General features: G+C 40.3%; 1 protein-coding gene across 2 annotated transcripts; it reads left to right on the forward strand.

The window, feature by feature from the left end:
* The first annotated feature begins 30,423 nt into the window (after nucleotides 1–30,423).
* Nucleotides 30,424–69,300, forward strand: gabrg2 (gamma-aminobutyric acid type A receptor subunit gamma2). Of its 2 annotated transcripts, XM_018751695.2 has the most exons (11): nucleotides 30,463–30,488; nucleotides 30,655–30,879; nucleotides 43,771–43,913; nucleotides 45,033–45,100; nucleotides 48,592–48,812; nucleotides 49,298–49,380; nucleotides 50,327–50,464; nucleotides 59,275–59,427; nucleotides 61,823–62,028; nucleotides 65,214–65,237; nucleotides 67,916–69,300. In XM_018751695.2, exons 2-11 carry the CDS (start codon nucleotides 30,746–30,748, stop codon nucleotides 68,192–68,194), a joined length of 1,449 nt encoding a protein of 482 aa, XP_018607211.2. In that variant the 5' UTR covers nucleotides 30,463–30,488; nucleotides 30,655–30,745; the 3' UTR covers nucleotides 68,195–69,300. The 2 variants fall into 2 exon arrangements, with proteins under 2 accessions (XP_029107236.1, XP_018607211.2); XM_029251403.1 differs by lacking the exon at nucleotides 65,214–65,237 and having other exon boundaries at nucleotides 30,424–30,879.
* The last annotated feature ends 74,879 nt before the right edge of the window (nucleotides 69,301–144,179 follow it).

The following is a 144,179-nucleotide window of genomic DNA, read 5'->3' on the forward strand; positions in this document are numbered from 1 at the left end:
TTTTAGCCTTCCTTTGACTTTGCACAGCTTCGCCGGCAAGGTCTGAATATGCATTGTTGACTTTCACAGAGCTGTGCTCCATTGATTTGCGCTACTACAGTCAGGTACCATAAACTCCTATCAGAGACGGCTTAGAAGGCAGGCAAAATTATTTTCTTTTTGCAGGGCTCATCTGAAATCCTTCCAGTCAAACAATTGCTGTGCCACAAGAGAGAAGGGTGTCATAAAGCAGTGCTGTTGAACCCATTTCTATTGGGTTGGTTCAAGCAGAATTTCCTTCTATCATTATACAACTAGGAGCTCAGAAAGAAACCTAAATGTGCAGTAACTTCAGTCTGGTTAAGCATAAGTCAGCTGGACAAAAATTTACATTTTGCTGACATGCTTCTCCAAAGCAACTTAGAATAACTTGCTCCTTTACACAGCTGGGTAATTTTTACAAGACACTTTAGGGTAAGTACCTTTCTCAGAGGTACTACAGCCAAATGCAAGATTTGAACCTGTGGGTCCAAAGGCAGCAGCTCTAATAACTATTCTATTAGCTGTCCTAACTCACATGGACCAGACCATTCATCTCCCTTATCCATAAATGATGTTAAACAGCATTTTAACGCCTCGCATTCCTTTGTTTGCGTATGGGGATTTCTTTGATTCTTAAACTCTATGGCACTTTCACAACTCACACTCATTCTATCATCTTATCTGAATGCAGTAAGTGCAGATCTTGCAATATTTGGCATTCTGATATTGAAGAAGATGACTGTAGCTCAACCTCTGCATATATGCTTGGGGGCAGCTGCCTCAGAGAGGTTGGCTGAGGAAGACACAAGAGCAGCTCCCAGTGGTGAGGCATTGTAGCCCGGAAACATTTACATTTATTCACTTAGCAGACACTTTTCTCCAAAGCGACTTCCAATGAACTCCATGTAGTGTTTTCAGCCCACACACCTTATTCACCACGGTGACTTACACTGCTAGATACACTACTTACAATGGGTCACTCATCCATACATCAGTGGAGCACACAAACAATGGGTGAACCTGAACAGCATGTGTTTGGACTGTGGGAGGAAACCAGAGCACCCAGAGGAAACCCACACAGACACAGGGAGGAGATGCAAACTCCACCCAGACTGAGATCAACTGAACCCACAGACTCTCACGCCATCCAGGTGTTGTAAGACAGCAGCACCTCTCTCTGTGCCATCCCAGAAACAGGGCTACAGTATTGTGGAAAATCACACACTCAAAGTCCAGGAAGCGTTGACCTAAGAGCACAGTACCTGCTTGTGTCTGATTACCTTTTCCTGTATTTGACAAATGTGCAAATGTGTCACAATTTTATAATATTAGTGTTCAGTTAATTATGAAATTATTAATTGATGTTTTTGCCTATGTAAAGAGAGAGAGAGAGAGAAATGAGTGTGTGATTTGAATATATTATGAGGTGAGGGTTAGATGTATTTAATGAGGACAAGTTTAAAATGAGGACATTAACACATGATGGCTTGCTGTGTGTACACTGAGGCAGCTTACTTAGAATGATTAAATGCGCAGTGAAGCCTGAATTCATTCTCTCTGCATAATTCACTGCATTTCCCAGCAAGTGGGGAGCCCAGGAGATCACATAAAACTGGACTATCGTGCCAGGGTCACGTTGCCTTAACAACCCAATGCGCGTTTTTGTTCCTTACAATGTTTTTCTTATCATTACGCTACATCCAGCCATCCATTTTCTTGGCCGCTTAGTCCTTCTAGGGTCGCAGTGACAATCGGGAGAGCCGGGAAGGCCAGATGTCACTGACCCACGCAACTTCCTCTAGCTTAACCTGGGGGATCCCCAGCCGTTCCCAGGCCAACTGGTAGATGTAATCCCTCCAGCGGGCCCTGGGTCGACCTTGGGGCCTCGTCCCAGTTGGCCGTGCCTGGCATACCTCCCAGGGGGTATCCTCATCAGATGCCCGAAACACCTCAACTGGTTCCTCTCAATGTGAAGGAGTAGCAGCTCTACTCTCAGTTCCTCCAGGATGGCCGAACTCCCCACCCTGTCATTAAGAGTGAGTCCCACCGCCTTGCGGAGAAACTCAGTTCAGCCGCTTGTGTCCGCGATCTTATTCTTTCGGTCATTAATTCATTAGTCCATTAGGTCATTAATGACCGAAAGACTAAGATTGCGGATACAAGCGGCCGAAATATTACTATGCTGTGCCGTCAAAATAAGAACATCACGACCAAAATAAAAACATTAGTGAAGAATTTCTTTCCTTTACAGGATGCTGTAAAAACGGCCCATCGTGGGTACTGTGGAGTCTTGCCTATGATAGGCTGGGTTCGAAGGGAGGCTGTCTGTTTTGACATTTTGCTGAGAGGAGCGGGAAGCGGTAGCTAATGCCTGGCTGTCTCGTTGATGGATATGGCATCGGAAAAGTGAGCGAAGGGTTACAGAGGGGACGTTGGTTCTGCATGGCATTTGTCTGCAGCACGTGACCCACACAATTCCCAAGTGTAGCCCTAGTGGGAATTGCAATCCATTTTTGAACCACCCATGGAAAACATGCTGAAGTTCTTGCCTTTTGATGGTCAGTGGTGCCAAGATGATATCATTTCTGCTTGTCAGCAGAGAAGCATAAAGTGGAAACAAAAACAGGAAGGCGTCACACGCAATAATAGACACTGACTAGAATAAGTTTATCATACGAACAAATACAATATCAGTCAAAACCATTTCTGCACACTGAGGTTGGCTTTTTCAATTAGGCCTTGAAATACAATTTACAGACCAAAGGTTCATTTCTTGGCAGGCGATGTTGTTGTCTACGTAAGTAATTCTCTAGGAAAATACTAGCATACACCACTGAATAAGAAGGCTTACTGCTGGACCCATAAGTGAGTCAACATGTCTCAGGCAGGAATGGTATTTCAGCAGTATTACCTGTCCCAGAAATGGCAGCTGTGTGGCCACTGGAATGGAGGGCACCGGCCATCACGCCAAAAGCAGAGCACACGTCACGCGGGGGATTCACACTCCAAGGATCCTACACCCAACCTGACAGGCCATGTGCCTTCCAGAACATTCTGCCCGGACTGTCCCCATTTCAAAGACAGGGAGAGCGCTTGGGACTCGTGCTGGTCCACAGCTGCCTGGCGGCGCAACCGTGTCTGTGCTTGGATGTGTTGCGACCCTCCGGGCACTTTCCCAAAATAGCTGCAGACGAGGTCTCGACACGGGTCAAACAGCACTTCCCCGGGGGGGTGAGGCAGTTGGCATTACCTGTAAGAGCATGTGCTGTTATAGCCAAAAATATGGTACAAGGAACTTAGCAAGTTGAATTTAAACTAAAAGGAAAGTTTCTACTTACTTAGCAGCAAATGTTTTTTTTTTTTTTTTTTTTTTTTTGGGAGCACGGGGTGAGGTGTATAAGGTGTGCACCATTATACGTTGTGAATCGGTTCTACCGATAAAAATCTATAAAATCTATAATCTGCTCCACCTATGAAACAACTGGTATGAAGAGCGCTAACAAAAATACCAGGGGGCACAGTGGCACAGTGCTGCTGTCTCACAGCGCCTGGGTGATACGAGAGTATGGGGGTTTGATCCCCGCTCAGTGTGTGTGGGGTTTGCATGTTCTCCCTGTATCTGTGCGGGGTTCCTCTGGGTGCTCTGGTTTCCTCCCACCGTCCAAAGACATACTGTTCAGGTTCGCCTGTAGTGTGTGAGTGACAGAGAGTGTGAGTGTTCCACTGATGTATGGATGAGTGACCCAATGTAAGTAGTGTATCTAGCAGTGTAAGACACTGCGGTGAATCAGGGGTGTGGGCTGTTAACATTACATAGAGTTCATTGGAAGCCACTTTGAAGAAAAGCATCTGCTAAATAAATAATTGTAAAATGAAATGCAGCAGAGATGAAAACATACATATGCGGTTCAAAGAAGAAACCCAGGGAAGGTGAGAGTCAAGAGCCCGCTGATGGGAGACGTCCAGGTCAACACAGAGGGCAGCTGCTAGCTGAGGTCCGGACACCGGACTTGAGATGCTCAGAAACAAGGGCTTGGGCCCCCCAGCTATGAGCGCTGACAAGGGCGCAAAATATACAGTCGTTAGTGGCAGCATTTCCACCTAATTGGCATTTAGATTAAAAGGGGATTGTAAATGTTTATGACCTTGGCAGATTATAGTTATTAAGTTGTTTAGCACTGGATTCTAGTGAAAGTGGTTGAAAGCTTAAAATTTCACTCTCATTTAAAGCACTGCATTTGTACAGCTAGATGTGTTTAACTGAGGCAGGTGAAAGTAGCTACTCCATACCAAGGGTTCAATAATATAGCCCCCAGGGGCAACTGAACCTTTAACATTTAGTACAAAGTATCATAAATACAAAATAAGTAGTGTAAATACGATAGGCTGAAGACTGCCCGTGTGTGCTGGTTACAGTGTAACCCCGCCACTCATCGTGGTCGAAATAATCTAAGACTTGGAGGCTATGAAGCCAGACACTTTCCCTGTGGTCCTGGCCTTGGCTAATCTTTGACTAATAATTGGTCCAGCTTCTTTGAAGTTGTTGCTGAGGGTCATAAAGTGTTTAACAGACCCTTTAAATATTCTGGAGCAAACCTTTTTATGGCATTATACTGTAAGTCACCGCAAAATACTGTAAAAGGCAAGAATCACAGTTAAGTTGAGCAGGTTATTCTTTTTGTAGCCCCCATGCTGTGACCGCCTAACAGATTTTGTAGCTTTATATAACACCTGATTTGTAAAGTTCAAAGTTTGTTGCATCAGGAAATAGACATTGCTTGCAAGCCCTTAAATGAATTCTCCGCAGGATTTCACATAACCGGAGCTTTAAACCCGGAGAGCTGCTGTGAGGGTCTCCCTCCATTTATTATTTGCATTTAAGGGACTAAAATTGATTTGAAGGCTAAATGTGAAAAATATACAGATTGCTGGCTGTGAGCATGAGCCAAACAAGCAGACTGCTGAAAGAATCACAAAATGATTACTTCGAGTCAAGTGGATCATTGAACTTATTGCCTGTTGATTTATGCGCAAATTAGGGTGATCAGGTAATGTAGACGTTTGAGCTCTGACCTTGAACGCACAGATTCAAGTCCTGGTTGATGATGTAATACCTTTCACCAAGAGACTTCTTCTAAACTGCTGAGTAAAAATCACCCAGCTGTAAAAATAATTGTAAGCATCATAGCACAGTGTATCTAACACTTTAAGTTGCCTTGGACTGCTAAATAATACTTAATAAGAATAATGCACCAGTCAAATTATACTACTCTAAAGCATAAATGTACAGTATACACACACACACACACACACACACACACATTTTCAGAACCGCTTGTCCCGTACGGGGTCACGGGGAACCGGAGCCTAACCCGGCAACACAGGGCGTAAGGCCGGAGGGGGAGGGGACACACCCAGGACGGGACGCCAGTCCATCGCGAGGCACCCCAAGCGGGACTCGAACCCCAGACCCACCGGAAAGCAGGACTGTGGTTCAACCCACTGTGCCACCGCACCCCCATGTACAGTATACAGCAATATATTATTTTTCGTTGCTTACGGTATTCAAGTTCAGCTCAGATGCTGCAGGCAATGTGCAACACAACCTTCGTATGTATTACAGATGTATTTGAGCAAATTACATTTACCTGATAATTCCTCCAAAGCGACATGCAATGTTAAGGTACTTTCAATTATTTACCCCTTTCTACAGCTGGACAATTTTTTTACTGGAGCAACTTAGGGTAAGTATCTTACTCAAGGGCATTACAGCTAGAGGTGGGTTACAAAACTGTGACCTTTGGGTCCAAAGGTAGCTCCTCTAAGCAACACACTACCTATCACGTCCATGCCCACAACTCAACCAACAGCGCCTGACTCTGGTCCAGCACCCGACTAACTGCTCACCCTTTAAAAGACCCTCTTCAGCTCCCATACTTTTGCGGAATCTCATGAGAGACTACCGCCCTCCTTCGTGATGTTCGGTGTACACTCAACACTTGTTCTCCTTTCTCGTCTTCCGGTTTTCGTCCCTTCGCTTTGTTTCCCGACCACGTCCACGGATCTTTGTTCCAACGCATACCGCAGACTGACCGACCTTTCGCTTCGCCCCCTGACCTCATCCACGGATCCTCACTCTGACTCCGACCACCGATCAACCAACCATTCACTTGTACCCCACTCGGAGAACTTGCCTTATCCCCTGAATCCAGACGAATGACTCCGCGCTTGGGTCCTGCTGTCCCATTTCTCTTGGCCCCGTATGACACTACCAACTCTCCCTAAGAATTACACATATTTTCTTTCAATATTCTAAAAGGTACAAAGGGAGACTGCTTAGAGAACATGGAACCTTAAAATGAACTTAAATCTTTTCAGGTGTGGAACAGTCCATAAACAACAGTGATGAGCCAATTCCAGCTCTTTCGTTTTCTGTTGTATAAGGCATGGGGTTTTGTGCTGGTTGTCAGCATGGTTGTTATAGGTATGAAAGTCACATTAAGAGATATAACATTGTTTTGCCGTTTTGATTCCGACATTCTGTATCCCCCTGCTGTAAATCTGCTTCGGCAGGCACTTCGGACGGGGCGCAATAAAAGCATGCGGGTATAACAGTTGCACAAAAACAATTTCAAAATATATTGACCTATTGTCTTCCATGCCTGTATGGAACATTTAATATATTCATTATTCTATGCCATGTAAAAAAAAATTAACAACAGCAAAAAAAAAAAACAAAAATCGCTTTAAGAAATGGCAAGACCCTATGCCATTACACCTCCTGCAGGCCCATTTCTGACTTGATTCCTGGATATTTATACTCGACTTATGCTTTTCTAGAGCTATGAAATCATTTTTTTGCAAAGTTATTTCCAGGGTTTCCCATAATTCACAACATATCTTATTTCCTTAAATAGAATTTCAGTGACATTGTTTAAATTGTTTAAAGATAATGAAATAGTATTGCGAAGGTAAGAAAAAAAACAAAATGCGCTATATCTCAAATGAAATAGTGCAGTTTATCAGCATTTTCCAGAAGGTCCGTAAATTGGTTTAACCGGTGTACTACTTCATATAAAAGCAAATCACATTTTATGATGAATAATACAATGATGTACAAACTCCGGGTTCGGAACTGCTGCTGAGCACAGTCTGTCGGAAGGAACAGGAGCGGTCGTTGACCTCCGTCCAGCATCTGCGTGTGAAGCAAGTGGCACGGCAGCTAAGGGCGTACACTAATAACCCGAAGGCTGCCAGTTTGACTCCTGCTACCTGCTATTATTGTAGTGCCCTTGAGAAGGGAACTCGCCTTGAGCTGCTCCAATGTAATATCTAGCAAAGAATTTCAGTTTTCAGTTAATACATTATATTTACATTTAAATTTACATTTATTCATTTCGCAGACGCTTTTCTCCAACGCGACACATCTCATAGAAAATACAATTTGTACATTACCGTAGAATGTCTGTATTCATGGACAGAAGAGTGGTAAGATGATGCTTCGAGCATTTGTAAATAAGTGAATGAATAAATAACACTGTTTTGTCTTCTTTAGGGCTTTAATTTTAATAATTCAGTTGATTTTTTTTATCCAGTTAAGTATATCAACATCAAAGATGTGAAATCAGCAATGCTAATTTATTACTGTGACCTCTTGCATGCTCTTCCATGTCAATGCATATTAATATGCATTCTCTAAAATGTAATATTTTGAAAGTATTGTGAAATTTGTATAATTCTCAGTGTCCTCTGTTCATTATGCTCTTCATTATCCATTTTATCATGCTCCTGTTGATATCCATCACGTCCAAAATATCTTTTACCGAGCTCTTTTCTATTTATATACAAACTAAGATAAAACCAACTACTTTTGCATAATATAATCTCAGAATGTTGTAATATACCCTTACAGTTGTGCTATTATGCTATATTTTATACAGTTCTGCTTTTTGCTGATGTCTAAAACTTTGTTGGCAGTAGCATATGTGTATTTTTTATTTACCCTATTAAAATGACCTCCCAGAGTGTATCTATGCTGTATAACGAAAATTGGGGATATCAGATGTGAACACTCGCTCTGCCTTTATCCGCAATGCTGCAAGAAGAATGCTGGTAAATTCAACGTGTTCTGAAATTCAAATGTCATGACTCCTCAGGAGGACTGGTCACCGTGGGAAAGGTTCTCATTGTTCATAAATGAGACGCAAACGACTTCAGGCCCCAAGAATCAAATCCCCTACTGAGCGCTCAATGACTTTTGATGGTACATTCTCTTGAAGAAGAAGAAATGGTGCCAAATGACATTTTTTTTTTTAGTGTAAATGCCTTTGTGATTTTACTTCACACCAACTGCCTTCTGCATTATGCTTCATTTTTTATTTATCCAGAATGAGAAGGCTTAGAATATATGCAGTAAAAATGCCCCCTGGCCAATAATATTATGCAGTCTCTGGTTTTGGGGGTCATTTGTCCCTACCATGACAAAAACGTAAAAAGAAAAACAGGTACTTATGTAAATTGTCTTTATAATGCATGAGGAAGGGCCTTATTATTCGTTACGTTATGTGCACTACTTAAATGTTTTGCAGGTACTTTTTCCAAGTCAACAAGTACAGCCTCCTGCAGTTTTATGGGTTTTATGTAGTTTTCAGCTTTGCAAATTTAAAACAGTGATAGATAATAAGGCAAAATATTTGCCTTAGACAAAGATATTTGCCAGAAATGAAATTCTGATTTCTAATGTCAAACATAGGTTTCATGCTCACGATTTTCTCTATATGAATGTTAAAAACATACTGATGTAGTTCTGTACTGCAGCAAACAGTGGGATGCCCACCGTTAGCTCATTGGCTTTAAATCCAGCTTTGTATGAGATCAATATCCTGACAGATAAACATGATTAGGGAATGATGGGCTTTTTTCAGGATAGAAATCCGTTGAATATGCAAAGATTTCCTCTTTGTCCAGTAGGTCCAGCGGGCCATGCGCATTGGGCCTCTAAAACATATACAGGTGATCTCTGACTTAGGATGGTTCGACTTACGATTTTTTCGACTTTACGACAGTTAGCTGGCGATAGACATTCAGTAGAAACCGTATCTCAAATTTTGAATTTTGATTTTTTTTTTTCCCCAGGCAAGCGATACGCGGTGCGATACTCTCTCGCGATGCTGGGCAACGGCTGCGATCCTCATCTCCCAGTCTGTCACGCAGAGGTGTGTATTAGGTGTATTGAATGCATTTTTGACTTACAACATTTTCAGCTCACAATGGTTTTTGCTGAACGTAACCCCATCGTAAGTCGGAGACCACCTGTACGCTCTTTATGTCAAAAACGTTGAAGCATCAAGATGACAGAAACTTTCCTATCACTGCTTGCCACACAGGCGCAGTGGGTTTGGCTCTGCCTTGCTCTCTGGTGGTTCTGGGGTTCGAGTCCCGCTTGCGGTGCCTTGTGGTGGACTGGCGTCCCGTCCGGGGTGTGTCCCCTCCCCCTCCAGCCTTGTGCCATGTGTTGCCGGGTTAGGCTCTTGTTCGCCGCGACCCCGTACGGCACAAGTGGCTCCAGCCAGTGTGTGTGTGTGTGTGTATACTTGCCACACAATGTATACATATTGGTGTAAATAGCTTTGACAAGCAGCATATTTGCGTTGATACTTTTTTTGTGTTATTGATGGTTGATGAGGTAGGTTGTGGAGTACATGTATTTGGTTACACGCAACCAGTGTGTCTTTTGTTGCACCTTATGTACTTCGGATTTGGGGGTTTTCAGAGGGGGAACAAAGGGTTCGTACGTATGCTACGCTTACTGGTGAACGATTAAAAGAGCAAACCTTGGTTCCTTGAGCCATCGTTGTCACGATATGACCGCAGAGTCATTCTCAGCACAGCTTTCCTCCATGTGTCAGAGAAATTAGTCGGCTACTTTCTGGGACTTGAACTAAAGGGTACAAGTCAACATACTGTGCAAATTCCCAACCTTGGGATGGGAAAAGGGAGACACAATAGGATATCAGTGGTTACATTTATTCATTGAACTGATGCTTTTCACCAAATGACATACAGCATTAAGGAACTTAGAAGTATTTCACCCATTTATACAGCTGAGTGATGTTACTAGAACAATTCAGGGTAAGCCCCTTGCTCAGGAATACCACAGCCAGAGGCAAGGATTGAACCTGTAACCTTTGAGTCCTAAAGGAACAGAGCTAACTACTACATTACCAGCTGTGCTGGGCTTTTACCTTTCTATGCGCAATCATCCCTTCCAGTTTGTTGGAACAACTAAAACTTTACTTGAAGGACAGGATTTCACATTTTTTCTGTGTTCTGCTGAGTGAAAGACCTGTAGCTCCGGTACTAGTCGCACCATTCCCCTACATGTGCTGCTGTTTCTGTACATCTGTAAATCTTGAGTTGTCATTGTAACTTTACGCTATACTTTTCCTCAAAGAAAGTGCTAAATTCCCTTAGCCGTATAGCTAACACATGCTGATTCAAAAGACCAACTTGTGGGCATCTGCCAGTGTCAGCTGTCAAAGGGTCACATGGCAACGCCTTAGTCCACAGTCCGCTGATGGCTGCATCTGCCTGACACAGGAAATCTGTCATCTGAATCAGACAGTGATGGCTGCAATAAGAGGTAGCTCAAGCCACGTGGACTCCTTTAGGATGGCAGGCCGTAACCTTTGCCCCTTAGACAGTGGTTCTGCTTTTGCAGCACTTATGCCTGTAAAAAGAAGGTTAAACCACTGAGCCTGAATTCCCAAAACTGCTGTGCATTCTTTAGTCTATGTGCTCTTCCTGGTCACTGTTGCATGGTGGACCCCTAACTACCCTGGCATGACTATACTTCCAGCTGAGAAGACCCTCATGGGCTTAGTTATAACCTTTGGATTCACACTTCTGTAGAAGATGCTATGGTGAACTCTTCCGGATGCAACTCAAATACTTATTCTAATACTTTCTGGGCGGCACGATGGCACAGCGCGTGGCACTGGGTGGTGCGAAAGGACATAGGTTTAATACCCGCTCAGTATGTGTGGAGTTTGCATGTTCTCCCTGTGTCTGCGTGGGTTTCCTCTGGGTGCTCTGGTTTCCTCCCACACTCCAAAGACATGCTGGTCAGGTTCACCCATAGTGTGTGAGTGACAGAGAGAGTGTGTGTGTGTTCCACTGATGTATGGATGAGTGACCCAGTGTAAGTAGTGTATCTAGCAGTGTAAGTCACCGCGGTGAATAAGGTGTGTGTGCTCATAACACTACATAGAATTCATTGGAAGTCGCTTTGGAGCGAATGTAATGTAAATTTTTAAAAATAAACTAAATAATCCACCCATCTATTAACTTGTTTAATACAGGGTTGTAGAGTTTCAGCTGGGTACACCCTGGATGGGACATCAGTCCATAGCACAAAAGAAGTACTTTGAATTCTATTACTACTGTGTCTGTCAATTAGATTTATTGAATCCCTGTATTTGATGTTTGGAAGTCGCTTTGGAGAAAAGTGTCTGCTAAATAAATTAACGTAAAATGCAGGGAACACAATACTGCTCGTCATTTAAACTCTAAGGAATGACCAGGACTTTCTTCTATAAAGTGACACAAAACTGGAGTTTGGAGTTCATTTCTTCTGCGGGGAATTATTAATCACTGTTTGACGGTACTGGATTTATGCCTTTTATTTAACTGATACACTAAAGCAATGCATTTATACAGCCAGGAAATTTTTACTGGATCAATTTTAGGCGAACACCTCGCTCAAGGGTACTACAACAGGAGATGCGACCTGAACCTTGTTACAGCAACAGCAAAGATTAAATCCCACCACTTGGTGTAGGTCTCTAACCACTGTGCTATCTGCTGCCCCTACAGGTACGCTAGATGTGATGTGTTCTGTTTGATATATTTCGGTAAACATGTGGAATATCGTTCCCTGAACATTGGATGGCTTGTGAAAATTTATAACAGCCGCATTCCTTTTACTGATCACATGTAACAGGAGTATAACTTCGTCTATCAGTGATGTCATATGATCCATAAATAAACAAAATTGTGAAGTCTTTTTTATGGTTAAATATATAAATCTATTTAAAAAAAAAAAAAAAAAAAACAAAAAAAGCCTCCTAAGCTTAGATTTCTGTCTGCCTCAGGCCCTTTTAGTCCATCAGGGAAACTAGTGATGTCGGGCAACCCATCCCTGCAATTCTGCCCAAGGTGTTATTCCTGCTTCATCTCAGCCAGCGCAACTGACATGTCTGCTTGAGGCCAGAACTTCTAAGTTCTCCAGAATCTAAACTCCTCATGAAAAGTTCTACTGAGTTTGAGAAGTTGTTCCTTGGAGTCAAATTTTTGCTCATGTTTGTGCACATGCAACTTAAGAAGCAGGCGCTTGAAGTTACACTCATTTTCAAACACTAAACCTTTACTACGACTGGGCTGTGGCACAAGAAGCAGCAGTGCGACACACAGAGCAGCCATGGGCAGACCTCCGAGAGAGCTGTGCAGATGCATAGAAGTGTATCCCAGCGGGGCAGGAACCCTGAATAAGTGGTCGTGAGGAGGAGTGGCCCATGACATCCTGTTGTGACCGGATGCGGGATTTCACGAAGGCCTATGGATACTGTAGCAGGCAAAGAGTGAGAGATGTTTAGCTTTGCTTTGGCAGAAAGCAAGCTTGTGGATGAGGCTTGGCTCTTCTGCAGCTGACTGGTCATTGTTCCAGAGTGAGATGCAAAGGTCAAAGCAGAGCTGGGATAACCAATAGTGTCCCATTAATGTTCCAAAGCAGAATTTGTTGACTAAGTGGGGCAACGTAACCTGTTCTACAGGTCACACTTTCAAAAGGAGGAAGAGTACTGAATACAGGTGGTCCCCAATTTACGATGGTTCGACTTACCATTTTTTCAGCTTTGTGATGGTGAGCTGGCAAGGACATTCAATAGAAACCACACACACACACACACACACACACACACACTTTCCAAACCGCTTGTCCCATACAGGGTCACAGGGAACCGGAGCCAACCCGGTAACACAGGCCGTAAGGCCGGAGGGGACACACCCGGGACGGGACGCCAGTCCGTCGCAAGGCACCCCAAGCGGGACTTGAACCCCAGACCCACTGGAGAGCAGGACTGTGGTCCAACCCACTGCGCCACCACACCCCCATGCTCAATAGAAACCATGCTTCGAATTCTGATTTTTTCCCGGGCAAGCAATATGCGGTGCGATACTCTCTCACGATGCTGGGCAGCAGCAGCTCTCTGCATCTCCCAGTTTGTCACGCGGAGGTGTGTATTAGGTGTATTAAATGTATCTTCAACTTATGATATTTTCAATTTATGATGAGTTTTGCAGAATGTAACCTCATCATAAATTGGGGACCACCTGTATTCTGTTTTTTTTCTTTGTTAGTTGACACCTTTGTGCAAGGCAGCTTGCAATGTTAGGTCTGTACACTAATTTGACTGACCTTACCTATTTATACAGCTGGGAAATTTTTATTGTTTCAGTTCAGGGTAAGTATCATGCTCCATATAAATTCTGCAATTGATTGTCGAGCATTTTCATAACAACGCGTGCGGGGGCGTTGCAAGTTTGCCTGGATCCTGCTCTCTGGTGGATCTGGGTGTCACGCCCTCAACCTCGGCAACGAGCAACACCTGCGGCTGACTAAGGACAGCCCAGACCGCAGGAAGACGCGAAACCTCGTTCAGCCTCACTCTTCGATCTCGCTTATCGGATTGTTTGCTTACCTCTTCCCCGACCTCCCTGTCCTTGTTCCTGTTCTTCGACCCTCCTTCGCCTGACTCTCCTCACCCTCTTCGTCTCCCTTGACCCATCGCCTGATCTTCGACTCACGGTTTTCGGATTCTCCTCGTAACGACGTCTGCTCCTCTGTGACCTTCTCTAGTTTCCTGACCACGACTCTTGGATCATCCCTCATCCTGAGCGCCTCTACGCTGCACTTGGGTCTGATGACCCACTTCCCGGACGAAATCATGACACTGGGATTCGAGTCCTGCTGGGGGGTGCCTTGTGATGGGCTGGTGTCCCGTTCTGGCTGTGTCCCCTCCCCCTTCAACCTTGCACCCTGTGTTGCTGGGTTAGGCTCCGTTTCACTGCAACCCTGCTCGGGACAAGCGGTTTCACACACTGTGCGTGTGTGTATCTTGGTAACAGAGCCGAGCAAAACAATTCACTGTGGCTTAAAGAGTTTTCTAATGAGCAACTCCATAAACAGGACCTGCATGGTGAGAAGCAGTATGTTAGTGCTTAAAATTACAGCTTGATTCTGCTACTGCCATTGTATGATGTTTCACTTTATTTCAAGAGCGACTGGAATATATAAGTATGCGCTGAGATTTCCCCAGTCTCCAGCAGTCTGTAGTTCTTCTGGGATGCACGCCATTCTTTTTGGTAATTTTTGAATAGCTTTCTTGGACCACAAAAAGCACAGGATGCTGCCGTGAATAGCATAGTCCTTTTTTCGGATCTCTTCCTTTGGAGGGCATGCTTCCTCTTACTATTGAGTAGCATCCCATACCAGGAGAACCCGATTAGCTCTGCGGCTGATGAGCTTGGCAGAAGACCCGGTCCTGGATTTAGTTGGATGGGAAAAAAAAGTTTAATGTTGAATGCTTGGAACACTGAGGGAGGAAGAAAATAGGTCTCGGTATGCCTGGATGCAGGGGGTGCAGTGGCGCAGAAGGTTTGGCTGGGTCCTGCCTTCTAGTGGGTCTAGGGTTTGAGTCCTGCTTGGGATGCTTTGTGAATGACTGGTGTCCCTTCTCCTTCCAGTCCTACACCCTGCGCTGCCAGGTTAGGCCCTGGTTTGCCGCAACCCTGCTTAGGACAAGCAGTTTCAGCCTGTGTGTGGATGCCTGTTACAGTTATGGACTTCCTTCACAGGATCAATGCTTGCCTTGGTTCAGGCTGTTCTTAATTATTGATGCCTAGTTTTTTTTAGTCAAGTGTCCAATAATGTTATTAAAGTCATGCTCTATCTACAACAAGCAACTTAGCCTGCTAAGCCACACTTAAAATCTTGGGGACGTGGTACAATATCATCACTCCAATGATCTTTTTATTGTCCCAAAGTGTTAAGTAATATTATTTACGAAATATTTTTTTCCTAAGAATTTCCTGTTGTTATACCATGAAATTTTGTCTTTTGTGTTATATTCCAGGTAAGTTCTAATAACAAGGCAAGATGCGTTGGGTTTTAAAGATCAATGTACTTCCCTGATGCCAAGATAGGTAGTAGCATAGTTGTTAGAAGTGCTGCTTTTGGACCCACAAGTCATAGGTTTGAATCTCATCTCTGGCTGTAGTATCCCTGAGCAAGGTACTTGCCAGTAAAATTACCCAGCTGTAAAAACAGGTAAGTAATTCCATCCTACTTTTGAAAAACAGGATTAACTAGATGAATATAACAATAAAGTCAGAGAAGACTTTTTTTTTTTTTTTTTAAATGAAACTTCCCACATAGACTGGATATAATTCTGGAATATATTCAGGAAAATAGCTCAAACTATGCTTTTTTTATCATGAATATTCACCGGTAATTGTCAAAAACATAAAACCGAGTAAAACAAAAGGAGCAAGGAGCAAAGCAGCGTTTTACCGTTAGATCCTTTCCTTCACCGTGTTACAGAAAATGCTGGCAGTTTCCATGTCTATTTGCCATGGGACTCTTCTGTCCACAAGCAGCTTTCAGCCATTCCTAATAAACACACTAACCTAATGTCAAACACGAGACATTTTGGTATTAATGTGCACTGGAGAATGTAAAATGACTAATTCAGCCCTGGCCCCAAGCATTTCCATTATGCATGCACATACGCACACACATTTCTTTTTTACCTCTGGTAAAATATGTGTGGACAAAATAGGAGAAGGTATTCATTACATAGAAATCATTTACTTCACACAACCTCTTATACAATCTGATTCAGCATTTCTAAAACAGTTATTTCATTCTTTCAATCATATATCATTTCAAGCAATAACTGCCACGTATATGTTACTTCATTCAGCAGATACTTTTGTCCAAAGCAACTTCCAATGAACTCTGTGTAGTGTTACCAGCCCACACACCTTATTCACCGTGGTGACTTACACTGCTAGATACACTGCTTACACTGGGTCACTCATCTATACATCAGTGGAACACACTCTCTCTCTCACTCACACACTATGGGGGAACCTGAACAGCATAAACAGGAAACCAGAGCACCTGGGGGAAACAGACACTACGAGATCATGCAAACTCCACACAGGCGGAGCGGGGATCAAACCCATGTCCTCTCACACCACCCAGGCACCATTCGCTGTGTCACAGTGGTACTTTCACAAAACCCACCATGTGACAGATGGCAACCCAAGCCATAACCTTCACTGCCCGGACTGAGAGCACACCTGCCCTTTATGTGGAAACAAGCACCACGTGTGGCCAGTTCACCAATTAAACATTATGTGAAGAGACTGGAGAGGAAGCAAACTTGGGTGTGAGTTTTTGTCCTTCAGCATTTAAGGGTCAGAAGTTTACATTTATTCGTTTAGCAGACGCTTTTCTCCAAAGCGACTCACATCTCATCGAAAATACAATGTGTTCATTACATTAGCAGGAAGAGACACTTAGATGCAGACGTGCGATTCTTAAGTGCAGTTAGTTTGTTTCTTTCCACCATATGAACCAATGTTCATCACACGAGTAGCTGCATAAAACTTCATCAGAATATTGACCATTCATGATCACCTTCCTAGTAACGATTTTTTTTTGAGATGCAAATAAACATTTACATTACATTACAGGAGTCGCTGAGTAAAGGTTTATCCAGGCATGATCTTGAAGTTAGAGCCAGCAACTTAGTTTTGGAGGTTTTTATATTAGAAGTATTCATTTAGTTGACACGGGGTGGGGCGTGGTGGCATGGCGGGTTTGGCCGGTGCCCACTGTGTGGCGGGTCTGAGGGTTGAACCCTGCTTGGGGTGCCTTGCGACGGACTGGCATCCCGCCCTAGGTGTGTCCCCTCTCCCGCTGACCCTGTGCCCTGCGTTGCCGGGTTAGGCTCCGGCTCACCACGACCCCGCTCAGGACAAGCAGTTTTTGTCATTGGATGGATGGATTTAGTTGACACTTTTCTCCAAAGTGACTTACAATCATTTACCCGTTTATACAGCTGGGCAGCTTTACTGGTACAATTGTGCATCAGTACCTTGATCAAGGGTACTTACAGCTGGAGGTGGGGATTGGGATGGGTTTCGAACATGTAACCGTTGGGTTCAAAAGCAGAAGCCTCACATATTTGTTGAATCTTGTATTTTAGCTTTTCAGTTTTGTTAATTTTAGATATACTTTTTTTTTTTTTTTCTTTTGGCTTTGTATTTCAGCTCAAAGGCTATGTTTTGTTTTGTGAAAGGCATATGTTTTCCCGTGCAACTTGTGAAAAATAGGTGGCATAGTTTTTCATTACTGTTTTAGCAGTTTTTAAAGATTAGCAAATTCCACATTAAAATATTACAAATATCTTCAGATGAAGTGGTCCAAATCCACTGCTGATGAGCAGAATTGTATAAGAGCAGAGCTTTGGCACTTTCAGCTGATGGTGCTGTAAGTCCTATGAATGCATAACGGAAAGCTGTATAGAAATGCAACCTTTTCTTTAGAGTTGTGTTGTATCTGTTTTTTTCAGAAAGCCATGGAGTAAAAGTGATTAATGAATGTTTTTATTAATTAATTGTAATTTAATGAATTGTCATTATTTGTCAGTGCTCGGGTTGTGCCCTAAATTAGATTATAGCTCTTATTATCCATGTGGACTGTGTGCTATAGTGTTTCGACCAACCAGAAAGTGCTGGTTTAAGGATTAATTTGGCCTGCAAGCATGTTGACTTAGGAAAAATATTGATTTATAGCCAATGGCACAGATTTCGGCAAAATAGGAAATATATGTGCACATATTAAATTTCCATCCGAAAGTGGATGCCATCAAATAAAATGGCCAACAAATATAATGAAGTCTAGCAAAGTTTCTCTACTACTGACAAAAAAATTTCTGAAATATCCAGATGAGTCCAATCTGTGCTATCAAATTGTTTTTCCGTCTCTGTGCGTTTTTTCAGAAAACCTAAGTTTTCAGCAAAATCCCACAATTTCATTATTACAAGTTTATTAATTGCCAGTAAGGATCACAGTTATGAATCTGAGAGACACAAAGTGAAAATTTTCCAGTATCACAGTATGCTGAATAGTTCCATGTATTTTGTCACATGTACTTTACACTCAGGTCCATCTACGGTCATTAACAGATGACATGGTTGTTACGAAAGTCCACAAAGTTTTAAACTCTGCGGACGTAAAATGAGTAACGTGATTCATTTCGTTTTAAAGCTGTAAATGTATGTCTTGGAGCAAATTAAAAAAGTACTGTTATGCTTCGGAAGTCAACGCTGTGAGGCTGAGATTTCATTTGATATTGACTTTTTTTGTGACGTACTGCCTCATTTAATTTAATTTGGTATTGCCCTTTTCCGAAATGCTGTATTACTTAATTCCATTTAATACTGACCTTTTCATAATATCGTTTCATCGACTGGTGATCTCATCTGTGCCTTTTCCGATATTGCTAATGTAACTCATTCATGAATCCAGGATTCAGCTCTCTTTGCAGAACTTCTCCAGAATTATATATTTGTTCTCCTTATGTTATCGCTGAAGACGTGTTGTACGTTTTTGGATCGATGGTCTCAGAATAACGTAAATCCAAGTATGCTGCTGAGTGCAGGCACGTAGTTGCCGTGTTACCATAGTCATCCTTACACTTGTTGGGTATGAATGTTCTAAACCGAGCGGTTTCTGGAAGCGCCGCTCCAGGCTTAGGAAAAAGAAATCCATTTGTTAAAGTTGACCGCATATACAGCAAAGGAGAGTTTAAGCAGATTTAGAAGTATATGCTTCAACAGCTGAAAAAGAAGGCCAATCTGTGCAGTACAAGTTTCATACTTATAAGAACTTTAGCTACAGGTCCTCACTAAGGTGCACAACATGAAATTTAAGGTCATCTAATTTACCTCCAAGGTAGAGAACCTTTCTTTAACTGCACATGCAAGTATTTTCAAATTTTTCATTTTGGCATTTCAGTAGGTCTGGGGTGGAAGGAAAAGTTTGTTCAATAATTTTCAGCATTTTGAACAGTTTTGCAACTATTGACAAAAACATCCTCAACTGCATGCACACCACAAAACATTAATAAAATATGTTGCACCCTTAGCTTCAGTCCCTAAGCAACAGAACTGAAGAATATATTTTGCATTTACCTAACATTTTTCTCCAAAGCAAATGGAAATATTAAGCAATGTGCAATTATTTACCCACTTACACAACTGAGTAATTTTTACTGGAGGAAGTTAGGGTAAGTACCTTGCTCAAGATTAGTAGAACCAATGGGGGTATTTGAAGGTGTGATCTTCTGGGTATAAAAGTGGCAGCTCCACCACCGCACTACCAGCTGTTAATTGCTCTCTCACAGCCCCTGAGTGGTGCGAGACGACATGGGTTTGATCCCTGCTCAGTCTGCGTGGAGTTTGCATGTTCTCCCTGTGTTTGTGTGGGTTTCCTCTGGGTGCTCTGGTTTCCTCCCACATCCCAAAGGCATGCTGTTCAGGTTCCCCCATAGTGTGTGAGTGACACAGAGAGAGTATGAGTGTTCCACTGATGTATGGATGAGTGACCCAGTGTAAGTAGTGTATCTAGCAGTGTAAGTCACCGCGGTGAATAAGGTGTGTGTGCTCATAACACTACATAGAGTTCATTGGAAGTTGCCTTGTAGAAAAGCATCTGCTAAATAAATACAATCAATTAATAAATGTGGCTTTAGCCCTATAGCCTGAATAGTAAGTGTTCAGTGACTGCAGGCTCGGTCCAGTTTCATTGACTTCAGTCAGACTTGTGTCATGTCATTTTGCTGATAGTGACTTGTCATCAGTATCATTCTGGGAAGACGTGCTGCTGTGTGAGGATACACCGAAAAGCAGTCAGGGTATCCAGGCTGATTGGCACACTAGCCAGTTCCTTGAACTGTGAGAGATGTGCTGCTTCTCCATTAAGCTGCATTTTCCCAGTGCTACTCCCACTGCAGCCGTCAGTGAGACTGGAGAAATGCCATTATCTGACAGGAGTGTTGACTGAGCTTCCTGGCGCGGTAGTGGAGGGGAGGTGAATGGTGTAGAGGGGGGTAGGGGTGGGGGGGGGGATCAGACATAGACAGCTGAAGACAACCAAATTGGGACAAAAAAATGCTCCAAGCAAATGTATGAATTATGCATGAATAGATTGCAATCAAAAGCAGCTCATGCTAAACAGACATTCTATTGCATGGATAATCAGCATACATGACAAATTTATAATGTCGCAGTGTAGTGATAAAAGAGGGGGGTAAAACATTCGTCGTGATTTTCAATGAAATTTTGCATGTCCTTGTCCCATCTTTTTTAAAGGATATGTGCACTTGGAGTCAAGCAACTTTTGACCCGAGAACTGCATCCTAGGATATATCCCAATAGGATGTTTTTATAAAGCAGTTCTGTTTAAATGAGCTTTTTGGCTGAACCTTTTTTAAAGGCTTTCACATTCAGATTGTTCAAATTTTAGTATTCATCTTTAGTAGGACGCAAATCCTGGTGCAAATTTTTTCGCAACGTATGGCAGTGCCTATTTATGGTACAGCAGCACTCAAAAATGCGAAATTGCAGCACGGTGTGGCAGGCTGTCCGCAGACATATGACACATGCATTAACTCTCCAGGGAGCATTGAAGTCCAGAGTGCCTGTATCTATTAGTGTAAAAAAGTTAAATTATGGAGCACGAGTGCTTGAAGGCACCATTGGGTCCATAATGGATAGAGCCGGGAAGATGGTTAAGGAAGGCGCTACCCTCGAGTGCCTTAAGAGAAATGTTATAGGTTAAAAATAGCTATGACAAATCACCTTGCTCTGTATATCGTCATCATGTTTCAGGCAAAAAATTATTTCTGTATAATTATTTTTTAAGAATCCCAAGTTTTAAGCTTATTTCCTTAATGACCCAGGGAATAAACACCAGTCTATTTGGTGCGTTAGTTATTGACAGCTCCACTATATTTCTATTTACTCCTCCAGTTTAATTCAAACACAGTACAGCTGATTGTTCTCTAAAAGAGATTTCTTCAATGGCTCCAAAGCTATGGATAGTGGAAAAAAGGTTGCACATTATTTCAACCTGAAAGGAAAAACTAGACACTTATCTACCTTTGGGACCTTCCCAATATCATTAGCCTTAACACCTAGGCACCAATTAAATCACATCTCTTGTTTTAAACACAATTAGAGGGGACTCTGGGGAATAATGATACACCGCATCTTTTAGGCTGTAACAACTGCAGGGAAGGGAGAAAGAACCACAAACAACCTAAATATAAAAACATTTATATTGGTTCAGTGTAGTAGACCGATCTCTCCCCCACCCGTGACCAGTGACTCTGGAATAAGCTCCAGATGGCCGTGACCTTCACTAGGACAAACGGTTAACGAACAGAAGTGAGTGAGCGTGAGTGGTGTATGGAAAGACCAGTGGGCAATGAATGCTGGGATAGTTGGTAGCATTATGTTTAGCGCCGTTGCCTTCGGACCCAAAGGTCACCGGTTCGATCCGAACCTCTGGCTATAGTACCCTTCGGCAAGCTATTTATCCTAAATGGCTCTAGTAAAATTACCCAGCTATATAAATGCATAAATAACTGTAATCTTGCCATTGTAAGTTGCTTTGGAGAAAAGCACCAGCTAAATAAATAAATATAATGCTTTTTGAAAATGCAAATCTCAACTGAACTTATTAAAGGAAACTTTTGCCTATGCGTCAAAATTTTTTTGTGATTTGAATTGCTCACTTAATAACAGCCAAAAAGGACCACTTTCATTTTTTTTAAGCTCCATTTACGGCATCCATTTCCATCCTATCAGGCATCAGTATTTCAAGTTCAGATGCGATTGCAGTTCTTCGTCTTAAAACATTTTTTCGGACTGTCAGGTCAGTGCTCTGACAGTCCATCTATGTATAAGTGCTTATAATGTGAAAATGATACTCTGCCCATGGAAATGCACTCCCTTGAGAAAAGGCCTTCTAAACAGCTCCTGGTTTAGCCAATATTAGTAACATCACTTTTTGGCTGTCTTACCACAGTCCCATTTACAATGGTATATCTGTGTGAGAGAAAAGCATGGGTTGTAAATAATGGTGTTAAAGGCATAAAACACTGGTTCATATGATGGTGTATAGCAACTGACTGTACTCAATCATATGTCTGCATCCACACCTCTCCTTCTGTTCATGTAATGCACTTTTTGTATTGTTCTCAGAGATTTGGAGAAAAGCATCTGCTAAATGAATAAATGTTAGGGTAAATGGGAGGAAAAATGCCTTGGATACTCATTCATGTCCTCAAGTAGTGCAGCATGGTGACACAGCAAGTAGCACACCTGTATCACAGCGTGTGGGTGGTGCGAGAGGATGTGGGTTTGATCCCTGCACAGTCTGTGTGGCATTTGCATGTTCTCCCTGTGTGAATTTCTGGTGGGTGCTCTGGTTTCCTCCCACAGTCCACAGACATGCTGTTCAGGTTCACCCCTAGTGTGTGAGTGACAGAGAGAGTGTGTTCCACTGATGTATGGATGAGTGACGTAGTGTATCTAGCAGTGTAAGTCACTGTGGTGAATAAGGTGTGTGGACTGACAACACTACATAGAGTTCATTGGAAGTTGCTTTGGAGAAAAGTGTCTGATAAATAAATGTAAATATTTAAAAATACACTCATCCATCCATCTATTAACTTGTTTAATACAGGGTTGTAGAGGTCCAGCAGGGTACTCCCTGGATGGGACATTAGTTCATAGCACAGAAGAAGTAATTCAAATTCTATTACTGCTGTGTCTGTCATTTAGATTTATTGAATCCCTTTATTTAATGTATTTGTAAATTACGTGTTGCCCCTAGGGGGTGCGGTGGCGCAGTGGGTTGGACCGCTCTCCGGTGGGTCTGGGGTTCGAGTCCCGCCTGGGGTGCCTTGTGATGGACTGGCGTCCCGTCCTGGGTGTGTCCCCTCCCCCTCTGGCCTTACGCCCTGTGTTGCCGGGTAGGCTCCGGTTCCCCGTGACCCCGTAAGGGACAAGCGGTTCTGAATGTGTGTGTGTGTGTGTGTGTGTGTGTGTGTTGCCCCTATTACAATTCATAAGCTCTTGGAGCAGTTTGCCACTTGCCGCATTGCTTTTACATCAGTACTGTACAATAATATTGGTAAAGTCATCGTGATAAAGCCCAGATGAGATTTGTATCAACAGCAATTAATTTCAGTTCAATTTACTTTCACATTATGCCCTTCCCATCAGGTCGCTTCAAAGCACTTAAGAAGAACAAGGCAAAAAAGCATAATACATAGTGCACTACAGTTCCTCTAATACAGCTCTCAAATTCACTGATTAATATAATTTACAGTTGTTGTTTCATGCTAACAGACATTGAAACAGGCCATCAGGTTAAGGCTGTCCCAAAAGAAAAAAAAAAAAAAACTGAAGATTAATGGCACTCCTGCCAGAAAGACATAACTGCAGTGAATTTATTACCGAATATGAAGATTTAAACTTGTTTAGCAAAAGCGCTGTCAATCAGGGTAAACTGTGAAAGGGTAAGCGCTATGAAAAGTGGTGGTGGAAATGAAGAGAAGAATTAATCCTGAAAGCCAGAGGCTTAGGAAGCACAACCTTTTTGGAAGGACTTGTGGATTAAGTACCTGGAAGAGGTTGCATGCTGGGTTCAAGGCTACAGTATCTGAGTGACATGGTCTCCTCTTAATATACTCTTCCCTCAGTGTAGGGTTTTCACCGAAACAGGAGATCGTGACCTTACCTTTTTTGTCCAGTCAGTAAAAGAACACCTCACATTTCAATATACAGTAGCAATAAGCAGCACTGTGGGAGTGTGTTCACAAACATTGATCTGAGATCCAAATAATTCAATTCCTCATACACCACTGACTCAGGAACTGCTCCCCAAAAGCGCTGTAGCATTAACATAACTGCATGTCATTAAAATTAAGATTTCTTGATCGTTTTCTTAATAAATTAAAAATTTAAATCGTCTTAAATTTCCATCTAAACCATTCAAAATTAAGATTGCTGCAACACATCTACAGTTCTGGGGAACTGACACCTGTTCAGGGGATCCCAGTACAGTAATACCTCACCCTACGTCAATTCACGTTGCGTAGATTTTGACTTTACGTCAGTTTTTTGTTAAATACACACACACACACACACATTTTCAGAACCGCTTGTCCCATACGGGGTCACGGGGAACCGGAGCCTACCCGGTAACACAGGGCGTAAGGCCGGAGGGGGAAGGGACACATGGAAAAATACAATTCGTCTTCAGTCGGCTGAAAATATAAAAAATTGTTAAAAACTTAAAAATCACTTAAAAACAATAAAAAAGTCAAAAATCAAATAAAAATAAACGTTAAAATATATAAAAAATATATCGTAATTTATAAAATAAATTAAAAGCTTAAAAATAAAAAAATACATATTGTCTTATTTACCTGCCTTTTTTTTTTTTTTTACTTTAGCATTAATTGAAGTGCATACACTTAAGGGGAATGCTTATTAGGGGTTTATAGGGGGTCTAAATTGATTTTGTAGGGGTTATTTTGTTTTCTGCCATTTTTCGACTTAAGTCGAATGTTATCCATAAATTGTCCTTTTGCTGAGATGTACGTCACTTTGGACAAAAGCGTCTGCTAAATGAATAAATGTAAATGCAAATGTAAGTCGCGCCCTTTGGAACCAATTAACGACGTAGGACAAAAGCAGTAGCTCTTCTCGTGGCCATTAAGGAGATTTATTTTGTAGTGTACAAACCAGCATTATTGCATTGTAAACACAAATTCAACCAGTTTTTTTTTTTCCCCCACCTCTCCTTATTATACATAGAATACACGTAGAATTTCCCTATTTAATAGCGACATTCCTCCCGGTCTGCATGACAGGAAGAAGAAGTAGCGACAGTGAAAAGGTCTTCTAGCCAGTGACCCTCAACTATTCTTGTACTAGAAATGGAGTCAGTTTTTGAATTCCTAATCTGCAGGTAAACTCAAAGAAGAAAATGCTCAAGTTAAGCCTTAGACATCAGCAATAACAAGTATGACTAGCATAGAAAGGTAGGTTTCTCCTGCTGCAGCCAAGGCACCATGACTTAATCAGGGCGGAGTGAATAATTTTTGTGCATCACCAAAATACAGGTGCAATGTAATTCCTAATATATATTCCACTATATATATATGAAGAACAGTAGGTAAGTAGGTAAGTTGACCTTAATGTTCGAGGCAGATCCTGTAATGGAAAAGTATACCGAAATTATAGCGGTGGAAGCCTTGTACACTAGGAAAACCTACATGAAGCTGCAGAGAAAGACATTTGTTGCCACAGTATGTCTGTTCATAGTCATAAACGTAATCTTCCCTTACATTTTAATATTCTCAAAACATCAGGAATTTACCTTGTCCCCTTAGGCAGAAAAACGGAGTTGAGTCCCTGTTGTGTCACACCTGCCAGTTATGGTGAGGAGGCCCTGCGATCATCATTTGACCCGTGTTCCCTGTAGTGGATGTCATGGCCGGGATCTCCACTTGCAATTGCCACTGACACCTGCGGTCAGCTGAATACCTGTACGGCGTCAACAGAAATTGGGCAAGTAGAGCTCTTCTCCATGCTCAATTTAGGCCTGGAGGCTGTACAATGCAAAGCAGTACGCTGGAGCATGTGTATGCCTGTGTTTACTCCTCTTGAGCTGGTGTGGGTGTCATGTTTTGCGGAGGGAAGCGGAAATACTTGCATTTTGCATTTTATTCGTTTAGCTGACGATTTTCTCCGAAGCAACTTACAATTTTACGCTCTTTACACTGAAATCCATTTGCATAGCTGGGAATTACGACATGAAATATTAGAGAAATGTTTTGGGCAGCCTATTAACTCTCAGTGACTTTTTACCTGAGCATTTCAGAACAAGTACCACATCCAAGGGTACAAACCCAGATCCTTTTAGTAAAAGGTCACAGCTACAACTACTGTGCTAACTAGAGTTAACCTGCATATGATAACCAATGTCTATATATATATAAACATTTATAAATATAAACATTGTATACATACATATGTATACAATATACAATAAACATATGTATACATATATACATTGTATACATTTATATTCCTCTATATATATATATATATATATATATATATATATATATATAAATACTTGGAGGGAATCGTTGAAATTTGGACAAAGTTTTATGCAGCTACTCGTGTGATGAATATTGGTTCGTATGGTGGAAAGAAACAAACTAAGTGCACTTAAGAATCACACGTCTGCATTTAAGTGTCTCTTCCTGCGAATGTAATGAACACATTATATTTTCTATGAAATGTATGTTGCTTTGGAGAAAAGAGCCTGCTAAATGAAGAAGTGTAAATGGTACCGCTATATTATCATGAACTGATAACTGTAATAAAATTAAGAGGGGGAAAAAAAGCACAGAAGGTAAAAAGAATTTGGAGCCTCTCTTTATCACTTTAATTTTTTCATTCCCTAAATACTGCATTTACACTTTGTGTCAATAAGGAGTTCCACGCTTTTCACTTTGAGAAGTCAGAGGGTTTATCAACACCCCCCCCCCCCCTTGAAATTCAAAACAAATGTAGTACATTACTTGCATTTTACATTTACAAATAGTGTATGTCCACTCCTAAAAATAAAAGAAAAACTGAAAAAGGACAACTGGAAAAACAAAAGCAAAAAAAAGTCAACCAGGCTAACATTCAAAAAACCAAAACAGGCTGTTCCAAACATCTTATTCTAGCGTAACATTTTACAGGTTTAGTGTGTCTGCAGTGATCAAAGGTAGCGCATAGACAGAGCGCAATGAACTTGACCGCAAAGTCACCGTAAATTTCCAACAAAATGCATCCGGCAATCCGCAAAGCTCCTTGTTTATCGTTTTTATCATGTTAATCTGCGCACGCTGAACTGGGGAGTCGTGCCTTTTATGTAAAAGTGAGGTAAATGGAAAGGATCCGTCATTTTCTGAAGACAATTAACGCAGTGGCGGTGAAGCCAACGCAAACGGCCTTCAACTTGATGCGCTGTGCTCTGTGTGCTGAAACTGATCTTGTGCTGTTGCAGTGGAAGCGGAACGACAAAGCCTTAACTAAAGGCATGGAGTGGGATTTAAATGTCCCACAGTGTACTAAATTATGGGCTTAGCATAGCTTTAGTTTTGCCCTTATTTTTCCCCAGATAAAAAACACTGAAATTAGCATGTAAGTGGGGAGGAAAAAAAGATGGACAAAACATTCTAGACAACTGGTTACAGTCATTAGTTATTATAAAATATGAATGTTGCCTCAAACTGAAGTAATTTCAGCTAATTTGATTCCCTGTGATTTTCCAGGTCATTGCAACCTACAACTTGCTTAGTTATATAAACATGAAATTTGATGTTTAGTGTTGTGATCGTTCTAAATTTACTTTCCGTCAGTGGAAGTATTGTGGCAGTGAAACATGACCTAAAACTCTTACCATTTCACATGTCGGGCACATAATTTGCAAAGCTGACATTTGAAAGAAGGCTTCAGGCAAAGCTGAGAAATTGCATTCCAACCATTTAAAGATGGAAACAAAGTAACAAAACTGACAGCACCTAGGACTGGGTAACACAAGTGTTTTGCAGTAAATTGTACCGCGTTTTTATGTTCTGCATAGCAGTTAGATACATTGAAATCTTTAAAATGATGTTAAGGTCCAACCTAGAGTTGATGTGTAGACACAAGACAGACACGAAAACTAAATAACTAGATAAAAAAATCACAAGTTAGCATTATAATATGATGTAAATATATTGAATATAATGTACAGTACTGGATAAGCCTTTACGCAGCTACTCCTGTAATGTACATAATTGTTTGTGCATCTCAAAAAAAAAATAAAATATTTGGAGGAAGGTGATCAGGAATCGTCGATACTCTGAGTTTTATGCAGCTACTTGTTTGGCGTATGTTGGTGCATATGGTGGAAAGAAACAAACTGTACTTCAGAGTCACACATCTGCAGCTATGTGTCTTTCTCCTAATGTAATGCACAAATTGTATTTTCTATGAGATGTACGTCGCTTTGGAGAAAAGTGTCTGCTAAACAAATAAATTTCCCTGAGTTGTGCCACAGACAGGTAAGTATGACCAACACACACACACACACATACACACACACTGGCTGAAGCTGCTTGTACCAAGCGGGGTCACAGCAAGCCGGAGCCTAACCCGGCAACACAGGGCGTGGGGCTAGAGGGGGAGATGATACACCCAGGACGGGACGCCAACCCATCACAGGGCACCCCAAGCAGGACTCGAACCTCAGACCTGCCAGAAAGCAGGACCCGGCCAAACCTGCTACGCTGCCGCACCCCCGATAACCAGTCCAGCAATCTATTTATTACAGCAAACAATTTATTAATTTGTTATTTATAACTTATGAACAAAGTTTTCTGCCCAAGGTGAATTCACTGCACATTTTTCTATTTGGTAAAATGCCAAACTACTTGAAGTTCCAGTTATGTAGCACTGAGACTCGAAAACAGAAGAGGCCTCCGAAAGGCTCCTACCAGGTTTGCATAAAGGAACTGTTTGAAATTGATTCCCAGGAAAGCAAAGTGTTAGCGACAACTTTCATCATTGCCCCGCACCCCCACCCCACCCCACTTGCCTTATCCCAAAAACATGTTGGGATGGTTGCTAGTGTGAAACATGTGATCCTCTCCTTGACGTCATAGACTTGCAGACAGTCCCAAAAGCATGAATAGTTTTAATCCCTAGACTATTTTTAACTCTCCCTCCAGCAAAATGTAGGGGATTGTGGACATTCTGTCAGGTTCCATTGATGTGAGTCAGACAACTTCAGACAATTTGCTCAACAAATGATATCAGTTTTTCATGTCCTTCTTACAAAGCCACATGCATTATTGTAACACATCAAACATGGCATGTACTAAACAAAAAACAACACACCCAAATGTAGCAATAATGTGCTCATTATCTGTATATTTCTGTATAACCTTCTTGAGAAACATTTGCATACTGTTATTGTTGGCCAGAAGAATGAAACCTTAAAAATCGGTAGTATAACAGATAAACCAACATCAAGCCTATAAATTGCATGTGATTAAAAGTCATTGTGAAAAATAAAAATGAAATCCACAATTGCTGGAGAAGTTGCCACCTGAACAGCCATGACAATGTTCTTGATCTTATAGGGATCTCTCCAAGGTGCTGAAAGTAGACTTGACCTCACCCTACATTCAGTCTTTTAGATGATGCTTTCCCTCCAAAGCAAATGACATAGTTAAGGCACCTACTATTATTTACCCATTTATACACCTAGGAATACCTCAGACATTTTTACATGAGTTATTTTAGAGTAAGTACCTTGCTCAAGTGTATTACAGCAGGAGGTGTCCAAATGAAGTATCACCTCGAAGCAGAAAGCGATTATGTTCATTCTCACTGCAAAGAAACAAACAAAACTACAGATTTCCTAGAATGGACCATTTAATCTTTAATTCAGCGGCTGTTATACTGTTTCATAAGAGGGTAGCTTTGAATCACAGAGCCAAATCAAGACAAAAAATACTGTGTTCTGGTTTAATTGTGAATTATGAAACATGGAAAGAAGGATCTGACACATCATGGAGTGCAGAATTTTGGGCCAGTAGGGGTATGACATATCCTGTGTGTGTGTGTGCAAAAATCATATATATACACATATATAAAAGTACACGTGTGTATTATGAATTTATTGAGGAAAATGTGCAATAAATAAAAGAGAAATAGATACATTGACGGAGTGGTTAGGATTCCTTGCTATTATTATTTCTCGTTACCCCCCGCGAGAAACAGTTAGCGCACGCAGCACTTCACGTGTCCCGCGCTCTGTCACGCACCTGCACGCGACATCCGCACAGAATCAGCCGCCGGTGGCAGCGCGAGCAGTGCACGTGCGAGCATCAGCACAGAGCGGCAATAAAAACGGCCCCGTCCTGGTCTGGCTGCCGCCCGTTCGCAGCCGACACACCCCTGCGTTCCGTTCCACGAACTGTGGACGAAGTGAGCCTTCGTGCACCGCATTGCCCCCCCGTCCTCCTGCCAGTTCTCTGTACGGCGCGCCGCCGAGCCGCGCCGCGCGACCGCCCCACGCGACCGCACCACGCATGTGTTGATCTGCGCCGCAGCAACGTGCATGAGGTCCTCTTTGACCCCCTCCCCCGCACTTAATCTGCATTCAGACACAAGCGCCAATATTATTTTTCCTGCTGCTGGATTTTAGGGTGTGTGTGTGTGTGTTTTATTTCCATTTATGTAATTTTGCGATTATTCCTTCACTGTATCCCGGGGAAGCTCGCGCTGGTTTTGATTCACATTTCGGCTGCGTGGCATTACAATAGTGGATCTTTTTCGAACCCCCCCACCCCCTCCTCCCAATGCTAATTCCAGCGGCTGCGTGCGTGATGTTTGACACGGAAGAAAGGCAGTGAACGCGGGCACTCGAGCATCCTGCCGTAAGAGATAAAACCGCCGGGTGAAGATGATGATGGTGACCATGGTGACCACGGAGGCTCCGCGGGACCGGGCTGCGGGAGCGGCGAGCGCGATGCCGAAGCCCGCGTGCCTCGCGCGGCTCGTCCTCTGGCTTTTCCTCGCCGCTCACTTCCCCACAAGGTAAGCCGGAGGCTGTGTGCGTGTCTTCCCACTCGTGTCGTTCACACTCAGTCAGGGTTAGCGCGAGGTGCGTCGCTCTCCCCGAAATGCTTCCGCGCCGCGCGCGCCGTGTCAAGACGACGTTTGCGACGCTGCGAAAAATGGTGCCGTGTGTTGTTTTGCACCCGCGTTCTACTCTCTTTTGAGGAGTCTTAGTCTGCAGGCGGGCACGACGTGAGAAAGGCATCTCTCGCGCACCTTGTGCTGCGTTTTTGGAGCCGGAGCGTATATGGAAAAAACAGGGAGCCTGAAAATGGCTTGACTACGACGAGCGCGAAACTGAGCCCCCAAAATCATGTCCTTGTGTCAGAGAATGTGAGCAGAACAGCGTGCGCGATTTTTTAAAAATGTATTATGCGTCCTTTGATTGCGATTGTAGGGTGAAGTTTGTTGGGGGGGGGGGGGCGGGGATTGAGGGTACGCCGGTGCTGGTGGTGCGCGTGATGCGAAAGGAGCTCCGGCGCCGGAATGTCCGCAGCTCGAGGCTGCCACTTCCTGTGCCGCTCCGTCAAAATGCCGGCGCGCGACTCCCAGCGCAACTTTCTGGCGAAAAACGAGGTGAAGGGAGAGCGGGAGCGCGCGCCCGCGACCGCTTGGCCCTTCTTCTTTCCCGCGCGTGCTCCGCCAGCCAGGCTCTCGCGCCTCCCCGGTCTCCTTATTCAGACTTAATGAGGGGGGGGGGGGGCAGTAATGACGATTAAATGTCACGCTTTTCAGATCACCTTAAGGCTTAAGGCGTTTGTAATAATAACAATAATAACGGGCCACCAGATAACGTGGCGCTTAGAAGTGCTGCCTTTTGACTTGGGTCACGGGTTCGAATCCCACCTCATGCCGGACAGCCCCCGAACAAGCTGCTTAGCCTGAACTGCTCGGCTTGAAGTTACTCACCTGTTTGAACGGTTGAATAATTGCAGGGGGGGCTTTACATTCTAAGCCCTTGGAGAAAAGCATGAGATACATGAGTAAATAGAGGAGTGTGGGGTTTGTGGCCATACCCTACCGGAACAGAAACATGGGCTATGGATGCTGTGCCGTGTCGCGCTCTGCGTGGAGGTGTGGGGAGGGAGGAAGGGGCTCTTCCCGCACATCTGTCCATCTGGCGTAAGGATGAGAAATGACGAGCCGAAGACGGACCTTTCACCCTCCCTTCTCCGGCTTCCGGAAGGGCGGCCGCGCGACCCAATGGCCTACATACATGGACAGTATCTGCACCGAACGTGTGATTCCAGTGTGGAAAATGACGCTCTGCGCGGAAACTGGTGCAACTTCCTCGTATTCCGCTGAAAAGATGGCCACTCACCTGCATGCGTTTCGGTGAATCGCGAGCTGCTAAAATCGCATGTTCCGTTCCGCATATATTTTGATGATTGGTGCCGTTAACCTCCTTCCGAAAGATGTTTGCATGGTCTTCCAAAGACATCTGTTCATTTGCCCTTGTTGTGACTGGGTCCCTGTCTTCTTCTGAACACCTGAGACAGTTGCAGTGTCCAGGAAACCTGGAAGAAAACAGTAGGTGTGATGAACCCGGACATGATTGGTGTAAAATCCCAGTGCTGATCCTGTATTTCACTTTGTCCGTATGAAATGTTTTACTGGCTTACAACTCTCACCGTTGAACATTTTTTGCAGTAAATCCTGATGTGGTTTAACTAGTTCTCACTGAAACGATTAATGTGTCTTTTCAATTTTTCAAGCTAAAAGTAGCGTACTTGTTAATGTTTCACCATGTGAGAGCTCCATCTTTTTCTTTTTTTTTTTGTTTCGGAAGCTAAATTGCTTAGTTCGTTAAATTAACTAAACTAAAAACACTGATGTATGGATGAGTGAGCCATTCTAAGTAGTGTATCTAGCAGTGTAAGTCTTTGGGCGCTCTGGTTTCCTCCCACAGTCCAAAGACATGCTGTTCAAGTTCCCCATAGTGTGTGAGTGATACAGAGAGTGTGTCTGTGTGTGTGTGCTCCACTGATGTATGGATGAGTGACCAAGTGGAAGTGGTGTATTTAGCAGTGTAAGTCACCACGGTGAATAAGGTGTGTGTGCGTGTGTCCATTGGAAGTCACTTTGGAGAAAAGAGTTTGCTAATGATGTAATGTAAATGTAATGTAAATCTAAATTAGTTTTCATCACATATTATAGCTCCCTTACTCATGCCAAATCTCGCTGCCTGACTTGGGTGTCATAGATGGGAGATTCTGACTAGATGACAGGTTTGAGCGTGAGTGTTGGTGCACGTGTGTTTTCTTCCAGGGAGCAGCCTGGCTTCTGTCTTGTGTTCCATATTTTATTATCATAAATACATACTGAATAGTAAGTAGTGCATCTTGTCGAAAAGTGTGACCGGTACCGTGGACACACCGAATGTCCAGCAAAGCAAAGTCTTAATGTTTGACACCTTCATATATCCCTGCATGTTTTATACTGAGAATTTAATGGCTAATTGTTGCCATTAACAAAGTAACAATGGAAAAACACATTTTACAAGGTTATAATAAATTGGATTCTGATAATGAACTATTGGATTAATTTGCCTTCCAATTTACTTTGAGTTTACTTCCATTTTACTTACGTAGAAAAGACGTTTCAGCACCTGGGTTCAGTCACACCTAAACAAAGTGAATTATGGAGTGTTTTTGGCCTTCACAGTCTCTGCATGTTGTATAACACTTAAGATGGATAAAAATGGAATAAACCCAGTTTTCTGCTTCCCGAATACTCAGTTCTGTCTTTTTTTTTTTTTTTGTATCCAGCAATATCGTATTTTTCCGGTTGCTAGGCAAATGATGAAAGTATCTAGCCTCCATTTAATGGGACCATGTAAATGCCAAGTTTTTCTTTTTTTGTTCTCCATTTATTCCACATAAAATATATAGTCTCTTTGATATTAACATACTATTTATCTGGAACACTTTTATCCCACCCCCAGATGTAAATATACGTATGAACAATGTAACCGCATGTTAAATTTGACCTTTTAATAATCACCCGACTGCTTGGGTGATCATGAAAAAGTCGAGAAAAGCTTTCACTGTAACACCATTTGCAGCAGGTTGTGTACTAGTTAGCGATGTTGTCCTATAATTTCTACATTCTTGCTTCAAATACCCGTTCTTACTGTACTACCCTTGGGCAAGCCTTTCTTACTGTGGTAAGAACACCCTGCTGTACAAATGGACAAACCATTATAAAGCTGATTCTAAAATGCTTGCTAAATAAAGGCAAATAATGATATTTTCTTTGCCAGACAAGGTGTAGCTGATTAAAAAGACAGTGAGCTCATGACCGGTGTAATGTTTGTTTTTGGAATCTAACCCCGGATCATTTCTCTTTCGCTCGTTTGTTGTTAAACGCAGCTGTCTCGGCGATAGAGTAGATTATCTGTACATCCATCTGTTGTCATCCATCATGAACCGCCATAGTTGAGCCGATCTTAATGGACCGGAAACAGGCACGTCGTACCTGGCAGTGTGTCGCGTGCGGAGGAGAAACGCAAAGGCATCGGCGGAAGCGCGCAGGGTAATAACGCTGTAAGAACTTCCTCCGGACTCCTCCTCAGCAGGATGCTTCGATGACGTTGACGCACCCTCATCTCGTAAATCTCCGTGGGAGCTCACTTTCCTTTGGATTCCTTATACTCTGCTGGATAGTAAAACGTGGGAACCATCCAACGTGGTTTGATTGTCGCTAACTGTATGGGCCGGCAGCGTGAAAGCATAAAATTTACCTTTGTTTTGTTAGATGCTTCTTAACATAAGCAACAGCTGAAACTAATGGTTGAAGGATTACATTTACTCATTTGGCTGGAACTTTTCTCCAAAGCAACTTGATGGGTTAAGGTTACAATTATTTACCCATTTATACACACGTTGTCTGAAACCGCTTGTCCCGTACGGGGTCGCGGGGAACCGGAGCCTAACCCGGCAACACAGGGCGTAAGGCCGGAGGGGGAGGGGACGCACCCGGGACGGGACGCCCCAAGCGGGACTCGAGCCCCAGACCCACCGGAGAGTAGGACCCGGTCCAACCCACTGCACCATCGCACCGCCCCCCATTTGTACAGCTGGGCAATTTTACTGGAGCAATTTCTAGGGTAAATACCTTGCTCAGCAGTACTACAGCTGGAGGTGGGGATTAAACCTGTAGCCTTTGTGTCCAAAGGCAGTAGCTGTAAGCACTACACTACCAGCTGTACCCTTACTAGCTGCTTCTGGCTTCTCTGACTTGTGTGATCATTATTCTGTGTCGATGAGTTGAATATAACAGGCTTACAAAAATCTGTGGAGATACTGGTGAGGGTAAAAGTCATACCGTTAAGTCAGTTTTATTCTTCTATCCACAAAAGCATGAGTATTGGCATATGTACAGTGCTGTGGATTCGGAGTCGCAAGCAGTCACTGGGTTACTGGAATCGGAGTCGGTAAAAATGCACCGACTCCGACTAAATGTGCTGTATATGCCGCCGTATAAGTCGACCCCCAAAAATTAGAGGTGCAGTATAGGTTTAGGCCAATATTTGCCGGATAAGTCGACCCCCAAAATGCTGTGCAACTTTGGGCGGAGCAGCGGAGTCGGAGTCGGAAGCAATTACAAGCGGTCCCTGATTTACGATGAGGTTACGTTCCGCGAAACCCATCGTAAGTCGAAAATATCGTAAGTCGAAAATGCATTCGATACACACGATACACACCTCTGCGCGATGGACTGGGAGATGGGGATTGATGCCGCTGCCCAGCATCGCGAGAGATTATCGCTCCGCATATCGCTTGCCTGGGAAAAAAAAAAATCTAAATTCTAAATCTGAAGTACGGTTTTTACTGAATGTCTGTCGCCTGCTCAACATCGTAAAGTCGAAAAAATCGTAAGCCGAACCATCGGGGGACAACCCGTCCACCTGGTTACTGGAGTCGGAGTCGAAGGTTCCGTGTGCCGACTCCACAGCCCTGCCTGTGTACATAGATGATTTCGTTCTAAAAGCTGAACTTTCCATCGTTTTTTTTTTTTTTTTTTTGGTTCTGAAACTGAACCTTTTGTCTCCGTGGTAGGCGTACACATAAATTCGCACAACGGAGTCAAGTGTGTTGTTTTTATCATGCGCGCAGTTTCACTGTTGTAATATCGTTCGGCTCTTGAAGCGCGGCAGCGTAGGGATGTGACTAACAGCCGCCCACTTTCGGTGGATTAAGGTTTACGTCTTATTCCCGCAGCAAAGATAACGGGGCCGACGTGTCGACGGCGTCGTCGCGGCTGCGAATCGCCGTTTCGCGTTACGGAGGCCTGCCGAACCCTACCTGCCGTTCCACGTGAGCGTCATTGCCGCACGAATTTTGAGCGGGGCGGCGTGTCACGCTGACGACTCAAGGGGTGTAAATATCGATAATAGACCTAAAGGTCTTATAAAAGGTCTTACTGTTATTTTATGTTAGGAAAGGAGCCTGTTATACAGGGCTAAGAATGCAGTCCTTTGTTTTTTTTTTTTTTTTTTTTTTTTTTTTTTTTTGGCATTTTTCCTGTCTTTTATTGTAAAATTACACTTCTCCTGCAGTCAGATAACCGGGCGCTTAAGGGGTGAAACAAACCGAGAGGAAATAACCTTGAGGCATGAGCCCCTTTGGGTTTAAATGGCGCTCGCTGCTAATTTAGAGTCATTTTAAACCCTACACCTAAGGCACTTATCAGGATGACTTGAGGACCTAATACCTTGGAGAGCATTAAGAACTCTAAAAAATGTTGTTTAACTGCCACGTGTGTTTGTTTTTGTTGTTAATGAATAATCAAGACCCATCACGGCATTATTAGCCAGATAACAGTTGGTAATTTAAATGAATAGTTTAAGTAGATAGTGGATGCTGTGCTGTTGTTGACACCCACAGGCGAACACATGCAAGGGTTCAAGTCGGATAGCAAATTAGAACTAATTCCGAATCATTGTGGCAGTTCGCTCAACCTTTCTTGCCACATGTATTCCCTTGAATATACTGTCAACTCTGACTTCTCACATCCTTCCTCATAATTCAGTGTTTTTTTTTTTTTTTTTGAATTTTCAGTGCAAATTAACTGTAAAGCAAATATTCCATTTGCTTTAAATATTCGTTCATTCATTTCAAATATTTGAATCAGAAAATAGTAAAAACGTAGAAAAATCTACGCTGCCCACATTCTTCCTTCTTTTGTTACAGTTTATTTAAAGAGATTACGGTGTTTCGTTGGAATTACAAACAAAATTTTCTTTTGAATAAAAGCTCAGGGCCCTGTTTGATCCTTGTGTTTTGTAAGTAATAATACATCCCAGGGGTGGCTTTATTACTTTATGGAATGTTCCCCACCATTCACATCATTCCTGATAATACTTATGTTGTGGGGTATTTACTGACACAGCGGAGATTAATTCCTTTTCTCAAGGTCAAGACTGCTGCTCCCATTCCTGGAAGTTGAACTTGCAATTTTTTTGGGGTCATACGCTCAGTCTCTTAGCAACTACATGGTTACGTTGATGTTTGTGTCGGAACCGAACCTGGACCCACTGGACCAGTCGATTACAGGTCAGGTGACAATAGGTCATTAGCGTTAACTTAAACTTTCTGCCATTGAGCCAGTAAGGAAAAATGCTTTTGCAGATAGATGCACGGCATATAAATGACGTAGTACATAAAAATCTACTTAGGGATGTTTATTGAACATATCGCCAATGCAAATATAGCAGATTAATAACTGTGTCAGTAAATGATAACCTGACATTATTACTCTTACATCTCGGTAACACAAGCTCATGATCTGGAAAAAGGAATTCATATTTACCATGCAGATGGTGGTCATGACAGTTAGTAATTAGCTTTCCACACTGTATTTAACGTGTACATGAGCCAATATGTATAGGCGCACCTGTACACATAAAGTTCATCATCCCTGTGCCGAAATACAAATAATATGACGAGAGAAGCAGATCTGCGCATCTAAAATGTTTTATTGTCTTAGGAAGTTTATGCTTTGCTTGTGGGATAAATACTGTCTGCTTCCAAATTTGGACACTTTCTGCAGATCCAGTTCTGCGCAACAATATATACAGTTGACCCTTGAACAATGCGGGAGTTAGGGGCGCCGACCCCCCGCGTGGTCGAAAGTCTGCGTATAACTTTTTACTCCCCAAAAACATAACTACTAATAGCCTAATGTTGACCGAAAGCCTTACCGATAACATAATCAGTCGATTAGCACATATTTTGTATGTTATATGTATTATGTACTGTATTCTTACAATAAAGTACACTAGAGAAAAGAAAATGTTACTAAGAAAATCATAAGGAAGAGAAAATACATTTACAGTACTGTACTGCATTTACCGTAAGTTTACATCGTCTGTTTACAAGATGAATCGTCCGTAAGTCTGTCTGTCAGTACCTACATCAATATAGTCTAGAAAACACTGTAGATGTTATGGTTATTACTAACACTAGACATGAAAAATGAAAAGATAACGTGAAAAAGAAATTCATATTTATTTGCCGGTATAACGATTCACGCATTGATAACGAATAAGCAGCGATATTATTGCTTTACGGTAGCCCAGTGTAATCGATACGATTGCTTTACGACAGCCTTGCCCATACACTAATGAATGAATCGTTATAACATTTTTCTGGCAAACAGTATTACGGTCATATTCATAATCCAATATTGGAAAAAAAATCAGTGTATAAGTGGACCCGCGCAGTTCGAACCTGTGTTGTTCAAGGGTCAACTGTAGTTTTAAACAAGTCGGTACATGTGGTCAATTCCGGCCCACTAATATTGCTGCTCCTGCACTTTTTCCATTTTTTAATACTGGGAACACACTCTTTGTAGGATTCCCGCTAGTGGGAATCTTCTCCTTAAGGCCTCCGATTTCTCAATTCAGTTCAGTCTTATGAACCCTGAGACAAACAGTTTAATTCATCAACCAGTTCGTTGTTGTAAAACATGGGATGACCTCCACTTGTCCTTGTTACAATGCACTTACTTTCGTTGAAGAAGTATCTTCAGAAAATTCTTTACCAGATATATACTCTTTACCAAAGGCTTTTGATTTGAGCAGAATGTCACGGATCCAGTTGGAACCACGAGTGCTTTGCGGAATGATGGGTAACTGCGAGCTGCTTCCACGAACGCATCCAAATTGTGTGCAGACGGTGCGAAAACAGGCGAGTGTTCACAGTCGGAAGAGTACCCGCGTTGTACGTTTTCGCTCTTTTTCGGCACCATCCAGGAAGGACGTCAGCAAGTGCATCATGGCGTTTTGTCAGCCGATCCAAGTAGAAGCTTCTCAGAAACCTTGGTTCCCCTAAGATAGAGACGTAATTTACAATTACCTGCAATAAAGCTGGGAATATCGAAAGGGTGGATGGCTTTATGAACAGTTTGCCGCATTTACTTTTAGATTTCTGCAAACGTTGGTTACGGATATTAGAGATACAGCACTGTGCAAAAGTCTTAGGCGCTTAGGTGTTTCACGAAAATATTTGTTTTAGACGGTGATTTAATGTCTTCTGCATTTGTGTCAATGGGAAAGAGCACATTTTAGATTTCTTTTGCAAAAAAGTTACAGTATTACAGCAAAGGTTTTGTATGTTGTTAAAAAGGAAAGTATACACACACACACACACACACACACACACACACACACACACACACACACACACACACACTGTCTGAGACTGCTCGTCTTCAGCAGGGTCGTGGCGAACCGGAGTCTAACCCAGCATCACAGGGCACAAGGCTGGAGGAGGGGGGGACACACCCAGGACAGGATGCCAGTCCATCACAAGGCACCCCAAGCAGGACTCGACCCCCAGACCCGCCGGAGAGCGGGACCCGGCCAACCCCGCTGCGCCAAGCGGTTGTCGATGATGGATGGTTACTAAGCTTTGTAGGAAGTTTATTAATTAAGAGCATTATTTTCGGAAGCATTCTCACTTTAGAGCTTTTCCCCAACCAAGTGCGTAAAACTTTTGTACAGTACTATACCATTTCCCAAGGTACATAAAATGCTCTGACATCTCTTAATAAGAGGTAGAACGATAGGGCTGATGCCTCACGGCTCCTGGGTTATGGGTTTGGATGTGTGTTCGAATCCATCTTAGTGTAGGTGCAGTTTACTTGTTCTCCACATGTTGGTTTCCTTCCACAGTACAAAGATGTGTTTCAGGTGAACTGGTAGTTCCAAGTTTGCCTTTGTGTGTGTGTGTGTGTGAGATTGAATGACTTTATGTGATTGCCCTGTGATGGACTGGCACCCGTCCAGGGAGTACCCTGCCTTGCATCCTAAATTTCCATGATAGGTACCGGACCACCACGACGCCACACTGGAACAAACGAATATCGATAACGGATCGACGAATCTCCTCTTAAGACAAAGGCTCTTCCTTTCGTTGAGCAGAGTTAACAGGGTTGGTGGTGTCAGTGGAATAATTTGAAAAAACCCAGTAGAACGGAGTGTCATATTGACGAAACCTACCTGGATCAAGAAATTTAGCTGCATACGGGACAGAAAAGCAATACGATCTTAAAAAATTCCCCGTAAACGTTTTTTGTGTAGGTTTGAGAAGGACAAATCCATATTGGCTTCCCCTGGGTGCTTCTGTACCCTTCATTATACAGTATACTGAATTATACCGTATAATTTTAGCTCAAATTAAAGCATTGTAACATACTTTCGTTTTACTATTATGAACTTTATTAAGATGCATATTTCTATATAGAGGAATGACGAAAAAGTCGTTTCAGTGTCGGTATAATGTATGTTTTCCTTGCGGTCTTCTGCCTTAGCCTTTTACACATGGGGTAATATTCACTTCTGTGACGTCAAAAGCATATTTTGCAAAATCTGCTGCGCCACTCCCCGCTTGGCCTGCTGTTATGAAATAAGATTTGAAGGCAGTGATTGCATCAGCAATTAAAAAAGCAATAAAAAGCGGGAATTGAAAGCAATGAGCAGGTGAGGGAGAGAGCGCGTGCTTGTTACACCTTATTGCAGTAAGCATGAGCATTAAATCATGAATTTAAAGTAAAGTGACTCCGAAATGTAAAGTCTCCAGCTGTTTCAGTGGTACAATTGCCACGGGAGTTCTGGGATAAACTATGAATGGTTAAATAGCCGAGATTATGCCATCGTTATTATATTGCTTGCATTTGAAAACAGTTTTATTACTACAAATTCATAAACCTGCTGAAATTTTACACTGCTGTCCAAGCTATGCTTTTTATGAGATACAATTTGATTTTGTGCATTACTAATGCTGCCGACCGGATTACTTAATGTTTTCGAGATATTTCCAAACTGCTAACTGATGCAACTGTCAATCCTGGCTGAAAGACACAGCGCAGAGCACACGCTCCGGAAACAGAGCAGTGTAAATCCTCCATCTCTCCGCCACTCCATCGATCTGGAAAACCAAGTCGGTGTTCGTCCTGCTTCAGTGTTTTTTTATTCCAGCAGAGATGTTTCATTCACTATGTCACATATACAGCAAATTAACTGGTAGCGTTGTGGTTGGAGCTGCTGCCTTTAGATCCCGAGGTTGCAGTTTTGAATCCAACCTCCAGCTGTAGTGCCCTTAAGCAAGGTACTTACCCTAAATTACTCCAGTAAAATGAACGAGCTGTGTAAATGGGTAAGTTGCTTTGGAAAAAAGCATCAGACAAGTTTAAATGTAATTGCAAGTAGGAAATATTCATTTACATTTATTTATTTAGCAGACACTTTTCTCCAAAGCGACTTCCAATGAACTCTAGGTAGTGTTATCAGGCCACACACCTTATTTACCGCGGTGACTTACACTGCTAGATACACTACTTACACTGGGTCACTCATCCATACATCAGTGGAACACACACACTCGTTCTGTCACTCACACACTGTGGGGGAACCTGAACAACATGTCTTTGGACTGTGGGAGGAAACCAGAGCACCCAGGGGAAACACACACATTATTCATTAGAGTTCCCTCAAGCCATCTTAGTTCAGACACTCCACCGTCATCTTCCCGCTTTCAGGTCAGCCTCGTCGATGCAGGTGCTCAGATGGGCCCTGACAGCCGTAAGGAAGCCGTAAAAATAATGGAAGAAATGAAATGGCTGTGAAGATGAAAGACCAGTGATAAAGAATGGACTGGGTACTTGGCCCGTATTTTATGAGCTGTGAGCTTGGTTTACTGCTGGCTCCTCCATAAACTCTGATTTTCTTTTAAATCGTACAGAAAATATGGTCAGTCTTTTTTATTCTTCATGCGACCGTCCTTCAGGTATGATCTTCCATTCAAAGCTTTGTTGGAAGTTTTAGCAAACTTTTGGAGGTGCCTCGTTCATATATAAATTGCTCCATTCTCCTTTTCCCATTCATGCTGCCGCCTTCTTTTACTCATGTAGTTTAACAGCTGCCATTGAAAAAAATAATTCAGATATTAAAATACTTGCATATTCCAGCATTTATACTGAGCAGGAAATGTAATTTAATGAACTCTATCTAGTTATAAGTCTATTGGAACTGATTCTATAGTGAAACCACACAGCGCACCGGATTTCTGGGTTTGAAGTTTTAGCAAGTGTTTACTATCCATTTATAGTATGATACAATTAAACTTTGTCAGATTTCTCTGAAACCTGCTTTGCATCATAGTGGCTTGATCCTTCAAGGGTAATGACATGTCACACATCAAGGGCAAGCACACAATCATGTGAGACAGATCATGAAAAAGGGATAAATGAGATGCCTCTCGGACATCTCTGTGTGATATGTGTGTTCACCACCTCCAGCTCAACCTCTCCGAAACAGTGATCCATCGCCTCCCAACTGGTCCGTCCTCCTGTCGAGAGCTCTCTATCAAACTGGACAACTCGCTCATTTCACCTGCCTCATCAGCTAAGAGCTTGAGAGTAATGAGTATCTGTAAGACGAGATACATCCTGCATAACATCGACAAAATCCGCTGTTATCTCAACAACAGACTCTACGTAACTCCTAGTCCAGGCCATGGTGATATCTCACCTGGACTCCTGCAACTCTCTCCTGTCCAGCCTTCTAGCCTCTGCCATCAAGCAGTTGATACAGAATACTGCATGAATCATGTCTGACCTACCGAAGTCTTGACATCTGTCCCCCCTACTCGTCTCTCTGCATCGGCTTCCAAGAGCTGCCCAGATCAGATTCAAGACTCTGCTTACGTTCCGCAAAACCAACAACACATCTTCTCCCTGATATCTACAAGACCTCATTACTTGCTACAGCCCAACCAGACTGCTGTTCTCCTCCACATCTGCTTGCTTGATGGTCCCACACATAAGAGGTCCCAAAATACGGGGCAGCTGGTAGCATAGTGATGGGAGCTCTGCTTTTGGACGCAAAGATTGCAGGTTTGTGTCTCTCCTCAAGCTGTAGTACCCTTGAACAAGGTCCTTACTCTAAATTGCTCCAGTTGAACTACTCAGCTGTATAAATGGGTGAATAAATGTAAGTATCTTAACACTGTAAGTTGCTTTGGAGAAAAGTGTTGGATAAATGAACGTAATGTAAATCGAAACAAAAAAAGTCTTCAGTTTTGGCTCCTATGTAATGGAATGAGCTCTCGCTCAGAACTGCCAAATCTCTACATTCGGGAGAGGTCTCAAAACTCATCTCTTTTGAACTCACTGATCCGCCGAATTTGCAAGTGCTCAACAAGTGTGAACATCTTTGTTTAATAACTTTAATTTTAGACCTTGGGACTCTTTACTGGCACAACCGTTTGAGGATGTTGGAAATGGGGAGTAAGTAATGTACAGATAAAGAGCCTTTTTGTATGTTTTCAACTGTAGAGTTTTCAACTATATCTTTTATCTCATCAGATCTTTCCAGACTGAAAATGATGACGACGAGGTGACCAACAAGACTTGGGTTTTGACACCAAAAGTGTACGAGAGTGATGTCACACACATTTTGAACAGTCTGCTTGATGGCTATGATAACAAGCTGCGGCCGGATATAGGAGGTAAGTTTCTTTCAGTGCTCAGCTCTCAGATTTCTGATCGCTATTTCCAGAACACAGTAGTTGTTGTTATCAGTCTATATTGCTGTTTCTGCAGTGGGCTGTATTATTTATTGTATGTTCTTTTTATTTAAAAAATATACATATATATATATATATATGGGGGCGCGGTGGCGCAGTGGGTTGGACCGCAGTCCTGCTCTCCGGTGGGTCTGGGGTTCGAGTCCCGCTTGGGGTGCCTTGCGACGGACTGGCGTCCCGTCCTGGGTGTGTCCCCTCCCCCTCCGGCCTTACGCCCTGTGTTGCCGGGTAGGCTCCGGTTCCCCGTGACCCCGTAAGGGACTAGCGGTTCTGAAAATGTGTGTGTGTGTATATATATATACATATAGATAGAGTGCATTAAGAAAGTATTCAGACCCCTTCACTTTTCATATTTCAGCCTTATGCTAAAAACGTTTAATTTAATTTTTCCCTCATCAGTTTACACTAAATACTCCGTAATGGCAAAGCGGAAACAGAATTGTAGAAATTTGCGCAAAATTTATAAAAAACAAAAAAAAAAACTGAAATATCACATTGACATAAGTATTCAGACCCCTTAGTACTTATTTGAAGCACCTTTGGCAGTGATTACGGTCTCTACTCCCCCACTGTATGTAACTGTTAAATGAACACCAGAATGTAGTGGTTATTCCGAAGGTCCTGCTCAGCGAGAAGAGATAGCTTTGCTGTTCTGTAAAGAGTGCAACATTTGGTTATTTATAGTAACGATCGTATATTTAATTATATGTTTCTTCGCTATTAAACGGACTCCTGCAGTCTTCACTTGCTGCTTATATCACATTTTCCGGGGAACCTGCACCCTCCGCGCGAGAATAATCCTTTGCTATTTTTAGCAGCCTGACGCAAGTGTACAGTGTTTGCTTTTAGTTTAGAGAGTGTAGTGCAAATTAGACAGATTAATACAATTGTTCCGATAAGAGCGTGAACAGGGAACGAACAACAAGCGAACACATGCTAGCTGGTGCACATGCTGACGACCGCGATGTAAACGTCCTAAGGGGTTTGCTTTCATTCTTCTCTGAGCAGGGTAACAACGTTTCTCCTTTTTCCGTTTTCCAGTGAAACCAACTGTAATCCATACCGATATGTTTGTGAACAGTATTGGTCCTGTGAATGCTATTAATATGGTAAGTAAGTCTTTCTTAATAACAGGCCTTTGGGTGCATAATTGTGTTGCCGCGACTTGCTGTCCCATTACCAGTATTGGGAAACGGATAATGATGCTCCAGTAATTGCTGGTAAATTGTGTACAATGTTCATTAACCGAGGACACATTTCCCTGACAAATGTTTTAAGAAGCACGATGCTGTTGCAGGCCCATCCACCCTTTCGAGCTAACAAATTGCAGTGCAAATTGCAATAAACTAGACTTAATTTCAGTTAATTGAAAATATTTTCACAAGGAGTGCAGGATCCTGTAAATCACTGCAACATGGCTTGCCAATAAAAGGTTACTGTGAATAAATGTGTAACTCTCCAGTGGTGACTCAGTCATTCTTATAAATATACTACATTCCTTGAAAGGGTGGCTAAATAATCCAGTATGAGTGCTTGGTTCTATATATATTCAGAAAGGGAGCGTGAAAGCTTGGCTGAAAACACACACACACACACACAACAATAGTAGCACGATTACTGGACGGTAATCCAGTGAGGTACGGTAAAACCATACTGCTGCAGTAGGTTTAACAGGCATCATGTGCAGTACATTTTATTGTATTACTCTCACAAGGAGGGAGAAAAATCTTATTTTGATGTTACCGCATATTTTTAGTCATCCTGAACAAAATAATTATTAGTCACCTGGCTCTGTTATTTATTTGGTTATCATCACTTGAAGATTTTTAAGACTGAGTGTATTTATGGTGCTGAGATTTTTTTTTTTTTTTTTTTCAGAGGAGCAATGATGTTGACATATATTGCTTTCATGGCAGTTATTACTCCACGGAGGGGATGAGATGAGATTTGTGTGCTGAGAATAAGCCGTTATCCAGGGCGCTCAAGCCCATGTCCAGGGACACAGTGCAGTGCAGCTGTGACAGTTCGGAATTCCAATAGGTTTAATCTAGACAAATGAGCCAAAGATTCCTTGAGCCACGATTCCCTCTCACTCGATTTATTTGTTCTTCACAGATGTCACAAAAAAGCTGAAAATAGCCGATTTGTGCATGTGCCCGCGCGCGATTGTGTCCGTGTACGTGTGTGTGTGTGTGTGTGTGTGTGTGTGTGTGTGTGTGTGGGTGGGTGGGTGTGATCGCTGCTTGTCTACACACTTCTACATTTATTTTTACCAGATTTTTTGACCGGTTTTTGCAGCGTTTCCCACTCACGATATGTTTTCAAGGACAGAGACAGGGGTTTTCTTTTTCTCTGCAGTCAGCTGGGCAGTGACCACAGTTGTGTCCTAATTATGGTCCAGATGGAAAAACACAGTAACCACTTCAGCTCTTGGTTCTCCCTCTTGTCAGTCTCTCCAAAAACTAGAGGTTTCGCTCGAGCCACAGAGTGTGCGCTCACCACGTTTTGCTAACCTTGCTGCGACACTCCTGAGTGAAATGACCCCCCCGCAACCCAGAAAAATTAGAAAAAAAAATCCCTTTTAAGATAAAGTTTTTTATGACTTCCTTCAAAACAAAATTTGCGGTCTTAATTATTTTCTTAGGCTTACAAATAATTTTTTGCCACATGAAATCCCCACAGCGATGCGAAAGCAAATGAGTTTGTTTGTTGGTGGAGTGCAGAGGGTAGTAGCGTTTATTATGTTTGATGTGTGTCAGTGGTGTGGATTAGGGTTTATTATTGGACTAAGCTCTACAGAAATTTAAATTAATGCTGCTGTATGTTCTCATGTGCCAATCCCCAGCTCTTTAAAATCACATATCCTTCTCCATCCTTCTCTGCCACGGTGCTGTTTCGATGGACGTTCGCTTTTCGATCCCTTTTGGTTTCAATAGAGTGCAAATACAGTATTCATAAATCGTAGCACATGCCACCATGGCAGCGAGGATGTAGAAAGCAGCAAAGGAGGTAACAGTGTTTGGAGAGCAATTTCTAAATGGCGGGGAGGGGGATTCACTCTCTCCTTGAGCCCCTTATTTTGAGGTTGAAAGACTCAAGGTTCTTATTCCAGGTGCGTAATTCAGGGATAAAAAATTCGTAGATAGAAAGTCTGTCATTTTGCAGCGATAAAATACAGTTATGGTTGGTTGTATAATGATATATGAAAGGTATATGATGCCATGAAAGGTAATTTTTCATCAAACGATTACATTACTGGGCTAGTTAATGTAACTGTTGCATATTTAGAAATAACTGTACAGGTGGTCCCCGACTTACGATGGCGTTACGTTCCGCGAAACCCATCGTAAGTCGAAAATATCGTAAGACAAAAATGCATTTAATACACCTAACCAACCGAACGTCATCGCTTCTCATCCTTTAAGATGGTCGAGATCATCGATTGCGAAAGTCCAAGTTCATGTGCGATGGTCATTACGGGTTTGCTGCCTTCGTCAAATTCAAAGTGGCTTCATTCTCATTTCATCATATACAGCCGGTACAGTATACAGTGAAACGAAGCAACGTTCCTCCAGGTGTTACATAGGAACAATACAAAGCTACCAACACAGGACTACATAGAGTGTACTTGTGCAAGACGTGTGTAAAACAGCACAAGTACGGCGGTTACTAAACACTTACATTCACCTGTATTCATTTAGCAGATGCTTTTCTCCAAAGCGATGCACATCTTATAGAAAATAAAGTTTGTGCATTGCATTAGGAGAAAGAGACATAGCTGCAGATGTGTGATTCTTAAGTACAGTTAGTTTCCTTCATCACATGCACCAACATTCATCACACAAGTAGCTGCATAAAACTTTACCAGAATATCGACAATTCCTAGTCACCTTCCTAGTGTTTTTTTTTGAGAAACATATAAACATAAACAAAGTCAATAAACACAGTAAAAAAAACAGAAGGTATTAAAATATAATAATAAATACTATAGATATAAACATACTAATTAGAGTTTCTCCTCAAGAGTACCTTCCTCTTCTTCTTCTCGCCAGGAGCAGGAGACAAAGATGGGCGTTTTGTAGACATGATGGATTCACAAAACACGACGTAGATATAGGGAGGGGGCATCCAAAAAAAACACTGGCAACACAGAACACTGTAGAGTGTCGGCTTTATACACTAGTGACCGCGTGGCAGACTGGGAGATGCGGATCGCTGCCACTGTCCAGCATGGCGAGAGAGTACCGCACCGCATATCGCCTGGCCAGGAAAAAATCAAAATTCAAAGTACAGTTTCTACTGAATGTCTATTGCTAGCGCAGCATCGTAAAGTCGAAAAATTATCATTCGAACCATCGTAAGTCGAGGAGCATCTGTATTTGACTCAACTGATTGGAATTATGGAATAGTGGAATATCCCTTGTTTTGGAATATTGAACAGAGGTCCGCTTACCTTTTCAGTGTGGTTGTACACTTTAAAATGTGTTTTTAGGGCAACCTGAAAGCTGCTAGTATGAAAAGTTATAAATGCTATTGGATCCTGACATGTTGCAAATGCCCACCTGTCTAACATCATTTCACTATGTATTTGTCCAAACAGGAGTACACAATTGATATATTCTTTGCCCAGACCTGGTATGACAGGCGGCTGAAATTTAACAGCACGATGAAAGTGCTGCGACTCAACAGCAACATGGTCGGAAAGATCTGGATCCCCGACACCTTCTTCCGTAACTCCAAGAAGGCGGACGCCCACTGGATCACCACGCCAAATCGCATGCTGAGGATCTGGAACGACGGCAGGATTCTCTATACGCTGCGGTAAAACTGCGAGGGCTGTCTGGGAATCTTAGCAAAGAGCGCCCAAGGGCATTTTGGGGGAACTGGCTTAAGTTTCCAAGTGAAAGGCGCGGATCAGGTTTGCACCTTTGCAATGCGCATTTGTTGTGCATTATTTGTGCGTTGGATTTTGCTGCCGTTGGCAAGTGTTGGAGGGTAAACTCCAGTGAGAAGTGTTCCACCTCGCATTAAAATGTAACAGTCTCTGCATGGGGCTAATGAGAATGCTGTGCAATGCTCTTGATTAATTCATTCTTTCCTGCTTCATGGCTCGGGTCTGACCGATAGCTTCTAATTATGGCAAGATGATGGCAAAAGAGCAATTGACTTTAATATCATCACTGTGATATTTATATGTTGCCAGTTAGCGGCAGCGCAGTTTAATTTCATTCGAATTTTGCGTTCCATAATGAAAGTGCGGTGGTTAGACGAGGATGCCACTAATGCAATGTGATTCGTGCATTCAGATTGACCATCGATGCTGAGTGCCAGCTTAAACTGAACAACTTTCCTATGGATGAACATTCCTGTCCCCTGGAGTTTTCGAGCTGTAAGTTTGGCCGTGCTCTCGGTTTCATTCAGATTTTCCGTTCTGGTGCAGTTCAAGCCAAGACCAGCTCTTTAAAGTCATCTCCCCAGAACATTATATTGCCTGGCCATTTTTTGTGGTCTTTATGTGAGAGTAAAACCTGAAAATTGTGTTCTTTGGGTTTCCTTGCTCCCAGAGGAATGGTATATCACACACCGGCTTCAGAGAGAATTCATGAGCGGAAAGAAAAGGCAAATTTTATCTTAAAAAGAGGAAAAAAACCAAAGTTTAATGAAAGCCTCGAGTGTGACGAGTACTTGGAATTGATTTCAACACATTGCGTCTATTTTTATATACCGCAAGATGTTGCAGACTTCCCAAAGTGTGTCCAGAATGTATATTCATTCGCGAACACTCCTTCTAAGATGAAGCAAAATGTAGCAAAGTGCACCAATTTTTCAAAGAAAATTTGAATCAATAATTTATTCCCAAGCGAATCCATCAGAGCAATTGGAAGGCCTATCACGGGGGAGCATGAAGAATAGAACCTGCTATCACCTGTCATAATATTTGTGTGTTGAAAATCCATCAATCCCCCGTTATAGCATGGCTGTGGGCTGTTCAATTAAGAATCCCATTAAACTGGCATTGTGAAACCATTATACTGTATACTACCACCATAATTAGCAGTGTGACAATATTGCTTTTTTCTCTTCAGTGCTGAATTTGGACTGAACTCACTTGAAGTCACATATAATTGGAATGAACTCAGTCATTTGAACTGCAGTTAAAATTCAACTGCAGATCTATTTGAGCTTATAGCCTCGATTCCAAATAACATTACGTTACACACACACACATACACACACAAGAGCTGAATGTCGTGTCCGCGTTTGAGGAAATTCCTGTTTTCCATGGGTGTCCCAGCTCTAACGTCCAAACTGTTTTCCCCCTCTGCGACCTTGAGATGGCTACCCCAAAGAGGAGATTGTCTACAGGTGGAAGAGGAGTTCGGTGGAGGTGGGAGACATTCGCTCATGGAGACTATACCAGTTCTCGTTCGTGGGTCTCCGGAACACCTCCGAGATAGTGAGGACTGTATCAGGTATGGTTCAATGGACCACCTGGTTCATAGAAGTATCCTCAGGCCTATCAAACAAAGCTTTTCCACCATTTCTAACATTCTGCCCGATATCAGACAATATCAACTTACATAGAACACTTAGGTGAAAAAAAAAATTCACCTTGTTCTTTTCTGAGCTTTAGATTTCTACTGGCATAACATGTCATCTTTTGGCTCCAGAAATACGACGAAAATGTTTCCTGAAAGAAAATAATGTATCAGACCGGAACCAAGTCCACTTGGTTTCTGCATTCAAGGTGCAACAATGCCTTTTAAATAATTTATGTCCTTTGAAGGCCTCAAGAAATGTCCAGAAAAACTTTATAGATTTCCATTATTATATAGGATAATTTACATACTTTGGGCCGTCCCGGCAAAAAAAAAAAAAGAAAAAAAAAAGCAGGGATGCTGAGAAATGTAAAACACCTGTTTATTTGTGTATTATTATTACTCTTGTTGTTGCAGTTGTTTTTGCTGACCAGGCAAAACTGCGCTAGTTTGCAGCATTGTCCCCAATGCATTATGTATTTTGTAGGCTATATTACCAAGTATTTTTGATTTCAACCATAGCATTTTGCTGCATTTGGACAGCTGTGTAGATTTTCAATGGGTGCTTTGTGTGTTTGCATCAAAATAGATTTTTAATCAGAAAATTCAAGCATGTCAACAGCGGAGTCTGTCGTACTGTGCTGTAAGCTGTAATCCTGCCCTTTTTTAACATGTCGGAGATGTGATGGTGATATTTAAGTAAAAATTACCCGAGTGGGATGTGTTAGTTATACAGCAATTACACAAAATTGCAGCACGCGGCCAAACAAGCTACACAGATTCTGAGAAAACAGCAAATTCTGGTGAGTGGCCAGAAAAAGCAGATTGTCCCTTTGTATTTAGCAGTATTTAATTCTGTTCTGTTTGGTAGGCTGGACCATTTTTATCCACTTTGTATTTTTTGAACATGTGAAATACATTGTCGTCGTCGTCGTCGTCCTAGCCACTCCGGCTTGTTGTGGGCTCTGTTTCTTGTGCCGTCAGCGGTCTCGAGCCCATTTCGCATCGCTCCGCTGCCTCAACGGGCCATGTCAGGGGAGAGAAGGCTCTCTGTGTACAGATGTCAGCAAGGCCTAATCCAGATCACCCGTCCGCCGCTGTCTGTCAGCAGCATTTGAAGGGTCTGCTGCCTTTGAGTGAGGACACAACTAAAAAAAGCATTTAATCCATCAACTAACGACGGGATGTTCACGGTGCTACTGGAGATCTAACGTTTAAACGTTTAAATATCAATAATTTTTGCACGTCTGAATGACAATAAATACTGCACCCCCACCCTGGTGTCATTGTTAGGTTTCAGTGCTACATTATAGAACATATTGAAACTGATGTTTCTTTGTACTTAAGTAAAATTGTAAGAATTATATATTTTTCCATTGCACACCCACTCTGGCTGTGGTATTGTCTTGTGGCCCCAAAACCCATCTGTCCAGACAAACATGAGAGATCAATCCCAGTAGAGGTAGAGACAGGTGCTTCCCGAACCACCAGTCATGTTCATCAGTCAAACAAAACAAGCGGTTTTTAGATATTTATTTCACAATTAGCGCCACTGGAAAAGAGCTTCCCTGTTTTTAATACCCTTCCTCTGAGTACGTCATCAGAACAAACGGGTTGAAATAACGCATCAAAAATGGACCGTTTAAAATAGCAGAGGCAACTCCATCTAGCGGAAAGTAATCAGTAGCCTTTGCCATCTGGTGTTCTGTAGCATCAGTTCTTATTACCGATTGCCTCCAGTTTTCGTTTATGATCCGAGTTTCATTTTAAGACTGTGTATGATGGTCCATTTGTGATGGAACAAGCTATTAATAACACGATCTTCTAAATTCTCTTGTGTACATCTGAAATCCTGCTCTGTGCACATCATTTTTGTCACGTAAGACTTGGGATACATCAATATTCCCCTTTGATAATGGGTCATAATTTGCTATTCAGATTTTGGCGGGAAAAATCAGGAGGAACGCCACACTACGGAATGCAACCAAGTCCTGCACATGCAAAAAGAACGAATTTATTGCCGTCTTGTTTGAAATTAATTATCTTACTTTTTCTAGCATTTCAAAGAATTTTGTAACTCGATACATTCAAAATAAATATTTATAACCCTTTCTTCTCTGAGGATGTAACGATATGTTTAGAAGCTGGAGAAGAAAACAACTACAGTGATTTCCTGGAAATTAATCTGCAGCATGACGACGTGGCACCGCGCTTAAACACTAGTAGTTGAACTTTGACGTAGCGTAGAACAGCAGCACATTGAGCGTTGTTTCCTCCATGCCTTCAGATCTTTGATTAAATCTCCGCTTGATGTATTTCTCTGGAGTGGATGTTTTTCATGGTTTTGCCTCACGGCTCTTTTGCGATTTTTTTTTTTTTTTTTGCCTGCCTGGCACATATATTCCGCACACTCTCCGTATAAATGGATATGTGGATTGAGAATTTGACTTTCAGGAGGCATGTAACTCAATTTATTCTGAGGCGGTCCACTAAAGGGGGGGGACCGCCAACGATATTGCAACCTCTTTTGGATGTCTCAGAAATCCCGCAGGAGCTGAGGTCCATTGGAAAGGTATTCAGAAGTTTGCAGCTTGCCTGGAGAAGATAACCAAATGTGCTGAAGCTCAAGCAAAGTCAATGTCTCAGACTTAATAGAGACAGGCTGAAGTAAGATATGTTCATCTATGTTGGCACACAGCGGCCAAGCTAAGGACGGGACTCAACGAGGAACCCAAACTGCAGTGCACAGGAATTTTTATTTATTTATTTATTTATTTATTTACAAAAGGTCCAGTGTCTACAATGACAAGTCATTTTTGAAGTACTCTGCCTTTGTAATGGCTTCCTGTGAACAAGTTAGACTCGGGTTGGTTGACCATCCAATTAAAACAGTTAAAGGCCAACTTTTTGGTTATTTTTTATTCCCAACCCTTTCGTACAGCGATGAATCCGTAATTAACAGGCAGACAACGGAGGCTACTAATAATTTTGAGGTGCGATCTGTACTCTTCTGCACTGAACACCACCTCCACCACCAGACAGGCATGTACTTTTCAGAATGATTGTGATCCATCTAGTACTGCAGTACACAATGTTCTACTCCATTTTTAAAATTCTAATTCTTACAGCTTTACTGGAGGCAAAAATGGCATGATGAAGCAATTGCATTTAGAATAATGGAAAATGTAGTATGTTATGGTTGCCTCTGGGAGCCGTGATTAGGTCACATCCCAGTATACATTCTGCTGGGCTTATTTGTTTGCGAATTAGTGTGAAGAGTTCGAATGACGAACACCTGCGGTTCAAAAACTCATTTATTTTCAGAAATTATAGCCTTGGCATCTTTTAGCAGCTCGTGTCTTTGTGAATAACAAGATGCAGTGACTCAAGTAGGTGCTGGTTCTCCGAACTGCCCACCTGACTGCACTGAATATTTGTGAAGATCCCTGGCGCCCCATTTAAGGGTGGACTTGGTGCTTTCATTTTGTCTCGGAAGTCTAACAATTCCTCTTCTCTGATCCCTTCGGATTAGCGTTATGCCGTTTCAAGCGGCAGTGGAGGAACGGAGAGGTAAGACATAGCTTAAACTGGACATGAGAGCAACACTGGGAAACTTTTAAGATCCTGTTCAGGTGAAAGACTGGCTCACAGACTAAGCACAGCACATTTTTAATGAACCAGAACTAAGTGTTTGTCAGGGAATGAGACGAGTGAGTCTGGAATGGGTGCCATTTTGAGATTTCCTCAGTCCTATGTGACTCAAATACATATTTACATTTATTTATTTAGCAGATGCTTTTCTCCAGAGCAGCTTCCAATGAACTCTATCTAGTGTTATCAGCCCACCCACCTTATTCACCTCGGTGACTTACACTGCTAGATACACTACTTGCACTGGGTCACTCATCCATACATCAGTGGAACACACACACTCTCTCTGTCACTCACACACTATGGCTGAACTTGAGCAGCATGTCTTTGGACTGTGGGAGGAAACCAGAGCACCTAGAGGAAACTCACACAGGCAGAACATGCAAACTCCACACATATTGAGCGACCGTGCCGCCCATATATAGCTAGACACGTTTTTTTGGCATCATATCCTTTCCTGAACTGTAAAGGCTGAAGATTTGACACTGTTCAGCTCTAAAACCATAGTCTTTATTTGTCAGATTTGGGTTCAGGATTGGGTCTTGCCAGTGGTCAGTGCTTGACATGTGTGTTTCTAAACAGTCTCTATAAGCGATGAGTCCCTGGGCAGTTAGACCAACTCGGGAATTTGAAATTTGAATGAAAACTGACAAGATTTACAATTAATGGAAAAGCGGGCAGTTTTTCTTTTCCTAAACTTCTCAAGACTTGTAAGTCGAGACGAATGTATGTACAGGAGGTCCCCAATTTATGATGGGGTTACGTTCCGCGAAACCCATCATAAATTGAAAATATCCTAAGTCGAAAATGCATTTAATGCACCTAATACACACCTCTGTCTGACAGACTGAGAGATGTGGAACGCTGTTGCTGCCCAGCATCGCAAGAGAGTATCGCACCGCATATCGCTTGCCCGGGAAAAAAATCAAAATTCAAAATCTGAAGTACGGTTTCTAGTGGATGTCTATCGCCAGCTCACCATCGTAAAGTCGAAAAAATCGTAAGTCGAACCATCGTAAATCGAGGACCGCCTGTACTTATAGTTTTATGTGTTTGTGGCACCATTTAACGGGTCCGAAACGTTTATATGCACACTGAGGCTGGAGGGCAGTGGAAAGGCGTGAGAAGCTCAACCCAATGGACTGGGTTGCTCAGCGTTCCTTGGCAAAGACTGCAGTGCGACATCACTGCGGCGCCCAGTTCCCTTGTCGCATCTTTCCTGACTGTAGCTCGTCTTTTGAAATGCAGATTGTCTTGTTTCTCCCCGATGCATGCAGGATTAGGATTAGTTCATCAGTGCTCTGATTGTTCTGTGAAGATAAGCTTCCCCCAAACCAGTTACAGCAGATGACTGGAGGGGTTGGAAATACATTACTCTGTGTGTTAAATGCAGCCTCGCTAAGTTATGTAATCAGGCAGGAATTGCATATTTCATAACATGAATAGATGTGTGCTCACATTTTTGAATGAGGAACCAAAAAAATCCTTGGAGGCTTTCGTGCGAGAGTTTTTCATTCTAAATTGAATTTTGCGGGTTATGATTAGGAATGAATCGAATGCAATGAAAGCAATATTCCTGAAAATAAAAAAAAAAAAAATCTTAAATGCATCCATTAAGTAATTTTTTTCCTACGCATTATACACAAGAAATATTACAAGTGACAGACTGTAACTGGACCTGACCACACGAAGCACCCTGGCTTAATGTTTGGCAGGGTGATGACGTACTTCCTCTATGTGCAGAAAAAAAAAGAAACAATGGGCCATTTCAGCTACAGAGCACTTTGATAGTAGCAGCTGTCAATTGTACCAAATGGAAATCCAACGTTAGGTGACTGTCCAGATGAGTTGCGTTGGAATGACGGAACCCGGAGAGCGCCGTCTCAGCAGCTGTTCCTTCCATCAGTGTGTTCGTATGCTGCGAAGGAGTTCTCGTTGACTACCATCCAACGGCCTATCCAAAAAAGAGACAAACAATCTTTCTTGTGGGCTTTTCTGTGAACCAGCATCCTTGTTAGATACTACAATTTTGCCATTTTCGCAACAACACACGTCAAATTGCAAAAATGACCTGGAGACACTTTTCTCGTCAGAAACGTCGTTCATGCTTTAAGAAAATTATCTGAAGTTCCAGGCGTTTAACAAAGCGGTCGTGTGATGTATTTCGGTTTAATACGTTCCACGATGTGCACCGGGATGAAAGTCTATATAACTTAGGCCCGCTTGAAGGAAGGTTCAGTACCCCTGACACAGATGATCATATCAGTTGTTGAATTTTCTTTAATAAAGAAAGTTCATCAAGCTTTTGCCCCAAAGGGTTTAGATATGGCAGCTATAGGAATTATCTTTACTGTCGAGGTGTTATTGTTCTCCCTAAGTCTTTAGTGATAGAGCTGATTGCAGCATTGGGTTTTCTGAAAGGTCCTGAAGAAGGGAACTATGATATAAAGATTAATGTCTAGAAAACAAGCCCAGTTCTCCAGAGAAGAAAACAAATTAGAGATGATATTTGTTACTTTGCGGTTTATCTCTGGCCAGTTTTTTCCCAGCTCTCTGGTGATGAAGCCATAAGTAATAAAACCCACAAAAAACTTTGTGCTATAAAAATTATTTAGCTAAATAGATTTTGGCATAAATATCAGCTCTGCTGGGAACAGCTGGGTTCTTTTATCATTTTCATAATCACACTGATTTATTGTAACGACAAAAAACGCTGCGTGACTATTTGGTCCTTGTCAGACGAGAAGAAAGCTTGGAACATCTTGCTTCCCCTTCTTCGTGAAGCATTGCCAGACTGATCCTGCTCTCTGTCGGAGCAAATTGACTCTCGGTGGACTGCCGCAACTGTAAGATTAATGACGTGGATGAATGTATATTATCCTTTCAAATTTAAGTCCTGTAAGCATCTCGGAATCGTTCCAGGAGACCGGTTTGTAAAATATATATTTTAAATTGTACATGTATGTCATGCTGTCCATTAATGTTCTCAAATTAGATATGTAGTAGATATATAGTCTTCCTTAAAAGGTCATAATAGTGGCGCGTAGAGCGGACTGGAGACCTGGGTGTGGACCCAATCGCGGGATCATTTATTGCAAAGAAACAAGGAGCAAAGCAATACTCATAGTCTGGGACAAGCATGATTAAATCCGAGGTGCAAATGTGGTCCGAGAATAGAATCCGAAGTGCGCTCGATGAAGCGAAGCGACGTTCGATGCCGTAGGAGACAGGAACAGGGACGTGGAGACGGGCGAGGGAACAAGGAGGGAGATGCACGGAGAAGGACAGGTAAGGTGCTGTGGAAGTGTCATGAACGCATGAGGGGCGGTTGTCTCAAAGAGATTCCGCAACCGGGAAGCGGCGGACTGGTGCTCTTTATACCCGGCTGCGTTAATTGTGACCAGGTGCTTGTGGTTGTGCTGCGGGCGTGGGCGTGACAAATAGATGTTGTTCACTTCCTTCTTGCTTTACAGTCCCCATCACAACAGCCACAAACAGTCATCTGTGCTACAAGCAGTGTTTTTTGAACGGTATTAGACCCGCAGGACAGAGTCCCACATTATGAATAGTAATGTGGGGGTAAACATGGGTGACAAAGGCAGATAACGTCTATTCACCTGCTCTTTCTCAGCTGCAAGGGGGTCTGTCTAATGCCGTGTTCATGAAAACAAGCGTCACGGGGGCGGTCAGAAGGAGGTGCTTAAATATATGCTTCAGGTATACAGTTGACCCTTGAACAACGCGGGGGGTTACGGGCACCGATCCCCCGTGCGGTCGAAAACCCATTTAAAGCTTTCGATTCCCCAAAAACTTAACTACTAAAAGCCTACTGTTGACCGGAAGCCTTACCAATAACATAAACAGTCGATTAACACATATTTTGTTTGCTATATATATTATATATTGTATTCTTACAATAAAGTAAGCTAGAGAAAAGAAAATGTTAAGAAAATCAAAAGGAAGAAAAAATACATTTACATTACTGACTGTATTTATCTATACCGTAAGTTTACATAGTCTGTTTACAAGATGAATTGTCTCTCAGTACGTACATCAATATTGTCTTATATGATACAAAGCACTGTTAATGTTATATGTATTACATCTATATTTTATGGTAGTAAATAATAAAATAGAGTACACTTTGTCCGAACCGCTTGTCCCATGCGGGGTCGCGGGGAGCCGGAGCCGGAGCCTAACCCGGCAACACAGGGCGTAAGGCCGGAGGGGGAGGGGACACACCCAGGACGGGACGCCGGTCCGTCGCAAGGCACCCCAAGCGGGACTCGAACCCCACACCCACCAGAGAGCAGGACCCGGTCCAACCCACTGCGCCACCGCACCCCCCATAAAATAGACTCGTATCTACATATATTTTATGCATTCATGACATACCTAACTTTTTTTCCAATATTTCGAGGCTGCGCACCTCGTCTGCAAGTTTTTTCAAATTGTCGCAAATCTCCAAAAAATGTTCCCATATATTTTTTAGAAAAAAATCCACGTATAAGTGGACCCACGCAGTTCAAAACCGTGTTGTTCAAGGGTGAACTATATTTACAGTTTACAGGTTTTGCCAGTGAAGCGGAGAAAGAATGTTGTCGGTTCTGATCTCAACCTCAGTGTGGAAAAGTGTTTTGGTTTGGTTATCGGAAAGCTCAAGTCTCAGACCAGGTTCATATCTGAGTCGCAACTATGCTGCAGCACCATTGAGCTTACTCTTTCTCTCAGTAAACGTCGCTTTGCAAATGAATGAAACCGCGACTCAAGACAGCCATCCTTACTGTCGGCCGGGGTGATTTGCAGAAGCAAGGGCGCGGAGAACTCGAGAAGTAGATCTGTCTAAATCTTGAGAGCCAGAGGTACAGGAGCAGACTTTCTCCCCTATTTATTTGTGGTTCAGTTAAAACTAAATATTTGTGGTAACCCTACATCATCTGGTGTTCTAGCCAATTGACTGGAAACAGAACTCAACAGTCCTAATGTACTCAGTTATTAATCCATGGCCTTTTCTGTGATTGAATGCCTACTTTGACCAATTTCTACAGTTCCCTTATTTCCTCGTAATTTTGTGCCCCCGACCCTTCTTCCAGGAGACTACGTTGTGCTGACTGTCTTCTTTGAGCTGAGCAGGAGGATGGGCTACTTCACCATCCAGACGTATATCCCCTGCACCCTCATTGTTGTCCTCTCCTGGGTGTCCTTCTGGATCAACAAGGATGCTGTGCCAGCAAGGACATCTTTAGGTGAAAAAAAGAAACTCAGCAAACTACTGTACCTTCCATCGGTGGAATTTCCTGATCTAATCATTTCCTTCCTCCTAAAGAAGGCTAGACCAGTCTTCCTCGAACCTGACCCATAGTAGGAGCACAGAGAAGATGATTTATAACATATTTATTCCTTCATTGCATCTCTGTTATACCAGTGTTTTTATCTCAAGGCAATATTATTCTGTCCCCTCTCTTAAAAAGAAGTCTTGAAATTCCCACTATTGCTCATAAGTGACTGCAACAGAAGTAGCTACTGTTTGGAATCACAGTATTAAAAATTTGGAATATATCAAACACAATCTTCTGAATCTTTCTCAACACAATATATAGAGAAGAGAGAAAACCACAAGATTTTTAGTATTTTGCATCTTTCCAGAACAACCGGTGATGTTAACATTAATGACATTTTCATAGAAACATTCAGACAGATTGTAAAAGGAGAGACTTGGTAGCTGGTAGGGATTAATAATTTTGATGTCATTGTTTTTCCTCTTAGTATTATCATATTTTATATTTGTTATTATCATATTTAATATTTATTATTGTATAATAATATTGTAATAATATTGTAATATTTATTATTGTACCGTCTTTTGGTATTTTAATGCAGCATGTATGACGGTATTAACGTTAAATTAAAAAATCTGTCATTCTTTTACATTTTGTTCTTTCAACTGCATGATCCTGAGGATCTTGAGACACTTTTCTATGCAATCTTTGTTTAATTCATTTAAGGGTCGTTCTGCGGTCATCCTGTTCCTCACAGTTCAGAACACATCACACCAGATGGTCCACCGTAATGCTTCTTGGATTGATCTCAAGGGCTGAGGGATGCGGAATGAGATGGCCTGTGACTACTGATTTTGGCCTTTCCCACAGAATTACATACACCGTGATCCCATGGCTTGCCAGTAGCATGACTGTCATTTTAATGTATTTGTTTTCCTGATTCGGTGTGTGCAGTAATTGTTAATTTATCATTTTATTCCATCTGACATTATGCTGGCACAACCAAAATTATTTTATAGGTCACGCCATGTTTGTAACCTCGTAACACGTGTGCCGTTAAGGTCTCGATCTTTGGTTCCGTTTTCTAACAGAGCCTGAAATAGACAATTGGTTTAATGTCTTTGAATGGACTCTGTATCCCTTCATTGCTGACTGAGAGAAGTGGAAATAGCCATGTTTCTATTTCTTTAAAGAAAGACTCAGAGCTGTGACATCAGTCCCAAATGAGCCTATAGTGTCATTACAGTCATACAGTTATACATACTACAGTCATACATACATACATACAGTCATACATACAGTCATACATACTACAGTTATAGTGTCATTGACCCTTGAACAACACGGGTTTTAACTGCACGGGTCCACTTATACTTGCACTTTTTTCAATAAATATATGGAAAATTTTTTTGGAGATCTGTGGCAATTTGAAAAAACTCGCAAACGAACCACGTAGCCTAGAAATATCGAAAAAATTAAGAAAAAGTCAGGTGTCATGAATACAAAAAATATATGTAGATACTAGTCTATTTTATCATTTACTACCGTAAATATATGCATAATATGTATAACATCTACGGTGTTTTGTATCACATAAGACAATATTAGTGTACTGACAGACAGACAGACAGACAATTCATCTTTTAAACAGACAACGTAAACTTGCGGTATCTATTTTCTCTAGCTTACTTTATTGTAAAAATACAGTAAATAATACATACTGTATAACATACAAAATCAGACAGCTATTAGAATAGTGGTTAGAGCTGTTGCCTTTGGACCCAAAAAGGTCCTAGGTTTATTCTCCACCTCTGGCTATAGTACCCTTGAGGAAGGTACTTACCCTAAATTGTTTCGGTAAGAACGACCCAGGTGTATAAATGGGTAAATAATTGTAAGCTTGTAATAATTCTAACCTTAACAGTATAAGTCGCTTTGGAGAAAAGTGTCAGATAAATGTAAATGTAAAATATGTGTTAATCTACTGTTTATGTTATTGGTAAGGCTTCTGGTCAACAGTAGGCTATTAGTAGTTCAGTTTTGGGGAGTCAAAAGTTATACATGGATTTTCGACTGCATGGGGGGTCGGTGCCCCTAAGTCCTGCGCTGTTCAAGGGTCAACTGCATATGTTTAGAAATGCCATGTAAAATTCTGTAAAATATAAAGCATATAATATGTCTAAAAACAATTTAGTGTGCAATCAGTACATTTAAGAAATATTTTTCAAAGTTTTCAGGCCTTTCAAATAAACTCCAGCTTTTCTTTTGTGAAGTGCTGCTTTCGTTTTTGTTTAGATAGCCGCCTTACCATCATTGTCATTCCTTTGAGGCACTTGTGACTGTCTGGCTTGTCTCTTTGCAGGCATTACCACCGTGCTGACCATGACCACCCTCAGCACAATTGCCAGAAAGTCCCTCCCCAAGGTCTCCTACGTGACAGCCATGGACCTCTTTGTGTCCGTTTGCTTCATTTTCGTCTTTGCCGCTCTGATTGAGTACGGGACGCTCCACTACTTTGTGAGCAACAGAAAGCCCAGCCAGAAAAAGGACAAGAAGAAGAAAAACCCGGTGAGTTTTGAACCAAATTGTGACATTTGATCCTTAAATCAGTCGTTGCACATTACATCATGACAGCAGCTTCATGAAAAGATACCATTTATTTTAAACGGTACTTCTTTCTATAGATATAATTACTTTCTGTTTTTGACATGAGTTTCTGTGTACCCTGATATTAATTACTGGCTTCAAAATGTAATTTAATTTCAGTGTTGAATTAAAATGGCAAGATGCTAATGATCAATTCGATAGCAAGTGCATCTGGAGTTCATATTACAGATAGATTAAAAGGATTAAAAAGATTCAATCTGTGGTGTACCTTGTGAACTTTCTCTCCTTTTTCTTTAGATAAAAATAAATTTCACATTAGAACACTTCTTAGAGAGACTGGAGGTGCTGCTGATTTTTTTTTTCTAACTATTTTGGCCTTTCCTTGGATGGCGACTAGAGGATGAATGTTAGTCTGAGGCGCTACCAAAAGTGTGGGGGGTTGGTGGGTGCACTGAGTACACTAGAGTACATTACATTACAGAGCTGTAAATACACGGGCTAGGATAGATTTAATTACTAAACTAACAGTTTTATATTTCTGTGCTTGTGTGATCTTTTAAAAGTATCTATTTCTTGATCATGCACATGTAATGGCAAAAAAATATGAATTTTAGTTTAGTTAACTAGTTCGTATTCTATCTGTGCTCATTGAAGATGTACATGTAATAATTTTTTTTTTATTATTGTAATTCACCAAGCGCAGGATCTATGCTAGTTTGCATCTAAATGGCTCATTTAAGTTAAACACTTTGACCATTTCACACAATATACTTTTCTTTTTTCAACCCCTGTATTAATTGCTGATGTCCAACAACTGAAGTGAATTCATATTTTTGATACTTATTGAATTTATTCAAAGAAAGCAAATTATACATGCACCCATCTACCATTATATGGACAGTTGATATATGAGCATTTGTTTTCTGGACTTTGATTATTTGTACCATTGGTCCAAGTACAAGAACTTTTGCGGTACAGGTCCCTACTGGGACTTTTCTGTCTCTAGGTAAAGCCGTTCGGGTGATAAATCTCCAAGCGAACTGAATGGACCACCTGCTAAGATTGGCAGCTAGTCCCAGTGGAGGAGTACAAAAACAGCTGTGAGTTCGGGTTTTGGATTCTGGGAACAAATGCGTAATTTGTGTTTGTTTTGGTCTCATTATGGGCCCATGATGAATAGCGACTTGGTTACAGCTGTAGCCTTTCAGCCTGAGATCAAATCCTGCTCTTGCTAGAGTACTATAGTACAGTATGTTACTACATTCGAGCATGGTACTTACCCTAAAAGTGCTCCAGAGCCCACTTGCATACTTAATATATATCATGTTACATCATAGCCAAAGTCCAGAAAATGATCAACTATGCCCTCAGATTGCTCAAATTTCAACATCCAGTTTAACTTCTTTCACTCATATACTTCTTAGACAGTTGAAAAAAAGCTGTTAAAAATTAGTCTTGCACCACTGTTTCCATTTAAATGTGAAAATAGTCAGGAATCTTGTACTCTGCCGGAAGACTATTCATAACCCACTATACCCGTAACCACCCTTTTTTGATAACGCTGATATGTTCATTGCTTTTAAGAAAAATGTCTGTTAAATGAATAAATATACAGGTGGTCCTCGACTTATGACATATGCCACTTACCACCTGGATTTACAACAGTCATCCCATCAACCTTATTATATTGTTTCTGAATCCCAATGTTTAGTTACAAAGGGCATAAATGACCACTTGATCCACTGTATGATAACATTTGTTGGAGAGGCTATAACCAGGCACCCATATCAATTACTGATTGTCAGTGTGTCTAACAGCATTTTTTTTTTGTTGACAGAAACTTGGTTTTATTTTCCATTAAAGTTCCTGTTTTTATTGATGATCAAGAGAAAACACGAGTAGTCCAGTGGTGCAGAAAAGAGATACAGAAATGAAAAAAATAATAATACATTATGAAAATATAATTATAATGTTGTATTGCATATACAACCACAGCTAATGCTGTTTTTACCTTAATATTCCACGTTAGTATTTTTTTTACCTGAATAATGTGTGAGATGGTGAAAATATATAACAAAGCCCTATTATGCAACATGGAATTCATCCGTGTTGATTGTTCATATGCCTTTATGGTTCATATAATGCAGGTGGTCCCCGATTTACAATGATTCGATTATTATTTTTTCGACTTTACAATGGTGAGCTGGTGATAGACATTCAGTAGAAACTGTACTTCGAATTTTGAATTTCGATTTTTTTTCCCGGGCAAGCGATACGCGGTGCGATAATTCTCTCGCGATGCTGGTCAGCGGCAGCGATCCACATCTCCCAGTCTGTCATGCAGAGGTGTGCATTAAATGTATTTTCATATTACAATATTTTCGACTTATGATGGGTTTCGCGGAACGTAACCCCACCGTAAATCGGGGACCACCTGTACAATATAAACGGATTTGCGACTTACGACTAAGTCGGCTCAGCGAGGTTGTCAGAATAGAACCTTGTTGTAAGTCAAGGACTACCTTTAAATGTACTTTCTAAATGATATTTTGTGAACCCCAGAACAAACTAAAATTTTCTTTATAAGAAATGCTGGGAACAGCTTCTTCGGCATCAGGAAGTTCATCTTACGGACAGATAATGAGGAACAAATTACGTCGAATGGAAGGTGGATGGGTGTGCATATATTGTTTCTTTTAAAACGTCTCTGTTTTTGTGGATAAACTACAGACGGATCGATAAGATAGAAATCAGTCAGACCTGGGAATAGTACAACCTCTGAGATTTTATGTTTTTTAAATATTTACATAAACAAGATCCTGTATGGCAGACTAAACAGAACTTACTTTGCTAATATTTGCTGTAATTTGCATTAGGCTGCACCCCTGAGGTCGGCGCCGATAAAGTTCCTCATCCGCAAACTACTTTGTGCAAAACGTCTAGTGGAAGCGAACCTAGTCTTGATTCAGATGCATCCTGATTCCAGTGTTTCCTGTACATTTTTCTTCTCATACTGTATGTCACCTTCTCCACTTCCAGTCCAATGACAGATTATCAAAGTGTGTGACTTTCTGTTTGTTTTACGTTCCTTCTTTTGTCGTTCTCTTCTAACGCCACACATTCTTTGTTTCCCGTGTGAATTTAAGCTCCTCCGGCTGTTTTCCTCAAAGGTATATTGCTTGTGTCCGTACGGAGATTATTGCATATTGCATGTGTCTACTGCACTTGGCCTCTTTAGTCACGCGCACGCCACTGCTTCTGGTCTCGTGTCTCTCACACTGTGACACACACACATGCTGACTACCCTCCAACAGCAGTGCAATAAATTGAACAACAGTGTTTCCTGGAACGATTATATTCAGTAAGATCTATTTACAGTATACAGATGTCATTTTGACAATAAATTGTCGACTCTTCACTTCTGTCAACAGACGTTTACGCCTTCACTTTTGACTTAGACAAATGCTTAATTATAAACCGTAAAGGTTTTATTACATGTGCCTGGCTCCTGTGCTGTGTCGACTTTCTGCTGTTACCTGGCAGCAGAAATAAATTATTCTTTGCTTGGCTGGTCATGTAGAAGGCTAACTGTGTTGTTTATGAGGTCATTTACTCTTGCTATTGTCAGCAAAGCCTCAACCGACTGAAATAGACAACACCATGTGAAGCCTCATTAGCTGCCATCAGTTTTAGAATGGGTCACGTCCCCAAGCTCAAAGTGCACAGCATACTCATAGGAGCGATGCCAGGAGGCACCAGCAATCATGGGATAGAGTCACTGTTCAAATCCAGAACGTCTTGGCTGGAAAGAAAATCATAATATGTTCATTTTTGAAATCATTAAACCATAAGCGCTTTTATACTGATTTTTTCCCATGAGGTTATAGCATGGCTGAGCAGCGACAGTGGTGAGAATGTGGACCTTTAATTTAAGGGCTGGGGTGCTTGAGCCAGGTATTTACTTTGAATCGCTCCAGGAAAACCTATGCTTATAGGAATGGCAAAATTGTAATTTGAACTAGATAAATGTGCCAGCTGAGAATAATAATAATAATAATAATAATAATAATAATAATTTATTGATCGAGATTTGAATTTGTGACAAAGGCCCCTCAGCTTTACCCTGCTCTCTTCCCTGGAGGTTTTCTTTCTTGCCCAGTTAAAGATGCCACTTTGATGTTTTTTTTTTTCTTTTCTTTTCTTGCCCTATGTTCCTGGTGTCTGTGGCCGGTCTGTGATTTTGCACTGCTGTGCTTCAGCTTTCACCAGCTCCTAGGGTGACCCTTTGAGAACTGAGCCATGTCCCAGACCCCCAGTTGCAGTATCTGCCAGCCCGCCAAAATCTCCCAATTCTGTCCCTGCGACAAAGCTGGGAGGCCAATTTTCCAAAGGGTTCTCAAGAACCTTGTATACTAGTGCTGGGCAATTTTCAGAGGAGGGGAGTGGTGAGAAAAAGGAAGTGTATTAGCTACTGAGTCGCTTTCCTCTAAATATATTTGAATGAACGAAAGTTACGAAATCATAAAAGCACCTGATACACTAAAATAGTTAAAAAATATAAAAAAACAAACCTTACCATGCATTACTGCCAGTATAAAATTACCAGAATGGCAGGTCAAAGCTTATTCTGAAAGCACATTTAATTTACATTTTTACTTTATATAGCTCCTTAAAGCAGTTATTTCTGAGCAATTAATTATTAATAATTATTTAAAAATATTTGTTTAATAATTAATTTTAATTAATACTACAAAACATTAAAAAAAAATATGAAGTTTCAAATGAACACAAATTCCTGCTTAACTTAAGGTTATCAGCCCTCTACTATTTAATTGTTCGATTACAGAGATTTATTTAAATTGCTAAATAATCCTAACCCTAAGAATAAAATCATTAAGAAACATCATTACTTTTTATTTGCATGATTCTGTTACTTAGATAACAATAATTTGGTTTAATACAGTTGAAAAATTTCACTGAGCGTCAACTAACGCCTTTGGTTTAACGTGATTCAAATTGTACAATGCATTCAATCAAAACCGCAATCAAGGCTGAGCAATTAAGAGCCCAGCTGGAAAGACAACCAAAATACTGTATAGCTTCGGATGAATAGCCATGCCCAACCCTTCTCTAAACGCCGCACAGTCAGTACAGCATTAGCATGTACTGTCACATCCAGCTATGAAAGTACATATTAGCAGGCTTGTTGAATTTGATTGTGTGATTTGCTGAAATGATGACATTAATTTAGTGTCACCTGCAAACTGAAGAAAGAGCAGATTTGTCACAGTGAATAATGACACATTTTCATTATGGATATAGTTCAAGAACATTACCGTTTTGCTCTCAGTTCACATAAACTGAAATTTGATTCAAAATAATTTGCACTAAAATACTGAAAAGTTTACGGTGTGCCTCTTATCTGTTCCGACAGCTTTGTAGCACACTGTGCTAAAGCATTTGTTATACGTTGCCATATTAGAGCAAAGGTTATGAATTGGCCAGCACTAGCATCATATATCTGCTAAATAAAGAGCAGCAATTCCTAAGAAATATCTGGCAGATTTATCATGGGTTTTGCCCAGAGGTGCAATTTGCATCCTTTCTTCCACAATAAAAAAACCAGACCAAGCTGAAAGCCACTCAAATTGAATTAGATTGTGCTTGTTTCACTTTTGTGTTCTGTTGACAAGATAAGGTGCAAATTGCATTTTGTAAAGGAAAAACGAAATGGAGATAAATCAGCCCAACACCCATCACTCCCTTCCTGTCCGTTTCCCACCCCGGTCCCCGATGGTTCGTGGCAAGTAGGGAATTATTCTTTCCCTTCTCTCCCTGGGAAAAACAGACACCTACAGTGGACATCCGCCCCAGGTCTGCCACCGCCATCCAGATGAACAACGCCACTCACATGCAGGAGCGGGACGAGGAGTATGGCTATGAGTGCCTGGACGGCAAGGACTGCACCAGCTTCTTCTGCTGCTTCGAGGACTGCCGTTCGGGGGCCTGGCGGCACGGGCGCTTGCACATCCGCATCGCCAAAATAGACTCCTATGCCCGCATCTTTTTCCCCACCGCTTTCGGTCTCTTCAACCTAGTCTACTGGGTCTCCTATCTCTATCTCTAGGTCCATATGTAGCTGGCCTTACTGTATTCTGGCAAAACCTTACTTTGTTTTTTGGTCTCCTGAAAGTGAACAAAAAGCTTGCAGCTAGTCTGTTTCGTTTTGTATGTGTTTAGTTCATTTGCACATGTGCAGTTTTGAAACCAGCTTCTGGTTGGTTGGGTGGGTCAAGCAAAATTTGTAGCAAAACCAAATAGGAGTGAAAGGGCAATAGTACGTCTTTGAATTCTTCAAATGCAAAGTGAGGTTGACTCAAAGCAAGTGTTCCGTCATCCTTTGCAGTCTCACCGTTGCACGGCTGCTTTTGGTCAGGCAGCATGGTGAGTTGACATCTGCAGGTGGAAATGTTACCGTGTGGGCTGTCTTAGCCCAAAATTATTGCTGGGCAAATTTTACAGTGGAATAGCACAATACATCCATTATCGAATGATTAAATGATTAAAATCCGTATTTCTCTAGTGATAGACCTTATTTTGTAGAATAATTCAAACATCCCATCATATCCCCCTACCACGTCATTTCATTAAGTAACAAATAACTCTGAAAGTACCTAACTGTCGAAGTACATTTAGGAATAAGAAATGTTGATAATATCTGAAAGATTTCTTGACCTAAAGTTTGCAAGAAAGTGACTTTAACCAAGGATGGAAAAACATGTTCTACAGTCCATTGTTCCCACTGTATATATTTTACTATTTAATACTTTTTAGTGATTTATATTTATCGCATGCACCTTTCAGGCCAAAAATTAACTTGCATCAAGGTCTTCTGATGTTGTCAAGAGCAAAGAGGCATTTGTAAGTAAAACTGAAAGAAATTGTTCCTTTCTAATAAGGAGTTAAAATGTAAGCATAATAAAGCTTTATTTATTGTCCCGTAGGCTTTGGATCACCTGTGAGTTTTGCACTTGAATCTCTATTACTGTAATTACAGCCCTAAAGGTTTCTTTCTCTTTCTTGTTACGTGTAGTGTTAGAACATGCTGCAGTTCTGAAAATGCATCCTATACCTTACAAACATTGTCACCATTAAAATTACAAAAGAAACTCGGAAAATATTCAGCATTTATTTTCCAAAGGAACGTTTACGTATTAACTCTTTGCCTAATTTCCCTGCCTTTTGCCTTTTCAACATTAAAATTCTCTTGTGGGACTGAAAATGAAAATGAAAGATTAAAACAATTTTCCCAAGATTTCAAGAAACAACTTAGTAAGAGTTTTTACCTTAATACAAAAATACTTAATATGTAAACTAATTGTATTTTTACCACATCTTCCTTCTCCGCCATATATGCATGTTGTGACTTGAATAGTAAACCGTCAAGGTGGGAGCTGTGGCTCAGTAAGCACACCTAGAAGACTACTATTCTATACAGAGAAGGTTTAGTGGTTTTCTGTAACTGTAGAGTTTTGCCTTCTCTACAGGGTGGGATTTTCAACTATAGTCCTGGCAGATCCATTTATACCCAGGTTTTTGTTCTGTTAATTCTGACCGAGTGGCATGTCATTCAAATTGATTCAAACTTGTTAACAAACTAAAAACAACTACGTAACAGAGGACAGTTCCACGAGTAAATAATGACCATTGTATTAAAACGTAATTACGTTTACGTTTCTTTATTTGGCAGATGCTTTTCTACAAAGCAACTTCTTGTCAACATAATGTAGTGTTATCAGCCCACACCTTATTCACCAAGGTGACTTACACTGCTAGATAAACTACTTAGCATGGGTCACTTATCCATATACCAGGGAAACACACTATGATTATGATATATATTCATATATAATTAATACGATTTGAACTTGTGGCAGTGTCTTCAGTTTTACTAGTCCTCCTTAGTACATTTGACTTGACATAATTTAAAAAAAAAAAACACTCAATAAACACTTTTAACTCGTTCAGCAATCAACTGAGCACTGGGCAAAATATATCTTAAGAACTCAGGTGGAACAATGACTGGCATATGGAGAGTCGGCACAAGGTCCACAAGTGACTCAACGAAACAAGTCATAAAATGAGATTCCTGGTCGCATCAGTCATGTTTGCTTTGAATTAAAAAATTTTCTTTACCTTTAAAGAACTAAATTTTGGGCTTTTATTGGAATCCCCTTTAACTTACAGGGTTTACGGGAACAAACAGCATTAATTACGATTAATTGCCTCAAATCCTTTCTACATCTAAATATTTATTTCTTTACTAATTTATTTTTGGCTTGATATCACTAGTTCAAACATATCATGAGCGAGTGCAGATAATGATCGCAATCATTAATTTAAAAAGAATGCTAAAGCCGACACGAAAGACAGAAATACAGTATTTTATGTGGATATGTGTAGAAAGCACAGAAATGGTATATTTCTCCACTTTTCTCCAAAGTGACTTACTATGTTGAGCTACCTACCTGTATCATTGCTATGAGCTTATGCAGTGCTTTGTGGAGAGTGTTTGTATTTTTGTAATATCTGCATCCTAACAACATACTTGAAGCCTGAATGGAAAGGAAACGGGAAGGGATGAATTAGCCTTAGCCCCATAAAAACACTGTGGAAAATAAAATGATAAAAGCACTTAAAAGGTAAAAAAAAAAAAAAAAATGTTCAGAGTTCTTAAACCTTAAAAAAAGTTTTGTTTTTCTTCTTTAATTTTTGGAATGAATTTCATCAGTCAAGCTTCAATTTTCTTGTATCCTTTATGTGTCAGAAATTGTAACATTATGAGGAATATGCAGCATGGAAATGCCCATAATTTACGATCAAGTAAAACTTACCAGTTTGGCATGGTACAGTGAACTGCTGGAAGCTGTAGGGCTAAATTACTGTAAAACTCTATGTACGTTTATGATCTTTTTCCTGTATTTCTTGAGAATCCTTTTTTTTTCTGTATTAGGAATTTTATTAAGAATTTATGAAACCCATTTCCAAACACAGGAGAAGAATTTCATCAGATTAGAGAAATACATTGAAAAGTAAAAAATAGTCCCGATCAACTAACTTTCACTAATTTTTTTTTTTTTTATTAATCCATGGTTTACTTTTCTTTTTTGAAATGTCACATTGTGCTTTTTTACATTACTCACCTGCATTCCCTCTGATTGTGTACTTATTCAAAGGAAAACCAAGTTCTGGTTATTGCAAAATTGTGGGGAGGATGCCAGGGGCTAGTTTTTTCAGAAAATTGACTTTGAATCTGCAGGGAAAAAGCTTGAAAACAATTCCGTTAACCATAATTTCTATATGACATTAGACTGTAACTGTCAGAGGTAGGGCTTGAGTGGTCATCCTGTTTGTTTTTTAGTACTCCTAGGTTGTCTTATGTATTATATTCACTTCGCCAAGATTCGTTTCTGTACCTGTGATGTTTAAAGTGAACATGCTTTCTCAAGTTAAAAAAAAGAACATGTATGCGTTCCGGAGAAAAAAGTTACTATATATTTTCCCCATTATTGTTTTTTATGATGCAGTATATGGGAATGTACATGTTTCAAAAATATATTGGAAGTGCCAAAATCAAAAGCAATTTTATATTTAATACATTTACAATGTATTAAATTTACAATTTACAGTTTTACATTTAATTTGCCGATGCACTCTAAATTGTATTTATGATGTCAAGTCTGAATTATAATATAAAGTCCTAATGTGAAAACAACGTATTTGTTGAAATGCTTTCAGCAGTACTAGCACTTCTAACATAATTGACAGAAAGCTAGCATGGATCATACCAGAATTTTAGTCATTTAAAACAATGTTTCTAAGACATTGAAAATGGACATGTTCTTTATCCTAACTTAACTCATTTGTTAGTGTTTATTCTATGCATAACCATATTTTTGGTTTTCAACACAAGCCTGTGCTGTATGGGATTATAATTTTGTATTAGATCCTATACATACGATGAGTAGGTTCGTGATTCTGAATGTCATAGTTATTTTTGGACACTGCATCTAAAAATATTTACATTCTTGCCAACGCTCATGATTTAAAAAATAAAATTAAAAAAAAAAAGTATTGTTCTAAGGTCACAGAACACTGAAGGCACAGAAAGGCTTTTATTAAGAAAAACGACTAACGGAACCTACATGGGGAGCACATGTAAATAATTTATTTAGCTAAATATTCTAATGTCAGACAGCTACACGATTCATCAGGTCTACTATTTATCTTGTACAAAACCTTAATGTTTAAATATCAAGACTAAATGGAAAAACAGAAAGGATTTTGTTTTGAAATACTGCAAATAACACAAAGGCTGTTGTTTTGAAATACTTCAAATATGAAGTACTGGGGGAGCATGTAAATAATTTATATAGTTAAATATTCTGATGTCAGACAGCTATACAGTCCATCACACCGAAGAGTCAGTAAACTGCAACTCTTCAAAAGCAGAACGAGGAAAAGCAGTTCAGTTCGTAGTTAGTATGTACAGTACACTTGTTGGCTCACATACCAAATTGAAACGTGTAGTTCAGACCTTCATAATATATTGTATGTACTGGGAAGAAAAAAAAAAAAAACATTTTCATAAAGGGAGCTGCATTCTGCTGTGGAATTTTACAATAAAAAATTGCATTTAACACGTCTGTCGCTGTGTTTTTGTCGGCTCCTTCTTTGCTGAAGGGCAGTGGTAAAAATGCGGACGCTCTGCTTGCTTTACCGTGTTTGATGTTGTGTTGGTTTTCCTTGCTGTGTTGTGCAGCCACACAGGTTATATGGCAAGTGTTTCCTGAAGATAGAGAGCTCAGAAAGATTTGCGTGACTGAGTATCTTAAACATAGTATGCAAAAATTCCGGAAACTGTGGGGATTATTTGTCTTTTCATCATATTGTACATTAAGTGTATCCAAATTATCTCACAATTTTCAGGCATTTCACCAATGTCTAATGTTCTATATTTCATAAATAACTAAGTATAAACTAACATAAATTGTTTGCTGTTTCTTGCACCGTTGGCATCAAATTTAAATTTCCATTGTCCTTTAGAGAATGTTTTCTTTATACCAAGTGAATTAAAAACAATACCTTGAGACATTCTCATACTTCCCCTCATTCCAAGGAAATGTAGCATTCATAAAATATATTCCTATTATCATCAGTTATCTCATAACTTTTAAAGGTAGTTACACATAAAAGGCTACCATAAAAGCTTGTTATTGTTTGAAAGAGAAATGACTAGAAGCTTAATTATGTTCCTTTTCATATCGATTTATGTATTTTCACAACACAGAATGATAATGTGATCCAATGAACCAATGCTGTAATCTAACAATGTGGAATCAAAGTCATTTTTGTAAAAAAAGGCACTGCACAAGTACGAAGCTCAATAGTTTCCCCCCAGCAAGTCATGTTAAGTAATAATTACGGGTGGCACGGTGGTACAACGAGTAGCGCTGCTGTCTCACAATGCCTGGGTGGTGCGACAGGATGTGGGGTTGATGCCCGCTCAGTCTGGATGCAGTTTACGTGTTCTCCCTGCGTCTGTGTGGGTTTCCTCCGGGTGCTCTGGTTTCCTCCCACACTCTGAAGACATGCTGTTCAGGTTCACCCATAGTGTGTGAGTGACAGAGCGAGTGTGTTCCACTGATGTATGGATGAGTGACCCATTGTAAGTAGTGTATCTAGCAGCGTAAGTCACTGCGGTGAATAAGGTGTGTGGGCTGATAACACTACACAGAGTTCATTGGAAGTTGCTTTGGAGAAAAGCATCTGCTAAGTAAATGTTAATATTCTAAAGTCTCAAGTACCATGGTGCATCATAATTTCATTCCTTTCAATGACTGTGACCTCCTAAACTGTTCTGCTGTCAGTAGTCTGTATTTTTGCAGAGCGGCTGTTAACAGACACAAATGTCTGGCTCATTAAAAGTCCAAAAGAAAAAAAAAATTGGGTCAGCTTGTAAAAGTGTCCATAAGAAGAGGGCTGCATTTCAGATGACCAAGCTGCCTTTGGGTGTCACCGAAACACTTCCCTCAGTGTGAATTGTGCGGACTGTTTGATGTGCATGTACAGCCTACTGTGCAGACCCCCCCCCCCACCCCCACCCTCGCCGCCGCTTTTCTCGTCCCAAGGGCCACGTCACAGCTGCCAGGCCTGGGACAGCAGTGGATCCCCCTGGTTATTACACAACATGCCTTCAAAGGGTGGCCTTTTCATTTGCAAGGATACTCAGTTCCAAGAGGACCTGGGACTGCAGGGCCCTTCCATCAATTATGCAACAAAAAACTCACTTTCCTGTGTGCCACCCGAATTTGCTCTTGACTTTTGGGTCCCTCTCAAGGTGAAGAAATGCCATGTTTTATTTGAAAGGTTCTACAGTTTGCATTATCCAGGGATCCAGGGAAGTACAAGCTTTTGCATTATGGTCTTTATATAAAATTCTGCAACCGTGACGCTCCCCAGGAGAAGAAAATTCGACAGTAGAAAAAGGATGTGTGTAAGTTTCCTAAGATATGATGTCAATAATTTATTGAATAAACTCATTCTTGCACACAGCACTTCCAAATCCATGCGGCAGCATTTTTTTTTTTTTTTTTTTCTGACGTAAGTTATTCAGCAAATTTTCCATTTAAAGTCAAACATTATTTTGGCTCATATAAAGTAGTCCCTGTTCTCACAATCAAGACGCAGCCGTAGGACTGAAATTGCCTTATTTGGGGAGGGTTGTTGCTATTTTGAAATGTTTCAGATATTTTTTGTACGTAACAAGGTCCTTCATCATTTCCGCTTTGCTACACTCACTCAGTCCAACATACCATTTTAGAGTGGTGAAATGAGGAGCCAAAGACTCACAAAGGGAGGGACACAACCTCTCTGCTGATGCCTGACAGGTCCATGAAGCCACTTTATATTAATTTGCTGTCTTAGTGGAATGGTGCCACTTTCTTCCTATGAGACTACGGGATACAAAGAGGGAAAGGTATAGTTTTGCATCCATCTGCGATATCCTAACCAGCCAGCACGCAGGAAATATGCTTCAGTCAACTGAAAACAAAAATCTTTTGAGGGCTTTGATTGATTTTTTAAAGAAATATGATAATCCAGGTACCCTTTCTCATTCAATAGCAAAAGATCTGCTGATGGTTTTGATTAAATCTAATTACTCTGTTATCTCATAATTACAGCAATCAATATCTTAACAAAATATTACATTTACGAAGTGCAATAAAGACTTTCAAATTTTTGACTGCTCGCCAGGAAGAAAACTTGATGGCTATCACAAATAAAGGACAATAAGCTATGGATTTCCCAACTGTTACTAAAGCGAGCAAGATGGTGGGCTGTGATCCACACATTGTTGAAGAGCAGCACATCAGCTGGGCAGCAGTTTCTTGAGCAGGAGACCTTTTTTTTTTTTTTTTTTTCCAGAAATTACCATTACTATTCCATAATCATAACATTTCAATTGTCAGGTTTGCTTGAAAAGTCCTATAGGGCAGCAGCACATTCAGTATTACATTATTATGTAATATATAGTATTACATTGTTTGACCATATGCACTATTATTATAGACAGTATAAGGAATATATAATGTAATGTAGGAAATTACTGTGACATACTGTCGGTTACCTTTCGTCGTCTGAGTGGAGGTTATGTTAATTGTAGATGGTTGTTTCTCGATAATCTTGCAATATTCCAACCATCATTTGCCTTGCAACTACAGTTTTTGATATACTGTCAGATCTATTTTAAATTAGGCTAATTTAATGTCAGAGGATTTTTGAAACTTCACATCTCCCATTTGCCCCCCACCCTCCTTCAAAAAGTGCTGAAAAAATGGAGGGAAACCAAATTTGTGTCTGCTTAGCCCTTTAAATAGCATCATGTTTTCCAGGTTATCTGCAGATTGCAGTTCCAGATGGATATCTTGACAATAAGCCTGGATAATTAATCCTTGTTTGTGAAGATTGTGTGAGTTTAAGAGAGGGCTGTTCAGTCAGATCCCCATGGCCTCAGTCAAACTGATACTGAACCCAGACATCTTAAACATTTTGGCACCAAGGGAAATGAGTGCAAGTAAAACCTGCATTAATGAGAAACCTAGACCAAATCATCTTTATTACCAAATATACCATACCAGTCAAAAGTTTAAGTACACCAGGGAAACCTGGGCAATACTTGTACAGGATAAATGGGGCAGAAGAGTCAAAGCAAAGCAATCCAAGTGCCCAACATTTCTCAGAATTTCTGTAGAAGAGCTGGGATGACATCTTGGCTAATTTCCTATTCAAACTTGTTAATCGAACACGTAAAAAAAAATGATTTTGTGCTCAAACTTTTGTCTTTTACTGTGTTGTGGGGTGACCAGTTGAAAAAAAATCATGCTGGATAAAAGCAAACTCAATCAAAAGGATCCTTTGCACTTCAAAGAATCTTTAAAGTTACCTAATTTAAGATTCCCAGAGTTAGTGTATACCACGATTACACCTTTTTCAATATTGCACACAAGTCCAACAGTTCTCAGTAGAAGCAGTAATTTTCCCGAAAGGCTGTGTCACATTATTACTCCTGTCTGTCTTTTCAGTGCTTGTCTCATATCCTTGATTCTCAAAGCCATGGAGAGAAATTAAAGAGTGTAAAATAATTAGGCGTGTGCAATCAGTAAAACTTTAAAAACTGTAGATGTTGACTTAAGCTTCAATATTTATGCTGCAGTCAAAGTTTTCCAGCACTATCGTTATCTCATATAAAAGTTTCCTTAAAGGAAGCTCACGTAATATTTTTAAAGGGACACTGTGAGCATCTAGTTTCCAGATGAAAAGATTGTAATTGGAAAATTATGGGAGGAACAGAGTAAACTTCATCTTTAATAAAGAAATACTGTATGTAATATGAAATTATATTTACTGTCAAAGCAAACTATATATGCAGTGGTTGTTATGAGTTTTATGTGTCTTTAGAATGATAACATAACCTTTATTGGAAGATCTGGAAATGTTTAAAAAAAAACGGCACATATGCAGTTAGAGTCTTGTTTTTGACTCAGTTTGTTTGAACAGCTCGTCTTAAGTGAAAATCTGAACTCCTTACTGCAATAATTTTTTGCGGACATGTTAACAAATTCAATCATAATTAAAGTTTCTCTGCGATTGCTCGGTTTCCTTGTGCTTACCTTCGTATTTTTTTAAAATGCTGAACGTTGCTAAACCTTACATCAGTGTTTTGTGAGTTTTGCAGTGTTTTCCTTTAGCGTCTCTACGCCGTCAAATTTGCATCGGAGGAGGCAAATAAACACATTTGGGCTTTGCCTTCATCGTTTGAAGTTCAAAGAAAAACCCCATGGTGATATCCTGTCTCACTTTGCTTATTAATTGAACCTCTGGCGACTCCGGCTTGAGCTCCTCAAATCGCAGTGTGCTCCATAACTTCGGTGTCCCAACACCCCCTCAAAAGCTGCTCCTGCGTCCCTAGAATCACACATCAGCTTGGTGGAAGCACGCCTGATGTCGTCAGCAGCCGACAGGGCCTGGCAGGTGTCCGTCGAGTGCGGCGCGGGGACACATCTCAGCTTTTCTGTTAAAGCAGAGCCCACCGTGACTCTGTGACGGCACCAACTGGCACAGAGGGAAACATCTGGAGCATCGCAAGGCTCATATATTTAGTGGCCTGACCCAAATCCCCACACCCAGGTTGGCTGTGCTTCTGCATGTTGGAGCCAAATGCATTCTATTTGCCAGGACTGGATCCTCTCAACCCTTTCTGCAGTGTGTCACAAGTCCTTGCAGAATTTGCTGATTTAGAAATCTGCACAGCCTCTTATACAAATGCGATAGGTACACAGTTATTTCGTAGAGCCGAAGTCAAAACTTTATTTTATTTTCTATGCAAGGATAAGTTAATTGTAATTAATTACTATATACTATAGTATATTGTAATATAATGACTATATAGTATATATTTACTATATAATTATATACTATAGCTACTATATAGTATATAATTACTATATACTATAGTATTGGATCACACATAAGAAAGTATGGCCATTTTTTGCTATTAAAGAAATTGGCTTTTCTATTGGAATTGTGTTCATTTGTATTTTTTCTTGATTATCAACTGGACCCATGATAATAAAAATAAAATGTATACAGTATATATGTTTTTTTAGCAATTGCTACAGCGAAATATATGAGCCAGGGATATACTGTATATATTATATATGACATATGTGTTGATGGCTCCAGGCCTATAAAGTATATTCTGTAAGCACAGTACATACTTATCCTAGTTAAAACAGCAACATAACTTCATCCGATTTAATTGAAATAGTAATCCTCATGATACGCCTGCAGAGCTACAATGTAGTACTAGTATCTACATGTTGAGCTGACTGAAATACGTCTGTCCCATTCCAGCAAGTCTTTTGTTTGAAAGATGCCACCGTAAGTGGGCTTCATGGCATATGAGGCTGTACATCAACATCTGTTGTTTGATGCTGAAATGCAGGTTTGTTGATTTAATCTGTTTTTTCACAAGGGAAAGGGTTTTTTTTTTATTGACTAAGAGATCAGAATGAGCTGGGTTCTACCACAAAACTGCACAGATTTTGCTTGAAAACGATAACATGCAGGGCTCAGCTGGAGAGGATTATGTAGCCGCACAGGAGAAAGTCAGACTTTACAGTTCATTTAAGATTGAATTTGGAGGCATATTGTAACAGTGTAATTATATAATCTGGGGTCAAACAAATGTTTAACAAAACAAAAGCAACTTTGCGGTAGTCTGTGTTTCTTTATTTTTTTACCTTATGTTTCTCAGAAAATTGATGGACTCGAATTAACAGAGTAAAAACTGTCAACAGTAAATACAGACAGTAAATGAATTTGGTATGAGTTTTAAAACAGTCAGTACTAAACTGTAGGATTACCTAAAAATTTATATTGAACAGTTATAGTATACATATTCTGGACAGCCTCTTTGTAAGATATGCCTAGGTAATACCAGGTGGGACCCCATTTGGCATTCAGAACAGTATGAACTCAACAACAAAGTGCAGGACACATTCAGCAGGGTTCTTGGTCCATGACGGCTTGACAGCTTAACAGTTTCTGCAGATTTTCCTGTGGCACATTCTTTCTGCCATCTCATTCCACCTTATCTCAAAGATGCTCTGTTGGCTTGAGAGGTGAGGACTGTTCAGGTCATTGGAGTGAAGCAAAGGTGCTATCTTATGTGCAGAAAGATCCTGTAGAAATGTAGAAATGTTTGCTTTATTATTTGGCACATTATTCTCCTGTAAATATTAATGTCAGAAATTCTGGACTGTGATGCTCAGTTGGTCCTAAAAACCTAATTTTTACCTAGAAAAATTTCCCCACACCATTACACCACCACCACCAGTCTATACTGTTGACACCAGACAAGATAGGTCCATGGATTTATTTCGCTTTCTAAAGTTTCTGTCCTTGCCACCAGCACGTTGATGATAACAGACCAGACAACATTTTTTCACTCTTCAGTCACTCGTTTTAGTTAATTCATGTCCATTGCAACCTCATTTTCTTGTTGTGAGGTCATAGTAAATGAACATGGCATGGTCTTCTGCTGCTGTAGTCCATCATCTTCATGGTATGATGAATTTTATGTTCAAAGCAGACTTTCTGCACACTTTTGTTGTTTGGACTGTTTTTTGTACTTGTGGCCTTCCTGTTAACTTTAATGTAATGAGTTATGCATTTACTTTTATTCATTTAGCTGAGCTTTTCTCCAATGCAGCTTAGAATGTTAAGCTGCTTACAATTACTTAGCTGTTTATGCAGCTAGGTTATTTTACTGGAGAAATTTTAGAGCAAGTACTTTATTCAAGGATACTACTGGAGGTAAGATCTGAACCATACAACAAGATCTGTACAACAATTCCAGAGAGTACCTTGCCAGCCTTGTGCCCAGTGATTCTGGTATGGCTCCAGACTGCGGCGGTTCCAACCAGGACAAGCAGTCATCAAACATGAGTGAATACTTGGGAAACCGTCAGTGTACTGGTTAAAGAAATGTGACTTTTTATATGCAAAGACATGATATACTTAAAAGGGTCCTCATCAGCTGAGAGTACATACTGTCTGTGGTGTTTCTCGGAAGAGCCCTTCAAGTGTAACTGAAAGCCTTCACGATGTTAATGTTTGCCTCTCTGTCCAAGCGTTTCTCTTATACACCCCAGTACAGCCTTGCTCCTGTGAGAACACTTTCCTGTTCCTTATTGTTATTTGTCACTAATGAAATAAGACTTTCAAAATCTGCTGCGAACCCACATCATTTCATGCTTGGCGTACAGTGACTATTAAAGATAATCAAAGAGTGAATGTGCGGCCCAACGCCATTACTAACTGTTTCACCGCTTGGGTTCCAGATGAAGTACAGCAATGGGCTTTGGCAGGATTGATGGGGCGCGACGCTGGGACTGACAGTCTGCTTTACACTTCCCTTGGCTGACCGGACACTGTGGAGTAGGGCGGAGGTTGTGGGGGGATTGAATCTGTGGCACGACGAGACAGGGCCTTTGCAGAGGAGCGTAGCCTCAGTCAGCGGTGTCCATCAATCGCGCTCAGGGTTTGTTTATTTGCTACATGGTCTCTAACACATACCACGGGTACCTGCTGAGCAATCGATACCATACAATTGTTGTGACTAGCATCTTACAACAGCTTTCAAGTTTTAAGTACTTTGTCTCTTCAGTGACTGACGTATTTTCCTTCAGATACATTATGAATGTAAGGACAGAATAGGAGGTTTTTAGCTAGTTTTATTAATAGTATTATTATTATTGAAAATCCTTATCTAGCGGACAGGTTTGCAAAAGTACAGATGCTCCTCGACTTACGATGTACACAAAACCTTCGACTCCGACTCCAGTAACCCAGTTCTGGTTGGGCCCGATTTACGATAGTTTCACTTACGATTTTTCAACTTTACGATGGTGAGCTGGTGATAGACATTCAGTAGAAACCGTATTTCAAATTCTGAATTTAGATTTTTTTCCCGATATGCGGTGTGATACTCTCTCGTGATGCTGGGCTGCAGCAGCGATCCGCATCTCCAAGTCTGTCACACGGTTGTGTTTTGAGCATCCATAATGTCACAGAAATGCCCATCTATGTCTCCTGCTACTGGTGAGAAGAAGAAGAGTAAGGCAACTATTCTTGAGGAGAAAGTCAAGATAATTGTTCACCATGAAGGCGGCAAGCCCATAATAGTCATCGTACGAATGCTAGGCTATGATGTTCGGTAGGTTAGGTGTATTAAATGCATTTTCCACTTACAATGGGTTTCGCGAAACGTAGCCCCATCGTAAGTCGGGGACCACCTGTATATTAAAGAATATGATAAATTTGAATAATAAAATTAGAAGGGTTGTTTTTGTGTTTAAGCTATGGTGAGTTTAGTTTACATTGTAAATGTAATATGGAAACTCGTGCACTGGTTTGGAAAAATTGTCGTTATTTCTCAGATAGGGATTAACATTTATCGGTGTACGTCTATTGCAGTATAACAGAAGCAAAAGACGCTATTAGCAACACATCTGCAGTTCTCCTCTTTTTAGTGCCCTAGGATTTCTGTGCTACTCAATATACCGGAAAACCTTTCTGACAGGAGAGCCTGGGAAGTTCCCTCTGGCCCCTCCTCCACAGATCCTCCAAATACGTCAAATCTATATCGAAATGTGCCCATCAAGCCAGCGCTCAGACGAGCCGCCAACGGCTGAAATAATTGTATTCTGCACTGCCACATTGCTGCCGACAACACGCAGGCTCCCATCGCTGCACCATTACATCTTTCAGTCCTCCAGAACACAAATGCAACACAGGCCCAGGAACCCCCCCAAGCATGAAATGCCAGTAACGAGTGTACAGGCGCCCTGTTCCTTGACGTCCATAACCCCCTGTCCCTGACAGACACAGTCTTCCTTGATGCTGGGAGACGCGACAGGGGCCGTTGCCCTTCCCTCTAGCTGGTCATGCTCACTCAGGTGCCAGACCAGGGCAATCAGGCTAAAAACCCCTGAGACAGAAGGCATGTGCAATGACCCCCCCCCCCCATCTCCACTGTCCCCCACCTTTGCCAGGCTGACTATCTGCTCCTGACGCACACAGCAGACAGCTGAGTCATTTCTGCAGCGCTCAGCCTCACACGATTGTCGAGATGTGCGCTGCGTTCCAGAACATACCCCGTTTCCCCTTTCATCTTCTTTTCCACTCTTTGAGTGACAGTCCCTTTGGCCCCATTAATTATAAAATTTGGCAAAGCTTTTTCTACTGAAGATCTCACTGCACACTTTTAAAAGAAGTAACTGGGTCGCAAATAGTGCCTGGAAATTCCACGTGCATAAGGTAAATTAATAAAAATGCTTGAAATTTAAAACTCTTTTTATTTCTTCATTGACACTTTTCTCCAAAGATACTTAGAATTGTGCACTCATTTATGCAGCTGGGTAATTTTAATAGTATCAGTTCAGGGTTAGCATATTTTTTAAGGGTTCTAAAGTAGGAGGTGGGATTCAAACGATTTCCCTTTATGTGGAGGACAGCAGCAATAATTGCTACACTTCTGACTGCCTCGAACTTTTGTCCAGTGCAAGGCAAAATGATTTACCCATTTATATTGCTAGGTATTCTTAGAATAATTTTAAAGTACCACAACTGAGGGTACAGCCACCCCATAACTTACGTAAATTTGACTTACGAAAATCCGTATTTACGTAAAAAATTATACGTTATGCGCAGGATGGCCTAGCCAGACAAGGCAGGAAGCTGCATCTTACCGGTCCCCGCCTGTTTTGAGCCATGAACGCATCTCCTCACATTAGCGTAGTGCTTTTTTTTTTGCATATTTTTTACCCATTTCATTATTCACCATGCGAGGTGGTAAACGGGCACTTGAAGGAAAACGAGAACCGTCTCGCAAGCGTACAGCAATCAATTTGGAGATGAAACTGAAAATAATAAGGAACTATGAAGGTGGACAACGATTATTGTCTATGGCACGGGAACAAGGTTTAGCTATATCGACTATAAATATGATAGCGAAAGATGCTCCATGTATAAAGGAGCACGCGATGATGTTGAATGGTGGGAGGAGGGCGGAATCTGACATGCATAACTTTTGACTTACGTAAGGGAGTTGAAGAACAGTCTATTTGAGTAAGTCGAGGGGCGTATTTGAACAAAGGACTCTACAAGGCAAGGCACTGGCATAAACACTATACCGCCTGCTGCCAGAAACAAATGTATTACTCAACTTTTTTTTTTTTTTCTTTCAGAATTGTATTAATCTTACTTGTCCCACTCCCAAACCTTACTATCCAAAGACTGATTGTAACCATATTTATGTCTCTATGGCTTGGGTATGGTTTAATCATTCCAGCCACCTGTAATAAGAGCTGAGCATTTCACACAAACCCTGTTCTTAAAATGTTCCCACCTGTTCTGTTCTTTGCCTTATATAGAAGATTATTATTAGGTTATTTATTTCTCTTTTTAATACATTGTTGTTGTTTGTTTACCTGTCACATTTCTCAAAAGCAACTTAAATATTAGGATTGTTCACTAAGCTACTGGTGTTAATAGCACAATCATTCACCAATTTATACCCTTGGTCATTTTCTGCTGGAGGGTTTAAACCTTGCTCAGGGGTTACTAAAGCCCAAGTTCTTTGACTGATAGGAGATGGCTGTAACCACTACACTACCAGCTGCCCTGTAATCCCTACGCACCTAATACATGTGTTTGTGAATAGCTGTTTTATGATTTCAGCAGGTTATTGTCTCATCTTATAGTCCGTATTTCAGTTCTTTTCAAAGGAGTAACTGCATATCACTGTTAGCTGTTAATGATAAGAGCTCTTTCAAAAGTTAGCACTTTTCATACTAAATACAAATTTTTCAAATGCTTCACACTTTTATTAATAAGTGTGAATCATTTGAATAACATGTATTTTATTAACTACGTCTCCTTTGTAATGAAGTGCTTCAGATTACATTGGATAATTTACATTAGATGCCTCCTGGGATTTACCCCTGCTGCGTCGAGCCTGAAAGATTTATGTTTATTTTGTACTCCAAGTTTCTGTCCTCTGGTGCACTGTCATGAAAGGCTTATCTGTGCCGAGCTGGAATGGCGAGTGAGTTATCACAGATGCGTGTGGATGCAGAACACAGGTAAGCAGCCATCCCAAAGTGCTCAGCACAGGCCGCATTGCAGCAAAGGGGATCCAGGCAGGGCTCAGAAGCAAGGGAGAATCATGTGTGGCAAAGCATGATGAGCACACCAAGGACATCTGCCACCAGCACCCCATTTTAAGCCCACAGAAGGAGGTCACAGCTGGGCTGGATCCCACTCAGCTTGTTTTGTGATGCCAAGCCCCTATCAGGCCGCCCACCACCATGCTCACAAACCGAGATAATGAAGCTATTGATTGTTCAGTGACATCCCAACCTCACAACCACCACTGCTGGGTAGGCAGGACTGCACTAGATTTTTCTTTCCACCTAGAAAAATATTTTTAAATGTTTGTTTATTTCTCTTTGCACAGCACTGTTATGTGGAGGGATCTTTCAGAAGCACTCAGATTATATTCCTCACTCAAGGGATCGACGGCAGTGTGCTGTGAATAATGTTTCGGGTATCTGGAAATGATCCCTTTTAAAACATATAATCACTGAAATTGCTTTTTCAGGGCTGCTGTGTGCCATTGATCCATGGTTTGATTGCTTTATTCGGAATGCTTCATTTGTACGGTTGATGACTTAAAATAATGGTGCACGTAGTTGTCGAAAAATCTTTAAACAGTTTACTGCAAGATGAATTTCTTTTAAGTACACACACACATTTTCAGAACCGCCTGTCCCATATGGGGTCGCGGGGAACCGGAGCCTACCCGGCAACACAGGGCGCAAGGGACACACCCAGGACAGGACGCCAGTCCATCGCAAGGCACCCCAAGCGGGACTCGAACCCCAGACCCACCGGAGAGCAGGACTGCGGCCCAACCCACTGCGCCACCGCACCCCCTTCTTTTAAGTAAATTATTGGAAATTATTGGGAAGATGATCCCTTTTACATTTAGAAAGTCACATCCCCACTCATTCATTCTGTTACACATCAAAAAACACAAACCCTGGTAAGACCTGCATTTTGTAGATATCACAGTAGCTCTCTGGCAATTAATATCTTGGGAAATTCACAAACACGCACATAAATACTGGCACACACATGCACACCAGGATTACAGAGTAAGAGGAGATGTATAGCTGTTCCTCTACTTACGAAGGTTCGATTTAGGATTTTTCGAAGTTACGGTGGTACAATAGCGATACGCATTCAGTAGAATCGGAACTTTAAATTTTCAATTTCAATCTGTCCCCACGCTTGCAACGTGCGGTACGATACTCTCTCCCGATGCTGGGCGATGGCAGCGTGCCGTAGCATCCACTCAACCACGCTCGCAGTCTCCATAGCGATCATACGAGCGAGTGTAAACAGCCGTAAGTATAAACAAGAGATACTGTGTCGAAAGCATTTTTTTATTTTGTGCTTTCGCATCTGATGATGTCTGCTAAACGCTCATGTGTGTCTCCTGCCTAAATTTGCCCAGCTTTAGGCTATGGTAAGTGTTCTGAGCATATTTAAGGTAGGCTAGGCTAGGCTATGATGTTCGGTAGGTGCGGTACTATATTCTTTTTCGACTTACGATTTTTCCACTTACGATGAGTTTATCGGAACGTAACCCTATTGTTAGTCAAGGAGCATCTGTATGTATGTTTGGCCATCCACCTAGGAACCCATATCTAATCCTGACCTCTCCACCTTATATGGTAAGCAGAATAAGCATGATCATCAGGCACATGCCACTATTCTGTTAGCTTTTTTACTTAGGTTACAAGCATAGAGACTAAATGCAGCAGGAGAGATGATAATTACCCAAAGCAAAAATTTGTGGTAGTTTTTGCTGGCACTCTAATGCTTCTGAAAGAATGCAGTGAAACAAAGCGTTGTAATTTAAGCCATTCCGGACATACAAAATACTCCCACAGATAAAGAAGGTCTTTGCCAAGTTTTATTTTTGTTCAGCTGCAAGGGCTTGAAGTAATATTTTAGCCTGCATGGGACAAATTTTTGACATTGAGTTTCATATTGTCATATTCCATCTTTATTGCTAATTTACACATGGCTGGTGATTTTGGAAACAGCCTTTCCACTGAGACAGCGGGAGGCAGATAGTAAAGCACCGTGTTCTGTCTCGGCAAAAAATTTGAGTACATAACTAGAATTAGTCTGATTAGATAGCATCCCAGTGGTGGTTGGATGGAGAGATTGTTCCAGTGCAGCAATCACTGTTTATTGCTTGTTTTACAATGAAATGGTTTGCCTTTTTCTAAGTACTTTAAGGTGTCTAAGCACTTTGGCGCCTCTGTTATTAAAAATAAAAGGAGGTGTTTCTGACAACAGTTTGTGAGGGCACTAAAGAGCGAAAGCAAATGGCAAATAAATATAAACTAAAATGAACTGTTGACCGAACCAGCCGCACATTTTGACCTTTACAAGATGAGAGCCAGAACAGACACAATCAAACCCAAGAGCACCCGCTCTCCATTGAACAGACAGATTCACCTGCCCGGCAAGTGTACTGGAGTGCTAACATGGTTAGGGTCCTGAACATGTCGTTACATGCCGAGCAACTGGGCTGAAATCTTCCTGCCGGAGATCGATGGGTTTATTTACTCATCCCCACCGAGAGGCCTGTCTGGTGCCAAAGAGGACATTAAATGAAAAGCAGTGAGCCAGTCACTTCATCCTGCCAAACTCCTGCAGACTTTAATAATGGAGTCATATGCATGGGCCACATGTATAGTGTGAAATATAATGTGTTCGTCATACAATCATTTTAATTTACATGTATTCTTTTAGCAGACACTTTTCTCCAAAGCGACATACATGTCATAGAAAATAAAAGGTGTTCATTACATTAGGAGAAAGAGAGACATAGATGCAGATGTGTGATTCTTAAGTACAGTTAGTTTGTTTCCTTCACCATATGAACCAATGTTCACGCAAGTAGCTGCATAAAACGAACAGAATATCGACAATTCCTGATCACCTTCCTTTTGCATTTTTTTTTTTGTTTTCGAGATACATATAAACATTTACGTTACATTACAAGAGTAACTTCATAAAGGACCGATCGGGACATGATCTTAAAGTTATAGTGCGTGAACATTTATACCTTGCAGGAACTTAAGAGATCAAGGTAAATAAAATTTTGTTGACTAATTAAATTGTTGACTATTTTGCTATAATGGATGCTGTGACTTCTATGTGCGGTCATGCACAATATGGGTTTTAAATATCCTCACAACAGAGCCATTATGAGAAGCTTCAGGAAGTGGAATTTTTAGGCTTAACTTGTAGTTTACAACATGAAGGAAACATTAAAGGCCTCAAGCACACTTTTCAGTTCCATAAATGTTTGAGGTTTACAGTGAAGCGTAAGTGACTAATTGTTTACACGCGCTGTCAACCACTTCTGGGTATAGGGCTGCAGCTGAGCACATTGGCGTGTCTACAGTCTGCATGTTTTCTGCATGTCGCAGGTTTGCTGCTGTAACTGGGGAGGTAGACTTGGCTGCGTTTAAGTGAATACAGTGGAATAATCATTTAACAAGTCTGCACTGAGAAAAACAGATACACCATAAGTAATGACCTCATAAAGGCAGATTTATTGTACTACTGTAGTAACCCTGAATGTCATGGAATCCACAAAGATCTCCTTAAGAAGATCATGCTGTTTCATCAGAAATGCTTCAGAAGATGGATCCTATTTTCCACTATCGCAACCGACACATTTTCTTTATTACTGTATGACTATTTGTATTACTTATTTATGCAGCTACTCATGTGATGAACATTGGTTCATATGGTGGAAAGAAGCAAATTAACTGTACTTAAGAATCACACGTCTACATCAAAGTCTCTCTCCTAATGTAATGTACAAATTGCATTTTCTATGAAATGTACGTAGCTTTGGAGGGAAGCGTGTGCGAAACGAATAAATATAAATGTAAATGTATTTAAACTACTTATTTGTGCTATTTTAGAAAATTCCTATTGTTGCAAAAACCCTCTAAATAAAAATATCTGTGACTGTTTTTTTTGGATATTTCTCAACATTGCACATAAAAATACTGGTGGCAATCCAAACTAAGACAGATTTGCAACATTTCGTACTCTGACATTCTGATCTGTTTTGTTCAACAAACCTGGGGACAAGTGAAACGCAACATATCATTAAGATAATATATTTTGACAGCAAAGTCAAGCAACAAAGGTTTATATTTTTCTGTTTTGTTTCATGCTCCACAAAATGCAGAGCAGGTACAAATACTCAGTTCTCCCGTCACTAAAATAAAAGAAAATAATGCAGAAGACGAATTGCATCAGTTCAAAAACTGATGGTGGGCAATCAGATATTACAAATACAGCATACATAATAATCCATGTTAGTAACAGAAAAATCCAGAACAAATAAATAAAAAAACACTAGCAGAATACACCGTGTCAACACAATTTAAAAATGCATACACAGTATGTAGCAATGGGTAATGGGAAGTATTCCCTCAACCTTTCAATAGAGTAAAAATAATGCAGTTCCATTGTATATGTATTCAGTAATATATACAGGAACTCATTATACTTTAATATGATCCCAAAGAATTAACCTTTCATATATTTTGAACTGAAATTGGTTATATTTTTACATATGGAGAGTGTTCCTATATATTGAGTACTGCTAAATTAAATCAATTTTCATAAGTGCGTTGAGTGCCTTTTGTTGCTTATTGCAATCTAGACAGTCTCTGCTTTCTCAGTGGATCAAGATTTTGTGCTGTATTTATAAGACAATATACCCTGCCTTTGTTGTGCTCTACCTCAACTTTCCAGTGAACTCATTGGTGGCAGGTGAGAAATTACCAGCACACTTTTCAGAATGTCAGCACAATGGGTCGCAGCGGAGCGGTGCAGCACAAAACAGGAATGATCATTACACACATTATTTTTTAAAAGCCTGGGTAAATGGAAGCAATTAATAAAGATCACGAGAGGAAACAATGTTTCTGGGTATCTGGGGACCTTCGCTGTATGGCAGTAAACATTGCACATCTCAGACACTGTAAGACAACTGATCTAGGACAGTAAAAAAATCTATTTTCAGCCAGTCTTTGCAGTCCTGGGTGTGAGAGAGAAAAAACATAATGCAGCTCCGAAAAAGTAACACCACTAGAGTAACTTGAAGGCAACAGCTCTATCCTCTATACATAGATAAACGTAAACCTTTGTTTCCACATAATAACTGCAATGGCAATAATAATAATAATAATAATAATAATAATAATAATAATAATAATGTTTATTGTGGATATAGCCACATGCTAAAGATGATTCATTGCAGCTCTAAGTCATAATTTTTTGATGTAGCCCTTGACTGCTTGATCCCTTGCTCTTGATTACTGATCCCAAGAAAGGATGGAACTGACTTCTACTGTATATCTTTGCCATCGGCACTGAAGGTTGCTGATGTACCAGCTACTATAATTTTTGTTTTCGTCAGATTTACATGTTGTCAGAATTTTTTCTTTTAATTTCAATGGGGATTTTAAGGTATTCTTCATCCCCTTTCATTAGTGTGATGTCATTAGCATATCAGAAGTTTTTGTACTTTTGCCAGCTGGAAACCAAGTTTCTCTGTGACTGGCTTTAACTCTGGTTTAATGTCCAGTGTGCAAGATCTTCATTGGGAAAATATAATATTCTGACACACTCATATTTTTGAGTAAATTCCACATTTGAACATGGTTACCATAGTCAAAGGCTTTGTTTTACTGAATGAAACACATGTTGAGCCCCTCTTGGTTTTCCCTGGCTTTTTTCTGTTCTCCATTTCACAACAGCAATGATGTGATGAAGTTAGGTGACTTTATGCAAGACCCTACAGTGCAATAGTTTACACACTTCGTATCTCCTTTCATTGGAATTGGGATGTGAATCAATCTTTCCCAAACTGTTGGCCACTCTGTTGTTTTTAAAACTTGCTGACATAGACTTGTAAGACCCTTGACTGATTTTTCCTCTGTTGCTGTCAAATTTTCTGCAAGAATTGCATCCAGAGGTCATTCTTCTTGGCAATGACTTCAGTGCAGATCCTATTTAATTCTGACTAATCAAGGGCTATTCTTCATCAGGAATGTCTTATAAAGGGTATAATGTGTCTTGGATGGTGATATGTTTGCATTAGCGTGACCATTGTAATGGGGGGATGGGCATCCTGTGATTTTTTTTGTGTGTGACTTTTTGATGCATATAATGAAAAACAAAAAATAGCAGTGTTGTACACAGCATCTTAATAACAATTCTGTTTTTGATAAAATATTTAGGGTTGTGTATTTACAGTTACATGTTTGCCAATCAATTGGACTATTGAAATTAAGTTATTCTTTTTTAGATAATTCTTTTTCATTTTGCCCAGCCACAGGGGAGAAATTAATGAGGATCTTAATGAGAGGGAGAAAGCTGCTGCAAAGGATACAATTCCTTATCATTTTGCGTTTCCAAAAAAATTATGTACTTGAAAATCGCTTTAAATACTGAAATAAAATGTTTTTTTAAGAACTTGTGCTCCACTTGGACACTTTCCTAACTAAAGAAAATTTTATTAAGTCCTTCACCCCAAGTCTGGTCATGCAAAGATGAATATTGTACATTCTTCTGCTTGATCTGCTTGATCTCTGCTTTTGTTATTATCTGTCTATTTGCACCTTTCAATATGTCCAGTTGCAGCTGGAACTTCTTTCTGATTTCTCAAAATTTCCAGAAGACCTCTGTGGTCCTTCAACATCTCTTTTCATTTTCTTTGCAAATGTTCTTGAACTGCTCTTTGTCTCTTCTGGTAAATCTTCTAAAGTCTTTGTTCCATTTTTTCAAAAGATTCTTATTCTTCAGGGCTTTTGCTTATCTTCTCTTGTGTGGTCTGACATCAATTTAGGTTTCTTCTGCTTTTCTCCTTTCAGTACATTTTGCATTGCAAGTTTAATATATTTCAATGTGTAGAATTTGCAATTAAAGCCATATGATTATTTCCTAAACAATGGATGATTTTAATTTATTTGATATGTAAAATTAACATAAATGATGTGTTGGTTTATATATAAAAACACTTGAGCTGCTGACTACCACTAATTGCTACTAAGGCTGTGACTGTTTTCCAGTTTAAAAATAACAGAAAAATATCAAAGAAGCCGCTCCATTAGGGCATCTGCTAATACAACCTTATAAAAATTAATGTCAGGCCCACATTGAAGTTTTGGCCTGAAAAAAATCAAAGCATGTCTAGAAATTGGGCTTTTGAACATTGGGTCAGTGACATCAAAGGGCTCTTCCTGCGTACAAATTAATTACTAATAATGACCTTGATTATGTTAATTTGGCTGAGAAATGCCTTAGATCAGTAGATGATGTAACGCTTGAGTTTGGGTTTTCGAACACAAGTACTGACTAGTGACTGGTTGAGGGTTTATATTGTTTTTGGGAGCTGGTCAGTCCCTCGCTCACAGTCGTGTAGCACTGACTCCAATCTGAACACTTTACTTTTAAATTGGGTGGCATGGTGAGTAGTGCTGCTGTCTCACAGCATCTGGGTGGTGCAAGAGGATGTGGGTTCTGTCCCCGCTTAGTCTGTGTGGAGTTTGCATGTTGTGTCTGTGTGAGTTTCCAATGGGTGCTCTGGTTTCCTCCCACAGTCCAAAGACATGCTGTTCAGGTTCCCCCGTAGTGTATCTAGCAGCGTAAGTCACCGCGGTGAATAAGGTGTGTGGGCTGATAACACTACATAGAGTTCATTAGAAGTCGTTTTGGAGAAAATGTTGATGCTGAATGCACACACACACACATTTTCTGAACCGCTTGTCCCATACGGGGTCGCGGGGAACCGGAGCCTACCCGGTAACACAGGGCGTAAGGCCGGAGGGGGAGGGGACACACCCAGGATGGGACACCAGTCCGTCGCAAGGCACCCCAAGCGGGACTCGAACCCCAGACCTACTGGAGAGCAGGACCCGGTCCAACCCACCGCACCCCCTTGATGCTGAATAAATAAATGTAAATTGCACCATGTGTGATAGTTTTCAAATAAAAAGTAATAACACCATTGCTGTTTACACGTCACAAGTAGCATTACATTTATTAATTTACCAGATGATTTTCCCTGAAGCAACTTACAATAAATACTCTAGTATTCAGCTGACACCTTTCAATCCAAGGTGACCTATAATGTTAGATACACTGCCCACCGTCAATCAGTCGTCTATACAACAGGGCAATGTAATACACACTTATTTATTCAGTTCTACACCTGGGCCAATCAGATTTTATTGATGCAACTAAGGATAAGTTGATTGTTCAAGGGTCTTACAACAGGTTTTGGAATTTGAACCTGGATCTGTTAAAGTTTGAGGGAAATGGTTTAAACCACCAAAGTACCTGCTATGACCCCAAAGGTGTATCCTGTGAACCAAAGGGTTCATCCAACTATTTATTTAATCATTGCATTATTTCACTGTGATTATAACCTGTTTCATATGTCACTGAGTTCATATTTACTCTTCCGACCATCCTCGTTTTCAGCATTGTACCTTTTGCCCTCAATCATTGCAGATTGTGGCATTTGAGTTATTTTCAGAATCCCCAATATTGATTGATAACCTCAAACAAAAGCTTTACATGAAAAGCTTTACCAGTGTTATGGGAATTTAGTGTTTCAGGTGAACTTCACCACAGCATTTTTTGTGTTTTTATCATCTGAAATACTATGATTACTATCAAATTAAAATCCCTTTCAGACAATATTTTGCTCTCCCTTTTTCACAAATACAAGGTTGCCTTTGAATGCTTGATAGTCATCAACTGCTCATAAAAAAATGTTTAAAAAGTTTAACTGTGTTAGGATAACAAATTTTACAAATATGATTTTGTATGGCAACAGGGAATTAGAGCACCAACAGATGTTACACTGTGTGACAGTGCCTCCAGTGGTGATCATGAGCATTGCGCCGAGTAAATGTAATCAAATCATCGGCATTTCACAGAGGGCCCTAAATGGGTCAATACTGAATAATGTGGTTTCGGCAACATCCATGTAAAGAGGCAGATGTTAACACACAGAAAGACCTACATGACAGTACAGGCATTGGTCTAAACATATTTTACCAGTGTCATGCATTTCATGCAGAGTCGGAGAATCCATTAGCTAAGCCATACAAAATAATTTTTCCACTTTCAGCAGGGATGGATATCCCAGGCTTTTCAATACAGATAATGCTGCCAAGAGTTTTTATGAAATAATAATGAGTATGCTGGAGAACATAATATGTTTACCTTCAAACAGCATTCATAATTAAATGAAAGCATCTGCACATTCACACTCATTCCAGTGGTGGTGTTATTGAATATGTTTTCCCAGAGTTCAGTCTCAAGATGTTCTTTTTGGTCGCATCACTGTACACCAGGTGACAACATGAAGAAATTTATTGTAGTTCACACAAAGAACATAAGAATTCGTATTTCACAATGTACATTTCATACTGTGTGCATTATTAAATGATAGGAATCAAAATACTCTTGAACCCAGTTCTATTTGTGGTGTACTTTTTGTGTTTGTTTTCTTCAACATTTGCCATGTATAAGAATACATTCCTTGTATGTTATTCAAAATCCATACCTAAGATATGCAAAAGTACTTTACATTAATGTAGAAACCCATAAAGCTGTGAAAGTTTTTTGCTCAAAACATTTAAAAAAAAAAAAACAAGCAAAACAATAGCTGTATATTTAACCAATAAGTGTATAATACCCAAAAAAGCACAGTCTGTGCACAGTTCATCTGAATCCAGGTACAAAGGAATGCACATGATTTCTGAATCCCAGAGAATGTATAAAATATCAGAGAACAATATAAAAAGTGTGTTACAAGAGCAGAAGGAGAGATTTGGATGCTAACATATGACTGCAGAGTACAGTCAATTTGTGAAACGGCCACAGTATAACCCTGTATACATCACACGAGTAGCTGTATGTGGAGATTTTTTTTTCCCTTTTTAAAAAAATGGATAACATAGTGAACATAAGATGCGTTTTGAAACCCTTCATGAATTCTGAGAGCGCTTCAGCAGTTCGGAGTGAGAGGGGAAAGTCATTCCATCACATTTTAGCCAGAACTGAACAACTTTGTGTTTTTTATTTTGGACCTCTTGTGCGTGGGACCACCAAGCACGCAGAGATGGAGGACTATAGCAGTGCGGTTGGGGTATAGCAAGTGATCAGATCTTGTAGATATTTTCTAGGTAATGAAAATGCACAGTGAGTTTTAGTCAGTTTTTTTTCTTTTTTTTAAATCTGCTTAAGATCACTTATGCTCTAATATTATGCAGTAACTTTAAATATTCTTTTTAATTTTTTGTTATTACACACAGAATTGGAGATATACTCACCGTCAGTTTTATCCAAAGTTTTTCTTAAAATGGGTGTGGTTTAATAAACTTCTGAAACTCCTGAAAAAGGGGAGCTTAAAAAAAAACACAATGCTTTATTCAAGGACGTTACTGCCACAGACATAATCACTATACCTTTAGAAATATATACTGTGTATAGATATTATATTTATTTTTTAAAAATTATTCAGTTCCTTTACTGTTGCTTTAGTGGAGTACATGAATATTGTTTGTATAAATGTATGAATAATCATATGTGACCAAATCACAGATGAGCTAATGTATGACCCTCTGCAAACCCGCTGTCTGCTTTTTTTTTTTTTTTTTTTAAAGCACAGGAACAAGATTGTCAAACTTTCTTGACACTGCCTTTGCCCAAGAAGTTAACTGTGAGTCAAAGCGAAAGTTTCAATACGGATGTGAGTCACGTCAGTGCAAGAGATGCTCACATCTGGTTCCGCTGGCTTTGTTTTCAGGGTGACAGCGCTGAGGAGTGCACCGAGTGGAAAGGAAAGCAGGTCTCTTACATAAGCATGCTGGCCTGGAAACTCGGCGTCTCCACATTGACTCTGGGAAGGTGTCGGCAACAGACACTTGGATGCAAGGAGGCAATTATTTCAGCCTAAGTAAGCAGGTGACTGGCACATCTCAACTGCTGTCACTAATGAAAATCCTAATTATTGCAGACAAAATGTCCACAGGCGTTCCAGGGGATTGATTCTGCCTCCGTTTCTCGTGTCCGAGGAGCGGAGGAGAAATCGTTAAGGACGTGTCCCCGTGAGAGCAGTCGCTGTCTGACCAGCATGCAATTCCGGGTAATCTGTTGACATGGGAGAGCTCACACACGCTCAGTTGCCCTGGGGGCAGCTGTCAAACTGCTGCAGGTGTGATTCAGCTGACACCAGGCGGTTTTGACGAAGAATTGCCCGCACTGTAAACGAATGCTTCCGTGATGGTGGAGGGTAAACATACCCAACTGCAGAAATCCCGATCACTTCGCGTGGCTTACGGATGCCGCCAAATTATCATTACAAGAAGTATCATATAGGATTATTCAAAGTGTGTTTGTGGTTAGGGGGGTGTGGTGGTGTAGTGGGTTTGACTGGGTCCTGCTCTCCAGTGGGTCTGGGGTTCGCATCCCACTTGGGTGCCTTGTGACAGACTGGCATCCTGTCTTGGCGTGTCCCCTCCCCCTCCAGCCTTATGCCCTATGTTGCCAGGTGAAGCTTTGGCTCCCCTTGACCCCGTATGGGATAAGTGGTTTCCGCTGATGTTTGTGGTTATGTATTTGTTTTATGTTTGTTCCACTGATTAAGCAACTATGTACATGTTATGGTGGTTAACTAAGGCCTATATCTACTTGGTCTGTTAGATTTTATTGCAATTGCTGTGGGGTCTCCAAGCAAGAGTCATGCTGCAACAAAACACCAAGACATATTGAAGACCCTCAGAACCATACAATAACACTGACAGTTAAATCCACACTTCGAGTTTATTTCATCCCTGTAGATCCAAGTAAAAATTCCTCAGGGCTCATTCAAAACTGTCAGAAGAGATAATCGGGTTGTCAAATTGGGTGGCACAGTGAGTAGCGCCGTTGTCTCAGAGTGCCTGAGCTCCGTAAAAGGACTTGGGTTCGATCCTTGCTCAGTCTGTGTGGAGTTTGAATGTTCTCCCTGTGTCTGCGTGGGTTTAATCCAGGTGCAAAGACATGCCGGTCAGGTTCCCCCATAGTGTGTGAGTGACAGAGAGAGAGAGAGCATGTGTTCTGTTGATGAATGGATGAGTGACCGGTGTAAGTAGTGTATCTAGCAGTGTAAGTCACCTTGGTGAATAAAGTGTGTGGGCTGATAACACTACATAGAGTTCATTGGAAGTTGCTTTGGAGAAAAGTGTCTGATAAATAAATAAATGTAGATTAGTTAAGCTTTAGGGATTAAACAACACACTTCTCTAGGGTTTTTCAATGCTTAGGGTCTTGAGTTGTTTTTGTACACAAGAAAGTATCAGAGTTGCAAAATTTTGATCTATGATGTCCAAATTACATTTCTCACATCTGATTTAATTCTTATATAGCCTTTTTCTGCATGAAGAGGAACTTTAAAGGTATTTGTTCTAAGTAGAGTTTATGTCTGTAAATACATCTGAATCATGATATTACAACTCTGGGCTCCTTTTTAGGGATTACTCTTTTTGTGACATAATCTTTTTAAAGTTCCAAACCTGCTCTTCTATTGCAATGGTTTTACTGAATAGGTTTGAATGAGCCAAAATGCCTTTATCTCTCTTTTTTACACAGGCAAATTGGCAAGCATGTCTAAATTTCATTAAAAATAATTTTAAATCCTACATTTTAATGAAAGGTTATTACGATGACTTATATATTTTTTTTCCGTAGAGCGAAACGTCAAATAGAAGACTTGTGGAAATTCTCTTGTTCAAGTCTAATACAATTTCCCCCTTGTCAGATAGCATTATAGTCAGAATGCTGGGCATATAAAAGCAGTGACGCAATCCTAAAGTAATGCCGTGAGGGTGATAAGAAGTCTCTCTCTCATCATATTGACCCGTTCACTGTCTCATTTTTACGTCAAATACTATATATAGAAAGATATCGTGAAAAATTGCATATGCTACAAAAATATTGCAAAAATGTCAAATGAATGTTACATATTCCTCTAAAGTGCCTTATGCTGCCTATGTACTCAGACTTATGCTCTTTTCTTGCTGTAGACATGGACTGGTAGTTTACTGATGTTCAGATTATTCCCACGAAACTCCTACTATCGTTTATTCATTTAGCCGATGTTTTTCTCCAAAGTGACATATAGTGTTTATTAGCTAGGAAGTTACAATACTAGATACATTACATTAAACTCCTAGCAATTATTCATTCATTTACATGGCAAAGCAATGTAGCACACACACACACACACACACACACACACACACACCTTCATGTATACATAGACTACAGGCAATTTAGATTCCCCAGTACACCAGAAACACGTGTTTAGCCTGTGAGAAAAAATGAAACCACCTGGAGGAAACCCAAGTAAACATGACAGAACAGACAAACTCACAGTCTCCGCACAGACTAAGCAGAATTTGAACCCACGTCAGAACGCAACTCCCTCTCCGACACTATACCGCGGTTCAAATGCCAGCTAAACTACCAATCTTAAATTCCAGCATTCCCTTATGCTTATTGCCTTTCACTTTCATTTTTGTTTTATAATGCATTTCACTTGCTTTTCACGTTGTTAAGTTTCTCTTTGCGGCTTTTGTTAACGTTGTGAAATTCGTACTTTTTGTGATTCTCTATGATTTTGATAGAATTGTTGTTAGTATACATGACACCTCATAAGCTGCATTTTCAGTCCTGAAAGCTGCAGTCATCAGTCTTTTCTTCACAGTCTCCAGGAATTTAACATTACCATATTGTGGCTGATTTCTGCATATCATTACAGAGACATCAGACACATTCTTTGGCAATTCACTTTATTCTTATTCTATGATAATGATGGCAAAAAAAGTGATTCTATGACTCTAAAGACTTTTTAACACAAAGAGGAGGGGAACTGTGAATCAAGACTTTAGAAAGTTGTTTCAGATGTATTTATTCTGAATGTATTTGTCAGGGTGCAAAAAAGCTGAAGGGGCCTGTTGGTCGGAGGTAGATTTTAATGGGCCTCGCTTTGCCAGCTCTCTTTCCGTCCCCTCCTGTCCCAAAAAAAGGCAAATTCTAAGATACTCGGCACCCGTAGAGAAAGCGTGACCTCATTTTCATATGTCACTGTGGCATAATAGAGGGAGACACAATGCTGGAGTGCTGGAGACAGGTTTCTGGAACCTTCCAGTCAATTTCGGGGCTCCGTGAGATTAAAACGAGAGTCTGTAATGCAGTATATTAGCAACGTCCCTTTGAAGTTGAAACATGCAGCATCTTCTGCAAAAGCTGACTGAAGGCTGCTTCGCGCTCAAAGCAGAAACGTCGGTTGATTAGGCTTGTAAGACGGGAGAAATAGATGTCAAGAGCCTAAACGGCAGGCAAACGGCTGTTATTATTACCACACGTTGCACGATAAAGTAGGGACAGTCCCAGAGCAAATAAGGAAAGTCAAACTGAAAATGTCTGACATACGAACAAATCATTTTCTTTATTTTTCATTCTGGCACATTAATCACCGGGTGACACTCCACCCGAAAAGACTGTGCCATTGAGAGCTGAGTTAATTAAACGGAGCGACCGAAACCCGGCAAACACCGCGCGGTTGCGGGCTGACAACAGTGTTCAGCAGCTGGCCACGTTCACTGCGACAGGCTGTCATGTGCTGGATTCAACTCTTCTGAAATACCCAGGCGCTGCCGCTGAACCGACACATCGAGGTGCGGTGGATGCTAATTAGAAATGCAACAGTTGCTGCTGCAGTATCCTGTGCATTGAGTGCAAATAGGTGAGGAAAGACTTCCTTCTCTCAAAGGCTCAAACCCTATTAACTAAATTTATTTTAGCTACGCACTCGCTTTTAAATCCGCAATGACTATATATACGAGGGGGCACGGTGGCACAGCGGGTTTGGCCGGGGCCTGCTCTCTGGTGGGTGTGGGGTTCAAAGTCCTGCTTGGGGTGCCTTGCGATGGACTGGTGTCCCGTCCTGGGTGTGTCCCCTCCAGCCTCACACCCTGTGTTGCTGGACTAGGCTCTGGTTTGCTGGAACCCCGCTTGGGACAGGCAGCTTCAGCCAGTGTCTGTGTATAGAGATACATATTGGATTTTTGGACATATTTCAATATCAAAAATCTTCCTCTCACCCCCACATGGAGTGGTGTGTGTGTCTTCCTCAAGCTGGGTTCCTCTACCAGAGGCCTTGGAGTTTGAGGGTTCTGTTCTGCACACTATCTTAGCTGTTCCTAGGACTACACTCTTCTGAACAGAGACTTCAGATGTTGTTCCCAAAATCTGCTGGAGCCACTGTCCCAGTTTGGGGGTCACATCCCCGAGTGTTCCTATTACCCCTGGACCACTCTGGACGTCACCTTCCACATATGTTCCGATTCTGCCCTTGGCATATATATACATATATATAGGTGCTGGCGAAGAATCCTGCATTTACCCTGGATGGCCTGGAAAACAAATGTGTGGGTATTGCAGCAGATCAAACCAAAGATGTCACTGGAAGCTCAGATGAAACGGCTTCAACTGTCATACTTCGGACAAATTATTCGGAGAGAACAGTCAATGGAAAAAGACATCGTGCTGGGCAAAGTGGAAGGTCAACATAGAAGAGGAAGGCCTGCCACATGGTGGATTGATACAATCACCACAGCCATGGAAGCTCCACTTTCAAGTTTTTGCCGGTTGGCAGAAGACCGGATGCTTTTCCGGACAACTATCCATGGAGTCACCATGAATCGACATGGACTCGACGCCACCTAACAGCAACATATACTGTATATATGTTTATTTATATATATCAATATTATACATTGTCAGTGTATTTGGATGTGATTCCTGTAATTTGTACAATTTTTATAAATTCGATAATTTCTATTACTAGAGAGCAGCTTGACGCTGAGACATTAGCTCAAAGCTCACAAAACCCTGGAGACAGGCCAAGTACAAGCAAGGTATTTTTATGCATCTCAGAACTGTTTGGGGAAAATTATGTATTTCACTTCAAGTTACTCATTTCAGCAGTTTATCACTGTTTGATCTATTTATTAGACTCTTGTAACAGACAAGGAGTAAAAGTGGTTGTATAGCAACAGAACTTCACTGGTATCTCAAAAACTTGAAATTTACCATAATTTAAGGGGGTGACATGGGAAAATGATCAGACACATATTTGCCGCCTCTCTGCCTGCCCAGTGTAGCCGCCTGGGCTCTCATCACACAACGAAACTGGCAGTTTGAAATGTGTTCTTGGGGGAGTTAAATTTGAACATGCATGGACCATATAAATTCTGAGTCGATTTATCACTGGCAGCTTTACTATGTATGGGCCAAAGATGTCCTATATTTGCAGATAACAAGAGCTTGTTTGTCACCTTTCAGCATACTGAATAATTCAATAAAGGCAGCATTAGCAAGGCAAAACAGAGAAAGCAGCTTGTCAAATTAGCCTATAGTATTAAAATTGCAGCAACAATATTCATGTTTACTGTTAACTACAAAGTTCAAATTTTATATCAGCATTTTTCGGTCATAAAATTTTCATAATGCAGTTTTATCAGTTTAGTAAACTCAATATAGGTTAAATGTGCTGCACCGGGGAACCAAAAATACAGTACAACCAGAATGGAAATGGAAAGAAGCTTGTGTCAGAAATACTTTTTTAAAGTATGAAAAATCATTTTATATCTCCTAAGCCTTATATATAAGAAGACAAGTAGAGTTACACAGTCCCAAATCTCAGATGCTTATTATTAAGGACAATTTTGTATTCTCAATGTCCAAAACAATTTCCACTGTAAATTATATAAATGAAACACATTATTATAGGGCTGGTCTATGTGACATTTTGCTATGGTACATGTACCACTGGGTACGGACAAAATAAGTTGCAAATGAAAACAGAAAGTGCCTCCAACCCGCTTCCTAGAGAATATCCAGTACTATCTTTTGGAGATCCACACGTAATCCAGAAATACTTTGTTGTTTATATGTCCTCAAACAATAAGTGAAACTTGCAACATAATTGACTTTCCAAAATTCTTCCAATGACTTTTCAAATTACCCACAAATGGTTTTATGGTACCTCCAAGATGTTCCTTTATTAAAGAGCTTCCAGTTAAAATTGTCCATCACAATGCCTTCAATGCCAAGAAATTCCTCTGTGTGTGTGCTGGTTTATCGCACTGCAGGTTGTCTTCTTAGAAAATGAGGAACATATTAATTATGAAAAAAAACAGCAAGAGAGTATAGTTGACAAGTTCAATAATGAATTTTCTTGCTACATTAATTATAAATCATAGTCTCTTTTAAAGAACACTAGCAGAGATGAGCATTATGACTAAGAGAAGGAACACATTAACACTCAAATAAATCTCTATGCTTTTACCTTTATTTCTTTTGGGAGAAACTACACACTGGACTGCAGTCTTTTGGGAGACTCACATGTTCTCTTTTATGACTTTCAGATGGAGACTAGAAGTGTCTGGGGAAAACAGAGTCACTTCGGTACTGTAGCCTTTCTTGAGACAAAGATCAGATCCGCACAAGACTGGTGAAATACACACACACACACACATTTTCAGAACCGCTTGTCCCCATACGGGGTCACGGGGAACCGGAGCCTAACCCGGCAACTCAGGGCGCAAGGCTGGAGGGGGAGGGGACACACCCAGGACGGGACGCCAGTCCGTCGCAAGGCACCCCAAGCGGGACTCGAACCCCAGACCCACCGGAGAGCAGGACTGTGGTCCAACCCACTGCGCCACCGCACCCCCGACTGGTGAAATATTCTGAATTAAATTAAATTAAAATATCTCATGTGCCCTAACAGCATACATATGTGCATATACTGTATATATGTGTGTGTGAATATACATCCAAACACAAATATAGTTTATTATTGTGAGATCCATTAAATTTGGTAAGGCTGTGTTACGTTCTGGTTGCTAAGATTCTTCTCAGCACCTCTTTCAGAGCGTGTCCTGAACCAGTTATTACAGTGCACATATTTCCTAGCTCTCTCTTGCGTATTTGAGAGAAGTGTTTGCTTTTTTTTTTTTTACAAAACTAGACACATGAGGCCCATTTGGTTCGAATACAAGATTCTCCCATTTTCTTCTTCAAACAGGATTGGTCTGAATGGCTGGTGTGTTGCCCTGAGCAACAGTGATTTGTCGTCAACGCCATGAACCCAGGACGTGCCCTGCAGCAAAATCGCAAGTGTTGACAGTATGATTGTTGGTGCTATTTTTAATTGCCATTGCTAAAGATTCTTACGCTTTAACGAACCCACGCAACAAGTAAATAAAATGCCTATAAATAAATTTATCAAAGACTTGGCTACCTTTACATAGAGAGCTTAATAAATATACAAGTTAATGTTGTTTTGAACTTTCTTAAGACTGATATTTATTTTTTAGGCACCCAAAAATTATGCCTTTGCAAACGAATTAAGTCCTTGATTATGCAGTCATTCATTTTTAATGTACAGAATATCTTAATGTGAAAAGATACATTTTGGCCATAAAATATTAAGAGGGCTCTTGGGTGAAGATTGCTTCTTTGTAAGAAGATCAAAAAATAAAATAATGGAAGAGTTCAGATGCAGAGCACAAAAAAGAGTGTCTCTAATGCTCTAATCTCTCAGTGCAGTGGGATGGAATACTGCATTGGTCAGTTTCCTCAGGCACCCATGTCTGAGTGTTGTCCAAAAAAGTGTAAAGAACCAGCTCATCCCCCCACCCCTCCCCCACATATAAGGAGGCATCACTTTAAAAAAATCATAAAATATATGTTGTTATTTTTTAATCAATATTATATAAACTACAGATTTTTTTTTTAATCTTCACTGAAATGCTTTATTGAAGCTCTGCAATGTTCATTATTAAAATCAACAATGAAATTTCATGGGATGGATCAGTCTCTCACAGTAACTAGGACTCATTGACTTTTTCTTCCATGTATCACTTACCTGAGGTCTCTTCACAATACAGGAACCGTTCAATTTACCAACTTTCCTTTTTCAAAACTTCGGTATAACGGCTTTTGGCTTTTGATCCCAGTAGATTCATGGAATAAAAAATCACTACAAGTGGTCCCTGACTTACGATGGGGTTACGTCCAGCGAAATCCATCGTAAACCAAAAATATCGTAAGTCGAAAATGCATTTAATACACTTAACCTCGTGAACATGATCACTTCTTATCCTCTGAGATGGTCGAGGTCATCAATTGCAAACGTCCAAGTTCATGTTCAATGGCCATTACGGGTTTGCCGCCTTTATCAAAGTCAAATTCAAAATGGCTTTATTGTCATTTCCACCATATACAGCTGATACAGTGTACAGTGAAAGGAAACAACGTTCCTCCAGGACCATGGTGTTACATAGAAACAATACAAAGCTACCAACACAGGACTACAAGGACAGTAATTACTAAATAAGAAACAATAAACACAGTAAAAAACACACACACACACACATTTTCAGAACCGCTAGTCCCATACGGGGTCACGGGGAACCGGAGCCTACCCGGTAACACAGGGCGTAAGGCCGGAGGGGGAGGGGACACACCCAGGACGGGACGCCAGTCCGTCACAAGGCACCCCAAGCGGGACTTGAACCCCAGACCCACCGGAAAGCAGGACTGCGGTCCAACCCACTGCGCCACCGCACCCCCTCCAGTAAAAAACATGATATTACAAAATATTTATATTTACATTTCTTCATTTAGCAGACGCTTTTCTCCAAAGTGACGTACATCTCAGAGAAAACACAATTTGTGCATTACGTTAGGAGAGAGACATAGTTGCAGACATGTGATTCTTAAGTAAACTTAGTTTGTTTCTTACCATGTCCTGGACAAGTAGTTGGGCAGAGTCAGTTGTGAAGTAATATATAATAATTAGAGTTTCTCCTCCAGAGTAATTGCCTTCTTATACTTCTTGCCAGTAGCAGGAGACACAGATGGGTGTTTCGTAGACATTATGGATGCCCAAAACACAATGTAGATACAGGGGGGTATCTGTATAGAGACTGCGTGGCAGACTGGGAGATGTGGATCACTGCCCAGCATCTCGAGGGAGTATCACACAGCATATTGTTTGCCTGGGAAAAAAAAAAAAATCAAAATTCGAAGTACAGTTTCTACTGAATGTCCATCGTAAAGTCGGAGAATTGTAAGTCAAAGCATCATAAGTTGGGGACCTCCTGAATGACAAAAAACCTGCTCAAAAGAAAAATTAAAGTTGTGTTGAAGAGCAGTGAGGTATTGTTTTTGGCACTATGCTCATTTGAGAAGATTTGTACCGCCCATCAGAAGTGTATGGATTCTATTTTATTACTGCCCTGCCTTGCTGTCAGAAAGCGTCAATGGCACATTTTTCTTTATAAAATGCATTTGTGCAGGTTTCCATGACAAATTAACTTTTTAATATCATAGAGATACCTGGTTATTATCTCATTTTCAGACCACAGGGCTAAAACACACTTCTTAAAATTCACGATGTGCAAATAATGGTGCTTTTCAGATGAATTGTTAAAAAAAATAAATAGTCAGTTTAAGGTCTATTCAATTTTTTTGAAACCCAACATTCATTTCAAAAGCTATCAGCTTGCTTTTAAGCCATGTTTCTATATGAAAACGTCAAATTGCCCACAATTGCTTCAGTAACTAGGTAGCACATCTACGCTCTGCAGTATTAGCATGCAAATTGTTTTTTTTTTTTAACCAGTAAACTGGGGCTTGTTTCTAGATATTGTTGGACTTAAAACTCAAGCTTGATCTGATGACCCCGCCAAGACTTTTTTTCACTCTAATTAAAGACCCACTCAAGCAATCCACATCCTTTTTAAACCGTCATCATTTATATCCTTGACACGACAAGTATTGAACTGGACCTAATGTGAACGTGAATGCTGGTACAAAATTTATTTGCGGTGGAGCTCATGAGTAGAATATTTTTTGTCCTCAAAAAATAACCACCACACTTTCACCCCACAGTGAAAGAAATAACAATGTACGTAAATGCATGATATAGGCCTACAGTACATAAAGCATAGTACTTTTAAATGTTAAATAAAGGTCTTGCATGCTAACAAAGTCAGATCCAGAACAAAGTACATTTATTTCAAGGTTAAACAGATAGAAAACAACCCCAACCAGGCAAACAATACATTACATATCTTGTTTATTAACTTAAATGCACCTGACAAGGTTCCTAAGGGAATGACATACACAGTTTATTTCTGAGAGGCTATAAACAGGTGACGAAATTGTTCCCTTTTTGGCTCTGACTGCAGGCAGCATGGTATCACCTGGTGTAGGACATTGTTATTTGAGTGGCAAGGAGCAATGCAGCCTGCGGTTTCAGTCCAAAAATGGTAGAATCCAAAGTCATTCAGGGAAAAAGTAGTTATGTTACATGCATAACACAGTGTTGGGGTTCATACTGCCATTCGGCAGATATAAGAAACCTCGTCTTTTTTTAATGGCACCTTTCGGAGTCTCAATGCAATGTTTACAATACGATGTTTGCCCCAGTGAACAAGTAATTTTTCTTCTCGACACAATCAGTTTTCGTAAAATATAATACAAGGGCAGTTCATGATGTTTTAAGGGGTCAAGCTCTTCATGAAAAAAAATTACACAACCACTGTGAATACCGTTGAAGGTGATTTTGAGCAAACTGTTTCTTTATGTAGGGAAGATACGAGGATGACCTATTGGAAATCTGTAAGGTTTCCGCTCTCCATGGAATTTCTCAGCAGGGTAATAAAAACAGTTTTAGACAAAAGCATTGTGTTTACGGGCCTCGGAACCCCCAGGGAACTTTTATCTTTACAGTAACAATTGCAATCATTTTGAAAATAAATAAAATACTACATGTTTGTATCTGAATCAGTCAGGATAAGAAGTTTGTTATAATATTAGAATGATGCAATTTAATTTCTGCTCCTCTTTTGTTACCGTTCAACTGCAATATATACAAGATATACAATACATATAATTTATATACAAAGTACAGTGCTAATTGTTCTCCACAGATATAATTAAAGGTCATTGAAAGACACATTGTAATTTTTCAGGAGTAACAAAGCATGTACAACTAATAAAAAAGTATTTAGGAAAAAACTCATATTGTACACTTATTTTGTACCACTATTATTATCTGTGTTACGACAGACCGGGAGAACTGGGATGGAAAGACTCAAGTGCGGAGTCGCTCATCTGGAGTCAGAGGATCAGGCAAGTTCTCGGTATCGGGGACAGGCGGAGGGTCGGTTGATTGGCGGTCGGGGTCAGAGCGGGAATCCATGGCCAAGGTCAGGAGACGAAGCGAAGAGTCGGTCAAACGGAGATCGGAGTTGAAACAAAGATTCATGGACGTGGTTGAGAAACAAAGCTAGGGGTCAAAACCGAAAAACGTCAACTGAGAACTGGAGATGCGTATGAGCGAGGAGTCACAAGGAGGGCAGTTGTCCCTGGCGAGATTCCGCAAAGGTATGGGAGCTGAGGAGGGTCTTTTAAAGGGTGAGTGGTTAATCAGGTGCTGGAGCAGAGCCAGGTGTTGTTGGCTGAGTTGTGGGCGTGGACGTGGACGTGACAATCTACATTATCTTTTTTTTAATTTAGTCTTTTTTTAACTTTTGATATTATACTATGCCTTTTACATATCATGCTACAGGTTTACATCAGAGCAATAATGTTCGTCATGGAATGAGTAAACTACCTGCCAATTTTTAATCAAAATAACAGCAATGAGTTTAGAAAAAAAATTTAACCAAATATCACAAACCAACTGAAAACACGTGGTTCAGTTACGAAGCTTTGAAACATGGTGTGGGGGATATTTTGTGCTCCTCTCAGAGGATCGTAGGCAATTATTTTGACAAGAAAAATTATCCCACCTGGCAAATTATATAATACATTCTTCAATGGAAAATAAAAAAGGCTGGGTATTTTCACAATGCAGTAGAAGAGCAACATGCAGCTGGGGGTTTTAGTCTAGCGACAGGAAGATGTACTGCAGTTAGTTAATTAAAAAAGCATCCATGATTCACCTCTTTATTTTTAACATTGCCTTTGCATGGCTTTGACTAAAAGGCTCAAATGCAATGATGAGCATGCCTATATGAGCCATTAAACTGGTTCATTTAACACAGAGCCACATGTGTGAATACAGAGTGGCACTGAGATATTACTCCAAGAGTTATTATCACATCCTAACAAAACTATATTACATATCTCCCCCATTTCAAAGTATCTCTTGTGAACCTCAAGCAAGATAAGTTACGATGGCAATTTTCCAGTGTAGACTCTAGAGCAAAGAATGTTGTACTGTACGCCTACTAAAGTCATCGGTACATTAAGTAATGAGAACCTCTGCAACTTCACTTCCTTGGCCGTGGTAGATGGTTGAAAAAATGTAACACTCTTACATGCCATTATTTACAGTCTTAATAAGGGTTATCTCTTTGGGTCGCTGAAGCTTGTGATCCTTCACTCCAAGATGGATTTAACAGAGGCCTGTTTTATGGTGCAGGCAGAAACAGACGGAGAACAGCATCCCTCCTACAGTGATAATGTAGCAATTAATAAAAAGCAGGCCGTCGAGATGGAGATGCACCAAATCGAGCAAAAACACATGCAGTCACTTGGTGAGTTTGGAAGGCATGCTGCAGAATGTGGTCATGGAAGGTTGGGAACGTGCAATGATTTACAAGTGGTACACGGACAGAAGCTATTCCCTGGGACGTCCAACAGCGGGATGGACTCATGTAGGAACTGCCCTAGCACTAGCAAGAGAAATTACATTGAACTTCCCAGTTAAAGTCCAGTACAACTTTGGAATGTTCACTGAACATTTACCAAGGTCACTTGTGAAATGGCCAAAGCTTGTAAAACAGAACGGTTGCACGTGCTGTCACCGTGATTTAAGTTGTTTGATAAAGAGATAAATAATACATAAGATATCTGGGAAGCAGCTACTTCTGTTCTGTGGTTATGTAGGGCACAGCATATTCTGCTTGGTGTGTTGGCTTTACAACACAAAGCTAGGTTACTAAAAAATAAACACATTACAGAATAACGGCTGGGGTGATTTACTCTGAAATTTTACTTATTTATCTAAAATACCTGGAATGCAACTTAAAACCCTTCACTTTGCTGTATATGTACAGTGTTACAGTTACTGCATATACAGGGGTGGAAGAAAGACATATTAGTAGAAATGCCAAGCAACATATTAATACACACACTGTCTGAAACCGCTTGTCCCAAGCAGGGTCGCAGCGAACTGGAGCCTAACCTGTCAACACAGGACGCAAGGTTGGAGGTGGAGGGGACACACCCAGGACAAGACGCCAGTCTGCCGCAAGGCACCCCAAGCAGGACTCAAACCCCAGATCCACCAGAGAGCAGGCCCCAGCCAAACCCGCTGCGCCACCACACCCCCCTCACATATTAATACATTTATATTTATTTATTTAGCAGACGCTTTTCTCCAAAGCGACTTCCAATGAACTCTAGGTAGTGTTATCAGCCCACACTTCTTATTCACCGTGGTGACTTACACTGCTAGATACACTGCTTACAATGGGCCACTCATCCATACATCAGTGGAACACACTCTCTCTGTCACTCACATACTTGGGTTGACCCTGAACAGAATGTCTTTGGACTGTGGGAGGAAACCCACACAGACACGGGGAGAATATGCAAACTTTACACAGAATGAGTGGGGATTGAATCTATGTCCTCTCACACCATGAGGCACTGTGAGACAGGAAGGCTCCTTGCTGTGCCACCAGGCCACCCCATCTAGCACGGTACTTTACACGGTACGGTACAGTACATTGATCGAGGGTAGTGAGGAGAGAGATTCAAAACCAGAAACATCATGTTGCAAGGCACCGGCCCTAATCACGCAACCTAATACCCTCTGGTTGATGGATCTAAGAACGTAAGCAACCACAAAGATTCTGGCCTCTGGCCAATAAAATGACGGCGTCTAAGTGATCGAAACCCCTGATTGAGGACAATGATTAATCTGTGCTGTTTGTCTGAACTGTGTTGACCCCCTCAGTCATCCGTCGAGTTTGCGCTCTGCAAACCGCCCTGGAAATGGCAATCAGGATCATACGAAGTAAGTGATCAATATGTCTTTGAGGTAATGGAAACCCGCTCCCCGATAAGCATCAAATGTTTGTTCACCTACTCCCTACTGACCCTGGCTGCACTTCTGCAACATCAGCAGTTTTCCAGCAGGATTGATTCATTATCTGGTGCCCAAAGTGACTGAAACAGTAGCGCTTCATAAATACCTCTCTGGTAATGACAAAAAAGCAGTGCAAATACATTTTAGACCCTTGACTCCAGGCAATATCTTACAAATCTTTCATAAAGTAATATGAATTGTCATTATGTCTGTGTATTTTTAATTTTGCAACTTTAAAAGTGCAAAAACTATGTCATAGTAACGAGTGATTTCTGCTGTGTCATCCATTAAAAGAATAGGGCACTTACATTCTTAACTATGAGTCCAGATGTCATAATTAACCATAGTAAGTGCTGTCACTTGGACGAAACAACATATTCATCGGGTGAAGTCTAACAGGAACTAGCTGTTCGTGATCCCAAAAGAAAACACTGGCGCTGTTCCCTCCTCAAATTTAATTCAATTATTCTGTAAGAACCAAAAGAGAGAAGTTCTTAGGCAAAAAGCAAAAACCTAGGCATAAGCAAAAGTATTCTTTTTTTTTTTTTTTTTTTTTTAGTAATAAGACACCAAACAGCAGCGGGGGACAAGCTAAAGAGTCCAATAAATAAAGGCAACTTTCAGCCACTTCGGGACCAATTGGGAAGAAGCTCAGAAGTGAATCAGCCGGATGGGCCGTAATAAACGACTCATGCTGGAATATTTTTATATGTGTGTGTGTGTGTGTGTGTGTGTGTGTTGAGAGTGAGAGAGAGAGAGCGAGAGAGTGAGAGAAGCAGTGAGTGTATTGCTACAGAACACTTTGTGTCTTCAGAGATTCAAGATTCAAGAGTTTATTGTCACGTGTACAATAAACAGTTCGTTACACCATATAATGAAATCCTTACTCTGTGAATCCTCTCAGCAGCCTGTGACATAAATTGTAAGGACATAAGGAAAGAAAAACACAAGGAAAGAAAAAACACAAGGCGTAAATCACAAATTTACAAAAATTACTATTAGTGCAAAAAACCGAGAAACGAAGTTATATATGTATATAAAGTGTGCAGTGCACAATGAGCGGCACTCATCTTTTCCGCAAGACCACAGAAGATGCAGCAGTCCTCGGGAGTGTGGGCTGGCAAAGGCATGTGAGTACAGCAACAAGGTGCTTGGCTTTGCAAAACTCCTTCAAGATTTTTCCTTTTGAAAACACTGTCTCTCATTCCTCTATTGTTTCTTCGGCACAGCACCAAAAAAAAAAAAAACCACACTAAGCAAGTAAGTTAAGGCCAGGGCTGTGTAAAAACACTCCACAAAAAGGCAAAAAAGAAACAGCTTGCACATGACAAATTTTTATTTTTAGCAAAGAACAAAACACCTCCCACTGAAGAACTCTACAGACAAAATGAAAGGTTCTTCTCTCACTCAGTGTCACAGTATAATCCTGTTAAGAACTTCCTCATATTAGACAACACAATGTAAGCCAAGCTGGCTTTCAAGGGCAGGTAAACATCTCCCTCAGGTTTCCTGTTAGTAATGTGATTAATCAGTTGTGACATCCAACACTGGCCTGAAATCGCTTGATCATACACACACACACACACACTGTTTGAAGCCGCAGCAAACCAGAGCCTAACCTGGCAGCACGGGGCATAGGGCTGGAGGGGGAGGGGACACACCCAGGACGGTACGCCAGTCCATCACAAGGCACCCCAAGCAGGACTCGAACCCCAGACCCTCCAGAGATCAGGACTCGGCCAAGCCCGCTGCACCACCAAATCCCCTCATTCCTTGAAAGCTGCTTTGGAGAAAAGCAACTGTTAAATAAATAAATGTAAATGTTTGCCAGTGGGTGGAGGACAGCCTGGGGGTGCTAAACAGGCTGGGAAGGCTGGCTTGAAGTGCAGGTCCTTGAGGAAACAGGGTCCATGGACTGAGAGTATTTTTTCCCTGTGTGCCAGTGTTCTAACAAGACGTTCGAAAGGAATGTTGTCTGTTTTGAGGGACATACTGCAGTAAAAAGGCATCCTGTGTTTCGTACCCTGACTTTCCCAACTCTGTATCAATGTCACCTTAAACAAGACCGGATAAAAACCCGTAGGCTTCCGCGGTTCGTGTCAGCTGACTGGGATTTTTGTGCTTTTGGATTAAACCGCGTCGTGTGGGACATTGGTTCCAACGTTTCGCTTCTCCTCTTGTAAAGATGTCGCAGCTCCCTGACGATGCTTCCAACAGGAGAAGCAAGACATTGGAACCAATGTCCCACACGACACGCTTTAATCCAGAAGTGCAAAATTCCCAGTCAGAAGACCGGATAAGGTTATGATGAATGATGAATGTGCATGTATGAAGTCCATGATAAACAAGTAAGTGTTTAATAATTTTTTAATAACACTTTGTTGAATAATGAATAAACCTTTCTGCAGCTGCTCATGGGATGGATGTTTTCTGGTTCATACAGTGGATTGTGACAAATTGACTGTACTCTAGAATCACGTGTCTGCATCCAAATCTCTCCTTCTGCTGAGATGTACTTTGTTTTGGAGAAAAGTATCTGCGAAATGAATAGATGTAAAAGTAAATGTAAATTTGGAGGATGGGCAAATATTAAGGTGCCCTGACTTTGTTAGAGATGCGACAGCAACTCCCTTATGTGATCTTATCACCAGGATAGGATGTTTTCATAAACCAAAATAATGTTAGCAATAGTACACACACACACACACACACACACACACACACACACACACACACACACACACACACACACACACTTTCAGAACCGCTTGTCTCATACAGGGTCGCAGGGAACCAGAGCCTACCCAGTAACACAGGGCCAGAGGACACACCCAGGACAGGACGCCAGTCTGTCACAAGGCACCCCAAGCGGGACTCGAACCCGAGACCCACTGGAGAGCAGGACCTGGTCCAACCCACTGCACCACCACACCCCCCTGTTAACAATAGTACTTCTGTGCAATTATACACGAGTGCTGTGGAAACAAATTAGTATGGCTTGAACATTGCAACGGTATGGTCCCCCAGCCTACCTTCCTTGCTACACCCTCCTCGATATGCATTTTTTACAAAACATGTTGCAATTTGATGCTTCACTGTGCTTACCATTTTCATAGTACTGCACAAAAGAAGGGTCTGCGGTTATATATAAAGAAAATCAAACGGTGTTGTGCAAATTGAGTTTACATTTGCATTTATTTATTCAGCAGACACTTTTCTCCAAAGTGACTTCCAATGAACTCTATGTAGTGTTACCAGTCCACACACCTTATTCACTGTGGTGACTTACACTGCTAGATACACTACTTACAATGTCTCACTCATCCATACATCAGTGGAACACACTCTCTCTGTCACTCACACAGTTTAATTGAAAGAAAGGAATTGTCTGTACTTATTTTGAGCAGAGACTGTCTGTGGTTGGCGTTTTAAATTCTATTAAATCACTGCCCGGGGGAAGATGATAACGCCCTTTCATAAATGATACTGTGTGGTGGGACACATTCTTGCAGTCACCTTTATTCCCTCAGTTTCATTGGTGTCCTTGGCCCAGAATCCCCTGGCATTGAGGCTTATTGATGAAATGATCATCAGTTAGATTAATTCCATTGACAAAATTTAGCCCCACGACTGCCTTCATATTAGATTTGCAAACTGCCACTAAGAGCACAGCACACCCAGACTTCGCTTGCCTGTGTATCTGCTGTAAAGGCTCATTAATGACCTGTCGTCTATTTCTAGCATCTTAATGTGTGATAATCCCCAAGTATTTCTCAAGATATAACTCAGGCACTAAGTTCATACATAGCTATCAAGAGAAGTCAAAAAATACCATCTGCTGAAATCAGCTGAATGGACAAAAAATATTAATGACACACCATTAAATAATTTAATATCACCAAAAAAGCAGGAAATTTGGATTGTCACACCAATTGCTACCACCTTACTTATCTCCCCCAGTTTCACTAATACCCTTCCAAAATTGTTGAAGAAAATGTTAAATACACTGTGGGTTAAACCCTTTCTCTACACAGTATTGCAGTTTGAAAACTTTAAATAGATACATATATACTTGCTGGAAATCAGAAAAAAATATATATATATATACACACACATTTTCAGAACCGCTTGTCCCATACGGGGTCACGGGGAACCAGAGCCTAACCCGGCAACTCAGGGCGTAAGGCTGAAGGGGGAGGGGACACACCCAGGACGGGACGCCAGTCCGTCGCAAGGCACCCCAAGCGGGACTTGAACCCCAGACCCACTGGAGAGCAGGACCTGGTCCAACCCACTGCGCCACCGCACCCCCATTCTTATATATATATATATATATATATATATATATATATATATATATATATATATATATATATATATATATATATATATATATATATTCATTCCTTGTGCTATTTCATTGTTGCAGTTTTGAGATTGGATAGTACAGCGACTTCAGGCATTTTGCTGTGGCCTCATGACTCCAGGGAAGAGTCTGGCTCTACCTCTGTTCTTGTGGGATTTGCATATTTGTAGAGGTTTCATTAGGTGAGACTGTAACACTAAACTGCTCTTAGAGCGTATGGATGTGTGTTTCAGTGTGCCTTGCGGCAAACTGACATCCTTTGCAGGGTGTACCCTGAATTGCACTCTGATCTTTCGGTCGTTTACTCTGGATCAATGTGATCCTGTCTCAAAAAGCAGTTTGCGAAAAATATTAAATTTGCTGAACTCCTGAAATCCATCACTTTGCTACTGGCGCTGTTTTTATTCCTTATTTTTTTTAACAGTGGTTAATCTGGTGTCTCCAATCATAGGAGTTCTACCTTGTTGTTTAAAGTATTACTGCTGTCACCCATCCTTTTTGTGGTCTATGAATCATAACCTGATTCAACCTTCTTTGCTGTTAGTCTTCTCAACAGCAACACTAAACTTCACCAATGGATAGATGAATGTACCATTCCATCGAGTCAAAGCCAACTCATAGCAACCATTCACTCGCTAAGGCAAGGAAGTGAACGGAAGTGGTTTGCCAGTGCTTTCTTCCATGCACGTCTGCCGGGAAAACATTCAAACTCCTCACACCCTGAGTTGAGTTCAAACTCCATGTTCACCAAGCAAGCGAAACCAGTATCACCTGCCTGATCACCATGTCCCAAAGTTTACTATTAGATCCAAGTTAAAAAGAGAGGTAAGAAGGTTTAATTTAATAAATAATTATTGTATGAGTTAAAAGGTTTTTTTTAATTCACTTTATCGCTAGTGCGTAAGGCCCAAGTGCACATCAAATTTATGTTGGTGTTCAGGTAATTTGTCTCAGCGTTTCTGTGCCAAGCTACATTGAGCTGGAAGCAGTTTTTGAGAGAACAATTCACAGTCAGTAACAGAGAACTGAGGCACCCTATTCTTGTGTTCTGCAAGAGGGCACAGCTCTATAGTGAATGAACAGTTTCAAACAATGTTCTGAAAAGGGTCCAGGGCCTACAAAATAACTTTACAAATCCCCTGAAACCCAGTTTGATAAAATATATTTATACATTCCCATCCTCTGCTGTGGGGAAAAGGTCAGTTTTCAATGACAAGTAACAGGTATGACTTAGTCCAACACAGTAACTCAGAAGTCCGATGTGCCAGCAGGTCATTCGGCATCGAAAAAAAATCGTATAGCTAGTAAACTGTCAAACAATATATTTAAAAAGACAATAAAGGTGATGGCAAAAGACAATGGTATCAAACAAACAAACTGCTTCAGAAATCATCTGTCGATACCTACAACTTAGGCTAAATACAACGTGTTGCGGAATTTACTCCTGTTTATCGAGTCGTGTGTAGCTGTGCAGAAAAGCATCTGTAAAATGTACAAGTGTAAACATAAAAAAAACAAGATTAGCTCTGCTAGAAATTCATAATTTGAAACTTAAGCTCACCATTCTTGAGACATTCTTTAATTTTCTACCTACCAACAAGGTCAGCTACATTGTAAAAAAAACTAAATTATGAAATTTAAAGAAACCTTAAAAATATTACTGTAAATCACCTAAAGTTTCCTTGAAAATTCAGACACAAAAAGACTTCTGCCAACATTATTGTGACACTATACCATAGTGATAGGCCATAATGAACAACTCATACTCATACCATGAAGGTTATACACTATTACGATGTTCAGAAAAATAAAATAACACAAACACTATGTACTTGTCACAGCATGATATATCTGAAAAAAGGAAAAGTACATTTATATCCCAAAAAAAAAAAAAACTAGAATTTAATATTGGTCTTGGACAACAAGTCTTATCTCACCTTCTTGCCTGTGCATTTAAATGGTCCCAGCTGGGCAGCTTGAAAGAGGCAGCAATTATATTCATTTGATTGGCATTATTTTCTTTACACTTGTCATACACACAGCAGGTTCCAGTTTATAATTGTTCAGAGCAACAAACCAAAAGCAAGAGAAATATTCAAAGGTTTCCATTTAAGTATAACTTCTAAAAATGCATAATTATTAAATGTTTTGGGAAGCATCAACAATGAAGACTTGCTTTAATAATTAATTATCACCCAAGCGGCAAATTAATTGAATTGAATTCTTTCTCCTTTATCACTGGTACTGGAGGTTAACCAGATAATTTTCTCTGTTTTTAAGTAATTAAAAAGAAGGCATGATATTAACTAATTTGAAACAAAATACTTATAAATGAGTCCCTGATGGAGGAGTCCTGTTCCTAGGAGGTAATGGGCAAGATGTATGTTATTGATTTATTGCAGTTTGCACAAATTCAGCCTCGATCACTCATAAGTGCAGTATTTACAGGTGATTTGCAGTTTCTGTATGCCCTCTTTCAACTCAGCAGTTGATATAAGGACTTAAATCCTGGATGGAGGTTGACACATTTATTGCCATAATAAAGTTAAAAATAAATTGACAGTAATGGGCAGACTTTAACACGGCTTTTTGTGGATTTGTCTGGCAAGAGTTGCTTACCACATCAGTGAATGGGAGGGGTTTGAAAACACTAAACTTGTACTTTGGAGTCTTATGCTCTGGTGCAGTATTAGTTGCTACCATGTAAATTACAATTTAGAGACTTTTTGACCTGGGAAGCATGTTGCCAAGTGGTTAGACAACTGGACTGGTGAACAAATGGTTGTGGTATTGAGACTTGGATTGAGAGGGAGCCCAACTCCTGCACACTTCAATTAGTGTGATTCACAGAAATTGCTTAGGTAGAACTTTTGAACTATATACATGAACAGAAACTTGTTTTTTATTCTGCAAATCAGCCAAAATTGTGTAGAAAAATATGTAGTCGCAATATAATTTAAGCTCAATATTATATGATTTAAAGGGAAGCATATTTTTTTAACAAGTTGTGTATACAGGTGGTCCCCGATTTACGATGGGGTTACATTCCCTGAAACCCATCATAAATCGAAAATATCATAAGTCGAAAATGCATTTAATACATTTAACCTACTGAACATCATAGCCTAGCATACGTACAATGGCCATTACAGGCTTGTCGCCTTCATGCTGAGCAATTATCTTGACTTTCTACTCAAGAGTAATTGCCCTCTTCTTCTTCTTCTCACCAGTAGCAGGAGACACGGAAGGGCATTTTTGTGACATTATGAATGCACAAAATACAACCGCGTTGCAGACTGGGACATGCAGATTGCTGCCGCTGCCCAGCATCACAAGAGAGTATCGTACCATGTATCGGGAAAAAAAAATCTAAATTCAAAATTCGAAGTACAGTCTCTCCTGAATGTCTATCACCAGCTCACCATCGTAAGGTCGAAAAAATTGTAAGTCAAACCATCGTAAATCGGGGACTATCTGTACATAACTGTTTATTTATGTTAGTTTGCATCCCATCTAGAGTGTACGCCCCTGAGCCTTGTACCTAGTGATTCCGGGATAGGCTTCAGACCACTTGCAACCTTGACCAGGACAAGCAGTTAATCAAAATGAATGGATATATGGATTTGTTTGTCTGTCTGTCTGTTTTTCATTCTCTCCTTACCTCTTGTTACACATCAAATTAAGATTTTAAAGGCTGTTTGAGTAAATTTGAGTTATCATTTGTAACTAAATCAACATCAAAGAGTAAAATTGTAAATCCCAATGGTTTCTGGCATATGCTACAGTTGCTTCGTCTTCAGAAAATGTTGCTCCAAGCATCTCCTGTATCTCATCTTTTGTCATCTAACAGCCAATTCAGACTTCAAAGTATTAAAGTTAATTTTTAAAAAAATCTAATGTTTTCACACAATTCATAATTTCCCGATTATTTTTCTCATTTCAGTGTTTCAAAACAAAAGCCCATTTGAGAGACGGATGATAAATTGCAAGTGTAAGACAAGAGGCATCATTTATTTGTTTCGACAGAAGGTACTCGTCTTATCAAGGTTGCCTTTGTCAGCCCAGTGTTGTCTGTGATAAACTTTTGTAAAGCATTCTGTATTGCAAAAATGTGTTTCCATTTTCGTGGCAAACAATTTTTAATGGCAAACAAATTCAAAAAATTAATCTTTCTAATAGTTTTAAAATGTAACCATGTGTTCTATGTCTTGTGTTTATGCAGGAAATACTAGGCAAACAATATTTTATGCTCATATTTAAACTGCTTTTTCTTCTTCAGTAAAAACTGGTTCAAGTTCATTTTTCAGTTTCAGAGTATCATGCATTTAGAAGAACAATATGGATTATGAAGAGTAGATTTCCAGAGAAGTGTGCTGAGAAAGCACACTTTTGTGACATGAACAATGGCCTACCAACACAACTAGACTCAAGCAATCATCCACAGGGCCACCGCTCCCAACCATTTAATTTTGTCAGTGTTTCAGTATAAAGGGCTCCTGGCCACCGGGGTGATCCTTCTGGAAGATGGTTGTAGGATCTTGCCCATGAACAAGAAGAGAGTTGAAGAGGCCAGAACTCAACACACTGGGCAATGCATCCCACTGAAGCATTCATGAAGTACCCACAGGTACTAACCACCCCACCACCTGCATGCATTATCTGCATGACAACAAAAGGGACAGCTGGTATGGTAGTGGTTTGTGTTACTGTCTTTGGATCTGAAGGTTATAGGTTCAATGCCTCCCTCCAGCCATTGCACTCTTGAGCAAGGTACTTGTCCTAAAATTGCGCCCGTAAGATCACCCAGCTGTGTAATTGTAAGTCACTTTGGAGGGGAAAAAAGTGTCAGCTAAATAATAACTGTAATGTGAAACCCTGTTGCAGATGTTCTGATGAGACACTCTTCAGGAGTCCTTCTTGTTAGATGCACCGGGATAGCTTTAGAGTTAGTTTTTGCATTTAGTACTGATCTGTGTTTTCCATGCCATCGACCTTCCCAGCATACTGAATATATTTTTACATTTACATTTACTAATTTAAAATGTAGTAAATGATACATGCAACATACAACTCAACACTTATGATACAAAGGGTAGTACTAGTTATCACTGGAGGCCAAAGGTACAAAAGACATTGTAGAGGGATCAAACAAGAGTTTCCTTGAATTAAAGGATCTTGTTCATATGTTCCAGAAAATATTGTAGAATTCAATGTGAATTGTTTTTGAAAGTGTTAAATTATCTGTTAAAGTGAAACATAGATTTTTGTGGATAGATTGTTCAGAGACATTTTATATTCAACAGCTGTCATTTCTAAAAACTGTATGTGTAATACTCTATATATGGTTATATACGTGTGTGTGTGTGTCTGTGTATGGATGGATTCCAAAGGTCAACAGCAATCTTATGGGATTGCGGAATCTGAATGCTGTGAACCATTGAACTTTTCTAAAGCTATTGGTTCAAACAACTTTGTTGTCGCAGAATGCCAATTCCTATCTCTTGGGAGTATCTGAACGCATCCTCTACAAAGAGAGCTGGGGAAACAGACCAGTGCAGGCATATATGAGTGGTTTAGAAAAAGCTTTGCCCTTGGTTATTTAATAGCCCTATTGGTTGACTTAGTGTAACGGGTAAGTATCTGTGATGTAAATTATAATGAGTAATTTTTATATTGAGATCTCTTAGAGTCCTATCAGGCTCCAATCTGAGTTGCTGAACAGCTTTTTCGCTGAGATGACCTTCTCTGGATAATAGGCTACACAGAAAATCCATCTGTGAAAATAATCCCAACATAGAACAAGCTGCTCTAAGTTTCTATAACAGAGGCACTTAATCAAGCTCGGTTTTATCTGTAAATTGCAAGGCCAAATAAATATCAACACTGTCAATTATATGCAGCCCATTTTAAAAAGAAAAGTGCTGAGAGTTACATAGGCTTGTAGTCAGTGGATTTAACACTCTCCATTTACATGGATTGTTTTAGCAGAAGCTTTTCTCCATCTGACTTATAAACATAAGGTACCTACAATTATTTAGTCATTTATACAGCTGGGTAATTTTAATAGAGCAATTTAGGGTAAGTACCTTGCTCAAGGGCGCTACAGCTGGAGGTGGGATTTAAACCCGCGACCTTCTTAGTCCAAAGGCAGCTGCTCTAATCACTACGCTCCAGATAGTAAAAGAATGGTTATAGTTTGTCACACTGAGAAGATACCCAAGTCCCAGTGAAATGTGAATTTCCTGTAGTTCCTGGTGAGCCTGCAGTGGGTTGCAGAGCATGGCAAAGAGAGAGAGAAGAGAATGAAAATAAATGAGAGCTGTCAACAGCATTATAAGCCTTACAACATTAAAAAGCACTGACAATGTAATAAAGAAGTGAAAGTCGCCTATTTGGGTGCGTGGGACTCGTCCAACATTCTGAACCAAGGGGGTACGTGACTGTTATAAATAAAGCGCTGTCATGGATTGTTGAAAACAGCATATACCCTCGTATAACTCATGTCTTTTAATTTAACTCATGTCTTGTAACGTGATGAAGTATCTAATTAACAAACAGACAGTGTCTGTTTACAGACATTCCCAGTTTTAATGAATTTTCTGTAAATAGTTGTAACTACATTTTTCACAATTTGAAGAGACTGTAAACAAGTTAACAGAAGTCATTTATACTGTGTATACAGAGTCATAATTGTTGATGTTTTTTCAGAAAATGTACCAGGGTATGGCTTTACAGTGGTTTTGTTGAGAAATCAGCATTTAAAGGCATCGAGAAGTACGGACATGAAAATGTTGAAAAATTGCCACTTCTTTTACATTTCCTGTCCTTTTTCTGTTCATATATCCAAAATGTTCATTAAGCTTTCCTGAAAACCATGTAATACAAGAAAAGACTGCCTCTGATTTTCTAATGCATCTTATGTGCATGGCTGACGGCAATAATCACACCCAAAAACGATTACCTCAAAACTACTAATGTAAAGCGTATCAATTCTGGATTGAAAAAATATCACTTCCATTGCCGCCTTATCTTTGTGTTTCAGTGCTGCTTTGCCTGAAGGTCTTAACTGAAAGGACTGTCCTGGTGTTTTCCAAATGCCAGCATAGGAGCGAGCTTCTACATAACTATTTCATTTTGCACTGAATGCATATTACTGCCTTCATCAAAGAATAAAAAAAAAACTGACTCTTATATCTCCTCTACTCCTCTCCGAAATGAAAGTCGTTCCTTGCTGACTCGTATTTTTGATGATAGCTATTTGGTTTACATCCCTACGCGGTACAGCTTGCTTGGAATGGACTGGCAAGCACAAATATCTGGACTTAAAAGGAACAGAGAGAAAATGTATGCCATTTTCAATGATCTTCAAATAGATACTTTCATGCAGTTAGGCTTTGTCCAGTCAGATTCATTTTGTTTTCATTTGTGCCTTTTTTCACCGAGTCCCAAATGTGACCCTGGCAATTCAGTCTGAATGAGTAATAAACATTTCCTTTCTCACTCTTATCTCTTTGCACTCTTCTTTGTTTGCTCCTGTCTTGTCTGGCAGCAAAACTTTGTCTAAACTAAGAAAGTGGAATTCCACCTTCAACAACCAGTAACCTTGAACAGTGGTGGGAGTTCAAAGCATTTTATGTACTGTGTGTGGTGGCATGGCAAGCCTGCCGAGATGCGGTGGTGTGTGATGCCTGCGTTTCATTTGCCTAACAAACTGCCTCCAGAACAACTGGTCTAGATAGCCACATTGGCACACTCTCACGTAAGCATACATATAATATGAATGAGATATGATATACACACACATTTTCAGAACCGCTTGTCCCATACGGGGTCGCGGGGAGCCGGAGCCTACCCGGCAACACAGGGCGTAAGGCCGGAGGGGGAGGGGACACACCCAGGACGGGACGCCAGTCCGTCGCAAGGCACCCCAAGCGGGACTCGAACCCCAGACCCACTGGAGAGCAGGACCCGGTTCAACCCACTGCGCCACCGCACCACCACGCCCCCCCCCATAATGAACATTGTGGTGCAGTGGGTTGGTCCAGGTCCTGCTCTCCGGGGGGTCTGGGGTTTGAGTCCCGCCAGGGGTGCCTTGTGACAGACTGGCGTTCTGTCCTGGGTTTGTTCCCTCCCCCTCCAGCCTTATGCCCTGTGTTGCCGGGTGAGGCTCCGGCTCCCCGCCACCCCGTATGGGGGGAAAAGTGGTTTCAGACTGTGTGTGTGTGTGTGTGTGTGTGTGGAAACAGCTGAATTGTGGGTAAAATGGAATTGTGTTCAACCGCTGTGGGAACTCACGGGGAATATAAGGGAGGTGAGTGTGTTAGCCAATGAAAAGGAAGAAAACTTGAGAGATGATATGTAGGCTGTAAAGGCTGACTTATGGTGCAGTTTCGTGAGGAAAATGGGTCCTTTGACCAAGAGCATTATTTTCCTGTGTTCATGCCTGTACCTGTCACTGTGTGCCAGTATTCCAATAAATGTTTGCAACAAACCCTGTCGTTACATCCTTCTTCACCCCATAACACCCCCCCCCCAACTCATATTCTTGCTGTGCTACATTATTTAGATGACAGTTGTTAATTTGATGATAGTGTGTCTTTCGTATCTTAAAATTCACATGTACATGATGACAATTAGCATCACCCACAGGACAACTGTTTTATGCACTTTTACTGTTTGTATAGCTTGACCTCCTCACTCAGGGATTGCTATGGCTGGAGGTTTGTGTTATGCATCACGGTATCTGAGCACCTTCACTCATTTATTTCTACTCTGAAAACTCTTTGTGGTTAAGAAATGCCATTTCAGCCACCTCTCTTTAGTTTCGGACCCCGGTTATGTGTACCCTGTCTGTTTTGTTGCCATCCTTAAAACGAAACCACAGCAAGTCAAAAATACTGCAATGCACATTAAACCTGTTGCTTGTTGCTCATTCAAGTTGCTACCATTCCACACTTTTGTAATGTTCAGTTGACATTTCTACAGACTAAGTTGAAATGAAGCCAGAACAGCTTGAAACTTGTAAATGAAGTGTTAAAAAGAATTTTAAGAAGATTTAATGACACTGTATTTGTTCTTTAATGGGTTGTTATCTTTTTTTCATTTTTCTACATTGTAAAATGGCTCTATTTTAAGATTGTATGTCAAACATGTTATAACAAAAGAAATTAAAAAAGATTTTAGTGGAAAAAAGAACCAATAGAATGGGATAAATGGGACAAAAATGAAAGGGAAGAAACTGAAATAAGGGTTCATTCTGGTCTAAAAGAATTACTTCTCTATTCAGGTGCACAGTTACACAAACTACTTTTATACTAAAGTATAAGCTAGACTTCTGAGCACATTTCACTTAAAAGAATATTTTTGTTCTTCATCTTTGTTTCTGTTATTGCACTTCATCTTGAAGCTGTCCCCTTCTAAGTTTTATGACACAATATGAATTACTGAGTACAGTTCTGTCTAGATATACGCTAATAATATTGTAAAAACAATTTATCTATTTCTTATCTATTTGTTGCTTCTCAGCATGTGCCTGTACATTTTCGATTTTGCAAGTGATAGCTAATCGTGAAAATTATTTGAGATATTATTCGAGATTTAATTGAACTGTTGCTGTATAACTGGGTTTTCTTCATGACACATATAAAGACTAGGACAGAAAGTATGATTGTTCTTACTTGGCTTTTGAGAAACATTGATGAAATAATTAAGGATTCTTCCATATCTGCTGAAATATTACATTGAGATCTTATTTACATAATCACTTTGGTAACATCAGGTGCTGTTGATTAATGATGAAAGATTAAAATGTATCCCGCTTACAGAAATTATTCAGGGAATGTTTGCTAGAGTCACATATCACTAAAATATTTAAATATGTTCTGAATGAGAGTCATCTACATAATTGTTGCTTTCTGATTGTAGACAACTGTAGCAATATAAACACAAATTGAACTCAGTTTTGTCAATCTGTTCTCATGGACATGTAGAAATTAGTGCAATTAAACTTGAACATTATACTACATTATTGTGTAGTTTTTTCGTTATATAGATTCTGTATATTAAGGCTCTTCATTAAAGCGAAAGCATAAGCCAAATCAGAATAACCCGTGTGCATAACAACAATAATAACCACAAAAATTACTTATAACATTTTTTTTAGTTGTGTGTATGTCTGGGCATTATGAAAATGTCACTGTAAGTTAAAAACTTAAGTCAAAGAATAACAGTGAAAACTTGCACCTAAGCATCCTAACTAATATCAATGGCATTTCCACCATTGTACAGAAAAGTAAAGAGGCTTTTCCAGTCAATATGTTGTTTCAAAGTTTTTGCTATCTGCCCTTTTAGCTTTCACTTCCTTGCAGATGGTGCACTGTGGTAAACTTTGACTTTTGTCATTTCCCCAAAGGTTGATCTGCATATTAAGGCAACTGAAACCCAAAAGGCAAGAAATCATTTGTTAATGACAATGCACATTTTCTGTCACTTTCATGCTCATTTTTGCTTCAGGCAGGTGAGCATGTGATTTGGATTGAACAATTAAAAGCCATAGAAGTCATTTAATTTCATAGCAATTTCCTGTTGTCACCCATTTAACTAGGACCTCCATTTGATGTATGTCATTTTCATTGCTAAGATGAAATCTTCACGTTAAGCTTATAAGACAATAATTTAAACATGGTTTCTGCTTGCTGTTCTATTATCTCATGCAGAGGAGGGGCTTTATGCATAGGAATTAAACTTACACAGACACACACAGTCTGAAATTGCTTGTCCCAAGCAGGGTCACGGTGAACCGGAGCCTAACCCAGCAGCACTGGGCGCAAGGATGGAAGGGGAGGGACCACACCGAGGATGGGACGCCAGTCCCTCGCAAGGCACCCCAAGCAGGACTCGAACCCCAAACCCACCAAAAAGCAGGACCTGGTCAAACCCGCTGCACCACCATACCCCCATGGAGTTAAACTTAAGTGCATCTGCTTAATGACAAAGGAAGAACCATTAGTTTTATACATACAGCTGGTCCCTGGGTTCCCATCCCGTGAAACTCATCATAAGTCGAAAATATCGTATGTCGAAAATGCACTTAATACACCTAACCTACCGAACATCATAGCCTAGCATATGTGCGATGGCCATTACAGGTTTGCTACCTTCATCCTGGGCAATTATCTTGAGTTTCTCCTCAAGAGTAATTACCCTCCTCTTCTTCTTCCCACCAGTAGTAGGAGACACAGATGGGCATTTCTGTGACATTATGGATGCTCAAAACACAATGTAGATACAGAAGGGTATCTGTATAGCAACCGCATGACAGACTGGGAGATGCGAATCACTGCCTAGCATCGTGAGAAAGTATCGCTCCGCATATCACTTGCCCGGGAAAACAAAATCAAAATTCAAAATTCAAAGTACCATTTCTACTGAATGCCTAGTGCCATCGTAAAGTCGAAAAAAATCATAAGTCAAATCATCATAAATCAGGGACCACTTGTATATGTAAACCTTAACCTATATACAGATGTCACGAGTCACATCTCGGTGCTTCCCTTGATTCTTCTCTTCAAAGAATGGTAGGTCTCAACAAACTGTTTCAGTGCCAAAGGTATTTACTGAAGTGCTTACATAAGTGTGGAAGGTCAACTATAAACAACATATACAAAGTCCACAATACTTCTTATTTGCCATCAGCACACAACATACCTCTCTACACTGCAAAGAGAGACCTTTAAATAGCCTCCTTTTAGGAAGGACTGAACCATTTCCACCAAAATAAAGGGGGGTATTAATGACACAGAGATTCAGCAAATGAAAATGTACAGATGTCTATTTAGAATGAATATTTTTTTTTCCTTACATTAACCTTTGTCATTTTCATAGAAATACAATGACAAACTTCCATAGTAATTGCTTTTCCATTCTCCTGGGCATGAGCCACCTCAAAAATAGGGAGTATTTAAGGTCACCTAAACATTACTGGGGTCTTTTGCCAAGTCAGTATTGTTCGGTAAGTGATTTAGTTGAAACACATGTAACGCATAACAGACACGCCAGGGAGAGTTGAGTGTATATGCTGTGTGTTTGTATAGGTTCAATGTTTGTGCATGATATAAAGAATATATCCAACTCAGAGTGTGCACCCGCTAAATTAGTTTAACTGTAGAAGGAAGGAGTAATTTTCCTCATCCTATTTAAAAAGGGCCTTAAAACTCACCTTTTAAGATCATGCCTGCATAAACCCTTACGTAGCTACTCCTGTAATGTAACGAAAATGTTTATATGTATCTCCAAAAAAAAAAGAAAAAATTACTAGGAAGGTGATCAGGAATCGTGGATATTCTGATAAATTTTTATGCAGCTACTCGTGTGATGAACATTGGTTCATATGGTGAAAAGAAACAAACTAAGTGCACTTGAGAATCACACGTCTGCATCCAAGTGTCTCCTCCTGCTAATGTAATGAACACATTGTATCTTCTTTGAGATGTATGTCACTTTGGAGAAAAGTGTTTGCTAAATGAATAAATGCAGTATCTTAGCTGTTCCTAGGACTACACTCTTCTGAACAGAGGCTTCAGATGTTGTTTCCGGAATCTGCTGGAGCTACTTTCCCAGTTTAGGGGTCACATCCCCGAGTGCTCCTATTACCACTTGGGTCCTGTCTGCTATGGTAGACCCTGGCCTCTATCGATCTGGTGCTTAGAACCTGTTCTTGTGCTGCCATGATCAGAGCATCTGTGCTGTCCTTCAGACCAACCTTTTCCAGCCACTAGTAGGATTTCCTGATGTCAGCCACTCCCTCCATCTGTTGATGGTAGAGCCCGTGAAGGGGCTTGGTCTTTCACGATGTCTGCTGTTCTTCATCTGTCTTCTGCTGCCTGAGGTACTCACTTAGCGCTTTGTCCTGGGGGGCCATCTTCCTGATGTACTCTTGGATGTTCCTTGTTTCAACATGGATAGTGGCTCTGACACTCATTAACCCTCAGCCCCCACTGTTTTCAGTTATCATGCAGTTTCAGAGTACTTATTCTGTCTGTCTGTCTGTCTGTATATACATATACATATATATATATATTTGTCCACTCTGAACTTGAGAACATCATCACTCGGACATACAGCAGCACACATCCGAATCCATGTTATCACTTGACATGACAGAAAGAAACACTATTCTAAACTGCCAAATGTTTTTTTTTTTTTTGCCTCAAGTGAGATAATCCAAGCAGAGCCTTGCTTTCCAGCAATAAGGTTTGTAATATTTATGGAGCAAATTCATTTTCAGAGCCAAACTTTGCTTTAACAATTTTTTTTTTTCTACCAGCAGTTCTTAAAAGATAATACCTTACCCGAGCTTGTCGTACTACACTTATTAGATATGGACACCCTTGATACATCTTTGGCAAACATATTTATGAATGGAACTCAGTACTTTTTGTTCTATGTGAAAAGAGCTGAGTGAACAAGTTAAAAGTCTCAACATCTGGTCATGTGGTAATGGAATTTGTGTGTTATTTTCATTATAAACTGGAATTAATTTACTTTTTTCCTGGATATCTGAAATATCTGCTAGAAAATGACTTCTGGAAACAAACCAGCTGTGGTGTGTCACATGGCAGCAGCTTTGGGAAAAACAGAACAAAAATGACTTCATGAAGGAGCAGGTTCTTGTCAGTGGAGTCAAATATTTTCATAAAAATGTAACTAGACTGTTATTCATACTGCTCAGTGTTTGGCATTGTTTTAGAATTTGCTTTCCATTCCAAATTAGTTTTGATTTGATTTTGCTTAATGATCATAGCAATGATCAAATCTATTTTATGGTGTTTTTATTGGTTTTGCAGTATTTAATGTATGCAGAGACTTCAGCCAGTTCTGTATTGTTAAGCAACAATGCCTGAATCATATCCAAATTCTCCTCAACAAGGTTAAGCAATTAATATGTATGTGTCGGTGCAGTGTGTTCCCCACGGTGTATGTAAATGCTCAGTGCTGTGGCAGCAGCAAAGTTAGCATCTGACTACAAATGACTGTGAAATTAGAGCTGGGGGTGAAGTTTGTTGGGGGGGGGTTGTATCCCCAGCAACCCTGCAGCTGCTGACAGCCATGAAGAAAGTATTAAAGCACTTCAAAAATGCAAACTACAAAGCATTCTAATGAAATAATAAAAAAGGAGAGAAATCTCAGCCCCCGAAACTTTCAAAGTCGTCCTAGCTTGTTGCGGATACTTCCCCGAGGTCCCCTGCATCTCCTTTCATCTACCTTCACTATCGTACCTCATCGCCTGGTGCAGGCCTGAAAAAGGAGCTCATCCAGATCCGAAAAGTTTAGAACTTTTTTTTTGCTAAATATACTATCTTACTGCAGAAGGGCATACAGTAAGCAATGCGGCCTATTCCCGTCCTCTCCCGTGTTCCATCTCAAAGTAAGAAAATTCTGCAGTGTCAATTCTTACATCACATAAATTTTTTACTTGGCCTTGGTTTTCCATTGGAAAGTAAGCACGCAAATGTAACATGCTATAAATAAATAGACAAACAAATAAATAAATGCATAAAACCTCTGTAGCATCTGCTGATTGATAATGCCGAAACGTTCAAGCTATAACACGGATTCTAAATTGTGTAACAGTAATTGTGTAACAGTCTTTATATGAGCAGCAGTCCAGGCAGTAGTTTGACTATGATCTATTAAAACCTGAATCTGACTTAAGTTTCTCCATAGCTGCAAAAATGTATTGTAGCAGAAGTTTTTTTTTTTTTTTTTAACTTTATTACTGAACAATTGATGTCCGCTTTTCCACTTAACACTTCTAAGCAATAGATTTGTTTTTTTAGTATATTAAAACCTTATAATTAGCTTGTGAATTTTTAGATCTCATTTAAAACCTAATTAATAATGCACAACGTGATCTTATTAAGAGGACTTGAATATAGATTGGGTTGTCATCATTTTTGATTTATTAAGTTCATTAATGATTCAGGATTCATGATTAAAGGTTAAAATGGTGCTGTGAATTTGGTGACACCAAGAGAAATCTGTAATGAATACGCACACTTTTTCACTCGGATAAACACAAACCAGAGAAATACATTTTTTTTTTAAATGAAAACTTCTCTTGGAATCTGGACAGTTGCAGACATTATACTCAAGTACAGTATTGTGAAAAACTTTTAGGCACTTGGTTGGGGGGAAAAAAGCTGTAAAGTGAGAATGCTTCCAAAAATAACGCTCTTAATTAATAAACTTCCTACAAAGCTTAGCAACCATCCGTTATCAACAACCACTTGTCCTGAGCGGGGTCGTAGCAGGTTTGGCCAGGTTGCTCTCTGATGGGTCTGGGGTTCAAGTCCTGCTTGGGTTGCCTTGCGATGGACTGGCGTCCCGTCCTGGCTGTGTCCCTTCCTCCTCCAGCCTCGCACCCTGTGTTGCCGGGTTAGGCTCCGGCTCGCCACAACCCCGCTTGGGATAAGTGATTACATAAGTAATTTATTCATTTAGCAGACTTTTTCTCCAAAGCAAGATACAAAACAGAGAAAACAAAAGTTCATTTCACTATAGGAGAAGAGCTTCAGATGCAGAAACACAATTGTCAAAGAACAGCTAATTTTCTACTATAGCTGTTTTCGCTGGTGCACATTGTGTTAGTACCTACCAGTAAAACTAAGGCTGAGAATCAATACGAAGTTGATCATGACAGATGGCATGATGCAAATTTATGGAGCTAGTAGGAGATCAAGAAAGAATGGAATCCAGCACAGATGCATTTTGAGACCCTTCTCGGATGTTGAAAGGGAATGAGCTATTCTAAGAGAGCAAGGAGCTCATTCCAAAACATTACAGCCAAAACCAGGAACATATGGACTTTCAGTTTTAGGGAGAGAAAGTGGAGAAAAGTAGGGAAAACTTTGTGTGGATTGCTGAGTGAGGACTGTAGTTTATTATGGAAAAAATGTTTTGATGAACATATAGCAACGAAGGGGGCATGGTGGTGCAGTAGGTTGGACTAGGTACTGCTCTCCGGTGGACCTGGGGTTCGAGTCCCGGTTGGGGTGCCTCGCGATGGACTGGCGTCTCGTCCTGGGTGTGTCCCCTCCCCCTTCAGCCTTATGCCCTGTGTTGCCGGGTTAGGCTCCGGCTCCCTGCAACCCTGTATGGGACAAGCGGTTCAGACTGTGTGTGTGTATAGCAATTAAATGTTTAGATTTTCAAAATTTCCATTTAGTAACAATGAGGTTTGTTCTGTTAGAACTAAGCATACTATATAACAATGGACTGGAGGTGAGATGTGTTGGTCTTGAAGTTAGAGAACAGAAAAAGAGATAGAGTTGACAAAAGGAGATTGGTGCTGACATCTGTAGACAAATATTAGAATTTTGTAGTGAATGGGAGGAAGGTTCAGTTGGGAGAGGCGGGAGAATGCATTTTAAGAGGTATGTGATGGAAGGTGCAGAAGAGGAAGGTGGGGTATGAGTGGTCATGTAAAAGGTGGCAGGATGAAATGTTCTGAAATATGCAGCAGGGTGTATATATATATATATATATATATAAATTAATAATAAAAAGAACATATTTATTCTGATTTTACTTGTTGGTTATAATGTAAGGGGGTGCGGTGGCGCAGTGGGTTGGACCGCAGTCCTGCTCTTCGGTGGGTCTGGGGTTCAAGTCCCGCTTGGGGTGCCTTGCGGCGGACTGGCGTCCCGTCCTGGGTGTGTCCCCTTCCCCCTCCGGCCTTACGCCCTGTGTTGCCAGGTAGGCTCCGGTTCCCCGTGACCCCGTAAGGGACAAGCGGTTTTGAAAATGTGTGTGTGTGTGTGTTATAATGTAAGCAGTCTCTATGGCTTTAAAAAATGTTTGACTTGAGCGGAATTTGCGTTATTCATCCACCTTCAAAACTTAACATTATGATCTTCTTAATTTGAACTTCACAGAAGTTACCTGTTTTAACTTACATGTTTTATTTTGACCTTCAGAATACCAAACTAATTTCCTTATATTTGTTAATTAGTTTTTTAATAATATTAACTATGAGTAATGTAAAATTATTTTTAATGTTATCTGTCCTGGGTGTGTCCCCTCCCCCTCCAGCCTTGCGTCCTGTGTTGCTGGGTTCGGCTCCGGCTTCCCGCGACCCCAATTGGGACAAGCGGTTTCAGTTAATGTGTGTGCGTGTGTCTGTGTGTGTGTGTGTCTGTGTTTTAAATTTTGTATTCTTTGCCAATTCTCTATGCGGTTACACATGTAGTGTACTACGCTGTTTTTAACGGTCACATCAGACAAACTGACTCTACTTCAAGAATCACGTGTCGGCACTTAAGTTTCTCCATCTGTTGTTGAAATGCACTTGTCTTGTTGCCAAATTGGAGAAAACCTGCTAAAGAAATAAATGTAAATTGAAAGTGGTGCTTTTGTAATAATTAACAAATGCTATAAAAACTGGTCATTAGCCACTGTCTATAAAGACGAGATATTTCATATCGTGTCACTTATGATTTGTACATCAGCTAAATTATATCAGAAGTAAAACTGTAGAGTACAATGTAGGAGATTCTTTTGAAAAACACCAATCTTTCTCTTCCACTGTCCTGCAAGGCTGCTTTCAGTCATCACCGCACCTTAGAAATTAACAGTTATTGCTGTGATTGATGTCCATTCTTTGACCTCTGAACAAAGGCAGAAAGTGACTGGACCAAAGTTTGCCTTCTGCTCAATAGCAAAAAATGCATAATAAAAAACAATAACTGAAAAAAATACATATATAATGTTCATTATGGGGGGCGCGGTGGCACAGTGGGTTGGACTGGGTCCTGCACTCCGGTGGGTCTGGGGTTCGAGTCCCATTTGGGGTGCCTTGCGATGGACTGGCGTCCTGTCCTGGGTGTGTTCCCTCCCCCTCCAGCCTTACGCCCTGTGTTGCCGGGTTAGGCTCTGACTCCCCATGACCCCGAATGGGACAAGCGGTTCAGAAAATGTGTGTGTGTGTGTTCATTATTTTTAATCTGTCACATTTCTTCCAGACAAATACCAATAGTCTTTATTTATAACTCTGTTCTTAAAAATAACTCTGTTCTTCTCCATCACAGCCGTGGGAGGTTAGTCCTCTTTTCATAGTGGGCAGCCGGTAGTGCAGTGGTCATTGTAATCAAGAATCTTGGTTCAAATCCCTGCTTCTGTCCCCTTGATCAAGGTACTTACTTTTTATTCATCCAGTAAAAATTAATCAGGGTGTAATAATACATGAATAGTTATATGTAGCTCAGTGTACAAGTCTATCATTCTAAGTTGTGTTGAAGAAAAGTGTCAGATAAAGAATACAGTGAATTAATTGATCGGGATAGCTAAGATTGGATTTGAGGGGCACTGAGTCATTTGATGGTGGCGGCCAGTGGCTAAATGTCAACAGTCTACATATTTGCTCAGGTAATTCTGAGTGAATTCCTTACTACAGCAGTGAACATGTAAACTAGTCTCTAAATTGAAACAAGCTAGGAAGGCAAAGCCAATGACTAATTGGAAATGGGCAATACAGGTGGTCTCCAGCTTACGATGGGGTTACGTTCTGCGAAACCCATTGTAAGTCGAAAATGCATTGGATACACCTAATACACACCTCTGCGTGACAGACTGGGAGATGAGGATCGCTGCCGCTGCCCAGCATTGCAAGAGAGTATCGCACAGCATTGATTGCCTGAAAAAAAATGAAAATTCAAAATTCGAAGTACAGTTTCTACTGAATGTCTATCACCGGCTCACAATCGTAAAGTCGAAAAAGTCATAAGTCTAAACATCATAAGTCAGGGACCACCTGTATATCACAAAAAAAATTAAGTGACCATTGCATTACATGATGTAGGAGAATCAACCCCAGATTGCATCTGCTTTGAGAAGAAAATACCATTTACTTTTAACATGTTTCTATTTTGTCATTTCACAAGATGATTATATAATGTCTGACCAAAACAACAGGACAAAACATATGCAACCAGCCTGTAAAAGGGAAGAAAAATACAGAGCTAGTAAACAATATCTCAAAACAGCATTTTCTCCCACTGGTATTACTCTATAGACACAACTAATAGCTAAAAATTGCTGGTGTTACTGAAATTTGAGTTACCTTTCAACATATAAACCTGTAATTAACTCTTGGACCCCTCTTTAGCACACACATATCTTTAAACATTGATGTGTTTTTCTGTAAATAGGTACACTCAAGGTACTTCACTGACTTCACAAAGGAAATAATGAGTACAGGCAAAAAAATCCATGAAAAATTACACTCAGGCCTGTTTAAATGCAGGTGAGGCACTCTGACACACAGTAAATGACCTGCACTGATGGGACAGCAGGATGACTGCAACAGATTAGGGCTCTGTTATTTTCCAGCCTGTGCCTCATTAGGGTCTCTCTGACCTTTTTCTTTCAAAATGAACAGGACAATGCACCACATTTCGAATATGGGGAATCTATCCCCTCTGACATTTGCAAACGAAAGGACATTGGCCAGTGCCTGCAGACCACGTTTGACCGGGCTGGCCAAAAGACGTTGACAGACTGCCACTAGGCACATGCCTGTCCGAGAACTGGAAGTCAAAATGATTTTCAATTCATCAGAAGATAGAAGCACAACCGGGGGGGGGGGGGGGGGTGAAACATAAGGAAAGTCCGTTCCTATTGTTGACAAAGAGACCTTGATTAAGGACCATGACTCATTGACTTTTCAGATGTCTTTAGCTTTCACCTGGAAGACAAGACATACAAAACACAAAAATTTTATTTCCACTGCTGAATTGGGGTGGGGGGTTTATATATACCAGTAATGTCTTACTGTACGACTGAAGTCCTAAATTTGAGTCTGCGTGCATTTCGGTCCTTCAGGTGTTATGTATAAAAGACTGAATGCTTTCTTTAGTCTTCAGAACTTTCAAGTCACTTTCAAATATTTTTTTTATTTGAAATTGTACTGTATATATACCCTTAACCATCCATTATCCACTCCATTCTCAGCAACTGCTTGATGCAAAGCAGCAACAGTCCAGAGCCTATCCAGGAAGCATATGGTTTGAGGTAGGATACACCATGGACATTGCAGTCCACTACAGTGCCTTTAACTATTAATTGAAAATAAAAAATATAGACACACACACACATAGTATAATAGATACAGATGCACGCATAAACTTTGTGTTGAGTCCGAATTTAGAGCTGTCTAACTTTAGGCAGAGCTCATGAACACCTGAAGACAACAGAATTGCATTGAAGCATTTCAGTAACCCTTTTTTCTTTAAGCCACATTCTTTCTTTTTACAGCTTATGATGGCATTTTCTTTCAGCAAGGCAGTGTCTGGTTTACATCTCATACTTCCCGCATTACAATGCCTTTAAAGTGCTGTAAGACACCCTATTAGTAAGACATATGATTTTGGACCCAAAAATCTTCTCAGCACTAGGCTTAGCTTGTCTAACGTCTCAGGTCTAGCTGTCAGTTCAACTAGCACATCTTGGAAACTCATGATTATAAGCCCCTAACTACTTTGACTAAGTCGAACTCTGCATATTCCCAATATACTCCACAAAAACAAATAGTACAAGGATGATCAATGACTGAATGATAAGTAATTTGAACCTCAGTCATGGGTGTAAATGTTTTATTAAGGATGTGTCCCAAGTGCAAAATTACAGTCATATATCACAGAGTTATAGTTTGAATACAAACATGCCATGTGAATACTGAAAAGAGAATGGCAATATTATTTAGCCAAGACATAATAGACACTGCACCCTCCAACCACCACCACCCACTGACTTCCCGATGTATGAAATATTTGGAGTGAACCTCAGAAGTAAGCAAATCATTGTTAAGTGAGGCTTGGAATCCAAGCTCATCCTCTAAAAGATGGTGTAGTAAAAACAAATGCAGCTTGTTAGATAAAACATGGGTACATAAAACCAGGCAAAAGTATGGTTAGTGATGCCATCCTACAACAGTTCTACTACTATTATATAGGCAGTGAAGAAAAACAAGCACAAAAGGAAACTGGTGATTTCCACAAAAGAAATAAAAAATGAAAAACAGTCTAGGACAACACTTGTGAAAAAATGGAACAAAAAACCATGTCATGATCTAAGGTCACATCTTCAACAGAACCAGAGAAACCTTGAAAATACACAAGAAAGAAAGTCAAAGAGAAAATAAGTTGCAAGAGACACAGAGCAAAGACTGATGAGAAAAAGAAGTCCAAAAGGAAAAGAATGTATCATGGCATTTAGAGAATTTATAGCAGATAACAGCTAGATTGTGAAGACCAAGTTCTCAGCAGAAATTTTACTAACAGCTTTCAGGTGGCTGACGTGTTCACTAACTCAGGAGGAAAACCAGTGCTGGAAAGAATGTTTTGCAAATTATTTATGAATGACGGATCTAACTTATTGTATGTTTGTAGCTATAGCTAAAAATCTACCTCCAGCATGCAGTAGGCATCATGAAACCCTATTAAATATTCAATGAAGAGTCTCCTTAAAGAAGACAACTCATTTTAACAAACATACTACCGTAGCTTCTGTCCATCTGCCACAGTTGAAGTGATTGAGTGTCATATTAGTCATATTAAAGGGATGATTTGCAAAAATTTAGTCAGACATTCTGCATTAAAGACTGTCAATAAATGGAACATCTATCATTGTATTGTCTTAACATTCATTAGCCAGTGATGATTGACTTTGTTAATTGACAAACCAAAAGTTCTCTTTGTAGAATTTCTTACTATCATCAATATTCCATTAGAAATAAACACATTCAGATGATCTAAAGGAATGAAAGTGAAATAAAGGATGACGGATCAAAAATCTTTTTATTTGCCAAACTATATTCATATTACTTTTGTCTACTATCTTTCATAGGCTTGTTGGGAAGTGAAGACCACAAAGACCAAGCAGATGAGGACCAGTCAGAAAAATATAAATTGTACTGAATATAAACTTATTTCAAAGTAATATTTTCATAAGTTCTCTGTGATTACAGTGATAGTGTATCAACAGTAATGCTAAAATATTTAATGTACTTCTATTTCCATTGCGTGTTAAATATACATGTGTTCACTTGTGTTACTCAGAGTCATCATAAACTTCATGGATGCCTTTTTTGAAAGTCCTAATGAATGCGTTGAATTGCACCAGGACTTGGATGCACAAAGTGCACATCCATAGCACTTTACACATCATTTTACACATTTGCTTGTACAACCGAGTTCCCCAGCCAGTTTTACAGTGTTAAATTGCCTTTGTCTGTGTCCCATCACCCCTCCACACCTTCATTTCCCCAAGAGAGCTTGTGTGAGGGGCATTATATTGATTACTCATTTACAACAAGCACTGATGCATACAGTATGATACAGCTCTGTTTCAGGACTGTGAATCCTGAGTCTGAACTGTGATGGAGACGAGGCTGTGGCCTTGGCATGAAGACAGGGAACATGGCAAACTGCTCAGCAGGACGCCACAGCCAATGCCCGGAGGCCTTGCCAGGCTGACGTTCCGCATAGATAGTGGTAATCAAAGAACACTAGGAAAGCTAATGGAGAGGCTCTTTAGTGCTCCACTCCCACTTCTGCAGTATTTGCTCATAATTTGTAGATACAAGGAAGTGTCTTTAATTGGCATGGATACAGATCTCCAGATCTGGGAGATACTCCTAGCTGGGCTGGACTATGAAGAGCTTTCACTCTGGGATTTCAGTACTGAATAGACTCGTTTCAGGATTTAAATACCATAGTCATTTATGTACTTTTCATAAAAATCTGATAGTGTGACCTTTATGAGAAATTCACATGTGGGAATATTTATTTATTTGTTTTTTTTTTTTAATTCTCTTTTTATCCAAATAAAATCTCACTTGGTTTACATTCTCAGTGGGATCTTGGTTTTCAAAAGAAAAGGAGGAAACAATGTGCTGTAGAATAAGTTAGCCAGACGTATAAAGATTCATATATAGTTCACATATTCACATATAGTTTTCAAAATGCTGCTTAAATTAATGCTTGTGAAAAATCAACATTTCTATAGGTAAATGTGTGCCAATTTCTATTTTAGCATTTGTTCAATCAACTAAGGACATACCCTCTCCAAATCTATAGACACAAGGGAAGGACAAGATATACTGTATTGGTGACACTCTATTCATATTGTCACTAAGAGTCATCATGGCACGTTGACACTTGAAAACTGTAATGGTCAATAAATGTATACAAATTGTGCTGCAGTAGTCTCCAGCTAGGGCAGCACAGTGGCACAGCAGGTAATGCTGCTGCTTCAGAGTGCCTGAATTATTTGGGCATAGGCACAGGCACGGCTCAGTCTGTGTGGAGTTTACATGTTCTTTCCATGTCTGACTGGGTTTTCTCTTGATACTATGGCTTCTTTCAACGGTCCATATACATGAACTTCAGCTGCACTCTGGTGTCTCTGAGCAGCTTGTGTGTGTGTGGCAACCCTGACATGGGATGGCATCCTATCCACGGTTTACCCTACTTGCTCTTGTGTCCTCTGCTTCCAGGATAGGCTTTGTACCACCATGACCCTGATTTGGACAGGTGATTGATGATAGTCAGTAAGTAAGCAGTCTCCAGCTTCAGTGCCTAATAGGAGTGCATGTCTCTCTCCAGCAAGAACCTGCAGTGCAATTCCATGAAGGCCTACATTCAATAGAATGAGAGAAAGATCAATACATTTTAAGGTTTTATTTTCAATTTCATGCTTTTCTGACTCTAACCAAAATAGGATTCTCACTGATAAATCCTTTGCATAATTAGTTCAGCTTCAAAAGTCTTTAACAGGAGAAATCAGACTGGCATTTCTGAAATGACTAATCACATAGAATGTAATCTGCACCATATATATATATATATATATATATATATATATATACAATTTAAACTCCTTAAAAATATTTTTAAAAAGACAAACCTAGAATTAAAAATGTATACGTTTCAGTCATAGTACAAAGGGTTGCAGGCCGATGTAACAATGAACAAAAAACTTTGGGGGCCTTGTATTATTATTATTATTATTATTATTATTAATTTTACTTTGTAAATGTATCTGTTGGAATATCCACATAAGGCTGATAGGTACATGTTTATTAAGCTTGTAGGAGTACATAGATTGCACACAATAAATGTCAAGTCAGAAAGTCTACACACACATTGGCTCTCAAAGCATCCGAGAAATCAATTTATTTTTAATTTTAATGGTCGATTACATGTTCAGTTTTTTTCTCTTTAGACAATACTACAGTTTGTCAATGAGTGAAATGTAATAAATGAGACAGAAGATTATGTATGTTACATGTGTCCTAAAACCTATAAAATACATTTAAAGTACCCACCTAGCACACCCAAATATCATCTGTCTACAGCACAGTGGTTTGTTTACTACTATTCCTTCAAAATGACTTTTGAATTTAAGTTGAAACAAGCTAGAAGCCTTTTTCTCTTTCAGTAGTATATTGTGTTAAAATTCCCAGAGTGACTGCAATTTTGGTCATACCAGGGTACGCAGTTAGTTTTACTCATAATAGTTTAAGGCTATAAACAGATCTGACATCTTTTACAAATCTCAGCATCCCATCTAAACACAAGGAACCCTGTTAGACCAAGATGAGACGTAAATCGACAGAGTAACTGACACATGCGTTGTGTGGCTCCATTCATTTGCTTCTGTTTCAGTTCTTTCATGAACCCGGGTCCGTGATGAAGCAACGAAAGACTCGTATTTACAATTTTGCAAAAGCTGAATTCTTGAATATTATATTGTTAATTATAATAATTTGGAACCCTGTAAAGAAATCACATTCACTGTTACTGTTTTTATCAAATTCGCACATGAAGTATAAGTGAATTTGATTTATTCACACGCTTGACTGCTGAATATGATAAGTTTTAAAAGCATGGTGAGAGGCTCTTTTCTACATAGGACACTTTGTAATTATGAATGTTTAATCCATGAGATTAAGCACTTCTTAACAAGTTCCCCTAAAAAACAGTCGTTCTTTTATTTTAATATATCTGTAATAGAATCTACCAGGGCTGAAATTAAGTTTGATAGTACTTTATTTGACCTCCTTAAGTTTCCTTCCCTTCAACTCCATTAAATTTTAACTTCTGATTGTTTGACACTGTGGGATTATGTGACTGAATAAAGCTGATGTTATTTAATTAAAAGTTAAGGAAGTTAAGCGGTAGAGGCCGTTTCACTCACTTGACTTTTGGCTAAGTAGGTGTCTGAGAGCGGATGTTCAAAAGTACATCCAAAATTAATGTGCACAGCTCTGTTTCTTGGTAGAATAATGAGAAATCACTATCTCCTCTCCGCTGATTCAAACAGCATCGGAATTATTATTTTGCTTCACTTTAGTTTCACATCCCAAAGATTTCCTTTTGAAAGACCAGTTGCACCTTCTTGACTTCTAATTCTTCAAGCAGAAAGCCCTGGGTGTGTTTTTCTATGGACTTTAATTTCACACATTTATGGTTTTCTGTGGGCAAAGCAACATAATGATAAATGTAAATCTGATGCATGGGTGAGAAATTCTGATTATATATGGCTATCACCATATTCTCAGATATTCTCCTTTTTCGTTCCACAGTCCTAGAAGAGGTTGTCGCAGATCGGCTTTTCTCATATCTAATCATAAATGAGCTGTTCAGAGGATTTCAATCTGGTTTTCATCCAAATACTGAATCTGTCCTGTTCAGAGTCACCAACAACATCCCCTTTTCAGCTGATGCGGGGCTTCCCAACAGTGCTCATCCTCTTGGATCCCACTACAGCCTTCCATACCACCAGTTATAGCAATTCTGTTGCACAGGTCGTAGACACACCTGTGCCTTTCCAGTAAGGTGGTCAAGTAGTTTCCTATATCACAAAAACTCCTATAACACCAATAGATTTCAGGACATATATATGTTAATGACAACTCTTCTGCTGTCTCCTGTGTGATACAGAATAACTTACATCCCTGTGCTGGGACCATTGCTTTATTTTCTCATTATACATTGTACCACTAGATTATATTATCTGGAAAAACATTGATAATTTCCACTTCTGTGCCAATGATGCACAGCTCTACCTTTCAATTAAGCTTCCAGATACAGCTCACTTCTCAGCACCTGTCCCACTATCTCAGTAAGAATAAGACCTGAGTGGGTGCCAACTATATTGCCTCAAATGCGGGTAAAACATAGATTTTGTTCTTTGGGATAAAAATCCCCAACAGTAAACTGTAAAAGTTGAATATCAAGGACCTAAATCTCAGTGGCAGGGGTGCAGTGGCGTGGTGGTGCAGTGGGTTTGGCTGGGTCCTGCTCTCTAGTGGGTTTGGGACTTGAGTTCCGCTTGGGGTGCCTTCTAACGGGCTGGCATCCTGTCCTGGGTGTGTCTCCTCCCCCTCCATCCTTACGCCCTGTGTTGCCGGGTTAGGCTCCGCCTTGCCGCAACCCCAGTTAGGACAAGCGGGTTTAGACAATGCGTGTGTGTAAATCTCAGTTTTGCATTGTCTGCAAGGAACCTCGGTGTTCCTTCGACAAAGAGTTGTCTTTAAAAATCACATATCAACACAAAGACTTGTTTGTAGCATCTGAAGAATATCTCTAAATTAAAGCATTCTCTTTTTGGATCAGATATTGGGAAGTTAGTTCTTAGTTACACTTCCCGCAGGCTCAACTGCCACCACTTCTTTCTGTCTGGTTGCCATCATCACCAGAATGTTGCAGCCAGAATTGCTGAAATGCTGCCATATTATTCCAATCCTTCGATCTGTTCACTGGCTACCTACCATAAAAATATAGCTTCAACATAGTGCTCTTAATCTTGAAGGGGCTAAAAGGTCTGGCACCACCTTTCGTTGCCAGTCTCCAAACTACAAGCCAGCTCGTTTTTTCGTTCCCAGGACGTCAATTTGCTTATAGTACTTGAGATCCACATGAAGATTGTCGGTGGCAGAGATTAGGGCATCAGGCCACTAAACAGTGAAATGTGCCCTCTCTGTCAACATCTTTAGAACCAGACTGAAAACACAATTCTTTAATCTTGTATCTCATTAGCTGATCCCAACTGATGTATTTCACAAGCTGTTTTTTACATTACAAAAACTAAACAGAAATAGGCAGCGCGGACAAGAGAACAGATGAGATCCACAATGGTCACTCCGGATTTCTATGTCTTTCTCTTTCACCATACTCATCAATCCTTAGTCAGACTGATAACGCTTTACTATATAAAATTTGCAGAGGTAAAGTGACAAGCTTCTGCAGACATATGAAATAAGTGGTCTTTATGTGTTCATTTTACACTTACTCTTATTGTTAAACAAGCGTTATATCAATAGTAAAAAGAGCTGTTAACCAAAATAAACTGAATGGCACAGAGTAAATGGCTTAGAAATCGTATTATGTTATACTGTAATACAGCAGGGAGTCTGGGGTTATAGGAAGGACCAGGCATGGGTCAGCAGTGAATGGACTTCCAGGTACTTTTATAAGCAAAATCCGTGCTAACAAGCACTAAACATAAAACTTGCTCTTCAATCAAACAATTAAAAATGGGAACTGTTTTTCATCTTTAAACAGAGCTCTCAAGAATTTAACACAAAAGTACTAAATGATTTTTTCCATAACTGCAACAAGTCAAATTCTCAAACAACCTTCTAGAAAATCAAAAAAAAAAAATCAACACATCAATGCTTTCTGCTCAGACTTTCATTGGTGGATTGGCCACTCCTGGAATGGAGTATTGTACAGCAGACAAGGCTTCAGCTAAGATATAAAGTTTTGTTGTATGTCAGTTTGAAAAATGTACTTCCTGTCTGCAAAAAAATATGTACTTGTATATATATTCATTTTGTTTGTTATGCATCCAGGTTGGAGACGGCAGGAGTGCTGGCAGGACGAGGATGACACCACAAAAGACAAATTCATCATGAGGAGGGACTGTTTCAGAGCAAATACCACAAAATGAGGAAGTAATCAGAGCTGGCATGTGGCAGGCCAGTCCATCCCTAGGGTACGTTCAGTTGCAGTACACGTCTTTTGAAACTGCTGTTTACTCAGCATTTAAACAAAGTTCCAGAAATTCGTATATTTGAGATGTTGTCTTTTTATGTTATTATATAACCTGAGATAATTTCATACGGTTTATCCCGTGATGCTTATTTTGACCGCTTCAAAGCATATCAAGTCCCGGTTGCTTACAGAATTTATTATGACTGTGGCTAATGTAGAGCTGAAATCTTCATGCTACGATGTATATCTACCCAGATAGGTGAAAGAAGTATTTACCTTGTGGATGCCAAAACATGAATTCTAGATATCTAGCAGGTTAATTATTAAATTGTCAGCACACTCAATTTTAAGAAGAGCTAGGAAACATAGCTATACGAAATACTTTCAATTTATTATAAAATCAGCTACTTAGTTAGTTAGTTAGTTAGTTGCCATTGAGTTGTTTACGACTCATGGCGACCCTATGTGTCACAGAACAAAATGTTGCCCGATCTTGTGCCAGATGCCTGATCATTCCAACATTTGCATTCTTTGCTGTGGCAATTTTCCATCGCATTGAAGGTCTACCTCTTTTTCGTTGGCCCTTGACTTTACCAGACATGATGTCCTTTTCAAGTGAAATAAATCAAATAAAATCAACTAATGGAGGTTTTTAGTTGGGTAAAACCTTGATGATGCCAAAGTTTCAGAAATAATTCAGCTTAATACTAAAAACGGGATTCAATGAAAACATTTATTGTGACTCGTTCAATAATGTCCGGTACAGCACTGTAAAATGTAAGGATACTTTCCAGCTGTATTGCTTCATGTATTTGCTTCACAGAATTTTTGTTAGTGTACATTATCATAAATGAAAAATAGCAACAATTTTAGAAGCATGGGTGACTCCTTTTTATTTTTGTTGTTGCTGCTGTTGTTTTTTTTTTTCCTTTTAGAATCCCAGATAAAATATCAACAAACATTGCTAAAAAATGAATTCGAGCTTATTTAAAGGAAATGATCAAAGGTAGTATACGCAGATGTAGGACTCAGATAGTAGTAAATGCTCTCAGGCATAATTGCCTGCTATATTAATGTATTTTTCCTTCCTTTGATGGTGTTATATTATGCTGTATATCCATAATATAATAGTTTTGCCCCGCTGCTACATTTTCATTAGTCAAAACAGAATAAGCAGGAAAAAAAAAAATATGTCTGAACTAATGGAAAATTATTGAAACTAGGCTGTTTGGGAAATTACTGTTTGAAAACAGATTTTTTTAACCAAAATTCTGAGTTATGCAAGCAAAGTTACAGAACTATAGGCACTGCATCATTATTCATTGGTTGAACTGCTTTTCTTCTGTTTCTCCACAGAAAGCATTAATCAAACTTTGGAAAACCCAAGGTATCTGCCCCAAAGATCAAGAGACATGCATTTTTTTTAGCTTTTACGCAGCCTCCAGCCTCTCGCTGCACACCCTGTGGATGTGTTTTTAAAACCTCTTCTGATCTATGCATTGCGAATTAAAATGGTGCCTCCTTAAGGCAAGAGAGTACTTGTCAATGCAGAAGCTCTGAAAATATTTAAGGCAAAACATATAAGCCATTTAGCTAAAGTGATTACACCTGCAAAAATAATGAGCGAAGCAAATTCAGGGTTGCTTACCCGTACATTTTTTGCTCTGCAAAAGTATTAGCAGGAATAAAAAACTTACAATTTAATGGAGACCTTTTCATTTTGCAGCACAAATCATTTCCATCTTCTTAAAAAAGATACTGAGCAGTTGCAATTAAATACACTGTAAAACACAATGACTAGAACAGCATTATTTTGAAATTTGAATTTTGATTATATAATTGATACTGAATTTGCACTAAGATCATCATACAGTTTGATGTAAAATTAAGCAATTTGATTTTACATACAAATGCTAACTAGTATATTTTTCTAGTCATATCAACATGCATATTTTTTGGAAGCATTATTTGAATCCAATTTTTGGACAAGGCTGGTGTTATTCTTCAGTATTACAGGCAAGTCAAGGAATTGTCCAAATGTGACAATGTTTAAGATTTCACAGATAGCACAAAGCAATTTTCTCATCATAATGGCCCTCAAAATTGGATTTCAATGAAACGCAGAATGAGCCACCCGAAAGTAAGAGAC

The sequence above is a fragment of the Scleropages formosus genome, chromosome 4, assembly GCF_900964775.1.
Source record: "Scleropages formosus chromosome 4, fSclFor1.1, whole genome shotgun sequence".
Taxonomy (NCBI): Eukaryota; Metazoa; Chordata; class Actinopteri; order Osteoglossiformes; family Osteoglossidae; genus Scleropages; species Scleropages formosus.

Bases quoted from the DNA above. Each gene is read 5' to 3' on its own strand.
- gabrg2 (XM_018751695.2), top strand. From the start codon at position 30,746: ATGATGATGGTGACCATGGTGACCACGGAGGCTCCGCGGGACCGGGCT. The intron at 48,813-49,297 runs GTAAAACTGCGA...TCGTGCATTCAG, and splicing joins AGGATTCTCTATACGCTGCG to ATTGACCATCGATGCTGAGT. The intron at 59,428-61,822 runs GTGAAAAAAAGA...GTCTCTTTGCAG, and splicing joins GCCAGCAAGGACATCTTTAG to GCATTACCACCGTGCTGACC.